Raw genomic sequence first — 141310 nt, forward strand, 5'->3', positions numbered from 1 at the left:
ACATGTTTGTCAAGTGCCTAGCAAGGGTCTGGCTCTGTAAGTCCTGGGTCACCATTATTATTATTGTTTTTGTTGTTGCTTTTCTGAAAGTGAGGAGCATTTTCTACAGCACACCCACACATGCACGCACACACACACGCGTGCGCGTGCACACACACACACACACACAACCTTTCCTGAGCGAGAGAAATAAGTTTTTCTGCTCCGAGCCCTGGTTTCTTAAACTCAGCATTGGCAGGGTGTGGGGCGAACAGGCGAGCTGAGAACGACAATGGTGGGGGGGGGGACCCCCTTGCAAGGGCACCTTTTGATCTTCTCTAACTGCCGCTATAGAGAATTAGACGGAATTCATTTTTATGATGAAGGAATTAATGGTTATGGAGAGAATCGGGTTCAGGTGGAAGACTTGAATCCAAAGAAGGGAATAAAGCCTCGAAATTCAAATGAAAAATTATTATATAAGCATAAAGGAAACCTATTTTACACCTGTAAGACTAAATGTATAAATATGAACCAACTGCTCCCTCTGGGAAATGGGGATTGTGCCTTTAATTCACCTACACCAATACGCAGGGCACTCTCCCTGCCGCCTATACATTTCAATGAAGACCCGGCACCTGCCGGGGGCTTCTCCGTACCCCTGGTCTGGCCACCCTCTCCCTTGGGCTAGGCTCTTCCTGGCCAAGCAAAAGCCCTTCTGGCTTCCCCAGAACCCCTAGGAGGGGGGTGGGCTCCCGAAGCTGCAGACTCCTTGGACAAGGTCATCTCAAAGGCTCCCTCCCGTCTCTAGTGTTCTCTGGTCCTGCAGTCCCCCACCCCCATCCCCGCGGACTCCCGTGGCAGGACACAGAATCCCACAGTCAGTAGAATGTTTCGGCTTCATTCATTCACTCAATAGCACCTTCTGAGTACCTGCCGCGTGCCAGTCTCTGTGCTCACCGCTGGGGATCTTCTGATCTACAAAGTGGGAAACTGAGGCAACAAGAGAAGAAATGAGAGCGAGAAAGAGGGCAGGCTTTGGAGTCAAGGAGGCCTATTAAAATCCCTTCCCTACCACCTGATACTCTTTGACCTTGTACCAGTCTCAGTTTGACCTTGGACCTCCCTGAGTCTCAGCTTCCCCCTCTGTGAAACAGAGATGCTGATAGCTACCACACGGGGTGGCTTTGAGATTAGACAGCCTCGCTGTCAAATGCCTGGCGCGGGGTAGGCATTTAAAAGTGCTCGTTATTAACACGGGCACCCAAAGTCAGAGTCATATGATCATCGCACCTAACTCTTTATTGAGCATCGTCTGTGTTCTTCTGAACAATGAGCTCAGCCCTAGCATTGCAGAGGAGAATACAAAGGTCCCAGGGGCCAACTACAGAGGAAGCAGGAAACTACAGAGGAAGCAGGAAGCAAGAGAGTCAGCATGTATCCAGCGCCAACTGCAGACCAAGCGCCAATCCAGGTGTTTTCACCCAGCTCCTCTCTCTGACTTGAGACAGTACAAATCGGCCATGTTTTGAGTTCCTTTGGAGCATCTTCACCATGCATACACGCGCCACATGTGGTGCATCAAATGTTCCACATCACAGCAAATCACTGGCCTCACAACATTCAAGCCCAGGTCTCCCAGCCTTTTCCCAAGACCAGATATCCTGCTTGTGCTAGAACCATTGGTTCATTCATTCATCCATTCAGTGAATATTTATTGAGCATCTACTATTGAACTGAGGCAACCGCAGTGAACACAGAGAGCAAGTGCTCCTGCACCCCGGAGAGGAAAGATCCCTTCCTATTGAGTGGGTCCTGATAGAGGAGGGGGCTTCCCAAGGAGAGGAGGACAGAGGAGCCTGGGGACCAAAGCAACCCAATTCCACCAGCTTCCCCTTATGAAGTAGGGACCAGGCAGCGTTTGATCTTTTCATCCTCATTCCTGTCCCACGCTACCCCCCAAAAAGCCTGGGGGCCTGGAGGGAAAGTGAACCTGGGCTTGTGGGCTTCCCCGGAACTGGTGCAGGGCTGTGAGCTCCAAGCCAGCCGGCACTGGGCGCCGCCACCCCCTTTAGATTCGTTTAATGGAAATGCTTTGCCAGTTCCATAGATGCTCGGCTATGATAAGGTAATTGTCCAAGGGCGCAGTCCACAACCCATTAACACTGGACTCAGTGCAAATTGAACTTGGAGGAGTGATCTAAAGGGGCCGGAGGAGGCAGCCCAGAGCGATCCAACACTCGGCCTTTTGTTCAGGTGGCTGGGAGCTTGGGAGGAAGCTGCCCTCCTGAGGCTCCTCAGTGGTTCCAAGAAACAGAAATTCCTGTTGCACACACACCTCCAACCTCCTCATATCTGCATGTGCGCACATGTGCTCCTGTGCACACACACGCATACATGTACACGTGCAGGCACACTCGTGCTCTCATATACTCTTACACGGGTACACGCACGCTCTCAGCCTCACCTACTCTGACATACACACTCCGTTACACAGTCACCTCCATCCCATTCCACTCCCTTTGGAGGAACAGCCTGGAGGGGCGTGCTCCCGCTCCTGGGGGAGGGCCTCTTCCCACACCAGAAATGGAAAGGAAAGAGGGATGACTAGGCAGAGGAAAGGTTTGTACACCTTCGCCTTGACTGCATTTCTGAAAGCCAGCGGAGAAGCAGCAAGCAAGAGAGGGAAGTTTAGAGAAGTGAGAGGAGGAGGGAGAGGAGGGAGAGGAGGAGGATGGAGGAGGATGGAGGAGGATGGAGGAGGGAGAGGAGGAGGATGGAGGAGGAGGAGGATGGAGGAGGAGGAGGATGGAGGAGGAGGAGGATGGAGGAGGAGGAGGAGGATGGAGGAGGATGGAGGAGGAGGAGGGAGAGGAGGGAGAGGAGGAGGAGGAGGAGGATGGAGGAGGGAGAGGAGGAGGAGGAGGAGGAGGGAGAGGAGGGAGAGGAGGCTCGCTGAGATCTTATTTAGCAGTAGGCCTGGGGAAACCTGATTATAATTGCTATCTACCTTGAGACCTAGAATCCAACACATACTATTTTACTTTTCTGGGGAAAATAAAAACGTCAAGCAAGAAAATATCCCACTTTCCCTCTCCTTCTGTTCAGGTTTGAGAAGATATTTTAAGGTCACTCTTAGAAGAGTGCTACTTCTTAAGAGAAAAAGTAATACCAAAGGATAGGAGGAGTGGGGAGAAGGTGTTCTTTTTCAAGGGTGCCTCTTCAAACGAGGTGCTGAGGAATTCTGGCATCCGGAACCTGGAGCGAGCCTCCAGAGGGTTCTTTGTTCACGGATATTCCATTTCTCTCCCCAGCCCCACACCCACCCCCTCCTCTCTCATTATCAAACATTTGAAGACTGAATAATTCTATTTGTGGATGTCTTTGGCCAGAGCCTCTGAAAATGCAAAAGGCCCCACCAGAATCAAAACCTCTGGTTTTCAAGGTGGATTTATCACCCTTTAAAGGAAGATTTATTGGGTAATCGCTTTCAAAAAGTGCTCATCGCACAGGGATCTGAAATAAAAAGTGTGTCCTCTCCCTTGGGCTGGGGGAAGGGACCTCTGGCCACTTGAGGGCAGGGAATGGAGCCCCAGTTGCGGCCCTAAGTTCAGTCTGGCACTTCCCATCAGTTCACAGTTTAGTCAACTTCCCCAGCTGGAGTCTTGATCCTTGGGCCTACGTCTGTCTTTCCCATTTTATTTGGCTTTGGAGGGTTCAATTTGGGAGCTTGAGAGGAAGGATTCCTATAAGCATTGTTGTTGCCTTTAAAAAGGAGGTGGAAGGAGATCTCAGACCAGACAGGGAGAGGTGGAGGCAGGGGACCGTTGTCCAAGCCGGAGAGCACTAGAATGGGAGCGATTCCTGCTGGAGGGGGTGCTGGAATCAGGCTGGGCTGTGCCTGGAGATGCCCCTTTGGAGACAGCCCGAGGAGGCGCAGAGCAGAGGAGGAGCCCTTCTTTGCCCAACCCGATCTGGACCAAAGGGCCCTCCCAGGAATTCGGGTCTGAGTTACAGCCCAGAGAGCCACGGAGGCCCGTGCATACCTCGGGAAACCATGGAGATGGGGGAGGCGGTGGACAAGATGATGGGAGTAAGAGGGGAAAACCGCTGGGAGAAGTCAGAAAGGCAAGGAGGAAAGGAGAGAGGGACAAAAAGAGACAGAAACCATGAGACAGACTGTGGGGGGACGGAGAGAGACAGAAAAAGTGTGCGTGTGAGAAAGAGAGACAGGCAGACAGAGGCAGAGAGAGATTAGGGCGAGGGTCTGAAGGGGAAACTTCCCAGGCCAAGTCCAGCCCTCCACACACAATGCAGCGCTGAGCCCCTCAGAGCTACAGCAGCCTTCGGAGGTCTCAGGAGTTGATTAATGTCTGCATGGGGAGTGAGCTGGGGCAAGGAGGTTAGCAAGGGGAACTGAGACGAGGGGGGGAGATTCCCCCCACCCCCAGCTGCAGCCACCCCAGTTCCCAGGTGAACCCCCCTTTCCGCTGCTGGATGTGAAATCGCCATTTCACCCCGCCACACTTCTTAATTGTTGCAAAAATCATTTGTGAAATTGGTCTCCAACAGGCGAGAACGGCCACGCTCATTCCGACAGACACCTCCCTCCCTCCCCCTCTGCCTGCCGGCGGGAGCCCACGAAATCCCCAAGCTGCGAAAACGCAGGGTTGGCACTGCCAGCGTGCAGGGTCTTGGGGAGCCTGCTCAGGGGCCTCCCTTGCGACTGGACCCGCCGCGCTGAGTCTTCTGCCGGGGAGAGTGGGGATCACGCCAAGGGTTAGGTGGCCCAGGCGCAGGACGTCAGGGGTTCCAATGTCCCCAGAGGCAACCATCTGGGCACTGGGCCCTGAACCGAGGAGTCTGGCTGTGCGCTCTCCCCACCCCGCTCGCGGGACGTGCCGGCGCCAGCTGCAAAGTCCACGAGGAGGGTTGGAGGCTTCCAGCGTCCGCGCCGAGCGTGCTCCGGAGGTCTTTTCTTGCCCGGGAAATGACCAGATCACATCCTCACCCCTTCTTGACCGGTGCTTAGAGCTATGCTAAGGCAACATGGAAGCGACTCCAAACCATAAAGACAGACAGGGACCCTGACTTATAAACACACACTTACTTAGACGGGCCCACAAGCCTACAGCAGACCCACCCACAAACCCACCTTCACCTAGACACGCACAGACCCGGCATAAACTCAGACACACTGGCCCTTCCACCCACAAATACACAGAAGAGGTGCCTTAAATACTTCCAAGCCAGGAGGGAAATTAGATGAATGAATGAATGTGCAATATGTATAATATACATGTGTATATCATATACATATATATGTATGTCTATGTGTATAAAATATCTAGCCACCTCTGGAGGTCAAGGCAGGCGAGGCCCTCCAGCGAGACCAGACATAAAGGGACTCAAGTCTAACTCATCTTCCCCAGACACACACACTATGGCTTAAAACTTCACCTCCCAACCTCTCTTGGGGGCAGTGGATATAGCGGGGCGGCACCTCCACGGAGGAAAGGGGCCCCGAACACTTGGAGGGCACCTGTAACTCAGGCAGCCTGGCACCCTGGAGTCCCCTTTTCCAATTCTAAGGCTACTTGTCCCCCTTCCTCAGTCCTGGAGCCACTGGAGGGTGTGGGTGTAACAGCTTTTCGGTAGGCCCCCATTCCCAGAGGGCCTCCCCCCCAAGAGCCTGAGGAGCCCCTCTGCTGGGAGAGAGGGGAGGAGGGGGCCAGACACATGCTGAGAGGGGCAAAGGTCACAGGTGAGGAAAAGGGGAGGGGAGGGGGCACACTGGGGCCAGCCTGAGGAGAGCCCCCCAGGCCAAGACGAGGCTGACCCCAGCACAGGGAGAGGGCGGGCTGGGGGCGGGCTGGGGGGGTGGGGGCCAGTTGGAGGGCTGGGTTTATTTTATTGTATTTTGCCTCCAGCACTGGGCCGGAGACGCTCTTTCCCGGGGGAGACAAAAGGCCGGCAGTCGTGGCGACCTGCCCCGCTGGGAGGGCGGTTCGCCCCCAGGACTCAGTGTCCGAGGCAGGGGCGTCTGGTCACTCCCGCTGGCCGAGGAGAGCCCGGAAAGTGCAGAATTTCTAGACCTCTGATCACCCCTACCCCTGACTGTTTAACCCCTCCCAAATCCACCAGGGGAGAGGCTCAGCATTGATGAACTCCGGGTGGTACCAAGTCCTGACCCGCCCCCTCCCTCCCACAAACCACCCCTCTGGACCCCCAGATCCTGGGCACTCACTTGCTGGTCAGCCTCAAGGCCCCAACTACCTGCTGGAAACGGGTTCTGGGTTGTGGGCCGGGAGCCTGAAGAGGAGGACGGGGTTTACACGCGGCTGGAGATGGGCGGGGGTGGTGAGCCAGGAGGGGAGGAAGGGACGGTCCCTGGCCCTGGCAGACGCAGTTTTCTAAGCATCAGACTCCACCGGGTCACTCTGGCCTTCGCAGTGCTGGGGGTGCCGGGCAAGAACCAGGGCTCAGACCCTGTTTCACAGAGAAGGTCACCAACTCCTCCCTTGATGTCACCCTAGGCGGTTTCTCCGTGGGCCCCACTGGCGACAATTCCAGAGCTTGTGTGTGAGATGAGGGAGAAGACGTGAAAGACAGCGGACTCTGACCCTGAGAGGCCAGAGACAAGGCGAGAATCCAGAGGAGCCGCCAACCGGAGACAGACATTCCCGTGCAGCCGGGACGCCGAGAGGGGCCGTGGGCGACCCGGGGGCCGGGGACTCCGCGGATCGGCCCCATTCGTCAAAGGAAGACACTTGGATAAAGTTGGCCCCCTCCTCTTCTCCCCCTCCCCCAACCCCTCGGCCTCTGCTCCCTCTGTTTTAACGAGCAGTTCAAATTCTCCCCCAAAAACGAGGTCGAGCTGAGGATTAGAAAAGAGAAAAAAATATTCGTTGGCGATTTCTTTCGTTATTGGTCCTCAGCTCCCTTCCGCTCTGGCCCCCTTCCCTCCTCATGAATAAAAGAAAAGTCCGAACCTATCAGATCTCGTTCGCTGCCTCCTCTCCTCCTCCTCCGGACTCTGTGGAGCACTTTTGCACAACTTAGCCAGTGGATCACTCGCCCCCTCGCTTTCCCTCTTCTCTTCCCAACCCCGTCACCCCCTGTTGCCCCCCTCGAGCCCCGAAACCCGAGAGGCACCTTCTGCCCTCCCCAAGCCTCCTGGGGGGCGGGAGTGTGAAAGCTTGTGTGTCAGGGCGTAGCGAGTGTGGCCTGGAGAAAGAAGGCGTGGAGAGCGGTGCGGAGAGCAGGGGGAGGAGGGGAGCGAGAGCGAGGCAATAAATATATAAATAAATACGGAAAAGAAATCCACTCGGCAGCCCCTCGGCTCAGAAACTTTGGCCGGAGCGCTAGAGCCTGCGAGTCGCTCGCCAGTCCGAGGCGGGGGGCCCTGACTCCGGCCGCGTCCCCCAGCCCCGCTCCGCGGCCCGGCCTCGTCTCCGGGGTCTGCCCGGCGCATCCGCCCGCACAACTTCTGGCCGAGCGGAGCGGGCAGAGGCGGACTTGGGGTTGGCGCATTTGTTTGTTTGAACTTCCTGGTCGCCACCTTCCCTCCCCCCAACCTCCGCCCCCACCTCGCCCCCCTCCCCAGCTTCTGGACGCATTTGACTGCAGCCGGGGGTGGGGGGGGGTGGGGTAGGGAGTGTGTGTGGAGTGGTGGGGGAAGAGGGTGAAAAAAAAGAAGAAGGAGGAAAGAAAGAGATCGCAGCAGGGGTAAAGGGAGCAGAGGGAAGCGATTTTGCCGACTCTGGATTCGTCCCCGGCGTGCCCAAGAATGGCGGCCCTTCCCGGCACGGTCCCGAGGATGATGCGGCCGGCGCCCGGGCAGAACTATCCGCGCACCGGCTTCCCTCTGGAAGGTAAGAGCGCCCGGTGGCCTCGCCTCCACTCCTCGGGGAACTCGAGGTCCTGGGAGAGGCGGCGATCTCCAGGGGCTGGTGGCGGCAGCAGGGGGGTCCCCTTCTCTTCTGGGTCCAAGTCGGGGCGCCGGACCCAGGAAGTTTCTGGGACCGACACTTGTCGGTTTCGGCGTGGATTTCACGGAGCAGCGGCCTCAGCTGCACGGGTCGAGGGCTCTGGCCTTTACTCGCAGGGCTGAACTCCGGGTAGGTTTCGGCTCCTAGTGAATTTCAGCTCTTTCCCCTATTTTCAGATACTTTTCCCCTGATACTTTCTTAGCTCTCTGCGTTCGCTGGCTACGGACTTTCCACTCTTGTTTTGAATTGTTCTCTTTCCTCCCAGGAGGGTTTTCTAATCCCTTTTATTTCGAAATACCAACAATGTGTGATATTTTATATGGCTAAACTCGGAAGGCTATCCGCTTCTTCTAAAGCAACACTCAGAAACTCTTACTCTGGGGTCTGGAAAGAAACTAATTTGAAATAATAGATAGTAACGAATTTTTTTCCCCAAACTTTTCACTCGGCCTTCCGAACTCTGGAAATCTCCCGGGAGAGAACGTCAAGACGGCGAGAGGGCAACGCAGTGCCCAGACAAGGGGAAAGTGTTAATTTTGTGATGTGTCTTCCCTAAATATCCAGCCCCCCGGGGTGAGCAGAGAGGACAGGCGGTGAACGGGTCCCGGCTGGAGAAAGGGCTGGGAGCGCACCGCTGAGAGCTTTTTCTGCGTTTTTGTTTTGATTTATTTTTAAGCTAATGGAAGGCCTTCAGCCTGTCGACTGAGGGATCGTTAGGCTTCTGGGGTTAGGTAGACCAGGGTGTCATAGAGAAGTGGTTAGAGATAGGTGCGACTTTTATTTTTTAAATTACTCTTCTTGGAATTGTGTGAGCCTCGTGTGCGCGAGGAATGAGAGAGCAGGCAGGGCGGGGGTGGGCTGGCTGGCAGCCTGCGATCTGGGGAGGGGGGTCCCTCCGGCAACGAGACGGCGCGGGTCCCTGAATTGGACAGAGGCGCAGAGAGTGGCTCCGTGATCAAGTGTGCGCGAGCAGCCACGCAGGCGGGAGAGTGCCCAAGCCCGGGGATTTGCCGCAGCTCTCTCCTGTAGCGAATGCAAGTAAAACAGGCGGCCGAGGACGCGCAGCGGATTAGAACAATATTTGCCCAACATGACGCAGAATACTGAGGAGAGCCGAGCGCCGGTCGCTAAAGAGGCTCTTGAATATAAAGTTGGGAGCTCGAGATCTCTCGAGCGCTAATGGCATATCCCGCCACGGAGACCCAGTGACTCTGACTTGGCGACGCACGATTTCTGATTAAATCTGAGGGTGGCTTCAGACACCTACTTTTACAGAGGTGGGGGCGACTGGGAGAGCGAGGGAGGAGGCGGTAGGAACAGCTCAGCCGCCGGAGCCTCTTCTGGCCTCCTCCTTTCCAATTATACTGTCAGCTCCCTCCACTCGGGCGGCTGTGAAATCGTTCTAATCTGCCAGATCTCCGCAGCCGCTGAGTCCCCAAATTGGGGGGATTGAGGCTGGATTAGTGCACCGGGTGTCCCCCAATCTTCTGTGAGGAAATTGTGTAGACTTTGTAGTAAGGCTTCCGAGGCACTCTCTCTTCCCCAGCACACACCAAGAGTGCCTGTCTTTCTAGTTCCCAGAGTCACCCACACCCAGGGACTCTGGCCCACTGTGCGTACCAGCCTCTCTGAGCCTGCAGGCACAGTTCATACATTTTTGACGCCACACGGGTATTTGATCTAGGAGCTTGGCGACAACGGAGCGTGTCCCAAAATCATCCCAAAACGAAATTAGAATTTTGAGAGGGGTTGGCAGCAAGGAGGTCTCTCAAGGGACAGCCAGGTGCCCCTGGAGGCAGCGGCCGATGGCATTATGTCGAGGTCCCTCGGCTGTTGATTTATGGTAGGACAGTTCTGCTGCCCAACCCAGGGCTGTAAATACTAGCTATCAGCCAGCCCCGTCTGGCCCCCAGTACGATGGATCAGTCATGACCACTTAGAGCATGGAACTGACCAAATGGGCCACGTCTCACCAGAGGTGGACAGTCCCGCAGCTCAAGCTACATCCTGGGGGACAGAGAGCCATTGGTCCCAGAGTCTCCAGACTCCACCAGCCTTGTGGCTCTGCCCTCTCGCCTCTGTCTCTCCCTCCTCTTCTCAGAGGCATTCAGTTCCCCCAGGTGTGTCCTCATCCTCCCTCCCTAGTGTGGCAGGACTGGGGACACGCAGCATCTGGGGGCACTCTTGCAGCCAATTGTGACCCCTCCCCACCCCTGGAGGGCCCTCTCTCTCGGCTTCATGACGGTTTTTTCCTGACCTCTAAACTACCACAGCCCCAAATGTGGGGAACTCGGAGATCCACTGTCTGGGGTCTTGGGGCTCAAACAACACTGGAGTCCAGGGGTGCGCTCCGTGTCTCCTCCCCATCATCACCCTGTGCCTCTCTCTTTCCTCATCTCCCCTCCCTCCTCCAGTGTCCACCCCGCTTGGCCAAGGCCGGGTCAATCAGCTTGGTGGGGTCTTCATCAACGGCCGACCCCTGCCTAACCACATCCGCCACAAGATAGTGGAGATGGCCCACCATGGCATTCGGCCCTGTGTCATCTCCCGCCAGCTGCGTGTCTCTCACGGCTGCGTCTCCAAGATTCTCTGTCGCTACCAGGAGACGGGGTCCATCCGGCCTGGGGCCATCGGCGGCAGCAAGCCCAGAGTGAGTGTCTTTGCCGCAGCGCTGGCAGCCGGCCTTCCCATGGTTGGGGGATCCTGTTGTAGCCCCTCTCACTATCCTGTGTCACCCAGTAGCACCGGGGGTCTGTGTGCTTCCAATGGAAAGTACAGTGGGAGAGCATCCCCACCCCCAGCTACTCCCCCATTATCTGAATTTCTCAGGGATGGGGATAACTGAGGTCTAGGTTGCCCAAGACTTTGAGGCTAGTGAGTCATTCCTGGGCTGTCCCTACATCTGCTCCCATCCCCTATCACCATCCCAAAGTCTTCCCTCAGTCTGGCCTGAAATAGTAGAGGGGAGGTCTACTGGGGGTGCAAATTAAGTTTCCGTTTGATTACCTACCACTACCTTATCCTCCCCACCCCAGCGGCCTTCCTGGGAGCCAGGAACAGGTTTCTTGAAAGGATAAAGCCAATCTCAGAAGCGGGGCATGGTGACCAGAGCCACCAGCCTGGCCTGGGGCTCTCGGGAGGTTGATATTAAAAGTATCTCCCTCCCCCCACCCCATCTTTCCACTCCTGCTCTCCCACCTCCACCTCTGAAGCAGGTGGCGACTCCCGATGTGGAGAAAAGGATCGAGGAGTACAAGAGGGAAAACCCCGGCATGTTCAGTTGGGAGATCCGAGACCGGCTGCTGAAGGACGGGCACTGTGACCGGAGCACCGTGCCCTCAGGTGAGAAGGCAGCTGAGCTGCGGAGCCTGCCCAGGTCTGGCCGGGGCTCTGGCTGTGTGGGGCCAGAGGTGGAGAGGAGGGAACGTGATGGATGCCAGGCAACTTGAGAAAAGTTGGGAGGAACAGGGAGCAAGAGCGAGGGGAGTGAGGGCACAGGGAAGAATCAAAACCGAAAGGAAGACGGAAGGAGGGAAGAGGGAATGAAAAGAGAGAAAGTTAGGAAAGAAGAAGAGAAGGAGAGAAGGAGGGGAAGGAGGGAGGGAAGGAAGGAAGGAAGGAAGGAAGGAAGGAAGGAAGGAAAGGAGGGACAAAAAGTTGTCCTGTGAGGTTGGGTGACAGGAGAAGCTCCCTTGGAGCTTCCTCGGAGAAGCGACCTAGAGAGATGGGTCTGTCCTAGGAAGGGTGATCTCTGCGGTGTCCCTGCCCCCTTCTCCAAGCCATCATTTCTGCTCAGCTGCTGCCACCAGCTCCCAGTGGGTCCCGAATGTGGAGGCCCTGAACCGCGCTGCCGTGACAGGGAGAGGGGTCTGGGGTGCCTGTGTGTGTGCGTGCGCGCCATGGGCATTCAGGCATGCAGGACTGGGCTGCACTCCTGGCTGTGGGGATGGCCAGCCGCCTCAGGGCCTGGAGGGCCTCCAGAGAGGTCCTGGGGAAGTGGGTGTGCGTGCACGAGGGTATGCGATAGTGTAAGGCACAAGTGTGTGCTAGGATGTGTGTAGGAATGCACCGGGTGGTGCTCTGCCGCAGCCTCACCACCATTGGGAGTGCCCGCGGTGAGAGCTTCCCTGCGTGGGGGACTGTACTTGTGCCTCAGAATAGGTGTAAATCTTAAATATGTGGGGGGGGGGGCAATGGGTGTGAGTCCCCTTGCCGTGTGTAGGGGAGGAAGGGGCTTCCTGACTTTCTCCCGGGGGCCCAGGCCACCCGTGCTCCCGGTTCCAACAACTTATACTTGCTCTTTTGCCTTTGAATTTCTGAGGTTTAGTGAGTTCGATTAGCCGCGTGCTCAGAATCAAGTTCGGGAAGAAAGAGGAGGACGACGAAGCAGACAAGAAGGAGGACGACGGCGAGAAGAAAGCCAAGCACAGCATCGACGGCATCCTGGGCGACAAAGGTAGGGAGCCAGCCGCCCCGGGGCGGCGACGCTCTCGTGCAGGCCAGTGGTTCACTCCCGCCGCCCCAGACTGGCGGACAGAACTTTAGGGGGAGAACGCGCAGCCCCGGGGCAGCCGGAGCCTCTCAGGGGTCACGGAGAGCGCCCCCTCGGTGCGCCCCGGGCCGGGCGGGGCGCAGACGGCCTCTGCGTCCCGGGAGAGGTTAGTGCTCGGTGCGCCGCTGACTGCGCAGCCCCTGCGCGCAGACCCAGCGAGGACTCCGGGGCGTGTGTCCTCAGGGGCTGGCGTTTTGGCTGCTAGACCCTGTGTTGATCTATTATTTATGGGAAACTTGGGCAAGGGGGCGGGCGGCGAGGAAGGAGGAGCCGGCCGGAGGCTCCTAAATGAATTTGTTAACCAGACCCGCACACACGCTCTCTAAACGGTCCCTTGAAACCCCGCCTGACAGTTGACTGACCGCTGCAATCAATAAAAATTAGCGAGGGCCGCGTGGGCCGCCGCTTCACTCTCAGTCCCAGGTTGCCAGGGCCGGAGCCGAGGCAGTGCCGAATGAGGGACAGACGGTTGCACTATCCGGGTGCTTTCCTCCCTGCGGGCCAGGAGGTGAGGCCAGGTTCCCAGATGCCCAGAGTCGGAGGATCCCAATCTGGGAGAGAGATTCGGGCTCCGCACTCCCTCTCCCCACTGGCTGCCACGCGGGCTGGAGTCGCAGCCCAGAGCCCTGCTTTTTCTTGAGATGAACTGGGAAGGCATTTATCTTTCAAGCGTCTGTACGCCCGGGAAAGGGGATCGTGCTTTTGTTTATTGACTGGGGAAGTTTCCAGAGAAGGGAGAGTCCTTCCTGGTTACCCCCTTTCCACAGTTCTCTTGGGGACTTGGTTAGTGTACGTGAAGTGGGGACGTCAGGTGAAATAGAAATGCAAGAGCCTGAGTCACAGAAAAAGGGAAAAGAAGCGAGCCACCAACACACGCAGGGAGGCAGCAGGCAGGCAGGAAAGACAGTGGCTGTGGGAACCTGCAGCACAGAGGCTTAGAAAAAAGTGGGGGAGTGCCCCGAACCTGGAAACTTGTAAAGAGCAAGTTTTGTTGGAGTTTCCTTCCAGAAGTTTCTTGAGGCACCCCTCTCCTTGCTTCCCGTGAACTCCTAGCCCAGGTTTCTCCAGTTTTCAGTCATCTCTCCCAACCTTGAAGATGAACTTCACAGACAAAGCCCGCTTCCCAAGACAACTCCCAGTGAAGCCCAGCCCCCGCAAGCCTAGTCGGAGGGGGAAAGCTGGAGGGGGGGCAGGGGCAGCCCCGTGTGAGAGCAGCCTAGAGCCGGGGAGGGGGCGGGCTATTGACATTCAGGGCCCCAAGTGGAGCCCAGTCCCGCCAGGGACAAAAGGATGAGGGAAGAAAGGGAGCAGAGCTGTGCCCGGCACCCCGCTGTGCCGGGCCTGCCGAGGGGCCTCGTGTCTGCAGCGGGAGGCAGCCCTGCACAGCCAAGTAGCCCCTGGCTCCACTGAGGCAGCCCAGGGCCCTGGCACCCTGTGGAGGGGACCTGATTTCAGTTCGTGTTGGAAAAGGACTTAGTTGAACTTTTTTATGGGGTGGGGGACATAGAACTTGAATAATCTTTCCCAGCCAAACACTGCACAGCAGACACTGCTTCTGAGAGACACCCCGGAGAAGTGGAAGGAGGTTTGGTTTTATTTGGAGAGACTTAGGGTGTGTGTGTGTGTGTGTGTGTGTGTGTGTGTGTGTGTGTGGTGGGGGTATGTCCAGTGTATGAGGAAGCACAATAAACAAATTTCCTTCGAGAAAGAAGGAAAAGAAGAGGATGGAAAGATTATGTGGTTTGGGGATCCCTTTCTCAAGGGAGTTCGGGGGCTTCGGAGGCTGGTCTGGGCTTAAAACCAGCTAACAGGCGACTTCGCTGGAGAGAGGTTTTCCCCGCAGCAGAAGCAGGAAGCTCCAGGTCTGCAAGGGTTTAATGAGGAGCCTGGCCCTTCCAGACCTGGAGGCCGAGAGCAGAGGCGCCGAGTCTGGAGAGGAGCTGCAGAAATGGAAGGAAAGCAGCGGGCCTCGTGTGCAGAAAGCCCCACAGTTTTTGAGTGACACGTTGGGCATTGTGACTGTGACCTGGATGGCCGTGTAAGCACATGTGTCTCTCCGTGTGACGTTTGCCCACGGGCCTTTGAATCCAAGTGCCATGGGTTGTATTCTGTGCAAGTGGAATTCTGCATGGGGGTGCAGTGTGATTGTAGTTGGGTGTTAATGGGCAGAGTGACGGTGGGGCTTAAAGAGGGCTGTCTATCCATCTGTGGACAAATCCTATCAGCTCCCGATTTGAGTCCCTGGGCTAGTCGTCGGTGGGCATCTCAGTAAACCGCCCAATGGAACCTCTCCTCTCTCTCCCAGGCCCCAGACATCAGCTTCATGGTCAAGCTAAAGGCGAAAAGACCTCCCAACCTCCACCCAAGTCGGCCGGGTGGGGAAAGGCAGAGATGCCCCATAGGCAGAGCAGGGGGAGGGGCACGCACCCACGAACTTTGTTTTGGCTTCTTGCTCTTGACAAATGCTTCCTCTGGGGGTTGCCCCTCTCGTGGTGGGGAGCCGCCAGAGAAGGGGTTTAAGAGCTCTCCTCTTTAAGTGCTAAAGAGAGATCCCTCCCTGAGTCCGTTTTTCCCTATCGTCCGCTTGGCATTTAATAATGTTAAGACTTATTAGAGCTGGTAATGAAAACTGGGACTGCTGAATAGGAAACTGTGTTGGAGAGGGGTGTAATAGCTTGCAGGCATGGTAAGAAACTATTTATCCGCAATCAGTCCTCACTCTCAGAGTTTGAAGCACAAACGTTAAGTTGAAGGGTTTTAAAGCAGATTAAATTGAGCTTTTATTTCTGTGCACTTTCATCTCTGTACAGCTCACTCCTGCTCCCCTTGGGCTGATATTCATGAGGCTGTTCGTATTTTTTTTTTTTTTTTTTTGCTCTTATCCTTGTTAAGACTGAGTTATTAGGATTGTTGGTTGTGAGAATTCTCAGACCTCTGCGGATAGGGCTCCAGCCGTGCTGTACTCACCTTGAGAGGGAGATGGACAGTTCCTTGCCCTCATCCACTTGGACTCTCTCCTGCTCAGTCCTTCTCCGAGGATCAGAGGAGAGACAGGCCACAGACCCAACAGGGAAAGAATTTGAGAAGAGGAAAAAAAATAAAAAAGAAAAAAAGGTCTTCCCAACCTGAGCGCAGGGAGACTCTTGTGGGAAATTTGATCTGGGTTTGCAGAGTCAAACCATTCCTCTGTGGGAGGGAGTGTGAAGAAATAGGCAATAATAGTAAAAGCAAATACAAGAGTAATAAACAATAGAACACCAAAGCTTCAGGAATCTGACAATGCGCAACTTAGGCTGAAACTGACCAGATCAGATATGGGGCTCCACTTTAGTCTCTAGAGTAGAAAACCCAGTGGGGTCACAATTAATATGAAATAAGGAAAAAAGTCACGAGATTAAAAAGAGGAAGAAGACTGTGCATTTTCCTCTAGGGAGGAAAGTGCTGGTGTCAAAGTCCATTGGAGAATTTGCTGACTTCTGGGGTATAAAAGACCGTGTGAAGTGGGGGCCCCAGGAGGGTGTGTGTGTGAGGCAGATTTGTATTTCTTTGCATTTTTCCGTTTATTTTTAAAGCAGCAAACTTACAGGTGTGGAGCGGGAAATGACGGAGAGGATCGGAAAGGAGGGGAGAGCCCGAAGTGTCGGTTTTAGACACTTGTAAAAGGAGGTGGGAAACAATTTAATTTGGCAGCAGCGATAGCTGCTAATGCGGTTTTCGGTCGTTTGCTACACTGGAGGAAGCTGTTTTGATTGTGTGTACAAGGACCTGCCAAATTTAATTAGGCTCCGGGGGAGCGAATGAATAGGGGAAGGGGGGCAGGCTCCACTCAGCCCACTCCGGGTTCTTTTTTTTTTTTCGGCTTCACACCTGGAAGGGGCATTGTTTACCGGATAGGCTAGAACGCGAAAGGGAAGAGGAGGGGGCGCAGAGGGAGAGGGGCCTTGGAAGTGGGAGCGAGGGAGGGGACGAAGATAGTCCATTTATCAAGAAACAATCTGCATTGATTTAAACCAACAAGTTCCCTCCTCTATAAATGTGTGTTTAGAGAAAGGTAATTGACACTCTACCAAATCAAAGGATTACCCCGGGTTGGCAATCTAATCAAACAGAGTCCAGGCGGGATTTGAGGCTGTTCAGAGTGGGATCAGCTTCGCATAATGGGGGCTCGGAGGAAGATGGGAGGGTGTCAGACAATTCCCCGGCGTTAGGCAGCGCTCGCTGGTGGATATTCAGTAAGACCACAGGGAGGAGGGAGGGGGCCAGGGCTCCGCCGCGCTCGGGTGGTGGGGGGATGGGGTGAGCGGAGAGGGGGTGTGCAGGGGGGACTATCCCGGCGGAGAGGGCTCCTGGCGAGGGGGCGAGCCCACACTGGGCTGACAAGACTCCCCCTTTCTTCTCTCCATCCCCCCAGCCGAAGAAGAGCGAGGGGGAGGAGGGAGCTGAGACTAACGAAGAACAACAATGAGATAACTATTACAAAGACTAACACTGGCGCGCGCGCGCTCACAGCCCCAGAACCCGCGGTAAATAAACAAAGTCGGCAAACTGTTTGCCAGATAAACTCGTGCCTAAATCGAGTGTGACGGGCAAGGAGAGAAGAGACAGAAGGAGATAAGGTTGGAGGGGGAATGAACGAACATAATCTAATAGAAGACATTTAGAAAACAAACTTTAGACAAGGGAGAACAGGCGAGCGGAGGGTAATTATCCGCCCCAGAGAGCGAGGGAAGCTGTTGGAGTGCTGGGGGTGGGGTGGGGGGCCAGGAGCCGCGGAAGAGCTGGGCGTTGCGGGGGAGGGGGGGTGCCTTTGGGACTCCACGGGGAACCAGGAGAGGGTCCCTGGGGCGCGCGAGGGAAGGGCTCGGCTCCCGGATTGAGGTTCCCGCGCGCAGCCCAGTCTCGCGAACGCATTTCGAAACCGGGTGGTGTCCCCAGCTTCGAGGGCGTGAGGGTTTTAGGTTCACCTCCGGGCACGCACCGCCGCACACCGGCTGTTTCCGAAGCGTTTGTACCTAAAAGACTCGTGTGCACGGCACAGCCGTTAAAGGAATTAGATATTTACCAGTTTGAAATAAGCCTGGCTAAGAAGAGAGAAGAGAGAGAGACATTGAAATGATGAGGCTGGGGGAAGACTTCAAACGAATTCATCACTTGGAATAGTGGAGGGGAGATTTACCAGACAGTATTGGGAAGTTATTTAGATATTAATAACACATTTTCCTGAGGCGCGACCACGGCAGCCATCTGCGCTGCTCTCCGAGCTATTTGGCTGGGTGAAATATGGGCGTCTCAAATGTTGGGAAGAGATAACGCAATCAGGCTAACCCTGGTCCTAAGACGGCATCGCAGCGTTAAACCCGGATTAACCTCCCCCCCCACCACCGCCGCCCCCTCCCCTTTCACAGCTTTCCAAATTTTTCAGTGGAATTTACATGGAAGGATTTAAAAGCACATATAACAGTAGCCTTAAAGCAGTAAGGTGATTTGGTTTTTTTTTTTTTTACAGCAGGTCTTTCTGAAAATGATAGTTGTCACACACTACATTTTATATAAATAATATTATATAAAACATACATATTTTTATATAGGAGAGAGGCCTGAGCAAATGAGATTTCCTTCCAGGTTGCCTCTCTGGAGTTGCTCTTTACCATCATCAGGAAAGTTGATGAGGCTTCATTCCTAATGGGCACCTAAGGATGCAGACATGAAATGTACAAGACCCCTGGCTCTGGCCCTGGAAGCTCATGGTCTGAAGCCAGCCAGAACTCACCCCACAGAAGAGACAGTGCCTGGTGAAGGGAAGCCTTCCTGCTATTAAGAGCACAGAAGAGAAACCCCAAAGGGAGGTTCTCCAAAGGCTTTGGGGCCTTGAAGGCCATGACTAAGGGGAGGCACATTCCAGGAATTCCAGAAAAATAGCTCTTCTCCCTCTCCCACTCCAGACTAATGAGGTAATTAGGAAACCCAGTTGGGGATGGAGTTGAGAGTGGACCGGAAGGTTGGGATGCCCCCTCGGTTCTTGCTGTCCTACAGCTTCCCACCTCTGCCCCCGCTTCCCCCAAGTCTGGCTGAAAGAGGAGAAGGTGGAAATGGGGTCGGCGCTGTCTGACCTGCTCTGGAGCGATTGGCCCCGGCTGGGGTCGGACCGGGGGAGGGAGGGAACTCGCCTTCCCAAATCGAATCAAGGCAGAACGGTGACCTAAGGGGGAAACTTCGCCGTTAGTAGATAGATCTCTCCAAAACTTCAAACAAAGTGGGGGGGGGGGTGGGAGGGGGAGGGGGAGGCGAGGCAAGGAAGGAGTCAGGGGAGAGCGCAGGGGGGACTAGGAGCATGCGAAGGGGAGGGGCCTGGAGGAGGAAGAGAAGGGGTCGAGGGCAAAGAGGAGGCGGGGGCCAAAGGAAGGGGTGTAGGGAAGGGGATGCCCAGCGGGGGTCGGCTGCACTTGGAACTTCAGCCGCTGGGGGAGAGGAAAAGCGTCGCGGGTCGCGGCAGCCTCGGGAGGGATGAGGGGGAAGTTGTGTGCGCCCCAAGTCACGGCTCCGAAGAGGCTCCGAGGGCATTCCCGGGCGCCTGGGGTTGCTCGTGCCTGGCCCTCTGTTCGGCAGCTGAGTGAGGGTGGGTTGCAAGGGGCCGTGGAGCTCTGCAAACCCGCTGCGGATGGATTGGTTCAATGTCCCCGAGACTGCGGGTCAGCTGAGACTTGGCCTCGCGGGCCCCGGGGCTGCATTGGGCGTGAGCCCGGGACGAGACCAAGGGAGGGATGGGAGAGGCCGGGGACACACAGAGCCACAGAGAGGGACTAGAGGGAGTCAGACAGGAGGCGGAGAGCCTCAGGAGAGACAGAGAGCGCTCACGAGAGAAAATCCAGAGTGAGAAGGACCGAGCGCGGGATAAGAGAACCTGCCCAGAGCGTTTGAGGACGCTGAGGAATGCGGAGGGACCGAGGGCGGCGCAGAGCAGCAGGAAGAAAGACAAAGAGACGCAGAGTCACCGAAAGGCTGGTCTGGGACAGGCAGATCAGGAGAGACTGGGGGACCAGAGACAGCCCGCGGGAGAGCGCGGGCGGAGACGGCGAGCGCGCGGCGGCGGGAGGTGGCGAGCTGCTGTTGTCCTTTTGATTCTCCGCTGCTTCCCCTTATCAGAAGCGCTTTCGGTGACACTGGCACAAAGGCAGTTCATCATATTACAGCGCGGCCCGGCGGCTCGCTGCGATCTCGCCGCTTAATTAGAGGCGAGCGAGTCGGGCCAGCGGGGCGGGAAGGAGGCCGACCCCGAGGCGGGGGCCCGGGCTCCGCGCGCTCCGACCCGGGGCGCTGGGAAGGGGCCGGCCCGCGCGCCTGGCCCTGTTGGGACCGGGAGCGAGGGGGGCGGGGAACCCCTATTCAGAGCGTCGCTAAATAACAGGCCAGTCCGGGTTTCACTATGGGGAGAGTGGGGCTCGCCTCCTTCCGATTTTTAGCAGCTGCCCCTTCTAAGTTCTCAGCTTTGGGAAGGGATGGCGCAGAGGCCACTACCCCCACTCTCCGGCTTCCGACGCCGCAGACTGGAGGGTGAGTAAGGGTGAGGTTACAACACTAGGCGAGCTGAAGGCTTCCTGCTGCTCTGGGTCCAGTCGACACCCCCCAGTTCCCTGCCGCTGAGTGTTCCATGGCCTGCTCTCCCTGTCTCCATTTGAACCCAGCTGTGCAAGGCAGGAGGCATCCGGGAGGGGCAAAGTGCCTTGGGATGGGCCCAGAAGGTAAGGGTTCTGACGTCCATCCTGCCCTCAACTCACTAGCAATGTTATTCTGGGACAACTTGCCCAACCTCTCTGGGTCTCAGTTTTTTCCCATGGAAAATCAGATAATTGAACTAAGACAAAGACTCTTATCCTTTTGGGGGACCCTGGGCCCCCTTGAGAATCGGATAAAATCTAAGAAACTGGCCATTCACACAGGTTCAATCAGGCAGAATTTTGCAGACAGAATAAAGCTGTCTCCCGGCTTCTAGAGGCCACACCCCATTAGGAACTTCACATGTGCGTGTTTCCCAGCGACTCCAGTATTCCCGAGTGGGCATCTGATTCCAGGAGCAGGAGCCCAGGATGAGGAGACGGATGGAGGGGAGCAGGGTGAGGCTGAGAGCCTGCCCTCTGCCTGGCCCTTGGTGCTTCTCTCCCTTTCCAAAACAGAGGCTAGTTCCCTGGTAGCCTAGTGGCTAGGATTCAGTGCTTTCACCAAAACAGAGGTAGCGGAGTCCATCCTCCCCCTTCCCCCCCCCCATTTGGTTGTTGGAAGGGTCCTTTCTGAGGTTGTTATAGGCAGAGATAAGCACAAATGCTGTGCTCCCCTTTTGTCTGTCCCACACGCACACACAAAAAGAAACAAACAACAAAAAAAAGTTTTTCTCAGGGGGTGAATTTCTTCATTCATTCCGTAAAAATTTAAGTACCTACTGTGTGCCAGGCATTGTGTTAAGTGCTGGAAACACCTGAGACATCAAGAAGCTCCCTGCCTTCGTGGAGTTCGGAGCCAAGTGGTTGAGACAGGAAATCAGCCCACGATAAACAGATGTGCCTTGGTGCGCGCGTTTGTGTGCGTCCTCACCTGGATCTCCCTGTGCGCCTGCCTCCTTGCCCGGCTGCCTGTGTGTGTCTGGGTGTTTGTGAATGTTGTGTGTGTGTGTGTGTGTGTGCGTGCAGATCCGTGTATCAGCACAACAGCAGGATGTGTTTGGGGCCGGGGCTGAATTTAGCAGGCAGCCCCCAACCTGACCTCGGGAGTCGCAGGCGTCGGCCAGGGTCTCGAAGCGCCGAGAGTTCGAGCAAGAGAAGGAGGGCAGAGCGGCCGGGCCTCTGGGCTCCAGAGCCTCTGGCCCTCACTGCGCTCTTTGTCTGGCGCCGCAAAAAGACCGAAGATCAAAGAGGCCCCCGGACCGGACAGAAAAAAGGGGTGGGGCGTCGGGCGCAAGAAGTAGCTTGGAAAACTCCACCCAGAACTTTTCTGGGGTCCTTTCCGTCGGGCCCAGACCCAGAGGAGCCCCAGATGAGTGGACGGCCGCTTTTTCCGCGGGGCCCTCTCCACGGTCTCAAGCCTCCGCGCAGTGGCAGGTGGAGAGGGCTCACTACCGCTGCGGGTTCGAATTCCAGCTGCGGGTCTCTAGGTGACTGGGGAAGGTGTAGAGACGACAACATCCGGGCGAAGTTTTGTGGGGTGTATGTGTGTTTGGGTGGTGAGTTGTGCATACTTCTGCGTGGAGATTGTGGGTCTGAGATCAAGCCGTCTGATTCCCTGGAAACTTGTCCTAGAAGTCCGCACCGGATTTATCTGGGGTGCATAGACGAGAAAATCATATTCAAGCTGGAGTCTGTCTCCACAGCAACAACTTTGGGATTGGAAGGGGCCAGGGGGAGTCCTAAGGAACTTTCTGGAACTCTCTCGTTCCCAGTGGAAGCCTGCAGAAGCTCCCCTATCTCCCGCGCGCGCTCTTGCAACCACGGACCCAACTCACGCTGCTGGTCCAGACGCAGAACCCGGAACCTGGTGCTTTCCAGCCCCTGACTTGGCACTAAGGCCCCCCTCCCGCGCTCCTCATCCTTGCGGTGTTCCTCCTCACCTGGACTTCTTGAGCTCGGCTTCACGCTTCCTAGAGTCAAAAAGTCCGATAGAAATAAAAGAAATTCCAAAGTATGTGTGGGAGAAGGGGCGCAGCTAAGAGAAACCCTTTTCTTCTTCTGCTTTTTGCCCCCACCCTACCCGTCTGTACCCCTTCTCTGTTATCCTCCCTCCAGCAGCCTGCAAATGCCAAAATTCAAAATCTCTGCCCGCTCCCTCCCATCTTTGGCGATGGGGAATGATGCTGAGTTATTGCGCCGGCATGTCTGGGGTTTAGTGGAGGCGCTGGGCGTGAACCCTAAGAAAAGAGGCTCTGGAACTTCTTTAATAAATGGGTCGAACTGTGTTCGGGTTGGGACTTGCCCTTCGATGGCCTGTACAGGCGACACGAAGAGGTTCAGCTGGTGCGCTCAGCGCTGAGCGCCACGGGCGACCACCGCTGTCAATGCCCCTTTGCGTCTCCCCCTTAAAAAAATAAACACCCTTTATCCCCTCCAGGCTGCGTGCTAGGTTTGAACCCCGGGAGCGCATCTTCTGGGGTGCAGCCTTGCCTCAGTGACTTCCGGTGCCTGAGCCTCAGTTTCCCTGTCTGATTAGTGAGGCTAAGAGCCCTCCCCACCTCCTGGGGCTGGAGGAAATGAGGGCCGGGAAAGCTCTTTGGAAACTGGTCAGCGGGTCCAAGGAGGGGGAGAGGGAGGCTCCGAGAGTTCCGCCTCCTCCCCAGCCGGCCGCCCCCTCCTCTCGGCGCAGTCCCCGCTCGCGCCTCAATGGCCACTTTAGAAATACAAACAACTTTAGAAATAAAGTAACCAAACCCCCGAAAGGGCCTTTGAAGGGGGCGAATGCCTGGTGGCGCTTTACTATGGTGTGGGCCGAGGCCCCGGCCTAATCTCGCTTTCATTTTCACCGACGGCCGCGGAGGAAGCGCTCCCGGCCTCCCGGCCCCTCAGGAGGCTGATTAGGCCACAAAGAGCCCCCATTATCCAGAGAAGAAAACCGGGGGGCGGCGCGGGGCGGGGGGAGCGGGCCGCCCGCGCCGGGGCTATTGACTTAGTGGATGAAGTCAAGAGCGGGCGCGCTGGGAGCCCGGGCGGGGGAGGGGCGCGCAGCGGAGGGGTGGGGAGGGGGCCGGCCCCGCGCGGGAAGGGGCGGGGAGACGGAACAACACAGCAGGCACAAACCCCACAACAAAACCCGAGCTCCGGGCGAGGGGAAGCCAGGCCCCGGTGGAGGGCTTCCTCCGCTGAGCTTTTGCTGGGTCAGCTGCCCCCGGCGGCCCAGGATGGGGGCGGGGGCGCAAAGGAGCCTGGAGTCCTGGCTGTCTTGGGAGGGGGTGGCGGAGGAAGGGAGAAAGTTACAGCCATCCAAGCAGGCGGAGCTGGCGCTAAGTGTTGCGTGGCTTGGGCACGCGGCGCTGGCTCTCAGGCCTTCCCTTCCTCATCTGTGACCCCGGGGAGCTGGGTCCAGAGGTCTCCAAAGTCATCCCCAGCTGTGGCCACCATGCGGGTCTGTGATGCGTGAGGTCTGCTGAGCAGAGGCCACTGCTCTGAGATGCTCTAGAGGAGGCGCCTGAGTTGGGGGCCAGAGAGGGATGAAGGAGAAGAAGGAGCCACCCCCAGTCTAAAAGATCTGGGTAACTTTGAGTGAGGTGCCCCGAGAGCCTCAGTGTCCCTGTCTGCAAAATGGTCCCATGGATGACGACCTCAAAGTATATTGGGAAGAGTCAACAATATAATTACATACAATGCAGGGCAAATTGGGAGGTGGGATAAGTGTTACTCTCCACTCCCTTCGACCGCCTCTTCTCCTCCAAGGCCTCTTTCAATCTGGAGGCCACTCCCCTGTGACTTGAGAAATAATTGAGGCTGTAAATCTATAAGTGATCACCATATTGGGAGGGGCTGGGGTGGGGGCAGGTGGTCAGCCAATGTGCCAGTGAATAGTGTCTTGCTTGTCTCAAAGAATGAAGTGGCCCTGTGGGCAGCTCCTCATCCGACAGAAGGCCAGGGAAGAAGGCAGAAACAGCCAGGGCTTGGGGTCCAACAGACAGTTAGATGTGTGGAGGGCCTTTCCTCCCCTGGTGAGTTCTGTCCCCTCCCAGGTAGAGGCTGGGCAGCATTGGTGATTGAAGGAGATGGTGGAAACACAGGCCCCCAGTCACATCCGCTCCTCTACCATGCTGCCCTCCATCCCCTCCAAATAGGGCAGGTCTAGGCCCTGACGGGAATAGCCTGGAAGTGCTTTGAAGGCATCTTGGCTCCTCATCCGTTCATCCCACAGCTGGTTATTAAGCCCTACTTTGTGTGGTGCCTGCTGGAGGTGAGACCCCTAGAGTCCAGGTTGTGGGTCCTCAAGGCTGAGTGAAGGAGTTGGGACTGACTCCAAGGGCAGTGGGGAGCCAAGGAGGGGATTTCAGCAGGGGAGTGATGGCCTGAGCAGAGAATGTTCTGGAAGGTGTGGAGAGACCGGCTAGGAGGTTAATGCTGTGACACGGGAGCAAGAGAAAGGGGCGCACAGAGAGTAGAGAGCAGGGGGTGAGTGGAGAGATGTTCAGGAGGGGCCTCCCCAGTCTGAGATGGAGAGGAGGGAGGGAACCAGGTGTGCTGAGTCTCTGGCTGTTTCCTAGGTCACTTAGAGGGACCTGGGAATTCCTCTCCAGGCTGAAATCCTAAAGGGCAAGTTCAGAGTTGAGCAGGCATTAGAGGTCACCTGGTCATTTTACGGATGGAAAAGCTGAGGTCCAGAGGGCATGGTGCGAGTGAGCCCAGAGGAGGGAAAGGGTCTGCGGGCACTTGCGCGGGTGGAGGAACAAAATAAGTTGGTTGACGTCTTACTTCCAGGAGTTTGGAAGGCATGGGGCGAGGGCATGGGAAGATATGGCCCTTTCACATCCCTGCAGTCCACCACCCTTTGTGATACAGGCTTTTAAGTTTCCCTTCACAGAGGCAGAAACTGAGGCACAAGGAGATTAGCATAAGGAAGTATGGAAAGGAGGATTCTCGCCTAATAGGGTCTGTAGAACCCCAGTGCCTTTGCCCTGAGGAGCCTGAAGGGCACAAATCCAGCTGCTGTTTTTGCCCCATCTGAACAGTCGCAGCTCGCAGCACCCTCCCCCATTCTTCACGAACCCTAGATCCTCAGCCCTGGGGAGACTGGGGCTCAAGCCAGGATCCCCCAATACCACCCACACTCCCGGCACCCATGAGCGCCTGCTGGGATCTTGAGACTTACAGATGCCGCAGACTTGGCCCTCTGCACAGTCTGTTCATCCTGCTGGGAAGAGTCCCTTTACACCAAGGAAAAATAGAGCCTAGAGGGAAAGTCACTGGAGTATGGTGGCTAGGGCTGGAATTCAGATCCTCCTGTGAGGGGCCCATGGAGAGGCCCCAGCTTTAGCACTAACTGCTGTGTCACTCTGGACAAGTCACTTAATTTCTCTGGTCCTTCTCCCTTTGTCTGAAGAGTGGCAAGCTGCGATCAGCTTGGTGGTATTCAAACTGTGTTCCGTGGAGCCTTGGGGTTCCAAGCAGGAGCTTCAGGGGTGATGCAGCAGGTGAGGATCCTTCGAGCTCTGAGACTCTGGGCATGTGTGCATCAGAGGGAGGAAGTCAAAAATCATGTTCCCCATTGGTAGAGGAGACTCTGGTGAGATGGCTTTGTCCCAGGGAGGAGCAGGGACCACCTCCTATCCCATCCTCCTGTCCTGTCCGAGGCTACTCTGGAGGAGGGGGTGGGGGAGACTCTGTTTACGCCTGGAATCAGAGCCCCAGGGCTGTGGTTATTGGTCTTCAGAGATAAGCTGATGTTGCTTATCTGGTGACAAATGATTCCCTTCCTCTTCTATTCCTCTGATTAGGGAACTTTCTCTCCTGGCTGGGAGGCCTCTCTGGAAGAACAGGCATGGCTGGTCTGCAGACACTGGGGTCTGCCTCTTGAGTCCCTGCCCAGCTTGCTGTGTGACCAGGGGAGGCAGTTACCCTCTCTGTGTTTCGCTGGGGGGGGCACTGGTGGTGTGACTGGGTTGCAGCACCATCCTGGCATGGTTCTGGGAGGAGGATTCAATGCAGGGTGTGGGAGATGGAAAGACCCATGAGTCAGGAGGGCGGGAGGGTGTGCCCCACAGTGCATGCACACGTGGGCACTGTGTCGACTTGGGACATCTGAGGGGAGTGGCTCTTTGGGTAAGCTGCCCTAGTCATTCTGTTGGCCACCCCAGTTGAGAGCCACTGATCTAGTGCAACACCGTGTTTTATAAATGGAGAAACTGAGGCCCAGAGAGGGGAAGGGACTTGTTCCTTGTTGCACAGCAAATTGAGAGCAGAGTCAGAATAGGGACCCGGTCTCCAGACTGTTAAACTAGGCACCATGAATGGAACATTCTTCCAAAGTCCCTGGGTCCCTCACCTTTTATGACTGTCCCCCTGCCCCTATTGAGGGTCTGATCTGCCAGGGCACCATGCTAGGAATCAGGGGGCTGATGCGGCAAACCCCTGCCTGTGCTGCTGTCCCCAGCTCCTGCCCATGCCACGGGGATGGCATCCCGGACACTTGCTTCATTCAGCTCTGGGCCCTCAACTTTTACATCCAAAGGCAGCCACAGGGCCACAAAATAGGCCTGGACTCAGAATCAGTGAGACCCAGGCACAGCCTCCGTGCTGTGGGTCCCCTGAGCAAGTCGCTTCACCTCTCTGATCCTTAGCTTTTTCATCCATCCAATGGGGATAAAAATCACAAAAGGAGCAAATGAATTAAAACACAGAAAAGATGGCTGGCACACGGGAAGTGCCTGATTAAAACCAGGTAAAAGACCTGAAAATAATTGTGTGGAATTGATGACCCATAAAGATTCCTAAGATGAGAATTTTCTAAGTCAAATGTACATTGTTTTCTCAGGGGCTCTAATATATGCATATATTTTTTTCATATAATTTTGAAAGATTTATTACAAAAGTAGTATGTGGTTGTAAAATTTCAAATCATACAAATGTATATATAAAATAAAAGTTGAGAATCCTTCTACTTCCCCAGAAATAATCTTGTTGAGTTTGGGGGGATGGCTGTCTAGATTTTTATGTCTAGATCTGTATCTGCATCCATCCATCCATCAATCTAGATACAGATACGTATTTGAAGGAAAGTGCATTATATCAACTTAACCTGGGGAACTGTAGAGACTTCAGGGGTGATCCTGAAACTCCAGAATTGAATTCTCCGTTGTGGGTGTGGGTAGGTATGTGTGTGTGTGTTTCCCTGGGGAGGGATCCTTAACTTTTCCTGAGTCTCCTAAGGCTCAGGGTCCGCAAAAGGTTAAGTGTCCCGAATTAGGAGATTTGCAGGTGTTTGTCCTCTCTGAGGAGGAGCAGGCAAACCCCCTCCCTCCCCACCCCTCCCCCCTGGCCCCTCCGCCCTCCCCCTCCCCCTCCCCCTGGTGCACCTGCCTGGGCTTCCGGCCTCCTCTGCTTCAAAGGGCAGGCTGGCCTTTACCTGCCTTGCCTCGGAGAAAAGAAGCCTGGTTTGAAAGGGGAAGCGGCATTTCAGGCACTTAATTAGACCCAGGACAAGAATGGAGGCTGGCTCTTGGGTCAGGCCAGGGGTGGGTGTTGGGGATTAACACCCAGGTAAACCCATCAAGCCTCTCGGGCCCCTTGGCAGGAGGCGGCCAGAGAATCACCGGCCAGCAGCGGAAAGGCTGGACCAGCAGCCGGAATCACATTCCCAAGGCGGGGGGCACAAAGGGGGAGTGTGGCACATGCGCAGGGAGGCAGGGGTGGGGGAGAGGGGAGAACCCTTCCACCTGCAACCTCCACCATCCTTCTTCCCCTCCCCCCACCAGTGTCCCAGGAAAGTAGAGCTACAACTACCATTTTATTCCCACAACAGCAGTACACTGAGCACCTACTCTGTGCCGAGCACTGTTCCAGGGTCTGAGAGCACAGCCGTGAAACGCACAAGGCCCTGGTCTCACAGAGCTTACACACTGGGGGCAGGGAGGCAATGAGCATGTCCACAAATAAGAAATACTTTCAGAAGGTGGACAAGGGTTGGAAGAAGTTAAAGCAGAGTCACAATAGAAAGTGGCCAACTGGGGAAGCAATGGTAGATGGGTTATCAGGGAAGCTTGCCCGGAGGAGGTGATATTTGACCTGAGACCTGCATGACAGGAAAGAGACCGCCATGTATTGAATACCTAGTACTTAGGAGAATAGCCCCTTGAGAGCTGACTGCATGCCAAGTATTGGGTTAAGCACTTTACAGGAATGAATTCATGAAATCCTCCCAGGAGCATGTTGAAAGAGAGATTATGAAGATGCCTATTGATAGATACAGAAACTGAGGCACAAGGAGGTTCCTTGGCCCTTTGGGCACAGTCAGGCAGGTATGTCTCATTGGAAGCCTGTGCTCTCCCCCTGCCCTCCTCTCACTGGCAAGAGATGGTGTCAGGAACCCTGCCAGGTGCTCTGTAAGCCTCATCTCACCCAACACCCCCTGCCCCATGGGTATCTATCATCCCAATTTTGCAGATGAAGGCGGAGTTCAGAGAGGTTTGCTCAGCTCCCTAGAGTTGCACAGCCAGCAAGTGGCCAAGCCAGTCACTGAATCCAGGTGCCCCAAACTCTTCCCGCTGCCACACACTGGCTTTTGGGCAGCCATCTGGCTTTGGAATGCCCTCCACTAATTCACACGGTCCTGTGTCCCTGCGGAGTGGCTTCCTCTGTCTTAGAGTGAGGGGCTTGTCCGTAACAGAAGATGCATCAAGAGAGCCTGCTGATTTGTTGTCTTTTGTGGGGTACCCTACCCACATTTTTGCTTTGCATTGGGATTATGGACTGAGAGACCCCAGTCAGCCTGGGGTGTGTGTTGGAAGGTCGGTGTTGGCGTCTCTGTTAAGGAAGCGTTCTTTCTTGTGTGGATTTTGTGGTTGCAACTCTACTGTGTACACACGGTTGCCGATGCATCATATTGTGGGAGTCTGGAAGGAAGGAGAGTGGGTCCTGGTTAGATTGGGGGGTGGGCCTTGTCTTGGGTTGTTGGTGTGTGTGGGTGTGTTCTTGTGGTATAAAGTGTGAATGTGTTTAGGTGTGTGGCTGTGTAGATCTGGGTGTGCATCTGTTGGTGCTGTGGGGTAGATGTCCCTGAGTGTGTCCCTGGAGAATAGGGGATATGTCTACCGGTGGGCCCATCCATTCCACCACGCCCCGGTGGAGGTCAGTGCATTTGCTGTGGTCTAAATGTTTCTCCTCCCACTTTACAGAGGGAAAACTGAGGCTTAGAGAGGTCAAGTCATCTGTCGGAAGTCCCCTAGCCAGTAAGTGGCTTGGCCAAGAAGGGAAACCAGGGCTGCCTCCAGAATCCAGCCTTTTTCCCCTGCTCCCCAGGAAAGGCTTCAGTGGCAACAAAAGCTTTAAATGCCAGCGTGCGGCGATGCCACCTTCGGTCTCGGGGCCTGGCGGACGTGTGTGCGGTCACATGCAGGTCCCCCTCCTCCTTCTGGCGTCTCAGCCTCTGCCCACTCCCCGGGCTCCCGGCCCAGCCCTGTCGCACGCGGGCCTTTCTTTCTCGGGATTGCAAATAAGCCAAAGATTAACGCCCGCAGCTGGCTGCAGCCGCGAACAATGGGGAGACCTAGGAAGTGGAGAAATCGCTGGAGAGGCACCGCAGCTCTGTCCAGAGGGGCGGTTCACAGGGTCAGCCCGCGTGGCTTGGAGTGACCCGTCCCCCTCCCCTGCCCTCATCTCTCCGTCCCCCACCCCCCAGCTCCTGGCTCCCAGCTGGAAAGGGAAAACAGTGTGTAAAGAAATTCGAACACTTCTCTCAAGTCCCCCGCCTTAGACCAGAGATTAGGAGAAAGTTATAGAAGGGGAGAGCCCCCCCTCCCAGGGCGAGATATCCAATAAATAATCACGTGAGAGAGAGAGCTGGGCGGGTGGGGAGGTGGCTTGCAATCCCAGCTGGACGCTGTGACCCAGCCTGGATGCGTCAGCTCCAACTCTGTTCTGCTTCACAGAAGACAAAACACGACGTGATGCAGCAAAACCGATGCACCGGGCTGCAATGCCCTTCTCCCACCTCAGTCTCCACTCACCCGCTTCCTCCTGGCGAGCAGCAAAGGGTGACAGACGTCCCCTGAGAAACTGCCCGGGCTACCCAGGCTGGTGGAGGAAGAAATGCAAACCACGTTGGGAGGGCTGGAAGGTAGCTTGTGCCAATCTGCAAGGCTGTACTAATTAGGGATGAACAGATCCTGCTCATTTCCAGCTGGGATGCCAATCCGGAAAGCAGCCTCAGGGCTGTGGAAGACCTACTGTGTGCCGGGCACAGCCCTCTGCAGCCCCACAACCCTGTGAACAGCACAGGTCTTACTAATCCCATTTTACACATGGGGGAACTGAGGCTTAGTGAGGTAAAGTCGCTTGTCCGAGATCAGGGCCGGAGAAAGAGGCAGAAGGAGTTTGAATCCGGGTCTCTCTGGCTTGGGGTCCAAGACTCATGTCAGCCCCCCAGGGGGCTCAGGAGGGGCCAGTCAGAGGGAGAACTAGTCTTGCTTTGCATGTGCCTCATGCCACAGTGGCGTCAGCTCCTAGTTGACATCAGCATACGTGTTCCTTTATTTTGGGCTTATTATTATGCTTTAGTTTTAGCTCTGCTATTTCATCTGGAGTTGGTCAGGTTTGTACCAGCTCCTTCCCAATTCATCTCATCACTGCAAAAAATAAAGAATACTATCTTAAACCAAGACGACGTAACTCCCTCTAGCAGCCGGAAGCCGGTCTCCCTGGATTCCAGTTTGCACGGTCAGGAACAAGGGCTGCGGCCGGTCCCAGCCCATGACTGGGGAGCTTAGAAATGCAGGTGGCGCGTCCCCTCCACAGATGAAGCCACTTAATTACCACGCAATCAATATGCAAACAAGTGCCAAACTGGGTTTGAATCAAATTTCTCATTGGGGACCCAGTGGGGGAGGAGAGTCCAGCAGAAGGGGGGCCCACCAGGGGTGGGCTGGCAGGGAGGGGTCTGCGGGATGGAGAGACGGGCTTTGGCTGGGACCCAGGCACCCGAGGGCCACTCCGAGGCCCCAGGAGCCCCCAGTGTCTGGCATGGGGCCCTGCTCCCGTTGAGGGGAGCTGGGGTCCATGACTCAGGGCTGCCGTCCGTGGGAGGGTTTCCAGGCCTGTCAGCTGAAGTCTGGCGGCCTCCACTAATTCATTTGACTCGGAAATCTCAACTTGACCAGATCCCCCCTCCCCTCTTTAAAACAAACTCATTAAACTTGTCAACACTCATTAGGCCTGTAAAACATTGAACTAGAGCCGCTGAGGAGACTTGGAGAGGGTCTGTGTGTGTGTGTGTGTGTGTGTGTGTGTGTGTGTGTGTGTGTGAGCGTGCACTGCAAAGCTGAACCATTCCCTGGGAGACCCACCTCTGAGGCTCGGGGGGGGGGGAAAGTCACATCCGTTAGCTTCTCTACTTCCTCCTGTACCTGCGTTTTCATCGAAGGCAGGACAGTGTGGGCCTTCAGGCTCCAGAGTCAGACTTGAGTTCGAATCTGGATTTGCCTTCCTGGCTGTCTGACGCGGGCTAGTTCTTTACCCTCTGTGCCTCAGTCACCCCATCTGTGATGTGGGTTTTATAACATAGGACCCGTCTCACTGAGCTGTTTCGAAAATAACGTGTGTAAAGCGCTTGTAACAATGCCGGGCACATTTTAGGAGCACAACTACTGGTTGCTATTATTATTAATAATACCTTAAAATGTTAAGAGGCAGCTTGGTTTAGAACTTGGAAATGTGGATTTAAAAAGACTCGAATTTAAACTTCCTGCTACGAGACTCTGGATCAGGGATCATTTCTCTGAGGCTCAGTTTTCCCAAGTAAAATGAATAAAATAAAATGTGTCTTCAAAACTAGGATTGTGGTGAGAAGGAAGTTAACACAGGGTCAAAACTAGTGCGGTGTCTGGCCCTGTAGGAATATTGGGAACATCCCTTTTTCTTTGTTTCCCATCCCAATGCAACCCACGCCCCCACACCTCACCATGAAGCATGCAATGCGGGGGGCACGTCTGGTCTCACCCCTTTGGTGAGGAGTGTGGGGTTATTTTTCTACAACCCCAAGCAAAGCTGGAGGGGATACAGGCTTCCAGGAGCGGGGCTGAGTATTGAAACTCCACCCCAGCCTGAAGGTGGAGGTTCCTGCGATCTTAGAAGCAGAGGCCTCATTTAGAGAATGTCCCTCCTGTGCTGGATTAAAAAAAACAACAAAAATAACAAGACCTCCAGTTTTTAAAAACTGCCTGATGAGAAGGAAACCAAGTGGCCCCAGATCTAAAAAAGAGGCTGGAGGGAGGGCTCCTGCCTGCTCTTGCTTCTAAGCCACACGTTCCTTCTAAGAAATTGCTCCTCTCACCCCCGACTTCTTATGGCTACGGACTCAGCCTGTCCCGCCGCTGCCAAGGGGACCCGGCTCCACGGCCCAGAGACCCTCAGATGGAGGCTGACTTCAGGGCCCCGATGAATAGCCGTTTTGTCTGGGCGCCCATTTAGGATTTGTGGCTGTGGCTGTGATGTGTTCTTTTTCCCTTTAAAGTGGGGTGTCTACAGGCTCTTTCCCTTTCTCTCTCTTTCCCATTCCCTTCTTATTGAGAAAGCCTCCTTAAAAAAAAAAAAAAAAAAAAAAAAAAACACGCCGGCCTTCTGCTATGTTTCTTCTCTCTCTGAAAATGAGAACATCAGCTATTGAAGCGGATTGATGAACTCTTCCCAAAAGTTTATTAAGGGAAGGTTAGACAAAAGCCCCAAGGCCCGCAGGCAACTGAGCAGTCACTATATATACTGCGCCCTTTTGTCCCCCCAGGGCCGACGCATGAATACCTCTCAATGGCCCTCTTTAGAGTGACAAGATCAAGCCAGACAACGGCTTGTTAAAAGCAACCGCAAGCTGTTTCTCTGTCCCCGGCCCGCAGCTCTGTCCCCACTCTCCTGCATTAATGTACATCTGCAGCCAGGGGAATAATCGGCTGGAATTCTGTCGGTTTTGTGCGGGTTTTTCTTTTTTCCTAAATGCACCCTTCCTCCTCCTCTTCCCTGCCCCCACCTGCCCGTCTTCCCCATCCCTCCCGCCCCCTCTCCCCGCGGTCCTCGGGCCATATGTTGCTGAGCACAGCCTGCTGGCGTCTTGGAGGGACCCCAGGGTGGGTGTTTCTGGAGAAGAACCGGAGAATGGGGTTCTCCAGCCTCTGTCCCCATTGTAACCTTTACTGAGCACTTACTAGGTACGAGGAGTGGAGTAGAGACAACCTACGTCATCACCGCCGTGGGGGCTCTTACATCAAGGATGGTATTATTTCCCCCAAGTCATAGATGGGAGAGTGAGGCAGGCGAGCAGGGGCAGGGGAGGATGAGCGGGGATGTAACTCCAGGCCTGGCTGACTCTTAGGCCTCGTGCTGTTTTTCAGCTGCTGCACTCAGTTCAGGGATTGAGGCCTAAAGTAGATCTTAGCCCCAGTTATCTGGCGGGCTTCTGAATCGGCTGGCGATAGCTCGGTCAGCTCGGGGAGAATCGATGCGTTCCGAGAGGGAGGTTGCCTGGAAGAGGCCTGGACCCCAGGACACGGGGCTGCGCGAAGTTGGAGAGATCTGACTGGGGGCCGGGACGGGCGGTGGCCTGGGAGGTTCCTTTCTGGGTTATCCTCAGATAAGCCACAGTGAGGGAGAAACTCCAGATTCCCTCTAACTGGGGTGGGGAGTGTGTGTGCCTGTGTCTGTGTGTGCACGTGTGTATGTGTGTATGCATGTGAGTGTGTGCACGTGTGTGTAGTGTGTGCACTTGTGCGTATGTGTGTGCATGTGTATATGTGTGAGTATATGCATTTGTGTGTGCCTGTGTGTGTGTGTGTGTGTGTAGAGTATGTGTATGCATGCGTGCTGTGTGTGTGTAGATGTGCACGTATGCCTGTACATATGTGTAGTGTGTGTGTCGCTGTCCTAGTGAGTTTAGCTCTGGGCTTCCATTTCTTGCGCCAGATTAGAACCTTCTTTGAGGGCAAGGACAAGTTAACTGCATTTATTCGGTTTTGATCCCCTCTACTCAGTGTCAGTACAATGCTGTATGCAGTGGTGCTCAGTAAATGCTCCTTAAATCTGGAACTTTTCTGAGACACAAGAGCAGTGGAGGGGAGAGGGGCAAGCAGGCCTCTGGGGAGGGTTGAGGCTAGCCCCTCCTTCCCCTCCCCTTCTCTTCTCTCCCTCCCGCTCTCCGCATCCCACACCTGTCTCTAATGATTATGGGCTGGAACGACCCACATCACTTATCTTCACCTTCTGAACAGCTTCCCTCCTAGCACCTCCAGGGAGGGTGTTTGCAGCCATCCTGCCCCGTGCTTTTCCCTGGGAAGGGATGGGGACGGGAAGGGAAGGGGCTTAGGCGAGTAGCAGGTGGGAGGAAGTTGCTCTTGTGAGAGGTGGGAGCCTGTCCTCTGCATCTGGCCTTCCCGCTCTGGTAGGGCCATCGCTGGCTGTCCCGGTTTGCCTGGGACTGTCCTGGCTTTAGTACTGAGAGTCCCGCATCCCAGAAAACCCTCAGTCCCAGGAAAACTGGGGATGGCTGGTCACCCTAAGCCCTGGGGTGCAGGGACAGGTCCGTTCGGCCTGTGAGGCTCAGCTATGTCATCCTCAAATAGGGTCATCTCAGCCTCATCCCAGCTGCATTAAAGGGCCAGGAGGGAAGGGAAGGGCGGCTGCAAAGGGACTTAGAAAAGCTCGGAGGACTCGGTGCTTGCGAGGCGTGACCTTGGGGAAGACTCTTGGGCACCTACGCTTTGTGCTGGGAGGCTGAGGGGGATCCTCCATGAGTGGAAGTGGAGCTCAGGGCTAGAGCTTGGGGCGAGGGAGCCTGTCAGGGGAGGGACCCCCGGGATGGGGCCAGATTCCCATTGGGCCATTTGGCAGCGGGAGCCGGGCCCTTGCTTTAGACTAACCGAGTTCCGTGTTCAGTTCCTCCCTTCATTTCTGCTCTGCTTCTCCCCCAGACCCCTTATTTTTTTCTGGCTTAAGGACAGAATGAGAGGAAAGAAAACGGGAAATCCAGATGCCGAATCTATCCAGAGAGACCCAAAGGGGGGCTGAGTGAGTTGTGGGGGGGGTGGGGAGGTTGCTAAAGAATCATCATAATTTAAGAAATCTGCTCCTCCTCCCACCCCCCCAAGATAAGAGTTGCTATTTCATGGATGATCCCAGTCTAACTTCCCCCAAGGAAGGGCTGTGACCCCTGACCCCTGTAACCTGTATTTAGCACGTTCAAAAGCTCCCACTAGCCCCAGAGAGCTGACCTGAGCCGGGACCAAGGCAACAGGGCAGGCAGGGCTATAAACAAGCGCGGCTCCTTGGGCTCAGGAATCCTGAGTGAAAAAACAGAAGGGAGCTCAGAGGTGGGGCCCAGCCTGGCCCGTGCGCCTGTGGCCTACGAGGGGGCAGGTGGGGCTGGAGGGGTGGGGGGGACTTGGGGGCCTGGAGGATGATCAGGAGGTGGAAAGAGGGGAGAAGAAGTAGGCAGCTGACCCTTCAAATACGGTATGAAGGTATTTCCTCTCTCTGATCCTCGATTTTCTCATCTGTAAAATGAAGCTAAAAATACTGTCCCCTTGGGTCTCTGTAAGGATCCGGTGAAATAACACGGGTGAAAGCAGCTTGTGGGAGCCTGGAGGTTCAGCAGTGCCAGAGGGAAAGATGAAAAGAAATATGTGGTGAGGCAGGGGCCCAGAATGGGGGATGATGGAGGGTTTAAATGGTTGATGTTCTGTGGTCAGAGGATCCATAAGACTTTGTTGAGCACTAACTATATGCCAGGCGCTGAGCTGAAGTGGAGAACAACATGGGAGCATCGCCGCCATCAGGGGCCCCCTTGTTTGGTGGGGGAGACAGACAAACAGATACCCCCCACATTCGGTGTGAAAGGTGCTAGGGGGGCACTGGGGCTGTGGGGGATTCAGGCTTTGGAGTCCATGAGGTGGACATGAGTTTGTCTTTATTTTTTCAAACCCTCATTTCCCGTGCATCTTTCCAGGACTTTCTGCTCTCTGCTCCCACCTACCACAACGGCCCACCCCAAACCCGTCGTGGTGTGTCCACATCTCCTACATTAGACGGCACTTCGCCCCCATCTGCTGGATGGGAAACCAGAGGCCGGAGGAAGGGAAGTGGCCTGTCTTGGCTCTCCTTCCAGATCTTCTGGAAGCCCGCATGTGGCTGTGTTTTGTGTCAACTTACTCCTTTTCCTTGCTGTGTAACCGCAGGCAAGAAATGACCTCTCTGAGCCTCGGTCTTCTCATCTGTTAAATAGGGTGAATAACACCCAACTCACAGTGTTGGAAAAAGTCGAGTGCCGGGTGCCGTGCCTGCGCACAGTAGGTCCTCAGAGCCTGGGTGCTGATGCCAGAGGTGGGCCTGGAGCCCGTGCTGGTCTGGCTGCACACAGGAGCCAGGGCTGCGCTCCCATGGCCCATCCTGGCCCTTGAAGCTCAGGGCAGGTTCTTATTACCGCAATTAATTACCGGGGACAATGGCGCTGGGCCCTGCCCTCTCGCGCCTTCGAGTGGCAGGGGGTGGGCGGAGGGCGCCCGAGGAGAGGAGGGAGGTTAAGCGGCTGCCTGTTTGTTTATGGGCACAGGCCTGTTTGTTTATGGGCACAGGAGGCTTTATTGGTTTTACACTCCAGCCTGTTTTGAAATCAAAGGACGTTTCCAGGGAGGGGGTGGAAGCCAGCCTCCCGGAGCTCAGAGAGCGGCGTTATTTATGTTTTGGTCTCTGGTTGTGCAGAGCCTGGTCTCTGTCTGCACCGGCGTCCTCAGAGGTCTGCGGGGGGCCGGACGGCAGGGATTGGGGCTTCACCGGGGCAGGGTGGGCGCGCGGGGGCCAGGGAAGCAGCCTCCCTTCCGTGAGCTGCTGGGGGGCTGGGGAGGACCCCGAGTGGGGGAGAGGGAGCCTGGGCTTTCCAAAGCCTGAAGTGAGCACTTCTGGAGTGTGTGACCCGGGGCCTGGCCTCGTCACCCGTCCTCTCTGAGCTTCAGTGACCCTGTCTTCAAAACGCGCCTAAAGACAGCGAACTCTGCCCCTGCAACCTCGAAGGACGGGCGAAGTGACACTCAGTGGGGCGATCACATTAGGCAGCCTTTATGAAGTCGCGAGGTTGCTCCTCTATTCCTTCTTTAGTTCATTCATTCATTCATTCAATCACTTATTCTCTTGCCCGTGAGAGAGGCTGCAGCTTCAGGTCAGACTTCTGCTTGGAATTAGAAAAAAGAAAGCTGGTGTCTAACATCCAAATCCATTTTATTAGTTTTATTGTAAGAGAATTACATGCTTATTGTGAAAACAAAAGTCAAACACTGGAAGAATATAGAAAGTGAAAAGGCTGTCGGCCCCTCCTTTTCACCCTCTCTCCCCCAGAGTTAAGTATTGTGAAGAATTTGGGAGTCTGATCTTCTAGATATTTCTCTGCAGGGAGATGCACACATCCATACATACAGCGGTGCTGACAAAGTTGGCTTGTGCTATACGCGCTGTTCCAGACTGAGACAGTTAATGGGTTGAGGACATCGCTTTCTGGAGGCTGAGACGGGAGGCTGCTTCCTCTTCGAGGCCTCCGCAGCCATGGGTTTTATCAATTGTTTGTCACTGACTGTCAATCTGACAGGTGAGACCTGATAGCTGTCACTGTCACCTGTTAACTCCGGGAGCCATTGCTGCCCCTACTTTACAGATGGTAAGACTGAGGACCAGAGAAACAGAGTGTCACTCCAGGCCTCTCGCTGGAAAGTGGCTGAGCTAGAATTTGAATTTGGGTTTTCTGACTCTAAGTCCCCTGGAATATTCTGGGGTGTGTGGAGGAGTTGGTATCAACCTAAAATACAACTGCTGGGTTCCGAGGACGGAGTCCAGATAAGAACTGTGGCCTGGCCCTGTGGTGAAAGACAGGCAGTGCTGACGTTCTCCCGACAGCCCAGAGCCGTTACATGACTTTAACATGGCCTTGAAGTTAAGGCCGGCTGCTACCAGCCCATCTGAGATGACTGCCTAGTACCACAGTCTTCCCTTTTCCCTCCCAGGGAGAGAGGACAGGGAAGAAAGGGAGGCTGGGTAAACCCGCACCTCATCCACCGGCATTAAGAACGTGGAGTCCCGGGCTGCACCTCCCTTCCCCAGTCCAGGATCTTGCAACTCACAGCTCCCCCAAATCATGGTACTAAGATTGGGATTTGGAGCTGAAAAAGCTTCTCCCACATCAGCCCCTCCTCCTATGTCAGCTCTGGAAGCATCTAATCTGACTCTCTCACTTTCACAGATGGAGGGGCAGAGGCCCCAGAAAGGTTAAGTGACTTGCCCAAGGTCACACAGCTAATTAGCCGCAGGGCCAGGACGGATTCCATCTTGCTGGAAAGATGATCTCGTTCCTCTGAGGCAGTGGTGACCTCTCTCCTGGCCCCCACATGGCCTGTAGCCACATCTGGGTTTTTCCTTCCCAACTGTGAGAGTCTTCCAAGGCCGGAGGAGGCCAGGAGGCATAACAAATGGGGAGCTGACGACCCGGAAGAGGGAGACAAAGCCTGGGGTGGGGGAGCTGGGAGGAGAGGAGCTGCCCCAGGATGAGGGTGAGGCAGCCGTGCTGGAAGTCCATTTACCATGTTAGCACAGCCCTCTCATCTGGCCCGCACTTCACAGTTTACAAAGCTCTTCTGAGACTGTGATTCTCACAGCCCTCTGTGATGTAGCCTTGTCACCCCTGTTTTACACATGGGGAAATTGAGGCCCAAAGGGTGACATCGGTAACTCAGAGTCACTCAGTAAGTGACGGAGTGTCAGACCTGGGGGTGAGGGGAGAGCTTTGGGACCATCTAGTCGTCTGCCCCCGTTTTACAGATGAGGAAGGTGAGGCCCAGAGGAGGGGCGGCCAGGAGCTCCCTGTTCTGGCACCTGTTCCCCTGGACATGTGCTGTCCCCTTAGACATATGATGGGTGAAAAGATCCTAAGGGAAAACAGGATAGTGTGTTTCCTTTCCCAGGGAACACGCCAGCCTTGTGACAAGGCCTAGCCGGAGATGCCACCCTTCGGTTCCAGTGATTCTAAACATGGCAGTGTAGGGTGGTGGCTAAGCTCCCAGGCTCCAGAGTCAGCGGGACCCAAATTCTGATCCTGACTCTGCTGTGTGTCCTTGGGAAAACTGCCTCATCTCTCTGGGCCTCGGTTTCCCCATGAGCTATGTGGAGTTCTGTTACAGAGGGGTTGAGCATGTTACACGACGTAATGCGGGCACACAGCCTAGCAGACAGCCTGGTCACAGCAGGTGCTCAATAAATGGGGCGGCTTTTTATTTTTACTATGAGGGCAGACCAAGAGGGGTTGAGGTTGGCCCAGCTCCCAACCTCCATGGCCTTGACCACACACATGTGGCACGAGTCCTTCCCAGGTTTCTGGCCAACACGGAAGGCCAAGGAACGAGGGGTCTTGTGCCTGGAGCTGGACAGACGGGGCATGGGCAGGCTCAGAGGCTGTTCAGCTGCAGAAACGGTGAGGTTTCTTATAAAAGAAAGAAAGGAGGTGGTTATATGTATCTCCTTTCCCCAGAGACCGTGCCAGTTCAGCTCATCCTGTTTCAAAATAGTAATTTAATTTGGAGGGAAAAAAACCAGCTCTGTCGTCCAGGGTTGAAGGCCAACCCCAGCCTCGGGCCTGTCCCCCGTTCCACACACAGTGGTCTGGTTAGGGTCTGGGGAGCCCCTGAGCATGCTCCGGCCTGTGGGGACCTCATGGGCTCCCCAGAGAAGGAGTTGTTGGGTGGGGGGTGGCATACGGGCTAATGGCACAGGTGACACCACTTACACGTGCCACGTTCTCTCTAATAGCTGCCCAGTAATGTCCTCGGGAGTACCAGGGGCCTGCAGCCTGCCTGGCCAGCTCAGCCCCCAATCTGAGCAAATTCCATGCCAGCCAGTGACCATAGGGAAGGCTTTGGGGTGGGAGAAGGGGTTTTGGGGGCCCAGATGCGATTGTGGGAGGCATCCAGCCAATCGTGGAGCCCGGGCACCCCCCCATTCATCCCTGGCAAAGTCGTTGGGGCTCAACCCCTCACCCAAGTGGTGCATGGCAGCATTCTACCTGAAGACAGGCTTTGAAAGTCAGTTATCTGAAACCGGGGAAGCCAAGGCCTCACGGGCCTCTCAGAGCAAACAAGCTTTTGGCAAGTTCAGAGAGAAGGAAACAGGATTGAATTTCCCCTCTGACTCACCTGGGGGAAAATTCAGACTGCTTGGTGGTGGGGGCATCTGGGAGCTTGGCTCCAGTGGTAGGCTTTGGGAGCAGGGGTCCTTCGGGGTCATTGAGAAAGACCCCTGAGACATTCTGTGGCTTCCTCATAGCAACTGGTTCTAGGCTTTAGGACTCCTGAGGCAGGCAGTTCTTCTTTTGGTCTAACTTCATTCCCTCCTGCTGCAGATTCCCTCTCAGCTCAGCAGCTGAGTTGAAGAGCCAGCCTGAGTCCTGACCCTGCCACAGCTAGCTGTGCCTGCTGTTGGGCAAGCTGCTTTATGGCTCTGTGCCTGTTCCCATCTGTAAAATGGGGGAGAATAATAATACCCGCTCTGAGGTCCTGGTCAAGTGTAAAATCCTACAGAAAGGGAAGGGGTGGGGAGAAGTTTATTCTGTGGCTGGGCTTCACCTCCATCCTTCAGACAGTCGCAGGGGAAGGAAGGATACTTAGGTCTGCACACACCCCTGACTTTGCAGCAGCCGCATAAAGGGAGACCTTCTTCCGAGAAGCCAGATCCTCACGTGAGCAGAGAGCACAGGGAGGACAAACCCCAGCAGATGGGCTGTAGAGGAGCAGTTGGAGGGACTGAGATGAGACTTCAGGGAACGTACACCCATTGGTCTTTGTAAGTCGTGTGGTCCCGGGGGGAGGGAGGAAGATTAGCTGGGTGCGGGGGGGTCTGCTGGGAGAATGTGGGAGAGGCAGGGGGATGCTGTAAGGGACCTCCCCGGCGCAGTCCCAGGAGCTCCTGCCCACCTGTCAGCTCCCGCCGGGACCCCTGCCCTTGAGCCAGCCCAACCAGCACGGGGGCTTGAGGAGGGTCGCCTCTTTGCTCTTCTCCTCCCCCAGCCAAGGCCAAGGGCACGAGCCCCCTCCCCAGCTCCCGTTCTCCGCTTCCCTCTGAAATCTCCGTGACTTTTCCTCCGTGTAACCATGCTGCCCCGGGAGCTGAATAGGAGATGGGAAAATTCGGAGCGAAACCCGGGAGGCTTGGAACAGCGGTTCTCAGCCCGGGCTGCATAGGAGACTCGCATGGGGGAGCTTTTGAAAATCCCAGGGCCCAAGCGGCACCCTAGTCATTACATCAGAGTTGGGGGGCAGTAGCATTTGAAGCTCCGCAGGTGATGCCAGGCACCTGGACGCCTGAGCCACGCCCTCCCAGCTCCACCGTCCTCCCCTGGACACACCATCAGAAGTCACAGAGCTGTAAGGCAGATCAGAAAGGAGACCTGTGAGAAAGCTCCTGGTACCCAGTAGGTGCTCAATAAGTGCTCGTTAAAATGATGCGGGCTCCCATTTATGGAGCGCCTGCGGATGCCGAGTATTTTGCATGCACTTCCATAAGCTTTTCTGTGGACCTGGATGATTCCTGCATTGGCACATCTCTCCCCAGGAGGAGGGGAGCCTTTGTCCTGGTTTTGGGCAGCCGGGTGCATGTGGAGGCCCTGGAGGAGGACCGTGGCTGGTTCTTGTTTGGACACATTTTAGATAACCTTCGGCAAACAGTGACTCAGCCGTGGCCGAGCCCCTTCCCAGAGCAGGCCTGGCTGCCTCAAGTTTCTTCCTGCAACATGTCAGGACCCACGAGGATGTGGCAAGCGCCTGTGTCTGTTTTCCTAGGGGGCCCTTGGGAGGGATCAGGGGCCAAGGGACAGGGGGCTCTCCTTTGCCTCCCCTTCCTCAGACACTTGCTTTGTCTGAGCACCCACCTGTGTCCTAGGTGCCGGGGCTCAGAGAGGCAAAGTGACCAGCCTGAGGTCACCCCGAATTCAACCCCCAGTTCCTGGTCTCCAAAGCCGTATCTCGCTGGCAGCCTGTAGTTCCACATCAGGAACAAAGGAGCGATACTTCTGGATCCCCAGCCTGGCCGGACCCTACTCAGTTCCTGGCATGTGGCCTCATGGTCCCTTCTCCTGTCCCCTCCTCCCGGGTCCGGAGCAGCCTCAGACTGGGGGCGGCAACCGGTGACATTGCTTCTGGGCTAGCAGGGGACGGCTAGGAGGAATCCAGGGCATCTTTAGAGCTTTAGAGCCTGCGTCCCCAGTCAGTGGCCCCAGGACTTAGCTAAAACGGTGGCCGTATGGTGGGGGGCAACACCCCCAGGGTATCCCTGACGGCGGACGCTTGCTGTCGGCCACCCCTCCATCCTTTGCTGACACACCCTGAGGGTGTCTGTGGGTCTCTGGGACTAGAGAGGGGGCCTGACACCAGTCCCAGCTCTCCACTGACCTGCTGTGTGACCTCCGCAAGTCACATCCCCTCTCTGGGCTCACATCTGTAAGACAATGAGCTGAGACACAGATTGCTCCTAGCTTGAACCAACTGACTCTCTTGACACAGAAAGGAAGAAGGTCCAGACATTAGAGACCAAGTCCATGCGGAAGCTGTCCTAAAGGGAGGCTGGTGCCGCCCCGGAACTGAGATCAAGCCACGCTCTGCCCCTCTGAGCCTTGGCGTCCTCACCTGTGAATGGAATGATAATAGTTGCAACATTGTTGCAAGGTTAAATGAGCTAATTCCACAGAAAGCCCTTCAGGGTGCCTGGCACAGAGGAGGTACTCCAGTGAGCTGTTAACCGTCGCTGGTGTGGTTTCTCTGCATCCCAGAGCCCTTGTCTATGGAGTGGGGGTAAGAGTGCCGCCGCCCTGGTGGTGCTGTTGACGAGATTAAATGAGATAATTGGTGCTTGGACCTTGGTGCCTGGCAAATTGTCCCAGTTATTGTCAAATCAGTTATTTGCATGGATGTGGCTGACTCTCTCTCCCATTTCCAACCCCCGTAATAGCAGCTGGGCAGTAGGAGCTGGGAAGTGGCGGAGGGTGAGGGACGTGGGGGTGGCTTCTGGTTGCCCTGTTCAGGCCCGGGGACCCGCTGTGCCCCTCCCTACCCTCTTAGCCCATAGCCGTGGTCACGGCTGTGCCCAGCCCTGGCCCCGGCCTGGTTCTCCATCAAGCACCCCCTCACTATCTTGCTTCCCTTTGGGCCAGAGCTCTCGAACCCTAATTCATGAAACCTGCTGACTCTGAGCTCAGATCTGCGGTTCCCCGGGGCATCCGTCTGTCTGTCTGTCCATCCGTCACACGTTGCTCACCGGTCTGGCTCCAGGGCCTGGAAGGTGGGCTCCAGCAGCTGGTGGGGGCTGTGCACTGCGCAGATGACAGCCCAGGCCCGAGTGACACCATCCACCTGGCTCCTCGTCCCATCAGGCACCACTTAAGGGGATGTACCCTTAAATACAGAGGGTGAAGGCAGGGCTGGAGATGCCTTCAGAAATGGAAATGGGATCCATTTGTTTATAATTTACTCCCTGACACTTAACGGGAACCCGATGGGACCAATAAAGGCTCTGCACTCACCCAGCTCCTTCCTCAAAAGTGTTGGAGCCAGTCCAGTTCTCTGGAGGCAAATGCATCTCCAAGTGGAGCAAACCGCGTGGCCCCCCCACCGCCTCCCTCCCGCCCGCCTCTCTCCCAACTTCTGAAAGACTCCACGATGGCCCCGAGATCAGGTGGCGCCGCCAGGCTTTCCAGGCTGTGGGGCAGGAAGGCAGGGGGCCTTGATTTCGAGGTAGAAAAGGGCCAAGGACTAGAATCTTCTGGGCACAAGATAGGCAGAGAGAGGGGGCCGGTGATGGAGGAGAAATCCGGTTTTCAATTTTCCTCGAGAGAAAAATGAGTGCATGAGGGAGAGAATAATTTTCCAGTGTGTAGGCCGTAAGTAGAACCTCCTTGAGACATTGAGAGTTATTAATGAGGAGGAAAGAAAAGAAATTGTAAAAGCAGTTTGCCTTTAGCAGAACTGTACAATGCACTCTTATTTCCAGGGGAATCTAATTAGAGGGCAGGCGGCCGAGCCTGGGAGGGGATGGAAGCTGGTGGTTGGGGCTGGGAGGCCCCCTGGGCTGCGTGGAGGAGGGCTGTGAGGGCAAAAGTTGGGCTTTGGGGAGGCCTTTCCCCTCCCGGCCTCACGGAAGGCTCAGCTGGCTTGGGTTTGAATCCTGAGTTTTCGCTCTGCCTTATGTCTTTGAGTTGGTGGCTTAACACGAGTACCAGTGTCTTTATTTTAAAATGGGAATGATAAAATTCTGTGTTGGCATAGATACCAGGATGAAATGAGGGAATGTCTGAGCAGAGCTCGATGCACCCTGGGCACTCAGTTTGTATATTTCTGCCCTTCCTCATCCTCCGGGGTTACCAGCCTCCGCACCTCCGACGCTGACACCCCCCTCGTCTCCGGGCACCCTTGGTTGTCTCACTCCCTTTCAGAATCTCCCTTCACCATCTCCCCTCTCTTTCACCACTGGCCCTCTGAATCTAGCCACCAGGCCACCCAGCCTCCTGGTCTTAACATGTCCAGCTCAGCCTCTGAGGCCGCCAAGCCATCCTCCCCTCCTACCTACCCCCAACCTCTTGCGGGATACATAAGATTCTTTTAGTAAAAGATCAACTTGTTTGTTCAGAAATAACAGACGGTAAAAGTCCCTGGAATTGTAAGCATGTATGCACACACCCAGCAGGACCGTGGTTAATAGCAGATGTGCGTCCTTCAACGTGTATTTCACAAAGCACAGAATCCAGCACCTTCCCATGATATCCATCCGTATCTCAAATGATACATCCCCTCCCACCAAATGCAGCCCCAGGCCAGAGAGCGCTGGTCTTTCCTACGGCCCCTAGCAGCTCTATTTGGAGCAAATACAGGGTGGCAACAGGGGGAGAAAGGAAGGAGGCAGAGGAGTGTAGAGAAAGGAGCATTGGCATGGGAGTATTCTACAGTTTCCAAGACCTTTTCCCTGCCCTCACTTAGTGAAAGGGAGATGGAGTGGCAAAGGGGTCTGTACGTGGGTTCAGACTCCTGGTGGACCTGTGTTCAAGTCCCAACACAGCCACATATAGCTGTGTGACTGTGGGTAAATCACTGTCCCTCTCTGAGTCTTATCCTCAGAACTGCTTTCATGTCAGTGCCTTCCAGGTGTGAGTGTGGTGGGATGATGCCAGTTACGCATGCCAAGCACAGTTCCTGGCACCAGGTGGGAGCATCACACATGCCCATCATCCCTGTTTTATCTCCGTGGAGAGGACCACTTGTTCTTCAGAACCGGGAGGCCCAATCCCTCACCATGCAGAAGCGGCACTTTGCCCTCCGAGAACCAGTATGTTCTCAGATTCCACCCCTCCCCCCGCGAGTGTAATGTAACGAACTTATGGCTAGCCACATTTTGGGAAAATAACATTATTTATTCTATCAAGATTCAGCAAACTAGGCCTGGAGCAATAATTGCCCCAGGGTGCGAGTAGCAGATTTTATTTTTATTGATCAAAAAAATTTTTTTATCGAAAACACATCAAACTAGAAAAGGCGTAAGCAGCAGGATCAAATTGGATTTTAACTCCTTTAAACACTGGCTCCCTCTAGGAGCCCATTTCCAAAGATGTCCAGCTCTCTGCAGTGAGGTGCTCATGGTCCCGGGTGACTGAGGGATTCCGCGGGAGGTGGAGGCTGTTTCGCAGCCATCATTAAGAAACCACATTTGCATTTGGGCCACCTCTGCATGGACCAAACATCTGGATGCAGATGGGGAAATTCAGTGGAGTACCCGTGCGCTGGTTTACAGAGCGTCAATCCTCCGGACCTCTTGGAACTGTTCAGCTGGCTGGTTGGCTCTCAGTGTGGGGCCAGGTGTCTGGCGTTGCATAAATACATCGCTAATGAGACTTGTGCAGGATGATCCTTACATACTCACCAATAATCACGTTAGCTTGAAGAGCAAACCGTTGTAGGCATCTGTTGAAACATTGCAAGTTATTGCACAGATCTGGGCATATAGGAAGAGGCAATTCATTCGTTCGTTCACTCATTCATTCATTCAACAAACATGTGTTGAGCTATTCCCATGGGCCAAGCCCTTTTCTGGGCATTAGGAAGAAAGCAATGAACAAAACAGAGGAAAATCCTTGTCCTCCTGGAGCGGAAACATTGCCCTTCCAAATAATTCCAGCTGAGAGGCCGGAGAACGGATCACAGAGGAGGCAGGTGTCAGGGGTGGTCTCTGACTTCAGCCTTTTAAAGGTCACTCTCCTGATACAATGACAGCTCTTTCCCCTTGCTAATACCAATGACACATACCAATGACACAATCTGATTGCTGATCATGAAGGGAAAGATGGTGGCAGAAGGGAAAGAAGGCTTAGATAAGAAGCTAGGGTGGAGAGCAGAGGTGGAAAGATGTGGGTCCACCTCCCACAGGTGGGTGGAGGGCTGGGCCCTGGTCTGGGCTCCAGGCATCCAGGGCTGTGGTCTCTCAAGAATCTGATGACCCAGCCACCGGGGCAAGTTGCTGGAGCAGGGACCCCAGAGAAGAAAGTTCGCTTGCCAAGCTTGCCCCCCGGCGGAGCCCACCTTGGGCTGAGCGTCTTCTCCCCGTTGTGAAGAAGATCCAGTGTCTTGGAGCCATGCAGGGCTGAGGGTTCGGCACTCTCTTCCAGACCCTCTCTTTGCAATCTGATGATAGCCAAGAAGAGTTATACGGTTTTCCCCTTCCATAGAGCAGCGTGGTTTTTGTTTGTTAGATATTGCTGCTGTGCTCTGAACTTCTGTAGAACAGTAGTTCTCGGAGGCTGGCCCACACCAGCAGCAGCGTCACCTGGGAACTTGTTGGAAAAGCAGTTTCTCAGGCTCCACCTCTCGAATCAGAAACTCTCACGTGGGGCCCAGCGATCTGTGTTTACACAAGTCCTCAAGGGGGTTCTGATGCCCTAAAGCTTGAGAACCTCTGGTTCAGAAGATGCTGCGGAGGTGGCTTGATTTATTTAAAATACATTCGTGGGCTTTGGTGTCAGACCCAGCTGTCTTGAAGGGAAACTTCGCCACTTAGCGTCTGAGCAAGTCCCCACGCCTTTCTGAGCATTTACCAAAGAGCAGTGGCCTGTGAGATGACTGTGAGGATTCCACGAGAGGACACGATGCATGCTGAGTTCCTGGCACATAGTAGACCCTCAGTAAACCATAACCCCCCTTCTCCCTTCTATTACTGCATTACGTGACAGCAGCGAACCGTTCAGAGAAGATGAAAGTGTTCTACAGGGCAAATGCTGATCACCTTTGAAAAATCAACCTCACCAACTCCAAGAGCAGTAGAATCACAGAACCGTAGGTGTTAGAGCCAAAGGGGACAATTTAGTCCCACCCCTCTTTTACAGGTGAAGGAACAGGCTCACTCAGGCTGTGTACCTGGCCCAGGTGACACAGCGTTTCAGAGCCATCCCTCTTCTCCCCCCACCCCCTTCCACCTGTGTCCTGTCCTCTGAGTTATTTTGCAAAGAGACTGATGGCCAGGGAGCCCCACAGGAGCCCCTAGCTGCTTTATGCAAGTATCTTCTGAAGGTGGACCTCATGTGCATTTCATCCTCTGCTTTATCGCCCACAGCTAGGCACGTCCAACACTTGTGTGTTGAGTGATGAATTAATATCTGAGGACAGGAGCCTGGGCGTGGGGGAGAACAGCATGTCCGGGGGGCCCGCTGGCCTTGATGGGTACAAGCGATGGCCTTTCCACCAGCCCACCAGCCTCCCAGCACCGTGACCTGGCTCCGAGCGGGTGTCTGCTTCAGGACCGAGTTTTCCAGGGCTGGGGTGTCCGCCTGACACGATATGTAACAGTAATTAAGAAATAAGCCGCCTTGCCCAGCTTCGCAGCGATCATTTGGCTAAGTAACTACCATGGTCCAGTGCCTCAAAAATCACCATTAGAGTACGCTCCTTATGGCCATAAAATTTCTTGTTTTCTGCCTTTCATCAGCCTCCCCCTGCAATCTTCGCCTTGCTTTATTTATACATTCGTCCTCAAACAATGGCAATAAACTCTTTCCCAGAGTGTTGCAAATCAGAAATTTGTCCACATTTTTCCACCACCTTCCACTGTGGACCTGCTCTGCCTGGGAACAGCCTGGCTAGGCCAGCTGGAGAGGCCAGGCTGCTGCAGATTGATGGGGGCAGGACAGGATGGGGTTGCCGGGGAGAGAGGGTGGGGAGGAGGCCGCGGGAGAATGCACCATGAAAGGCCTCTGGCTGCCCAGCGACCAGCTGGAGACACAAGAGGCCCACGACTGGCCAGGGGAGGGGAGAGGAAGGGGCATGGGGGGATGGGAGGGATAAGCCTTCCCCACTCCCTTCCTCTAAGAGAAGAGGAAGGGCCTGGGGACTCCCCGGAAGCGGGTTGGCCCCAGGCAGAATATGAGGGTCCTGAACTTGGTCCTTCCCTGCCCCACAGGAATCGATGATCTCAGGGTGTCCTGTAGCCCAGCTGCACCCCGACTTAGAATCCAGTCCCTTCTGGAGCTCCTCACTACCCTCATGGGTCAAGCCTTCTTTCATCCAGCAACAGGCATTTATTGAAAGCCCTGCTGTGTGCCAGGAACCAGACGGGGCTCTGGCGTGTGAAGTAATGAATTAATCAGATACAGCCCAGGCCCCCTTGTCAGAGTTCTTCTTAGAGACCCAGGAGGACCTCTGATTTTTAGGGGTGGGGAAAATGGGGCCCAGAGAGGGATTTAGACTTGCCGATGGTCACACAGCAAGTTGGAGGCAAAGTCAAGGATGAACTTCGGGGCTCCAGTCCGGAGCCTCCTCGTCTTTCCAGCCAGCCCACAGGTTCCCTGGGGACGACCCTCCTCTGGGCAAGGTAACAGTCTCCTCGTCTGGCTGGGGTGCTGGGTGCCTGTGGCTGGTTTGGGGGGCACCTCTGCACCGATATTTGCATTTTAATCTAGAATTCCTGGAGGTAGCGACAGGTGGAGAAGTCACTCAAGCTGATGGCTCTGGGCTGGTCTCCGGAGAGGAAGTCTGTTCTGTTGGTGGGGCCGCCGGGTAAAGCTTGCTGTCTCCAAGGAGGGAGGCTGGCCTCCATTAAGCCATGTGAAAGGTCCAGCATGCTTTTCCAACGGTCCTGCCTGACTTTCACATCCGCGCTCCGGGATCAGCCTGCAGCACTGCTCACCTTTAAGAGCGTGGTTCTCTTTAAAAGGGGCAGGATTCTGAGATAGCCGCCTGTGCCCGTTGTGGTGGACGTTAATTGCTGTAGCTTTTATCAGTGTGAGGCACCCGGTAAGTGCACTTGAACATGCAATATAATGTCAGGTTTCGGAGTTTTCTGGGAGACCTATTTAAAGAAAGATGGAGGTGGGGATAGATGAGAAGTCGGATGGATGGAAATGACTCTCGAGAGGAAAGAAATCGGCGCAGAGTCCTGAGAGAGAATCGGCGACTTTGGGGAAGCTTCAGTCAGCTGTCCTTGTAGTGTCTGTGATGACAAAGTCCACGGTTTCTTTGTTCAACTGATGGCTGCAGTTCCTATTAGAGACTGTTCATAAGAACATTCTAGAATGATAGGAACCACAGAAATGTTCCCAGTCACCCTGCCCTGGGGTGACACCCAGTATAATAGAAGAAATACAGTGTCCATCCTCAAGAATCTTCCAGTTTTACTGTGAAAGCACAGTCTCTACGCTGGGGTGTCCCCAGCTTGATGGGGGAGACCCAGTTCCCACACTCAAGAAGTTCAGATAAACCTCATACAAGCTGGGTTATAGGTGTATTTGGTAAACAGAACGTATGCATCCTAAGTTAATTGTGCGTCTCCAGCAGGGGTCGGTGCCAGGTGCTGAGACGGTGGCACGGGTGGCAAATGACACAGGAGAGCTCTCTGGGTGTGGCAGCCACGGAGAGCTTCGAGGACCAGGTGGACTTCAGTCCAGATTTCAAGGGTGGGGGCATCACCCCAGGCCGAGCAGGGTACAAAGGCCTGGACATGGCCTGCAGGGAGGGGCACGTTCCGGTCAGTGCCAGGAGGACCTTGAGTGACAGGCTCACATGTGTCACCTTGAAGGTTAAGAGAGGGCTTCTGGGCCAGCTGCCTGGGTTTAACTGTCACTCTACAATGGAGTTAGTTAACCTCTTTGAGCCTCAGTTTCCTCATCTGTAAAATGGGGCTAATAATAACACTCGCCTCCTAGGGTGATGGCGGGATTCTGTGACTTGTTACAGGGAAGGCTCGTAATAAGCTCAGAACCACCAGCAGCTGTTTTTATGTCTGTTCCCCTGGGACCTCCACGCCCAGTCCCGCTGCAGGAGACTGTGTGATCACTGAGCCCAGTCGTCAGCGTACAGCAAGCCCCAGATTTAAGCCCTTCCTCAGGGCTGAGCCCGGAGGCAGGGGGTTCGATGGAGGGAGGGAGGCAGGGGCCGGGGTCCTGAAATCATCTTCTGTGCCGCCTTCTTTGTCAACTTTCCAACTGGCTGCAGCCTTCCAGGGCTCCGGCATGGAGGAGGGAGGAGAGGGGGTGGGGAGGGGGAGAAGGAGGGTCTGGGCAGGCTTGACTTCTCAGGCATATGGTCCTTTCTCCGTGGCTTTGTGGGGTGCTGGCGGGTGGCCGGCCTGCCTTTTCCTCGCCGCCACGCGGGGCAGCTTCATCTGGCCACTGCGTCCCCAGCTGCTGCTGTTTCCCCTTCGCTGATTCTGAGGCCTCCCCCAGGCCTCCCCCGGCCCCGCTTCCTGAGGGTCTGCCTCCTTCTTGGGCCCCTCGGTGCCTGCCAGCATCTGTACGCTGGCTGGATTACTCACCTGAGACCCCCGCACCCACTCCTTTCTGTGGGCATCATTCGCATCCGGGATGGCTTCCCCTAGCGATGGGAGGGGGTGGGATGTGGGGTCTGTGGGTGTGGCTGGGTTTGTGCAAAGCCCTCATCGTGGGAGAATAAGGAAGGGATGACCAAGGGGTACTCATTCATTCAATCATCTGTTCATTCATTCATTCTTTCATTCATTCATGCATTCTTCACCATTGTGTTGCGTGCTAGGCAAAGGTGCTTGCCTCTGGGGGATACAGAGGTGACTTAAGTTCTCATTGTATACAGGCACCCATAATAACAATAGCAGTAATAGTAATAATAGCTAACATTTATTGAGCACTTACTGTGTACCTGGCACTGTTGTGAACCCCTGTCTTGCAGTAATTCATTTACTCTCCATGCATGACGACTCTGTGAGGTTGGTACTATTATTTTCCTCATTTCACAGATGAGGAAACTGGGGCCCAGAGCAGTGGAGTAACGTTGCTGAGTGAGGAGGGGAGTGGGCTGTGATAAACTGCATCAAAGACACCACTGGTATTTCTCGAGGTTCCCGTCCACACAGCCACACCAGCACCCCGAGGAGGAGGCGGATGGTGGTTCTTATTCCCAGTGGGGGTTGGGCAAATGGCGATTCCAAGAGGACAAGTGACGTGCTCAAGGTCACACAGAGGGTCAGGGACTGAGCCTGGAGTGCCAGCTCCCCAGCCGCCGGGCTTCGGTGTGAATGAGGAGAGACTGGGTCTGGGAGTCTCCCACAGCTCCGGCAGCTCACCTTCCAGGCATAGTTTCCTGCTCTTCCCATCCTCCCCTCTGAGTCCCTTCGCTGTCCGCATTTTAGAAACGAAGAGAATACCGCTGAGGAGTTGAATAACACACCCGCCATCAACAGCTCGTGGGAGGCAGACTCGGAATTCACACCCCGCTCTGTCTGACCCCACAGCTTCTCTTCCCGCCTCCCCCGGTGCCTGCCCGTGGCTGCCTCGGCCACGCTCTGTAAGACGGGACCCCGTTGGCGAGCTCCCTTTCAGGGGCTGACACAGCGAGCTCTGCCGTCTGCCGACAGCCCAGTGAAGGAGTGAAGGAAAACTGGTGATTGTTCTCAAGATGGTCTCAGAGTCACAGGAAGAGTGTAAGAGGAGATGGGAGCTGAGCTCCTCCATCGTGGGCTTGCTGTGTCCCCAAGGCTCCTGCTTAACATGTCCCACCTTCTCCCCACCCCTGACCCACAGCTGCTGCCCCCGTCCAGAACTCCACACTTGCTGCAGATGACACCAGCAGGTTAAAGAGACTGAGCTGGAAACGCCCTCATGATGTCTTCTGCTTCAACCTCTTGCCTTAAGGGCAGGCGAGCCTTAGTTTTGAACTCTCTACACCCAGAAGTCTTCCCTGACACAATGCCCTTGGCTCAGACGGTTCCAGCTCTCTGCAAACCCTCTCCTCTCTCCCATATGTGACTTGGGCTTGATTCACGGTTCAGGGCAGAAAGAGCTCTGGATCCGTCATGAGAAAACATGGCTCTGAATTCCAGCACTGCAACCACGCAGTACCATTTCCAGCAGTACTACTTCCTTCTTCCTAGATAAGCCCCTCCTGGCAGGAATGTATAAAGAGCGCCCTCTAGTGCCTGAGAACAGTACCGTCCTGTTAGCACAAAGGCCGTGATCAGAGGACACGTCACATGGGTCCCACATTTTGTAATGCAAATCATCTACCTAAGGTTCGGAGTAAAAAAAAAATTTAAAAAGCAGCCTGATGGGTTTAGATCGGGACTTCCTGGAGAAGGAAAAGTTTTGTCGGATTTAGGTTGTGAACAAAGTGAGAGTTCCACCCTGGCTTTCTAGAGACACTCTCCACACCCCCCCTTCTTGAGTTGGGAGAGTGAGGTTGGGCCTGTCGACTCTAGCATTTGGGGTCAGAGAGAATCTATTTGGATCCCCACCTCGCCAGGCCTTGGGAGGCCCCTTGGAGAGCAGGACTCAATCAGTGTGGACAGTCTTGCTGAGCCCCAGCGCTGAGAGCACAGAAGTGGGCACCTCAGACCTGGATGGAGGAGGGTGCCATCAGGGAAGGCTTCCTGGAGGTGGGGGTCCCAAGCCCAGTCAGAAAGGACGAGGATCACTGGAAGCTCGTGTTTGCTGAGCACTCACTTGTCCCTGGCACTATTCCACGTGCCTTAATATTCTCACTTGTTCACTCATTCATTCAACAAATACTTGGGTGTCCACTTTGTGCCAAGCACTGAAGATTCAACAGTGGACAAAAAAGATGAAGACACCCCCCCTAATGGAACGCTAGTGACAGCCAGGGTGAGGCAGGGGGAGGCGGGAGTGTGCAATAAAATAGAACATTTAGCACATCTGATTGTGCTGTATGCTGTGGGAAAATGCAAAGCAAGCAAGGTAGCAGGGAGAGTCTCTAATATTACCCATATTTTACACACATGGAATCCACAGAATCCAGGCATCCAGATGCCCGCTCTCCTAGGCCTGGCCAGCTGCGAACTGCCGGGGTTCGCCAGGCCAGGAGGGGCTGGGGAGGGTGCTCCAGGCAGAGGGCACGGCCTGTGCAAAGGCCTGCAGCTGCGGGGGCAGAGATGGTAGCTGGAGTCCAGGGAGAGAGGGAGAGGACAGGCGGGCAGGGCCAGGGTAGAGTGTGGGCTGGGTTCGGAGCTAACAGATTTGGAGCTGGAGGTGTGAAGGGTGAGGAAAGGGGCATTAAGGACGAGGGCCAGGTCTGCGATCTGGATGCCCGGGTGGTGATGCTGAGACGGGCACCTGCGAGAAGTTGGGCAGAGGAGGTAGACAGGAGGGGGTCGCCTGCAGGGACGTTTAACTCGGGTCCGAGCCGCCTCCCCGTCCGATCCCCCATCACCCAGCCCAGCCCTCCTGTGCGGTCGGCTCCCGCAGACATTACCAAACTGCACGCCCCGCGCGGTTACAGCTGAGCAGTTCGCACGGAGGGGCGGGGAGGGCGCCCGCCATGGCCCCGGCTTGCCAGGCCCCCAGCTGAGCTGTAAATGACTTTTCCATTTTCCGAGACCTGCGCCCAGGCCTGCTTGGTATTCAGGGACGCCCGGCCCACACTCGCCAGCTCTCGGCTCTGCCCGAATTACTTGATTAAAACGCATATCAACTATTATGTGATTCGTCTCTCTGCCGCAGCTCCGAGCCAGCCTATGTTAAACTGTAATGAAGGCTGGGGTGGAGGCAGCGGGGAGAGGGGGCGCAGGAGCAGGGGTGGGAGGGCGTCTCTGGTGGGGGGAACCGAGAGAAGGACCCCAAACCTCAAGGCCACTGCAGGCTTCCCCCGATCTAGGATGACAAGGATTTGAGATGGGTCAGCTCCCTCCTGCCGTCTGAGAGGGGGGTAGGTCCAGAAATTGTGACCATCTCATTTCAAAGCTTTTCCTCTGGCAAAAGGGATTGCAGGGAAAGTTTGGGGGTGGAGATGGAGAAGAAGCCACCTCGGTTTTCATGATCAGAAATGGAATTCTCCAGCACCTGACAGTTGTAGCGAAGCTGGCTCTCACTGGGCTCGGAGTCCAGACTCCGGGGTTTTCTTCCCAGCCTCAGTGCCCTAGGCTTTACTGAACATCTATAAAATGGGGCTAATACTGCCTGCTTGGCCCTCCAGGGTTATCGGGAGAGACCGTGTTGGGACAATGAAAGAGCTTGTAAACTGTAGAGTGCTGTGCACAGGTACAGGGTGATGACTATTGCAGGGTGTCAGAGTTCAAAAGGAACTTTGTTCTATGAAGCCCTGTTCATTGAAGAAGACTCTTTATTGAGCACCTGCTGTGTGCCAGGCACAGTTCCTGACGCATTCAAGGATCTCATGGTCCGATGGGACCGAGAGACCCATAAACAGGCAAGTTTGGTGTCTCCTGATGAACTTTGACAGCCCTGACGGTGGCCACTGAAACCAGCCTGGAGGGGCCCAGGAAGCCTTGCTGGGACGGGTTCCCATGAGCTGGGTTCTGCTGGATGTGTAGGAGTGTGCCTGGTGAAAGGGGTGAGGCATCCCAAGCGCTGGAAGCTTGTGATCAAGGCACGGAGATGTGAAACATGTTGCCTCGGTGATTTAAGGAAGCCGAGCGAGGGACAGGGAACCACGTGGAGTGGCGGGGTGAGCCTGGGCACATGGCAGGGCCGATGGTGGTGTGGCCTCGCTGGCGTAGCTGAGGCTTCCCGGGTCAGCGGCTTTGATGGAGAAGGCAGAGGCTGGGGTGGAGCCCATGAGAGCTGCCCCAGCAATTTTCTGCCCTCCTCCATCAGCCGGGCCTGGGCTGGACTCTGCCCTCAGCAGACCTCGTTCCCGCCCACCCTAAAGCTTTGACAAACCAAACGGCTCCTGTCACCCTCCTGTCCCTCATTCTAGGCTCTTTCAAGTCTTGCAGCTGTCTTCGTGCTTTACGCCCGTCCTGGCCCCAGTTCATCTGGAAGCAGTGTTTCCTCCATCGGACTGGGAAAGTCCCAGGACAAGGGTGATACCTCCTCCATCAGATTGGGAGCTAAGACAGAGGCTGTTTGTCCCCCGTAAGATTGGGAGGGCCCCAAGGTAGGGGCTGTTTCTTCCTTTTTTGTCTTGGACTCCCCACGTCCCTCAGCAGAGGCAGGATCCAGGAGCCCGGAGAGGGGGGCCCTCACCAAGTCCCTCTCTCTCAGGACTATCTCCAGACCAGCCCCAGCTCCGTCCCACCCCCTCGGGACCGTTCCATCTCACAGCTGCCTGGGAGCGGGAGGGCGGGAGCTGCAGCAGGGCAGGAGGCTGCTCCCCCGCTGCCCGCCCCACACGCAGCCTCCGTTAACGAATGCGCCCCCATGTCCATCTCCCCACATCCCCCCCGCCCCGTGCCGGCTGCCCAGGCTTCACAGAGAGGCAGCGAGCTTTCGGCGCGTGGAGGACTCGGCCCCGGCCAGCAGGGCCTCTCTGCGACGAGTCCACCTGATCCTGTTGATTAGTTTGACTCTGAGGCTGGCGGGTTCCCGGGGAGGGGACGTCACCGGGGAAACTGAAGTGAGGGCGATGTGGCGGCACCAGGGCTCTCCGTGAGGGGGTCCCCTCACTCACGCTGCTTTCGTCCTGCACCCCCACCCTCTCCCCTTTCCTGTCGTCGTCATCATCCTCCGCGCGCCCTTTATAGGTTCCCAGTTACTCCCATAATCTTCATTCCATTCTGTTCTCACAGCAATCCAGTGACGCATGCTGGGATGCATTATCTTCACTTTTACAGCTGAGAAAACCCAGGTACAGAGAGGGGCAGTGGCTTGTCCAAGGCCACACAGCGAGGGAGAGACCGAGCCCAGAATCCAGATGTCGGGCCTCCCAGACCAGGACTCCCGACTGGAACAGAGCTGCCCCGGGGGGCCCCTCACTCCCTCTCAACCTGTCCTTCCTCCGCGTGCTCTCCAGGAAGGAGCGCGCGCTTCCTGGCTGTGTGGCCCCCGTCAAGTTACTGAACCTCTCTGAGCCTTGTTTTCCCTGTTGGTAAAAGAGCCGATAGTCCCAGCTTCACAGACCTGTCATGAGGCACAGACCTAGGATGGGGGTCTCGTCCCCTGGGCTGGGCCAAGGAGGAGGCGGGAGATCTTCAGGGGCCTGAAGTCCACTTCTCTTAAGATCTTTCTGGATCTCCCAGCTAGTGGGGTAGAGGCTCGCTCTCCCCACTCAGCATCCAAAGGGTTGTTATGACAACCGCCAACATCCTGCAGGGTCATTCCAGCGCCTGTCAAACAACAGAGACCTGTGGGCCCTGCCTGCCTTCCCCAGCCTGGGTTTCGGTTTGGGTGTCTCTGGGCCCATGGAGTTCCCAGACCCGCGCTGAGTAAGGGGCTGGAGGGACAGGGAGACGGAGGTATAGACTCAGAACCCTGATGAGTCTAGAAGCTGCAAGTAATGAGGAGGGCAAGGGCATTGGTGTGCATGGGCCTGAGTGGGCACTGAGGCTGGGGACGGTCCAGGATCAGAAGCACCCTGAATTTTATCCTGCAGCCGGTCATCTGCTGACTGCATTCACGATTTTGGTTACAGCCCGACAGCCTGTCCTATTACTTCTTTAATATTTTACTTTATACAAAAGCACTTTAAAAAACTGAATTCAAGGAGACTAATGCCCTTATAAATGGAAAATGAGTATCATGTCCTATAAATAGATGGGAACCATAAAAACAAATATCATTAAAACAAAGAATGTTGTTAAGTTCTGCCTAGAGACTTTCGCGTGCAGAAGGCTCTGAGCTTGAGGCCTGCCTTCTCCTTGTCCGAAAGACAGAAGAGCAGTGTTGAAGCTGTGCTCTCCTCTGGGGTGGCCAGCAGCCACGTGTGGCCATGTAAATTTGAATTAAAATGAAATAAAAGGAAAAACTCATTTGCTCAGTTGCACTAGGCACATTTCGAGTATTCAGGACCACATGCGGCTGATACTAGCGGGCTGAGCAGCGCAGATCTAGAACATTTCCATCAGTGCAGAAAGTTCTATTAGACAGCCTGTCCTAGAACCAGACTGAGACTTATCAGACTGGGTTTCTCCCAGGACGGGGCTGTGCCTCCTCCATCAGAATGGGGCTCTCCATCTCCTCCCCCGTCTGACCTCACGGCTCTGAGTACAGTCTCTGCAGGTAGATTTCGCCACCGAGGGCCCTGATCTTCATCTCACTCAGCTCCTGTCTGAGCTCGAGGGTCTCCCCTGGAGGACAGAGGCTGGTGCCCCGTTCCCCGTCTGCGGGCTAACCTCCCTTCCTGCCGGCCAGTGCTGGCTTCCTCCTTCTGAGGCCCCAAGGGCTCACTCTCCTGGCCACAGTCAAAAAACAGGTTTTGCAGAGTTTCAGAAAATGAATCCTTGGGATTAGTTGTATTTGGCTCTGAGCCCCAGACATGCTGGGGAAGCGCCCCTGGGGATGCCAGCTGTGGCCTCCTCTGGGTGACAGGGAGCTGGGTAGCCAGGAAAGGGCAGAGGAGGGGCTGGATCCGATGTCTGCCTTTAGGGATGAGGCAGGCAACGAGGAAGGGAGGTCTCCCTTGCCGTTGGTTCCCTTGTCGGGCAGCATCACGAGCAGGGACTGCCTGGCAGTGGCCAATAAAAGGCAGAGATGACTGCCCAGTGGCCAAGAGAACAGGATGGAGGGAAGGGGACCCAGGGCAGAGGGGCAATGCCCAAGTCTGGATGACCTCCCAGTACTCCCCATCCACCTGCCTGGCTCCTGGCTGTGGATGCAGCCCCATGATAACGTTACCCGTCGTGCCCTTGGACACGCCAGGCCTTTGCGCGTGCTCGTCCACTGGCCTGGAACACTTTTCCCTTCACCTCTACTTGACATCTAAAGGGCTGTATTAGGTGGTTTTTTGGGGGGACGGGGAGGCAGGTTGTCCCCTGTCGGAGGAGACTGGACGTATTCGTGTAACCAGTGTTTGAAGCCATTGAGTGAGAATGGGGTGGAGACAGGAGAGCAGGGTCCGAGCCAGTGTGGACACTCCCTGAGAGACTTTGGGCATCTCACGTGGCCTCTCTGTGACTCAGTTTCTCCCATCTGTATTGTGACCACATGATCTCTGAGGCTTTTCCAGCTTGCCTGAGCACTCTGAGCACAGCATCCTTGGCGCATGCGTGGCACATGGCAGGTGCCCCGTCCGTGCTCTGGGGAGTGAACGAGTGACAAGCACACATGTGTCTCCAGGAATGCCAGCGATGGAGATGGAAGGGGGAGAGAAACAAAGGCGAAAGAGAAAAGGGAGAAAGCAGGAGTGGGGAGGAGGAAGATAATCTCTGACTGCTTGCTTCCCCTTTCCCTCTCCCTTGTTTTGTTTCCTCTTCTCACTAGCCCCCTCCTCCGTGCTCCCCACAGTTCCCCTGGGGCTACTGAGGGTGCAGCTTCAGAGCCCTGGCTAGGGAACGCCTTGCCAGCATCCCCTCTGCTGGATCAGAGATGGGCAAGAGGCACAGGGTTGATGGGAATGGGGAGCCAGTTTAGTTCCCAGGATGTCTTCAGCCCTGAATACCAAGGAGCTTGATCAAGCCCTTCCTGCAGTCTCCCTGGCCTGGACCTGGGACAGGAGCAGATTCCTAGTCTGATAACCCCATCCAGGGCTGGGAAGTAAGCTAGCTCCAGACTTCTGGGCTCTCTCTGCACAGGAAGCAAAGGTCTTCATTCCACCCCCAGGCTCCAGGGTGGAAATTAGTGGGGATGATGGGGTGGGAGCCATGGCCATGACCAAGGTCATCAGGTGAGGTCTCCTCTTCCAGCCCAGAAGGTCACTCAGAGATCCTGGAACATCCCAGGAAGGGTCTGTGTATGGAAGTCACGTAGTCCAAACCCTCATGTCACAAATGGGGAAACTGAGGCCCGAAGAGGGAAGGTAGCCTTCCTAGGGTCACAGTTCAGGGCATCTAGAGGCAGAGCCGGGCCTGGAATCTAAGCTTTCTGACTGCCAGCCCTGGGCACGTGCCTTTGCTCCCTCCCTCCCTCTCTCCCTCCCTTCCTTTTTTCCTGTCTCCTCCTTTCTTTAGTTTTGCAATATTTTCCCAAAATGCAATAGTGTCTTTGTTTAAATGGTCATCATTTTAAAAATACTAAACTATAAATGAGTGTAAAGAAGAAAACAAAAGTTCTGTCACTCTGAAGGTTAACGTTTATTCATCTTTCGGGTAGAGTGTTCCATAATGTGTCATGTGTGCTTTTCCAAAAGTGGGATTGATCTTTGCACGCTGGTTTGTACCTTGCCTTTTTCTTAAAGTCAAGTTTATTAAGGTATAGTTAATATACAGCAAAAGTCCCCCTTTTTTGAGAATATAGTTCTAGGAATTTTGACAAATGTATTTCATCATGAAACCACTCCCTGAGTCCTATGTCATATATGCATCCTTCTGCGTCAGTGGAAATAACCTAAATGCTCAACTATAGGGGATTTAAAAAAAAAAAAAAGAGTGGTTGTGTCATAGTATTTAACCAATCCCCTAGGGCTGGGCATGGAGGTTGCTTCCCACTCTTCACTCTGATAAACAGTACTGTGGGAAACAGCCTTCTCCTGGTGCTCAGGAGGGATCTGATCATCAGTGCAGTGGTGGGATGGAAGGTGGGCACACAGCACCCCTCCGTCTCACTAGGTCCCCACCCTCTCCCTCCCTCTCCCGGCTCTAGGGAACCGGCTGGACGAGGGCTCGGACGTGGAGTCGGAGCCCGACCTCCCTCTGAAGCGCAAGCAGCGTCGCAGTCGGACCACGTTCACGGCCGAGCAGCTGGAGGAGCTGGAGAAGGCCTTCGAGAGGACTCACTACCCGGACATCTACACCCGCGAGGAGCTGGCCCAGAGGACCAAGCTGACGGAGGCGCGCGTGCAGGTGAGGAGGTGCCTCGGGTGTGCGCGGTGTGGGCATATTGCAGAGACTGGGATCGAGAAGGTGGGGGGCCAGGGTCCAAGAGTTTAGTGGGCCTGGGGGGGTTCTGCAGCAGGGACCGTGTAGACAAGTAAAGCCACTGGCACTTGATGCAGAGTAAGTAGGCAGCCAATGTTGGTTGACTGACTGACTGACCAAGCGGCGGATAGCCCCAGGGAAGCCAGGAGCTGCAGGGAGGCCTGTTGGATCGAGTTCATCCCTCCAGGCGGCAAGCACTTCAGAGAGAGGAAGGGATGGAGGGAGAGCCGGAGAGGGAGAGAAGAAAACAGGGCAAGGGAGAGAGGGAGGAAGAAAGGAAAGGGGGGAGGCAGGAAAGGAGGGCACTGGGTCAGCCGCAAGAAGAGCTCAGGGAGATAATAATCCCCAAGGCTCGGACAGGGGAGGAGGTGGTTAGGAGGAAAATTTCTGCACAGGCCTGGCTTCCTAAGACGGATAACGAGCTCCCCGTCATGAGAAGCATGCAGGCAGACTGGGCAGGCATGTTCCTGGTGGGTTAGAAGCATTGAGGGAGGGTGGGCAGAAGTGGAACCCCCTCCACGCCCTCGAGTGTGTGGCTCCTCATCAGGGGTCTGGGGAAGGGGAAAGTGCAGAAAGAGCAGAGCCTGCCGGGGTTCCTGGGGTTCGCAGGGGGCGCGGAGGGAATTGCCTCCTCTCCCCAGGCCGAGCTCTCGGATTCCCAGAGTCGCTCTGGGAGTGCAGAGCGAGCCTCCTCCGGGCCCGGCTGGGAGGGGCTCAGGCTGGGAGGGGGTGGAGGAGGAAGAGGCGGAGAAGTGGGGGTGAATGGGTCCTATGGGAACCCCTTCCCGGCCCGTCGTCTCGTGAGTGGGGAGGCGGGCCTGCAGAGGGGCGGGGCGGGGGGCGCTTCCATCCGAGGGGAGCCAGCCTTTGTCAGGCCCCACCTTGTGCCAGCCGCAGTGCTGGGGCTTCTCCCACGTGACCTGGTGGAACCTGGGTCGGTATGGCCAACCCCCCATGCCACAGGTGCAGACACTGAGGCTCAGAAGCAACACAGCCAGGGGCACAGAGCCGGACGGGGGCTGAGCTGGGCCTGGAACTCGGCCTGGCAGATGCCAAAGCCGGGGTTCCTTCCATCCGGGAAAAGGAAGAAGTTGACTCAGAGCCTGGGATTTGAAAGCAATAGGGAAAGTTCTAGAAGCAAACCGGCATGTAAGCCCTTCAGGAATCAGCGTACCTTCCTCAGACCTCGCACCCCCACTCCCGGAGTAGGGGGCCCGTGGCTGCCATTGAGGGAGACCCCAAGGGGCAGGCGGCAGCAGCCAGCTCATCCCATCCCCCCCTCCTCCACGGGGTGATATCTGAGCTGCCCCAGGCCGCCCCCTCTGCCTGCAGCTGTTCTCCTGGGCACATTCCTGGGTGCTTTCTCATTGCCACGTCTGGCCACGGCTGCTTCCCACCACCTTGAAGCCTGACCGCTCCTTGTAAAATTTCCTGGCTGTCAGGGCAGTGCTTTTATTGGCCCAGGGGACCCAGAAACAGGTGTCACTCAAGGTCCGAGGAGGGAGGGGGGCAGGGAACAGGGGAACGGCCAGAGCCCAGGCAAACTCCTAGTGAGGGGGCCAGGCAGACCTCCTCCATGGGTGGACTCGCCCGTCAAACTGTGAGCTCCCCCAGAATAGGGCTGGGTCTCCCCCTCAGACTATGATCTCCCCTGGGCAGGGCTGGGTCTCCCCCTCAGACTGTGAGCTCCCCCGGGCAGGCCTGGGTCTACCCCTCAGACTCTGAGCTCCCCCAGAATAGGGCTGGGTCTCCCCCTCAGGCTATGAGCTCCCCGGGGCAGGGCTGGGTTTCCCTCTCAGACTATGAGCTCCCCGGGGCAGGGCTGGGGTCTCCCCCTCAGACTGCGAGCTCCCCGGGGCAGGGCTGGGGTCTCCCCCTCAGACTATGTTCTCCCCCCAGTCAGGGCTGGGTCCCCCAGCCCCGAGAGCTCTCCCAGCAGAGGAGGGAACAATAAATGTTGAGTTTTTAAAGAATGAACAAAGGCTGATCAAAAAAATTAAGACAGAAATGATAGAATCTTTGGCCTGGCGAAGAGGAGACTTGAAGGACACGGCTGCTCTGAGAGGCCCTGGTGGGACCAGGGCCAACAGGGGAACGTCCCACGTCCCATATAAAGGTCTGCAGGGATGAGAGCACGGGACTGGGAGCCACAGGCCTGGGTTCCCCTCGGTCCCTGCCTCTCATCAGCTGTGTCACCTTCAACAGGTCAGTTTCCTTTCCTGAGGCTTAATTTCCCATCTGTAAATAAAGGGATTGAACTAAATGGTCACTAGTTCTCCTTAAAGTTCTAGGATCCTTAGTTATTGACAATCAGAACTGCCTTAGGTGGTGAGGTCCCTGTTACTGGAAGTATTCAAGCAAAAGTGCCATGTCCCCTGAACACTGCTTAGATTTTATGGCTCTATACTTCTGAGGTCCTGGCCTCGGATCCTAAGAGTCTCTGGTTCTGGGATTTTGCAGTCCTGTGCCATCTTATCTCAGTAGCTCTAAGAGATGTGTGGGGTAGTGGAGAGGCTCAGAGCCAGAGGCCTGGTGTGAATTCCAGCTCCATGACTTATCCCCTCTGCCCTCAGTTTCCTCACCTGCAAAATAGAGGTGGCAATAGTAGGGTCTACCTCATTCTGGGGATTAACTGCCTACAAGTGAAAAAAAAAAAAAACCCACACACAGTTAGGAAGCGCCTGGCACATAGAAGTGCCATAAAGGGGGGTGGTTGTTGTTAAAACTCCACCTGTTCTTGGTGGTTCCAGTTCTGACCACCCTTGAAACTACAGGTTCATTCATCTGGCACTCATTTATTGAGCACCCACTGTGTGCCAGACACTTTTCTAGGCGCTGGGGATTCAGCAAACAGAGATCCCTGCTGTCACGGAGCTGACGTTCGAATAAACAGGTAAGCGGGTGAACGTGTCAGGCGGGGTTCTAGTAACTCAAGTGTGTTACCTCCCCCTGGCTTCCCTCCAGCCCTGCTCCCCAGCTGAGGGTTGGGAGCCTCCCTTTGAACCCTGATGTCTGGTGGAGACACCTCGACTCAGTCGGGGGTGGGAAAGGGGGTGTCATGCAGGAGGACACATTCTTGGGGACCAGTGACTCCTTTCTATGGAGGAACCTTCATTTTTAAACAGCTGCGGCTGGACCCCAACCTTGCATACATCTTCCTTGGAGGCAAACAGATCCCCTGTGCCGAGTGCCGAGATCCTCCAGCCTGGGTGTTCCTTCTAGAAACAGAGGCCACCTTGAACAGAACTGCGTTTTGGAGGCACTAGAGGGACTCGCTAATTAACAACTGAAACCAAATCTTTTCATAACACTGGACAACATTTATGATGCACTTCTCTGCCAGACACTCAACACTCAACATACATTATCTTCCTCACCGTAATCCTAGGAGGTCGATATTATTGTCTCCATTTTGCAGGCGAGAAACGTGAGATTTAGCTAAGGGAGGTAACTTCCTAGAGACAGTTAATAAGCGACTGAGCTGCGACTTGAACCCAAGTCCGTCTGTCATGTTCATTTCCTCTGTGCTGCATGGAGAGAAGGGCCGGATGAAGTATCCAGCCCAGTAAGCAGATGCTTCCTACGGTGTCCTGCTCCCAGGGCTGGGTGCTGAGGAACGGATCAAAAACGAATAACAAAACTCAGCCTCTGCTTTCAAAGAACTCAGCCCTCCCTGGTCAGGGACTCGGGGTGGGTGCTGAGGCTGCCGCTGTCCCTCCGGGAGCCTCCGTTTCCCCGTCTGTAGATGGGCAGCTTGCACCAGGTGCTGGCCAAGAGCCCATCCAGCTCAGCCAGCGGAGGGTTTCCAGCTGAATAATGACTGTAGACGCTGCTGTACGCACTTGGCCTGTGTTAACTCACTGCAGGTCCAGAACCGCTACAAGGTGGGTGCCGTTATCGGCCACGTTTTACAAAGAAACTGAGGCACAGAGGGATAACAGAATCTGCCCGTCTTAGCTAGGAGTCAGAGGCAGGATTCAGACGCAGGCAGTCGGGCTCCAGAGTCCCTGCTCGTAACCCTCATGTTGCACTTTGTGAGGAGGGAGGGGCCTGCTGGGGTGGAGACAGCTCTGGGGAAACAGGACAAGGAAGGAAGAAGAAGTGAGAGAATAGATGGCAAAGGGCACGTCCTCTCCTCCGGGAAGCCCTCCTGGATTCTGAGAGGTGAAGTTGGAAGCCCCTCCTCGGGCCTCCTTAGGGCACCTTGCGTGTCACCCCGAGCTTTCCGCGCTGGAGAGCAGCTATCCTGACTCGTCTGCGTGCACCCAGGCAGAGGGCGGCGAGGGCTGGGACCGTCCTGGTCATCTCTCATCCCTAGTGTCTCGCTTGGCACAGAGCAGAGTCCCAGTGGAGGTCTGAGATGAGAAGGAGGGAAGGAAGGAAGGGAAGGGAGGGGGGAAGCATGCTTCCAGCTGCATTTCGGACTCTTCATCTGAGGAAAAGGTGACTCACACCTAAGACGCAGCTGCAACGCAGCCAAGTAGAGCAGCGCGTCCCACACGTAAGCCACGCCCCATCGTCTTCAGGATTTTCACCACGTTTGCACATTATCCGTACTGTTATTTACTTTTTTAATAAAATCAATGTATTTTAAAATAAAAGTGTATATCACGCTCCTGAAAGGAAGGCAGTTGGAAAGACACACAAGAGAAAACAACACGATGAAAGTCCTCCAGGAGGCGTCCTCTCCTCTCCGCGTGAAAAGGGAGATGAGCAGGTATCAGAAGGCGCCAAGGATGCATTAGCACCGAGCTGAGACCTCCTCCTCCTCCTCCTCTTCCTCCTCTGCAGGCCCAGAGCCCTGGAGGAGAGGTGGTTCAGGGTTACGCAATGTCTGTGTCACTCGCCATCTGGAGTGTCTCTCCGTCGCTGGGTGATAGGAGACCCACCCCCTGGGAAACGCCGAATTAAAACAAAGCAGTGCGCCCCTCCCCCTAGCAGGGCGCGGGAAGCACTGCCCACTCCTCGCCAGTTCAGAAGCAGCCTCAGTCTGACGGGCGGGCGTCCATCCCACCCCAGATGCCCCTGGGGATGCCCTGGTGCCCTGGGGAGATGGGGAGAAGCCAGGGCTTTAATTTTATGGGCTGCCTCGTCTCCTTTCTCTGTGAATCCTAAACGGGTCAGAGCCAGCTGCTCTGCTCATCCAGCTTGGAAAGCTGGATACTGTTTCTCCCCTCGGGAAGGACCTGGGAAAGACAGACCACACTAGGGGCACAAAGCACCCCTCCACCCAGCCGAGGCTGCCCTCCCCTATGTCAGGAGACGCCATCTAGAGGTTTGGGGGTCTTCAGCAATCCGGTGCCAGGGAAGGTTGGGGTCTTCACCCCACCAGGAGGGGCTCCCAACTGAGCCCTGTGGCCTGCGCATCAGTAAAGACACAATAGAGCCATCTCTGCCTTCCCTTGTTTATTCATTCCTTCCTTCCTTCATTCATTCATTCATTCAACAAGTATTGGGTGGGCGCCTATGGGAGAGCAAGCAGTGAGCAAAGATGCACGGAAGGGGAGACAAGGAGAAACATCGCCGAGAAACAAGTCAATAGAATGATGGCTTGTGTCAGGAAGCTCACAAGCCGAGGCCTCCTGAGAGGAGGCGGCAACCTGCCTGAACCGCCTTCAGTGCAGCCATTAGGGAATGGGAGCAGGAGGAGGCATTTCAGACGAGCCCTGCAGGCCGAGGAGCTAGCTGCAGGAAGAGTGTGCAGGTTAGAGGGAACAGCACATGCAAAGCCCAAAGGTGACAAGAGGCCCCTCAGGGAAGCCCCCGTTTTGCACCCTCATTCTCCTCTTTCTCTGGCCTCTCCCAGGGAACTTGTAAATCCAGACAAGCAGATCCTAGGAACTCAGACTAAAGTTTCAACCAGCCCGTCACGTGGGCAAGTCACCCACTCTCTCCGGGTCTCAGTTTGCTCATCTGTATAAAGGGGATGATGACAATAACCCCCTCACTGGAAGGTCAGGAGGACAGAATGGGATCACGCCCCTGACAGCACTCTGCAAACTGCCCTGAGCTGCACAGAGGCGGGATTTCGTCCCGTGGAGGAGGATGCCGGCTGGACAGGAGGGTGACTCTCGGGGACGGGTTCTAGCTCTGTCTCACTCTCCGCCAGGAGCCAGGCTGAGGGCCTCCATTCTCTGCTCTCCATCCCTCAGGTCTGGTTCAGTAACCGCCGTGCCCGTTGGCGTAAGCAGGCAGGAGCCAACCAGCTGGCAGCGTTCAACCACCTTCTGCCAGGGGGCTTCCCGCCCACCGGCATGCCCACGCTGCCCCCCTACCAGCTGCCGGACTCCACCTACCCCACCCCCACCATCTCCCAAGGTGAGTGCCCGAGCCCCGTCCTGGCGTCTCGGCGATGCCCTTCCACCCTTCTCCTCGCCCCGTCCATTCCTCCCTTCCCTACAAAGAAGGAATAACGAGTTATTATTTTATGATGGTTCGTCTGCTTTCACGTGGGCAGGCTATTAGGACAAAAAAGATGAGGTCCTACCCTTGAACTTCTTGGCTTTGCCAACGAGCCACAGAGCATCCCCAGGGGATCAGCAAGGTCGCCTCCATATCCACGCGTAGAGCTCCTTAAACTGTAAAGTCACATGAACCTCCTGGGGTCTTATTAAAATGCAGAAGAGATGGCGAGCTTTGTGGCGGGAGAGGGTTCCTCTCCACCCTGCCTGGATCCTGCCCCCCATTCTGCCCTCCCCCTCCTCTCCGCCCCATAGCACACATTAGGAATCCTGCTCCTTGGCATCTGTCTCGTGAAGAAGCCCCGTGGCCTCCTCTCAAAGGGCTGGCAGGCTGCAGCTCTGGAGGCTGAGGAGAGGGGCAGGGGACCCTCCTTGTGATTCTCAAAGAGAAACTGAACTGTTGCCAAGGATGACGGTCCCATCCACTGCGTGGAAGGCTGCGTGGAGGGGGCCCTGACAGAGCAGAACAGCAGCTGAGAACAGAAATGGCAGTCCAGACCCTCGCCCCACCACTCCCTAGCTTTGTCACCTTGCACAAGTGCCCCGACCCCCTCAAGCCTCAGTTTCTTCATCTGTACAATGGCAATCATATTCTTGCTTTGTACCCTTAGACAGCATTTGTAAAAGCACCTGGCAAGGTGCCGTCGGATCAGGCCTGGACTGCGTAGGTTACCAGAGTCCCCAGCAAAGACTGACTTTCAGTCCAGATCACATTTATTGAGCACCTACTGTGTGCCAAGCACTGAGCAACAGGGCCAGCGGGCAGTTGCCCAGAAGTCATCCAGAATGTTGGTTGGCTGTCATTCAGGACCTGGCCAGTCCCTAGTGCCCTGTCCAGAAGCCAGCTTGTCCCATCCCAAGTAGCGTCCCTCCAGGGCATGGAGACGGAGAAGGAGGCTCATGGCTCCTCTCCAGACAGGAGTCTTTTCCCCTGCCACTTGCTCAGGCTCTCCCCTGGGTCTCTCCACAGACGGGGGCAGCACTGTGCACCGGCCCCAGCCCCTCCCGCCGTCCACCATGCACCAGGGGGGCCTGGCTGCGGCAGCCGCGGCCGCTGACACCAGCTCTGCCTACGGAGCCCGCCACAGCTTCTCCAGCTACTCCGACAGCTTCATGAACCCGGCAGCGCCCTCCAACCACATGAACCCCGTCAGCAACGGCCTGTCTCCTCAGGTGGGTGGCCTGGCCCCTCTGCCCGGGGTCCCATGGCCAGACGCCGCCCAGCCAGTCGGGGCTATGCGTGACACAGGTTGGCTCTTCCTTGGGGAAGAATTTGCTGGTCTCCACAAAACTGCTGGCTGTTGGTACCTTGCGAGGGTTGAAGGAGGAGGAGAGGATGCTCCTTGCTCCGTCACTTGTCAGTGTTCTGTGACCCTCCACCCCGGGTTTACCTTCTTCAAGCTGCAGCCCTGGGCGACCCAGCGGGCGGGTGTGGCGAAAGGGTTTCCGTAACAGGTTTCCATGCTTCTTGCCACCCAGAAACAACAGATACTGTATTATAGACTTGCTGCTGGCCCGAAAGCCATCCAGAGCTTGTGAAACTGGCCCACCCCCCACCTCATGGCGGTTCAGTCCATAAAAGTCGGGCATTTTCAGGCAGTGCATTGGTGGAAGTGTTGCACCATTTCCTGCGGGACGCTGACTGTGGTTGGGGCTTTGTTCTAGAATCAGGAGTCCTTCCTGCGTTCCATCCTGTGCTCCATCTCCCGCCTTTCACCAGGAGTGACCCATGAGGGAAGGGCAGAACCGCATCCCATTGGTGGAGAGAACTGCAGCTGGGGTTCTAGACGGGAGCTCGACTCCCACTGGGTCTTGGAACTCTGTTCACTCACGTGTGGCTGGTTGCTGGTTAAGTCACTCATTGCCCGATGGTGCCGTTAGAAGTTGTGGGACCTTCTTTGGATGAAGTCAGGAAGACAAAGCTGGGGCTGATAGGGGTTATTGGCTGGTGGTTACCGGCTGATGGTGGTCATTGGTGGGTTTGGGGAACAGGACTCAGTGACACTGGAAGTTCCAGCAAATTTGAGGAACCCATGAGTTCATTTTTATAACTAGGCACGGTCTCCAGTACCCACAGGGGAAGGAATTAAATCCAGGACTGCTTTTGCTCTGCCTCGCACCTTCTGAGACACCTCCCTCACGTCTGGGGTGAGAATACGAGTGATGCAAACTGAAGTGAACAGCTGTAGGGCGGGAGAACAGGCGAAGGCCTGGAGGGGGCTGAAATCTCAGCCCCGCCACTCAGGGTGTTAGGCGAGCTGGCATCTCTGAGCCTCAGTTTACCCCATTACACAAAGAGTGATTACACAAAGACTGTTGCAACCTCCTAAGAAGGGTGGGTGTTCTCTGCGTTCAACGTGCTAACTGTTCAAAGCGCCCAGCACAGAGCCGGTACAAAATATGGGCCTAATAAACATCAGGGCTCTTGCCCCCCTCCTCCCTTTGCCAGGACAATAAATTATATTATTAAGTACGAGAAACCTGTTACCTGAAGGAAAAAAGAGGTCAAAGGGGAGGTCAGTTACATCCCTGGGGCCACGTCATTCCAGCTACCTGTTTTTGTAAATAAAATTTTATTCAAACACAGCCACACCCATCCATTTACGTACTTATGGCCACTTCTGCGCTACAACCACAGAGTTGGGTAGTTTCAAAAAAGAGACCACATGGCCCACAAAGCCTAAAATAGTTACTGTCTGGCCCTTACCAAAAGCAATCGCTACCCCCTGGTCTAAAACCTTCCCAAGGATGTTAATTTCCTGCACATTTGGGGCTCATTCCTGTTTGCCTCTATTAATGTGTGTAGTTGAGGGCTGACTGCATTTCAGTTCCATCGTTTACTTGTGGGTAAGATCCCTTCTCCTTTCTCTGCCTCGATTTTCTCATCCGTGAAATGGGGCTGATGCCAGCACCTATCTTGCAGGGTTGTTGGAGATTGAGTCGATCCACGTAAAGCCCTTAGCCCAGGTCTGGTGCAGAGTGGAGTGCCCGGTAAACGTAGGCAGCTGCATGCAGAGCTCCTAACCATGATGCGCCAAGTCCTCGAGGGGCTCACGTTATGGGGGGCGATGCAGCCTGCAGACTGGAATGTTCTCCCAGTGCAATCTAATTGGCCTTTCTGGGGTTCAAGGCCGTGACCTCCATCTCATGAGTGCCAAGGACTAACTGGCCGAGCTAACCTTCCAGGGTCAGGAGACAGACACCACAGGATCCCAGAGACGGCTGGGTGAGGGTGGCTGCAAACACTGAGGTGTCCACACCCGAGAATGTGGTCCAGGCCTGGCCTTATGGTACAAAGCAAGTTAGAGGAGCATCACATGGAAAGCTGAAGAGGGCCGTGGAGATTATGTGGGCCAGCCAGATGGAGGGCCCAGGACACACTGGCCGGGCCAGGGCGGAGAGGCCAGGGCCCCTGGTTCCCTGACCGCTGCTCTTCCCAGCCCTCCCCTCTCGATGTGGGCTGACGTTTATCCCACAGCAGCACTTTGTCACAGGGCAGAGGAGACACTAGCAGATAAGGGGCCCCTGGCTTCTGGAGCGTGATTCAGCAGTGGGAGTAAAGAGTGTGGATGTTCCGTGCACTGTTTGTGCCCAGAGATGAACCTTGGGGAGAGAGAGAAGAGACACTGACCCACTACTCAGAGCAGCCAGATCAAGCCCGACCTCCTTCCCGCCTGAGTCGGACCCTCGCCCCTCCTCTGAGAGACCCTCCAGAGGCTTCCTCCCCGTTCCTCAGGGCGGAGAGGCTGTGGGGGCATGATGGATTGGGCGAACGTCGGAGGCTCGCCCAGAGGTTCCCACCAAAGGTGTGAAGACAGATGAGGGTCTGACAGGGGCAGAGGGGACCAGGAGGTGAACAGCTGCTGGAGGGGGAGGGGGCTGCTCACAGGGCAGACACGCGGGGGCCGTGTGTGCTTCTGTGCATGTGAACCGCCAGGGTTAAGCTGGGAACACTTCCTGAAGGAAGGGGGCAGCGAGGGGGCTGTTTCTGGGTCTTGTACAAAAGTTCCTGGCATTTCTGAGCTCCGACTCCCCATACACTTTCTCCTCCGTCTGAGCAGGCTGACTGCACATCTTCAGCACATCTGTGTGGTCTTGGGAGGGGTGGGGGTGGGCGGTCTCCACCAAGACAGACCCACTTCCCACGTCCTGTCTCGTCAGCAGGAGGGGTTTCTCTGTGGCTCACCCAGCAGGGGATGGGGCTTCGTCCTGGGCTGTGGGGCCGGCACATGTCCCCTCACCCAGGACTGCAGGTCCCTGCCACCATCACCCAGATAGCCTTGGCCCTTGTTCTTACGAAAGGCCAAGGGGACCATGCTGGGAGATGAAGTTGGGGCTCTGCAGAGCATCTGCTCATCACAGTGGCCGGCTTGCTGCTCCCTGGGGAAGACGTGCCTCCTCCTAGGGGTTGACCTGGGTCCTCGTCTCAGGCCTGGCCTGGGAAGTGGGTGCTGCCCAGCCTCAGGGACTCCACGGAGAGGCTGCCCAGCAGAATCTCACAGAAAAGCCATCTCAGCTCTGTGCCTGCCCCCTGGCTCTAATATAACTAATAGTTATGGAGTGCCTGTGTGTGCCAGGCACTGTTCTAGGCATAAATCAGTGGCCATGAGGGGTGGAGAGCCCCACCCTGGTGGAGCTGGCAGTGTGAGGGCAGACAGGTAATAAACTGAATTAAAAAGCAAGTCATGCAATATGTCTAATACTGATGTTGACAAGGACAGCTAACACCCTGAGCCCCCATGACTCAGGCTGTCCTGAGTGCTTCCTATAAACTGATCTACTGGAGGGGTAGAGCCAGGATTCAAACCCACGTGTCTGCAGCCTGAGATCTTAACCAGTCGTGCTGTCCTCCTGCCCCAGAGGTGCCCATGCTTGCTCTCTTTTTTGGAGATAGACTGGCAGCAGGAAGAAACTACCTCGGGAAGCTGGTCCCTTCAGCTCGGGGGAGAGGAAAGCTCATTGGACCCATGTCACGCATGAGAAAAGTGAGGCCAGGACCTCAAGTTAGGGCCCATGGACAGAGCTGAGTCAGAAGCCTTCTGGGAGGTTTAGATACCATGGGGCTGGGTTCCCTCATGGCCCAGGCCCAAAGCCCGGCCTTATGGGATCAGACATTCAGCACATGGATGTCCCGGCTTTGTGCACTGGCTCCTTCTGAAGAGGTGTAGGGAAAATGAATCCTGCCCAGGAGACCTGGTCTCTGATGGCTTGGTGCGGGGTTGAACTCACAGACCCCCAGCCCACTCTCTGCCCCTCACTCTAGGCTGAGGGTCAGTTACTTGGAAAACAGCTCTTAGAGGACAGCTCAAGATAGCTTAGGGCAAAAGGAACCTTTTGTGACGGGGATGACTCTGAATTGTCTGATACCTGCAGTTGATCATTTGGTACCAGCCTGTGTCTTGGAATTGCAAGCAGGGCACGCTTTTGGGGGTAGCGGGCAGAGATGGAAAGGGGGACACGCAGGCCTGCCCTTAGGATTCCCCAATCTGATGGGGGAGACACAGCCCTTGCCCAGAAGAGCATCAGGTCAGAGAGGAGGGACCCAGGTCCTGTCCTCAGGAGCTCATAGTGTGACAGAAGAGAAGAACTCCCCATCCATAGATGCCCTTGTCTGATGGCGGAAGCGCAGCCCTCTCCTGGAGAGTCCCGGGTGTGATGAGGAGTCATTTGCAGCTGCAGCTCTACCCAGGCCGAGCTCCCAGGCGAAGAATCAGGAGCAAAGTTCTGCCATTTCGAGGGTCATTTGGGCTGGAGGCTACAGACAGGGGGCCCCAGGCTGGAGGCTTCTTCAGGGCCTGCGTGGACGTGTCTCCAGGGGGCAGCCCCTAGTTGGAGCTTCCTTCTCCTCCAGGCTTTTTAGACGCAGACTCTGTCAGAGTTGGAAGTGGACACTGAGGCCCAGAGAGGGGGATAAAATTGCCCCAAATCACACAGCCGGGTTAGCGGCCGAGCTGGGACCGGCACCCAGGTCTCCAGACCCCTAGGCGAGAGCCTCTGCCACTGCGTCCTGGGAAAGGGAGTTGCCATCTTGCCACCAGTGCTCCTTTCGCTCCTTCATAAAGTCCCACGTTCCTCGTCCCCTTTGCTCCTCTCTGGAGCTTAACATGAAGGAACCTGTAAAGGGATTTACACGTCCACAATGTCCCCCACACTGAACTGATGGAAACTATTCTCTAAGTGGGCGGTTAATCACAGGCCATAATCCCAGGAAACCAAGACTTTCTGTCCTTTCTCGATTCTTGACTTTTTCCTCCTTTCCCTCCTGTGCTCATAATTGCAGTGACAGCTAACGTGGAGTGCACGCTTACAGAGGGCTGGCACGGACAGGCCAAACGCTGTACCTGCTCTCACCCATGGAATCTTGGCAGTTATCTTGTGACTGTCATTTTACAGAGTCCTCTATCCATCCATCCACCCATCCATCCACCCATCCAACAAATATTTATTAAGCCCCCACCATGTGCCAGCCTCTGTGGTAGGTTCTGGGAAGTGGCAGAGCTGGGATTTGAACAGCCTGGCTCCAGAGCCCACTGTGTTATCTGTTGTATCTGCTCCGGGAGATTGGTCTTATGGTCCATATGGGGAAGTTGAGGTTCAAGGCTAGAGTGGCAATCAATGGCATAGCCAGGTTCAGAGTCTATATCCTCAAAGGCCAAGCCTCTCCTTCCTTCTGAGACCAGCAGGAATACAGTAGGAATAAAGGCTTTGTTTTAATTTCTTTATGAATGAGTTCTCCTGGATGCCTCTCAACTGTGGATTCCTGACACTGCCCTCCCGGCATCACTGAGGCCTCCCGGGAAGCCAATCCAACAAGGAAAGACACTCCATCAGCTGCACACCTACGGAGTGCCAGATCCCATGTAGGCTTCACGTCTGCTCTGTGAAGTCATTCAAGCCCCACAGAAGCCCTACACTTGGGGAGACAGGCTCAGAGAGGTTAAGTAACTTGCTGAAGGCCACAGAGCAGGGGAGTGGCAGAAATGGGATTCTAACGCAGATCTGCTGACCTATGCACCGCACCTTCCCATGACCCTCAGAGGGACAAGATCCAGACAGGCCACTCGCTCTGGGGGACTGAGCCCCCCACGTGGTGGGTGCTGGAAACTCCCTTCGCCTCTTTCTCTTCTCACTTCCTCTTGGTGTTTTTTTCCCCTTTATTGGCGACACTGCGTTTATAATAAGCATTTAAAATGAGTCTTGCTGGACCAGGGACGAGGAAGGAGGGGGGAGTGGGAGGTTTGTAGGCAGGAAGACGGGGAGGGGGACGGTGGGGTGTTAAATAGCCCAGAATTTTTAAAAAACTGATGCAAATCACTGGTAGGAGAGAAAATTATGTGCAATTACGTCCTGATATTGGAAGGTTTTGCCTAGCCCAGGCAACAAGATCTCATTAACAAGCAGAAAATAAGATTGAAATGGTGTGTAAAAGAGCTGAAAAATGAATTTGAATGCTGCGTTTGTCCACAATTACCCCCTCCTTCACACATATTTTATTGCAATTTTTTTATTATTCTTAATCTCTCCATTCCTCAAAGCAGATTGGGGACATCCTGGCATTACTGGGGCGTCGGGAGGAGGTGTGGAGGATTTCCTGCTCTCCTGAAAGGAGACCCTGCTCTCGCGCATTTTCCAAGGTTGGGTTTTGGAGGGATCAGAATTCATTTCTCCGGCTTAGCGGGTTGTAGGCACAGGGGCTTTAACCCCAGCCGAGCGCTCCTCGGGGGCCCCACCCAGCCCTTCCTTCTCCTCTCTTCCCCAGCACCTCCTCTGCCTCCAGCTTCCCTCCCGCTCCACCTCCCTCTCCTCTGCCTTCTGAGGGTCTCTTCCAGGCTTTCCCCTTCCCGAGAGGCCTCTCCCGCAGGCCCCCATGAGTGGGAGGAAGCCTGGGTCGAGAGAAACCATGTGGCCTTTGCCAACAGGCAGTCCTGATTTGGAGTTCTGGTTCCGCCACTTACTAAGTTGCTGTGTGGCTTGGGGCAGCTTGCTTAACCTCTCTGGGCTTCATTTTCCTTGTGTGAAAATGGGAGTGATAATCCCTGCCTCTCAGGGGCTGCTGTGAGGATTAAGGGAGAATTTGAGTGAAGTGCCTAGTATGTAGTAGGTGCTTAATACACGAGCATTCTCCACCTCTGCTTCTGTGCCCTGGCCTCCCAACTCCGCCTTACTTCCATCCCATCTCTTCCGTCTCTTCCCTCCCTTCCTTCTCTCCTTCACTCCCTTCATTTGGTTGGAAAATGCCTGCGTTGGTTTCCAATCCAGGACAGTGTAGGGGGTTCCACTGACCTCAGTCTTGGGGAGAGAGGACGCTGGGTGCAGGTAGCACCCCTCTGTGCAGAAAGCACAGGAAAGGCTGTCTCCCCCACCCACTCTCGGCGCTGGGGAAGGATGAGCTGGGATGGAAGGGAATGACTGGCTCATGTAGGAAAGACACTGACTCTGACACTGGTTTTTCCCAGGATTAGAGAAAAACTAACTGAGTCACCCACCCACCCATCTACCCATTTCTCACCATGACCAGTGGTGACGGTGTGGGGCCAGGGGTCAGCTGTGGAAAGGGCCAAGAGTCTGTAGCCAGATTTTCTGGGACCTGAAGCCAAATGCCATTTTGCAGTGTCTGCCCTCCCCAGCTGGCTTTCACCGTCCCCAAGGATAGCCCAGCTCCCAGAGCTCCCCCACCTCGGCCACATCTGCCAGCCCCTGGTCACAGCCCTGACTGATCAGGGTACCAATTGGGGGCCATGGGGAGTGTCCACTCAGCTCATCGGGGGCCCCCCACACCCCGAGTGCCCCTTCCCCCTTGACTCCTGGGCAGGGCTGAGCAATAAGGCTCAGAGAATTGGCTGTGGGGCCCTGGGTATCCTTGAGCCCTTCCGGCCCCTGGGGGGACAGACCCTGCCAAGATCCTGCTCTCACGTCCAGCTCTGCCTTTGTCCACGGTTAACCTACCTCAGTGGGAAAAGCTGAGTTATTTCCCCCCAGCGGCTCCTCGCCAAACATAACCACCTGCTCTGGTCCGTCAGAGGCCCAGCTCCAGCCCACAGGGAGAGGCCTGGACCAGCCTCGTCTCCTGTGAAAACAGACCCGTGTTTATGTCTCTGCCCTTCTCATCCCTTTTTGCTGGGTGGAGGGGACTGAGGGGGCGGGGGAGAGACAGGCGAGACTGGGATCAGGAACTTTCCAGACTGATGGTAGGAGGGCGGTCATGCCTATGGGCACACCCTGCTGGGAAAGGGGGGCCCTGACTTATGGCCTGGTTTCCTGGTGACTTTGGGGTCTTTTCATCATTGAGGGCCACCCTGGCCTTTCCTCTTTTCTTAGAGGACGAGTGGAATTCTGGGAAGATGGTGTCTTAACCCACCTCCCTGAGTCTGGAAAAGAGATGTGGGTTGAGGGCTGCCCTCAAGGGATGTTCTGGGACCCTTTTTTGCCCACCACTGAAACATCTACAGTGATCTAGACCCCACACCTTGAGAAGGTGTGGGCAGTAGCTTGTCTCATAAACAAGTGGGCCAGGGGAGACCTAGATGCTTCCATGCACCACCTGATGTCAGGGACCACAGTCTTCCAGTAGGACCACAGGCGCGGCAGCAATTCTCAGTACGTGGTGCTTCCTTTGGTGACACACAGAACTCAGTGCTGGCACGTAGTGGGCCTCCAATAACTGTTGGTGAACCCGGGGTCCTGCAGGCCTGATTACAGCAGCTGTGGGCTGTTCCCAAGAGGTTCTGAGGCAGCTGATCATTTGGTTTGCACTTCAATGTCATTACGTACGATTCCCTTCAAATCCATTCATCCAGCTCCTGTGACTGAGACAACGTATAGGGAGGCTCAAAACAGAAAATACACATGGCTGTCTCTGCTCTTACTAAGTCTATTTTGGGGGAGACAATACTCCCCGCACCCCAAAGAGCAATGAGAGACTCAGTTGTTGACAACTGAGTGGGATTCTGGTCAGACAAGAGAGGAAGAGCAGAGGAGTTGGAGAAGGGATGGCACGGTCAGAGAAGGCTTCCCGGAGGAGGAGTCTCAAAGGGGAGATAGGATTTGCTCAGGGTAAAATAGGAAGGGTCAGGAGGTTGGTGCAGACAGGACAGCAGTAAAGAATACGGCAAACACTAAAACAGTGGCTAACTCAGATACATCATGGGCACAGTGGAATGATCACACAGACTGGGGTTTGGATTCTGGGTCCTCTACTTACTTGCTGTGTGACAATGGGCAAGTTACCTGAGCTCTCTGAGCCTCAGTTTCCTCATCTGTAAAATGGGGCCAATACAACTCACCTGGCATATAGGAAAAGCTTAATAAGGGACAGTTTTTCCCTCTCTGCTTCTCTCTGCCCAGATTAGAAACTGAATTAGCGAGGTCCTGCTAGGTTTCTCTGCTTAGGCCATTTCTTTTCGGGGACTGGAGGTCCTGCTCAGCCCAGGCCAGGTCTGGTCACTGGTTGGAAAGTCGGGAGATCTGAGTTCCCTCCCGGCTCTGCTTCTGACCCACCAAGGTCAAGGGTGTGACCTTGGCAGAGGCCTCCTCATTCTGGTCCTCAGTTTCCCTATCTGTACGATGGAAGAGATAGACCAACAGCTAGTAAGGAACCTCCCTGCTCAAAGTCTGCGACTTCTGCGGGTTCTGTATACCAGCACGTGAGTTGCAGCCTCTAGATCCACAGGCGGGGGCGACCCTCCTCTCCGTGCTGGGGCGACCCTCCTCTCCGTGCTACGCCTCCTCTCCACTCTCCTGGGGCCCCTGCCTCTGCTTCCCAGCAGGCCCAGGTTTAGCTGTCTGGAGCTGCCTGGCTTGGTAGGAAAGAATGGAAATAATGGATTTGTCCTTCTTTCTGATTAGCACGGGGGCTCAGAATGAGACCGTCCCGGCAGATCGAGGGGGAGAAAATGAGGGAGATTAGCAATTAATACAGCGGGCAGACTCGGAGCTGCTCAGGCCTGTCCCTTGGGTCCCCAGCGGGAGGGAGGCCGCCAGGATGGCCGGGTGACCGGACCTGGGAGGCCAGGCAAGACCCCAGGTAGGAAGGCGGGGGTGCCTTTGAGGGTCCCCAAGGCCATGCCCTCCCCTGCCTCCAGGTCTTACCACCTGCTGTTCCCTCTGCCTGGGACCTTCTCCCCTACAGCCCCATCATCATCGCAACCCAATCTTATTCATTCTTTAAGACTCGGCCCCCTTCCAGGATGCCTTCCTCAGCCCCTCGTGGCGGGCTAGCTGTGCCTTCCTGGTGCATTGATGACATTTTGTCAGTACATTAAAAGTACCTGTATTATTAGACAAATTAATAATAGTAGTAACAATGGTTCAATTTTTTTGAGCACTGACCGCATGCCAGATGCCATGCTAAGCTGGTTACATGGATTATCTCATTTAATCGTCATAACATCTCCTCTGGAAGGAGGAGGCCTCAAATTATTTTTGTCTCACAAATGAGGGGACAGAGGCACCCAGCAGTTTAAATAATGTGCCTAAGGTAAGTTGTTAACAAGTGGCAGGCGCTGGACTTGACCCCAGCCAGCGTGGCCACAGAGACCATGCTCTTACCCAGTACATGTCATGAAAACGGTCTGTTTCCCACTCACTGGTGAGATCTTTGACGGCCCCAAACACGACTCTGATCTCACTATTTCCAGTGCCCTATGAGGCCTCAGGAGGCAGGCTCTGGAACCCCTGGGCCCCAGTCCCCAGCGCTGTCACTTCCCACCTGTGTGATTCCAAACGGGTTCTTCTCTGCCTCAGTTTCCCCCCCTGTAAAGTGGGGCTAATAACAGTTCCCCTCTCATAGAGAAGTCTGAGAAGTAAGTGTGTTGATGTAAGCAGAGCATGCTGGCACCTGGCACAGTGCAGGGGCTATTGCAGATGGGGGCTCCCAAGGCCACCCAGTGAGTCGGTGCAGGGCCAGGCTCCAGATCTCCCGTTGGGGAATTAATTTTCCCCCAGCACCTTCCAGTTTACTGCTTCTTCTGCCTCCCTGTCTAGGCTCCTGCCCCACCCCAACCTCAGCCCCAGGGCCTCCCCCCACTCCTGACCCTCCCATTAGCCCCTTCTCCCTCAGGCCCTCTCCCCAGCCCTGAACATTTCTCCAACACCTTTGGGGGTGGGGACAGGGGCTCCGAGCAGCTCCAGGGAGCTCTGCTGCCAGATGGTGGCTGATGGGGAGGACACAGGCAGAGGAGGCTCCTCCCCTGGAGTTTCTGGGAGCATCTGAGATCTGGGAGACTGTTCCCCAGGCATGGTTGGCGACGTTCAGAAGGTCAGGCCTGAGTGCCACGCCAACTCCTGTGCAGCCTCAGCCAGTCACCCCTGCTTTGCGCGTCTGCTTCCTTCTAAGTGACAAGGGGTCAGCACATTCTTCCGAGGGAGGACAGCCTCTACCCCAGCCCAGCCAGGCCTGCCATCCCACTTTCCTTCTCCTGCAGCCAGCCTCCCCTCCGTGTCCTGTCCTTCAGCCCAGAAATTTCTCTGGGCCCAGCTGATGGGAAATGAACGGCTGATTTCTTTTTTCCCCCTGCTTCCTGTTTCTCTCTCCCCGAACTTCCTCCAGTTCCGGGTTCTCCGGGCCCTTCTCTCCCTTTGGCCCCCTTTTCCCTCACCCCCTTTGCAGACCGTCATCTCTCAGACCCTCCTCCTCTCAAATCCAGCGCCCCATTCCCTTTCCCCTAATCTCTCCCATTCTTCTCCAGTCCTCTCATTTCCTGATTCCTCCCCAAACACCTCTTCTTTCTCCATCTCCAGCCCCCTCCCGTGTCCCCCCCCCCCCCGCCCTGCCCCCCATTTCTCCTTTCCCAAGCCCTCGCACCTCTCGGACTCTCCAGCTCGCTCACGGGGCCGGAGGTCAGGCAGGCGCTGGGCGCGGGTTCCAGGCGCAGGTTCTGGTCCTGGCCGGGGCCGGGGGCGGGGCGGGGGCGGCGGCCAGGAAGGTGGGGGCCGGGGGGATCGGGGATCCGCGGCCGCCCCTCCCTGCGCCGCCGCCACCGCCGCCGCCGCGCGCCTTTGATCCATGGCCCGAGGCCGCCTGACAGTGGAAAATGCGGGGAGACAAAACCATTCAGTCAAAGTGATTCCCAACAACTGTCTCCCCGAGATAAGGACGCGCGCGGCTCGGCGGCCTGCTTAATTCCCGCTGCCCGGCCGGGATCGGGGAGCAGCGGCGGCCGGCCGCCCCCGGAACGCGCGCCGGGCGCGTGGGCGCGGTCCTGCCTCCTGCCTCCGCCGTCCCGTCCCGGACGCACGGGCCGAGGGCAGGGCGGCCCGGTGAGCGCGCGAGCCCCGCTCGCTCTGGAGGGAAGCAGACAGGCGCCTACTTCCTTGGCAGCGCCTCCAGGGAGGGCTTCCTTCCACATTCCCTATCCACTCGTTTGGTCCCCTTACGCCAATGCACTTGCTACGACATTCTCACCCTCACCGCTCTTCCCTAGCCGAACCCTATTCATCTCTCTGGTCTCAGCTCAGGGATCACCTCCTCTGAGAAGCTGTCGCTGACCCTCGGGTCTGGGTGGCCCCACTCCCTCTCAGGGTAGCAGTTTTGCCTCTGAATCTGGATACTGCTGTGTCCCCCTCCAGCAAGGACCAGGCTAGCCTGGTCCCCAGCACAAAGCCTGGCACAGAGTAGGGGTCCAGGAAACAACTGTGGGCAGGCACTGGCCACAGTGGGCATCCCTTCTGTGCCCGGCCGGTGGCTCCTGCCTTCAAGGACCTTCTAGATAGTTTGGCAGGAGACAAGCAAGCAAACCAGAAGCCTCCAGAAAGAAGGGATTGCCGGCTTGGCTAGGCTGGATGGGCTACCGGGAGGTCCAGCTTTGCTTTCCAGCCACCTTCCTTGGCAAGCTGGGATCCAACTCGGAGGTTCAGGAAGGGGCAGGAGGTCAGATTATGCGAAGTGAGGCCAAAAGAGGACCTTCATAATCCCCCCTAAACCTCCACGGGGCTTTCTGTTGGGGACTGAGAGAGCCAGCATGTTCCAGAGGTCGCGGGGAGGCAGAATTCGGGATGAAGAAGGACCTTCCCGGTGGGAACTGGCTGCGGATGCATAGACAGCCTTGTGAAGCAGCGAGCGCCCCGTCTCCGGGGGATGCGGGCAGACTGGTTTTGTCAAGACTGTTGGAGAGTGCGTTCTTTGCAGGGTAGGGGATTAAATGGAGTCAGTGGTTCCCAAACCTGTGCATCAGAATGATCTGGGATGCCCGTTAGAAGTCTAAATTCCCAGGCTCCACCCTGACATGCTGAAGCGGTAGGTCTGTACAGGGACTGGGAGAATCCCTATTTTAAAGAGCGCACTGTTCGAGGCAGCCTGGGTTCGCAAGCCTTCACCGTGTCAACATCACATCAGCACTTTGACCCCGCTTTCTTTAGGAAGTGACTCAGAGGAGGATCTGTTTGAATTGAACTGAGATGCCCTCTCCAGCAATCTCCCAGCTAGAAGGCACCCTAGAAATAGTTAACCTCACTTGCTGCCTGCTTTTACAAAGAGAAGCCCCCACAAGGGCCCTGCACACTTTCCTCTGCCTAGAAAGACTCAGGGATGAGCAGGACGTTTCCGAGGGCACAGTGGGTGTGGCAGTGGCCTGATCATCTCAGAGGGTCAGTGGACAGCATTTACAGTCATCTCTGCCTCTGCTCCGAGTGGCATGGACCGTCCGCACTTTGACACAAAGCCCTGGGAAATCTTTTCAAGCATTGAGCACGAGCCGAGGAGACTCGGGTGGGTTCGGGAGGGAGACCCACCTCTGCCCCCCTCCTGTGCCTCCTTCCCACTGGTCTGTTGGGGGTCAGCAGAGAGCCTGAGGGCTCAGCATGCAATCTTCTGGCCAGACCCGGGGTCTGAGCTACAGCGGCACCGGAGGATTAAGGTCCCGTGAGGGCCCTGGCTAGTGTCTTACACAAAGAGAACACATCCCAGCTGAAATTGAGACGTAATGCCTAGGGGCAGAAGTTGCTGAGCCTCCCCCAGGAGCTGCCTTCCCCTCCCCACCAGATATGCCCTCCCGATCCGCAGCCCGCTGACCATCCTTCCCTGAGCCCCTGGTGCTGCTCCAGCCCCACCCAACTCCATCCTCCCTCTCTAGGCCTCTGGGGAGAAGCAGCTGTCCCAACTGGGGCCCCACCTTGAAGTGGGGTTGCTATTCCGGCACCATGATAATGGCAACACCATCTCCAATTTGTTCAGAACCTGGGGGTCAGCGAGGCGCTTTGGCCCCTTTAGCTATTTGATCCTTGCCGAGCCCTGAGGGCCTGGAATCATCCTGCCCATTCTGCAGACTCAGAGAGGCACGGCTCAAGGTCACAGCAGGGGACGGTGTCGGAATCCAAAACCCAGGTCTGTCTGAGCGCAGAGATTAAATCCCTCCTTAGTGCTGGGCTGCCAGAACAGGCAGGACCAGACTAGACCCCTGGTCTGCACTTTAACAAGTTCCCAGGGGATTTGCACGCACAGGAAAATTTGAGAAGCACTGGCCAAAATGACCTTGTCGTGCCCTCTCCTACTCCCCAGCCCTCAGATGCCTCACAAGCTCCTGCGGTGACTCAGAGTGGACCACCCTGGACAGCAGAGGATGGAGACAGGAAGGGGCCTGGGAGGGAAGCTGAAATCTCTCAGAGGCCCAGAGGAGGAAGCAGGGGTGCAGGGAGGCAGGCTGAGGGTTCTTCCAGCCCTGCAGTCCTGTACTAGGCTGACAACCAGCTGGACCCAGTGCGAGCCTGGCACCCTGCGTGGCGGGCTCAGTCCTGGCCCACTAAGCTCCAGGGCTGATTCAGGAGGTGCCTCCTGCTGGAGGCATGCAGGGGTGGTGGGCAGAGGGGCATGGAAGAGGACAGACAGACAGACGTGCAGAACGGACAGGGCAAGGGAGCGATGGAGGAGCAGTGGAGGCAGAGGGAAAGGGACACAGACTGGGAAACAAAGAGAGGCTGAGAGAGAAGCACGTAGAGAGATAGAGACAGGAAGGGAGAGAGACAGAGAGAAAGAACGAGAGACAGCAACACAGAGAGAGGCGCGCAGACAGGGACAGAGACGGGAAGAAAAAGACAGAAAGAAACAGGGAGAGGCCATGGGTGACGGGAGTGATGGAGAGTCAGAGACACAATTGGAGGGAGATGCACTTACAGAAATGGGACGGGGACAGGGAGCCGAGACAGGAGGGAGGACCCCAAAGCCGGAGGGGGCAGGTGCAGAGAGGGCTTGAGGGAGCTGCAGACACGGCTCTGCAGTCAGACGGGCCTGAATGTGAATCCCAGCCCTGCCACCTCCTAGCTGTGTGGCTTTGGGGAGAGAAGGAACTTCGCCTTGGGTTCCTCCATGAAGAGCATAGCAGCAGCAGAAAAGGACCGTTTGTCCTGACAGGGGAAGCTGCCAGAGCCCAGCTTCTCTCCATGCTCCCTTCTCCCACCCATGGTCCCCAGGTCCGCAGCAGGGACCTTTTCCCAAAACGAGGGGGCCACCTGGACCTGAACCCCAGATGCCCTGCTCCCAGCCCTGGCCTCCTGGTGTGGCGGTGGTTGATCCAGAGCCTCCAGAGCCCGGGGTGAGAAGTCCTGCCCTTCTACCAAGTGTTTTCCTTTAGTTCCAGATACCACCCTGACAGGTGCTCCCCTGTGATTAATGTCCCCACCCCCTAGGCCTGGGACCAGCCCCTCCTCCCCAAGCAGGAGCTGGTGGGTGTGTGGGCTGCACAGAGACCGAGCCTTCCAGAACCCCCGCCTGGTCCCTCCCTCTTCCTGGACTTCCCCTGGCCACCAGGAGAGAGAAGAGACCCCCCTCAGAGCCCCCCTGAGATGAGCCAGTCAACTGTGGCTGAGTTTTCCTTCAAGTCTCTGTTTTCCTGTCTGGGTGATGATGTTAATAATCCTGCTGCCGTGGTCAAGAGGCCGTGTCAGCGAAGTACCCGGAGCCCCTTGGGGCAAAGCGGAAAGGCCTCAGGGGGGGCTGCCGGGGGGCCCCCACGGCCCTGATAACAGAGTCGCTAATGGTGGACGTGGGGCGCAGAAGAATGACTTTAGCTCTCAGTGACGCAAGGAGGTGAACTTGACAGTCATCAGATTATATGGGGGGCAAACGGGCTTCAGCAACTTGAAGGCCCTGTGCAGAGTGGCAGGGGAGGGGATCATGGATAGTTTGGGGTACAGCCAGGTGGTTTAGGGGACTGCTGTCAGAGTTGGGGACCATAGTTGGAGATGCGGTGAGTTTGAATTGGTCATGGTGGAATTGGAGTGCATTTATCTAAAATATAGGTAATAACTCTGCAACTGGGAGCAGTGGCTACCAGCTGTGTGATCTTAAGCAAGTGACTTGACCTCTCTGTGCCTCAGTTTCCTCATCTATAAAATGTAGATGATGGTAGTACCTGTTTTACAGGGCTGTGTGAGGAGTAAATGGATTAACACATGAATGCTGAGAATGCTACTTGGCACAGAATAAGCATCAAAGAAATATTAGCTAGGATCATGAATGGTCACATTTGGAAGTGTGGTCAGCAAGAGGGTCAGGGAGTTGGGTTGTTAAGGGAGCTGGGGACCTGGGCTGGCGTTGGGGTGCATGCAGTATAGGATGGAGTGGGGACTGCATTCTGGCTGCTTTCCCCACCTTGCCCAACCCTCTTCTGGAATAACCCGCGGCATCGCTTTCCCAGCCTGCAGCATGAGTGAGAAAGCTGCTATCTCCTCCTGCATCTCTCCCAGCCCGGGGACTGCAAAGAGACAACATCTCTCCACGGCTGTCCCCAGCCTCTTGTTTGTTTAGTACGTCAGAGCCGTGGGCACGTTTTTGATAATTTTGTGGCTGCCTTTATCAAATGGGGATTCACAGGCGCTTTATCCTCGATAAGTGGATTAGTCGGTGCGCTAAACAAGGCAGTGTGGGACGCGGGAGCTGCTCTGGAGAAGATATTTGTTTCGCAAAGAATGGAGCCTGCGTTCCCCGCCCTGAGCCAGCGAGGCAGGCAGGGCCCTGAGGTAGCTGGAGGGCCCTCTGTGCTCCTTCTCCCGGGGCAGGGAGCCCTGATTCTGGGGACTCTCTACAGTGCAGGCAGAGGGTAGGTGGAAGGCTGGTCCCAGGACGGCCCTCGGGTCCATCAGGGGAAGGGAGGGTAGAACCCTGCATTGAATCCAACTATCTGGTATACCTGGGCTCATTTGGAGGGTGTCACCTCCCTGGGCGGCAGCTTCCTCCCCCGTCTCCTACCTTCCCATGCTTTTTCTTTCCTTCCTTCCCTTTCTCCAAGCCTTTCACTTCCTTTTTGTTTCCTTTCTTCCTCCCTCAAACACCTCCAAAGGCCTTTTGCTAAGTACTGTGAATCCAGACATGGATAAGACAGGGTCCTAGCATTTGCAGACAAAAGCACAAAACCAAACCAGTAGGCCCCCAAGCATGGCAACAAGAGGCCACTCTGGTTGCACACTGGGCTTCTCAAACTTCTCTCCAAAGTACCCCGATAATAGTCGAGTGTGTGCCCCCTGGGCCCTGAGGGCGGGGTGTAACTCAGACTTCTGTGTATTATCTTTAAAATGCATGCACAGTTTGCATTCTTTGCCCCTGTGGAGCCATATTTGTTGGCCATAATAATATAATAACTTAGCATCGGGTCAAGTTGACACTCCGGGAAGTTGCGCCACGTTATCTTGTGACTCTGCATGGTGCACGATGTTGCACGGCAACGTGGATGTTGGGACTGAGCTGGAAGGTGCGGATGACTGGGCTGTCTGGAGTCTGGGTGACCAAGAGGGCGATGCAATCACGGACAGAAGCAGGGAGTGCAGGAAGAGGATCTGGACCGGGGTTGATGTGTGGGGATCAAGGCCACGAGGCAGCCCAGAGGGTGCTAGGATAGAGGTCGGGGCAGAGATGTGGATTTCAGAGACATCTCTCTCAGAGACCCAGAGATGGAATAATATGCTTAGAGAGGGAGGAGAGAAAGAGGCTGGGAGGATGCTTGGTCCAGCTGTTCCCCCACAGCTGGATGAGAGCGTGGGGGGACCCAGTGTTTTCTTTTTCCCTTCCGTTTTTAGTGTGAGTGGCCGGGATCGTGAGGTCTCTGCTCTGTGCTGCAGCAAGCTTCTGGGTGAGAGTGACAGGGAGCAGAGACTCGCAGAGGAAAGAAACGGATGGAGCAGAGCAGTCCGGGTCCCCAGCTGGTCCTTAGCAGCGTCTGTCCTCCCCAAGCTGCCTCCAGCTGAGTGTGATTTTGCTATTTATTTACATGTAATTATTGCTATGAGGTGCAGATATTAACGCTGTCAAGAGCAATTTGCTCTGACATTTTTCACTCGCTCAGTGCCCCTGCCACTCTCGAAGGAGCCCAGGGCTCTCCCTGCTCCGGCCGCTGCACGCTCGGTGGCCCGGTCGGGAACCACCCAGCCGGCAAGGAGTGGCGTCAGCGAGCTCACCCGGCTCCTCTGCAAACTCATTAAGCTTCGAAATTGAATTTGGTTCGGGAGAGGGCTGGCAGGGCCCCGCTCCACCCTGCCTGGGCTGGATCAAGGCCTCCCTGCTCTGCCTTTCAGAGAAAACTGGGCAGGGGCTGGGCTGACTGGGGCGGTGGCCAGTGGCTGAGGCTGGCAGAGGGCAGCTGGTGAAGACGGGGGAGGGTCATTGTCAGGGAGGTGGGAGTGCACACAGCCCCCAAGGTGGCCACTACACAAAGATTTGGCATGGCAGCTCGAACCCTCTCAAGAGGGTTATCTGGTCACCCCCTAGGAAAACCAGGCAGCTCTAACTTTTGGGACATTATTGCGATTGACAGCTGTACCCACCTAACAGAGGCTTTCCTATGGAGGCAGTCGAGCATCTTGATGGTACCCTGGGGAAGGGAAAGGTGCTGAGCTGGCCCTGCAGTGGGTCCCTTAGGTAGATGCTAGAAAGAGAATTCGACTTTGGAGTTACACCTTCTGAGTTCAAAGCCCAACCCACCATTTACTAATTGTGTAGACTTGGGAGAATGATTTAGCTTCCCAGAGCCTCAATTTCTTGATCTGTAGCACGGAACAGCCGATACCTGTATTCCTGGAATCTAAGATGATTAGAGGCTGGCCGTTTCTCGGTCTTATCGGAAGGCATCAACAAAAGCTTCGCACCCAGCTCTGTCATCACTGGTATGTGACAGTGGTACTACCTAGCTGCTACCACGGCCATAGCCAGGTGCAGTGGATGCTAAATGCATTCCAGTTTCAGAATTGAAATACACGTCCTTCAGACAGCTGTGGTGGGAGGGATGGGGGTGCTGCCCGTGCGTAGTAGGTGCTTGGCTTAATAATAGGAGGCTTAGTAATGGAAGGCTATGGGCATTTTTCCTCTTGATAACCGGGGACCGTTTTACAGAAGGGGAAACTGAGGCTCATTCATTTGTTCATACATTCATGCCACCTAAGAGCCTCTGCTCCTTAGGGCAAGCAGGGCCTGAGCTATCAAGGCCGTGAGTCCTTAACGCATTGTGATATGTGCCAGCTTGTCTGCCCAGGTACTAACGAGGCCTCCCTGCCACCACTCACTCCCTGCCACGGCCGATCTGCGTCCTCGTCTCTGGCAATTACTGAGGGGGACCCCCTCCCACGCCAGGGGGCCCAGGCCTCCCCCTCCTCCTCATCTCCCAACCTGGGCTGGGGCCCGAGTCAAGGAGGCCCCCCTCCCTCACCCCCCCAGCCCTCCCGTCTCACCCTCCTCCCTCAGCTCAGCCAATTAGGCCCCTGACACCTGGAGCCGCTGACAAACTGTTTCTGTCACTTGCTCTCTGTCTTTCATTAGGGCCGCAGAGGAGGGGGAGCGGGAGGGGAGGAGGAGGGATGGGATCTTTCATGCTTAGTAAGGCCAGATACATTAATTACAAAACGGCCATTTGCCGCGTGAAAGTGTGCTAATTAAATTTATGCAATCATTATCTTTAAATAGTCATATCTTTCCCGGCGATCGGCCCCTTCCTTCTCCAGCCCCGCTGCCTCTCTGAGCAGAGTCTCGCTAATCCCCCGGCCGCCATTATCGCACCATCAGAGATAGTCTCTGAATCCCACCGCACCCTGTTAGCTCCAGCACCCTCCAGGGGCCGGGACCCCTGGGACCCCTCTTGGCACGGACACTTTCAGACCTGGGCCAACCCAGGATCCACCCAGGGAGGAGAGGCCAAAGCCATGCCTCTCTGGTGTTTCCAGATATTTCTAGATGTTTCCAGATATTTCTAGGTGTTTCCAGATATTTGGAGGTTGACATCCTGTAGACCAAACACTAGAAATGTGTGTGTGTTTGTGTGTGTGTGTGTCTTTAATTTTTTGGACAAAGAGTGGGAAGTCATTCTGTCCATCCCCCACTTCCAGACAGTCTGTAGCTAAGCCTCCAAGGATCCCTGGGGTGGGAAGGAGGCTCTTAGAAATCCGTTGTGTTGAGGGGCAGGTGTGAGTATGCCACAGACTCTGAGTTTATTCTTTTTATTCCAACAAATCCGTGCCAGGCCCTGTGCTGGGGAAAAACGGATAAACTCATTCATTCATTCGCTCATGAATTCACACATTCAACCAATGTCTGTTGGACCCTACTCTGTGCCAGGCACTGGTCACAGAACACCAAGTCTGCCCCCAGCAGCTCCTGGCCAAATCCAGGGTCAGCGTCAGGGTGTGCCCAGGGCAGAGGCCGGGCCCCAGTGAGGCTGAAAGCTTTCTCTGGGTGAGGCCCAAACCCAAGACTTCACAGCCTTTTTGACTCAGCCTTTCAGGCTCTTTCCCTCCACAGGCAAGGATGTTCTTTACCAAAGTCTTGGCCACATCCCATCTCTGCAGAAATGGTCTCCCTGCTCGCCTCTCCGATCAGCCAGAGCCTGTCTCTTGAGTCTTTTCAGGTCTGGTCTGCTGAACCCCCACTTGGGAGGAAGAGATAGTCTGGTGGAGTATGAGGAGCAGGAGCCCCCTCCTAGTCAGAGATGCAGTCAATGACCAGTGTTTACTGAGTGCCCTCTGAGCCTCGGAGGCCCCCAGGCCCCGGTGCGTACCCTTGAGGAGATCAACTAGGGGACAGAGAGGCTGTGTGCTCATACACACGTGCAGTCCTCACACACAACACTCACACACCTGCACACACGAACTCACAAGCACACATACAAAACACACCTGCACACATGATACTCCCATGTGCACATGCATGCACATACACAATACTCACACTTGCACACACAATACTCACACACATGCACACACAGACTCACAACCACACATACAAAATTCACATAGACACACACAACACTCGTGCACATGCACGCATGCACACACGCTAATCTCACATGTATGATGCACCCACACGGTACTCATGGGCGCATGCCTGCGCGCGCGCGCACACACACACACACACACACGAGTTAAGAATGACCCAGAACCATCTATGGAGAATGAAGACCACAGTGAGGTGCAGGGCAAGAGGAGTGAAGTAGAAGTCAGGGGTCAATTGTTCCTGCGCCGATGCTGCCACTCAGCTCCTAGGTGGCTCCGGGTGGGCTCCTAAGCCTCAGTTTCCTCATCTGAAAAATGGGGTAGCAGTGCTTCAGAGAGCAGTGATGAGGCTTCACGGGAAGTGCTTTGGGCACTGTGAGCGGCTGGTTGTGCAAAAGAAGGGCAGGAGCCAGGCTCAGAAAAGCCTGCATGGAAGGCTGCGTGGTGACATGTGAGGAGAAAGGGAGTCAGGGGGCTGGGGCTGGGGCTGGAAGAGGGGAGGGGAGCTCGCTGGCCGTGCCTGGGCACCAGCTCTCCTGGTGGGTGGGGGGCTGCTGTGTGAGCTGTGGACGGTGGCGGGGTGGCGTGTGAGGGCTGTAAGCAGAGAGATGGAAGGCGAAAGGGGGCGGGGACAGGGAGACCTGCAGGAAATCTTGTTTGGAAGCTCAGAGTCAGCACCCGAAGCCCATTACCACTGTCCACAGGGGGCAGGGAGAGGGGAGGGGCCCAGATCCTCTTAGCCGGGAATTGAGCGGGAGCGGGGGGAGCGAGGGTGGTCGGCCACCTGGGTGGGTGATTTCTCGCTTGCACTAATCCCAGCGTGGAGCTGGGGACTGGCAGCAGGCCAGGCGGGGGTGTTGTGTGATGTGTGTCTGGGTGTCCGTCCGGGGCTGGAGGGGGTGGATGCAGGCCCGTAGGCATGCGTTAGTGAGCTGGCGATTATGGGGTTGTGAGGCTGCCGTGTGTGCGAATGTGTGTGGTGCCCGGGCGTGCGTCTGTGAAGTGTGTGGACGATGTGTGAGCGGTGTGCATGTGTGCAGTGTTTCCTGTGCACCACTCTGTGTGTGTTTGTGTTGGCCTGTCTGTATTTCATGTGCGTGCTCATGTCTTCACCCGCATGGGTGTGGATGTGTAGTAGGAATATTTGTGTGTAGCAATAACAGTGATGATTTAGGAGCAGCGGTTCTCAAACTCGGCTGCACATTAGAATCACTGGGGGAGCGAGCTTTAAAAAATGCTGATGCCCAGACCCTCAGACCAACAAATCAGAACCTCTAAGGGATGGGGCCCTGGCATCAGCATTTTAAGACTCCCCAGGTGAGTCTGCTGGGCAGCCAGGGTGGAGAAGCATCAATTGAGCAGAGAAACCCCAGTGGAGCAGCCTCGTCCCTTGTCCCCAGCCCTCAGCCTGCGCCCCCTGGGGTCCATCTGTCCATAGCAACAGACACCAGGCCCCGGACCCTTAAGGACCAAGACAAGTCCCCAGAGGATCCCCCAGCCTGGGACAGCTCTTGGTCTGTAGAGACATATTCTACAGAGCGGTACAAACGTTGCATTCCATTCCCGGCAAGCTGTGCCCTTGCCTCCTCTCCCAGACAGTGGGAACAAGGTGCTCCCACAACGTGCCTGCTCCCACCTCTTGTTGAAGTCAGGGGGTGAATTAGTAAGAGGGGGGACCAGGACTGCAGTCAGATCTGAGGCTTGGAGATAAACGTGCTCGGTGCGCCACGCCAGTGGGTCATTTTGGAGCCCAGCCGGAGATGGGGGCAGGACGAGTGGCCATCGTGAGCCCGGGCTGGCACCACTGCCATTGGTTTGGGGTGACAGTCTGCCCGAGTGCGACTCACTGCCCCTCTCTGAGCCTTAGTTTCTCCGTCTGTGAAAATGCGGCGATCTCCAAGGTACCTCTCGGGTTTCATGTGAGTATTTGGGTGTGTTTACATGTAAGTGTGAGTGCGTGTAAATGTACTGGTGAGTTTAAGAGAAGTGGGTGTGCACGTGTGAAGTACTGTCATGACGGTTCATTGGGGTTTGCATGAAAAGCCATTTGGCCATCCAGAGAAGAGGCGTTTCAAGTTGTCACCTTCCCGGATGCAGGGGTGCGTCCCTGTGGAGGTGGGTGTGAGCTGCTCTGTGCGGTGTGTGTGTTGTGTAGGTGTGCGAATCCTGGGCCTCGCCAGGTCTCGACTGGGGACATCACAGATCTGCCATCAGGGATGCCATCCCCTGTCCACAGATGAGCACGTTCAGGCCAGAGCGGGGGCGTGTGGCTTTTCAAAATGACTCCCACCCGGCTCTCTCTCCAGAGCGCAGGCCCCAGCTTCTGCGCAGGGCAGAGCAAGTCTCCATTCAGAAAGCCCCCACTGCGTGCCAGCCCCCACGGCGAAGAAGAGATGAAAAAGACGCGGCCCGGGACCCTGAGCCTGCCCTCCAGTGGTCATTTCAGCCTCAGGCCAGGTCCCTCTAATCCAGGTGGAAGAGGAGGGGGGAATAGGGGAGAGAGGAAAAGGGGGGGAGAGCTGGCATTCACTGAGGACGAACCATGTGCCAGGCAATGTCTTAAGCATTTGGTGTGCATTTACTCATTTAATCCTTACAATAACCCTCTAGGTAGCTACAATTATTACCATTCCCATTACACAGATAAGAACATCGAGGCACAGAAGGTTAAAGAAATTGCCCAGCGTCACAGCTAGTCAGCGGCAGAGCATGGATGCTAATGCAGATATCCTGGCCCCCAATGCTGCAGGGAAGCCCCTCAGAGCACTGATTGACTGAGCGCCCTTGGGGAAACCACTGTCCCTCTGGGACCTAAGGGTCCCCTTCTGGCATTGGGAGGTGGGGCTCCCCACCTGCCCGCTGGTCCAGGTGATCCTTGGCCTCCTTCCAGCCCCGTCTCATCTCCGGGTCCACGGTCCTGACCTCACCAGCCTCGCCCCTGCCCCTCTCTCTCCCCTCTGCGCCCTGCCTCGGCCCCCACCTACCCACCCTGAACCCTGCCACGGAGCCCCGATGACGGCGATCACCCCTTCTAATTGCAGCCTCGCTCCCAAAGCCGCGTTCGGTTATCACAGAGGGTGCAGATCTCGCAGCTCAGCCTCCTCGGTCCCAGACCCTCAGGGCCAGCTCAGGAACGGAGGGAATTAATTACATTTTTCCCATCCCCTTCTTTTAAAGTAGGGGAGCGCGCCGGCACGTCCCGGGGGAGGGGGCGGCGAGCAGAGGATGTGGAAGGGGGGCTGACGTGGGGTTCCTGTGATCCCCACCCCCAAACCTGCAAGCCTCTCCCCAGCGGCGGAAGGGGGGTGAGGCCGGCCCCTTATTGATTTAGTCTGGTGGAGGCTGGCACTGATTGAGAGCAGAGGGAGAGGAAGGGGCTGGGGCGGGCGGGGGCCCTGGCCGGTGGGGGGGAGAGGAGGGGACGGCTGTCACTCAGCCTGACGGACAGCCCAGAGATTTGCCTTCAGATAAAACCTTACAGATGTGGAGGTCGGTATTGATTTTGAGTTAGTAACGGTAACGTACCAAGAAGTAATACATTAGTGAAAGCAAGGTCACCGGGAAGAAGTAAAACCCACCGGGGGAGAGGCCTTAGCATTCTTGAGGGGGTGGATTACCGCATCAGACCAGGACTTCCTCAAGTTCAAAAGTTTGCAGGCCCCCGACCTCGGCTGGGACTCCTAACTGTGGGCAAACACTTCCTGCTTCCGCGGGCAAAGAGGGACTCCCAGGGCTCCGCGGGCCAGCCAGAGGCCCACGAGGGCCACTTAGGCCTGCAGGCTCTACACGGCGAGGCTGCCGAGGGCCTCTCTCTCCGCTCTCCAGCACAGCCTGTGTGGGGACACAGGTAGGGGTCAGGGAGACTGGTTCAAATCCCAGCTCTGCCACTTACTGGCTGTGTGACCTTGGGTGCACATTTCCACTTCCCCGTGCCTCGATTTCCCCATCTGCAGAATGGGGGTAGTCATAGCCTATTTGCTTAAGGAGTGAATGCTTCCCCTCCCACCTCTCTTCACTTGGGTCCTGTCCCACTTGCTTGGAAGCTGCCAAGCCTAGAGTCAGGGGGCTGGATGAAATGGAAGCCCTTTGATCCGCAGGCCTCCAGGGACTCTGGGAGAGAGTAAGCAGATGCCCCGCTTCCCCCGTTCACACCTATCCCAGATGTGGATTTGATTTGATGTTCCGGGGCAAATCCCATTGAACAAATCCCATTACAGGAAAGCTCCCTGGGCCTGAGCTGATTCTGAGCTGTCTGTTAAGGGTCCAGGGTCCAAGCCCCCCTGAGCCACTGGGCACCACACAAGCCCCTTCTAACAAAGGCCTCCAGCTCCCGGATTTTCATTCTCAGCATTGACCTTTGTGCTATTTCTTAAGCCTGCCGAGTGTGTTCCCACCTCAGGGCCTTTGCACTTGCTGGCTCTTCTGCCTGGAAAGCTCTCTGCTGCATCTTCCCATGGCCGGTTCTTTTTGGTCTTGCTGGATATCACCTCTTTGGGGAGGTCTTGCGTGATTCCACATACTCCCCTTATTTTTCCTCCATAACACGTATCAGTATCGGAAATTCTATTGTTTATTTGGTCATTTGTTTGTGGTCAGGGCCCTTGATAACTGGCAGCTCTGGGAGGGCATGGAGCTGCTACTGTTCATTCCTGTATCTCAGGGCCTGGTTCAGTGTCTGGCATATCCTAGGTGCTCAGTAAGTATTTGTTAAGTGAATATACGTGAATTCAACAGGGGTCCTCTGAGCTCACAGTATGTGGCAGGCACAGGGGAGGCCCCGGGGCTACAGAGATGGATGAAACACAGTTCCAGCCTGCCCTCAAAGAGCTCACAGTCCAGCCCTGTCTCCAGCCTGGCACATAGTAGCACTCTACGAAGTGTTTGTTGAACGAATAAATGAATGAATGAAGAATATCTTCAGGAAAGACCACATCGTTTGGGATAGCTGGGATATGAAGTGCAAGGTAGGAAGGGGTGGGGGAAGTTGGGACAGGCAGGTAGCAGTCAGATAGCAAGAGGCCTTTGCCCTGTTCATCTGGGAGGTGCTGAGGAGCCACCGATGGTTCTTGAGTGAGGTGGTCAGATTTGGCAGTGGTTCTGTGTAGGTCTCGGTCTCGCAGGATGAATACTGGGTCTGTGCACAGCTCCCAGCATGTCCCCAAAACACCCTCATTCTTTATCTAACCCCCCCATTTCTCCCCTCCCCTCCCATTGTCCCTTCTGGGCTTGGCGTCTTGGTGATGTTCAGGAGGATTAAACTGGGGTCTCACCAGAGCTGCAGACCCTCCCGGGAGTCTCCCTGCCCCCACGGTGGCCCTTCTGGAGGCAGGGAAATGGGGCCTGTGTGTTTCCCCTGAGCCTCTAGGCCTGTTCTTGGGACGCAGGCCTCCTGTGAGGGCGCAGGGTTAGTGTTTGTATGGGGTGGGGAATGGGCTGGGTGGTGGTTTTCTTAATTTAGATGGAAAGTGAGGGCCAGATTGGGAACCTGGCTGGCAACCTGGAAGAGGATCGCGTCTCTGATTCCCAGGGCAGTGTTAGATTCTGGGGTTTCCCCCGAGACTCTCCCCCCACCCCACCACACTCACACTTACACACACACACACAAATTCCTCAGGCCCAGGAGACCCCTGCTCAACAGGTGGAAAGCAACAAACACAGACCACGGTGCGTGCCCTCACACACCACCCCTCCACGGGCTCCCTGTCGCCAGCCCCCCAGCACCCTGTGTGGACTCTGCCATCACCCAGGCCTCTGAGGGGCATTCAGTGCAGAGTGGGTTTGGGAGACCTCAGCTCCCTGAAACAGCGCTGCTGCCCGAGGTCGTCCAGACGTCCCCTGTGCAGACTCTCCTTCTCACAGACCCGTGGCCCTGTCTCTTTGCCATCTCAATGGCCTGTCGCACCGCAAGTCCCACCTACACCCCACCAGCTGTAGTGGAGACAAAGACCAGCCCCGGAGGGCCCAGTGCCCGTGACTCTGGCCCTGGGGCGGGGGTGAAAGGACAGAGGAGGGGGGACCCCAGGGCTGAGTGTGCTGGAGGAAGGAGTCAGGGGAGACTGTGCCCATGCCGTTCAGAGGAGCCAGGCCCCCAGGGGTGAGGGACCCCACCCCATCCCCCCACAGCAGCTGCCCCGGTCCCTGGAGTGAGAACCTCTGAAGGGGCCTTGAGAGTCCGTCTTGACACGCTCAGGTGAGCAGGTTGGCCATCTGGACCCTAGACTGCTCCCTCGCACACCTGCTGTGAGATCTGGGGAAGCCAGAGCCTCCGTGGGCCTCAGTGTCTTCATCTGAGAAGTGGGCATCATAGCTCCGCCCCCACATCTCTGCAGGGCTCTGGATTGGAAGGAGGGACAGGGAAGGAGGTGGGAAGGAAGATTAGAGGAGTCGGGGCTGCTGATTCCTGAGGACGCGCCCTGGGCCGGGCTGGGTGCAGAGCCTTCCTCCTAGAGCCTGTCTCATCCTCCCCGCCACCGTCTGCGTAGGTCCGATCATCATCAGGACGGCGGTGGTCACACAAGTTAAGGGACAGCCGAGGCTGACGGCTAGGAAGCGGAGGAGCTCAGTCCGTCCTGGCCTGTGGATGCAGGTCCATACCCTCGCCCCCGGCCATGCCTCGCTGCCTGTGGCAGGGACGCGCCAGGAGGCGGGGAAATCAGAGAACTCAACTGCGTGCCCAGCGTGGACCGCAGCATGGTCCTTGAGCTCGTGCTGGGCAGATCATCAGCAAGGTTGTCCCCACCTGGCCCTGCGGCCTCCCTCCCCTAGGAGGGGGCATCGCTGGGAGGTCACCAGGGGCCTGGGCCCTGCGGGTCTGGTCCCCAAGGGCCTGCGTCTGCCTCCTCTCCCCTGGACTGACCAGGACCCCTGTGCTTCATGCTGCAGGGACTCCTGCCTGCACCACCTTTCTCCACTCTCTCCACCGCCAGGCTGGCTGCTTGCCCCCCTCGGGGCTCCCACAGTCCCCTGAGCTGCCTCCATCACGCCCCTCATCACTCCGTATCTTGATGGTCTGTTGCCAGGTGCCTCCGCCACCAGACCCAGACACTCCCCCTGTGGAGAGAAAGGACCATGGCTCTTCCTCCTCTGAAGTCCCAGGGCCTAGCCTGAGGCCATAGCCATCATGAGTGCATGCTTGTTGAACGAATAAGTGAACATACCCATGAACTGGTTCTTTAAGCTGAGTTTCCAGAGGCGAGCCTCACCTGCCCGTCCAGGTTGCCAGCACTGATGGGGAGTTCCTGTTTGCTGAACCAGGCCAAGCAGGGAAGGCACTGATGGTCACAGACATTGGGAGCTGCCGGAATCTAAGAAAGGCGCCGGGAGGCTATTGGATAGCACTGGCCATGTACGTCCGTGTTGTGGGGGCAGAAGCTCCAAGTCCAGGGAAGCCAGAGACGGAGCGGGCCTAGCACAGGGCAGCGGGGAGGAGCAGGACAGATCCAGAGTCCTGCTCTGACCTTTGTGTTGGGAGATGGGGGCATCCCAGTCTGATGCGGGAGGCACAGTTTCCTGTCCCAGGGGAGGTGCCTATCTGATGGGAGAGACGTAATTATCTAGTTAGTTCATTCATTCATTCACGCCTGTATGCGTTCATTCGTTCAGCAGACAGACACAAGGTACCCCTTAGAGCCAGGCCTGGGGGATAGAGAAGTGGACAAGTCCACACCCTGCCCCCTAGAGCTCCCAGTGGAGGGAGCTAACCACTAACCATCTTACCCACAAGGACAAGCAAACCAGGTAAACTGAGGCTCTTGATGCTGCAGGGACCTCAAGGGAGCAACTCCAGCAAAGGCCTGTCCCAGGTGGCCTGGCATCGTGCCCGCACGTGCTGTGTCGGCAGGGTCCGTCCTCCGAGCCCCCACGCCTCTGCTCGGCCGCACTGATGATCTCTCCCCCGCAGGTGATGAGCATTCTGAGCAACCCCAGCGCCGTGCCACCGCAGCCGCAGGCCGACTTCTCCATCTCCCCGCTGCACGGCGGCCTGGACGCGGCCACCTCCATCTCGGCCAGCTGCAGCCAGCGGGCTGACTCCATCAAGCCGGGAGACAGCCTGCCCACCACCCAGTCCTACTGCCCGCCCACCTACAGCACCACCGGCTACAGCGTGGACCCCGTGGCTGGCTACCAGTACGGCCAGTATGGCCAGAGTGAGTGCCCGGCGCCCAGGGCGTCCCCCTCCACACCCCCGCCCCCACTCCAAGGGCCTTCTGCTTATTTGTAGAGAGCTGCGAGGTGGTGATGGGTGGGGGCCCCATTTCACAGATGAGGAAGTGGAGGTCCAGAAAGGATGAACAGTTGTCCTAAGATGATGCTGAGCTGGACCCCTACACTCACGCTACTGTTGCCGGAGAGCAGCGCTGCCCCGTAGAAATATTATCCGAGCCACAAATGCCATCTCAAATGTCTTAATAGCCCCATTTTAAAACATAAGAAGAGACAAGTGGAATTATTTTTGCTAACATATTTTATTTAACCCAGTATCCAAAAGATGATCATTTCGACGTGTCATCCGTACAAAATTATTAATGAGATATTTTACATTCTTTTTTCATACTCTGTCTTTGAAATCCAGCCCATTTTAATTCAGACACTGTTTTCATTGGAAATACTTGATCTGCATTTAAATTTTAAATAATTTACAACCGAGGAAGTAGATTTACACACCCAACTTGTTCCAAATATACTGAAAATTTTCTCAAATATACTGAAATCGAATTTCAGCTTTTAAATTTAAATTAGATATAATTGAATTAAAACGTAATTCAGTTCTCAGTCATATCAACCACGTTTCAAATGCTCAGTAGCCATGTGTGGCTGGTGGCTGCCACGTTGGATGGTGTGGTATTAGAGATCTTGCCCATTTCTGCCCCCTGGCTGTGGGGAAAAGCTGTATTTTGAGTTCTTTCCTCTATCCCTTACCCTCAGCCTTGGTTTCCCCAAACTTTGAGCTGGTCTCAGGTGCCCACCCCAGCCGCCACCTCCTTGGCACCTTGCCTGGAGATGGGGCGGCAGACCCTCAGACCAAAGGCTGCAAAAGGCAGGCCCAGCCACAGCCTCCAGCTACCAGATGGGGCAGCAGCAGGGCAGGCCAAGACAGCACAGGGAGCTGAGGTCACTGGGGTCCCCTCCTGCCCCACCTCCCAGCAAAGGCCTCACCTGCTGGTGTCAAACTAATCAGAAGGGCGTGAGGCGAGAGGGTGAGACTCCCAGCCCGAGGGCGTCCTCCCCACCCGCCCACCCCCCACCAAAGCCCTGGCCCGGCCTCGCTGACCTCTGCTTCCTGCCCTCACACCAGCCCACAGCTCCGGGCACGGCCTTGCCCTCCATGGCTAAATGAAGGCCAGCTGTGCCAGCCTCCCCTCCCAGCTGTGTCCATAACTCCTTCCCTGTGTATATTTGTGTTCACATGTGTGAATATGAATACATGTGCCATAGATATGTTACCATTCGTGTGCGTGTGTGTCTGTGTGTCGTGTATTTCAGCATACGTGTTCGTGCACTCATCCTTGTGTATAGGTACGTGTGTGTATGTGTGAAGGTGTGAGTGGCGTGTGTGGGTATATGTGTGTGTGACTATCACATATGTGTGAGTTTAATAAGCATATTATGTGCACAAATGTGCATATGGATTTGTATGTGGACTCACATGTGCACAGGTTTGGTCACGTGAGTATATGTGGCTGTAACACAGGGCACACGTGTGTTCAAATGTGCATTCAGGTATGTGCGTGTGGCTGAGTGTCTATGCATGTGCCTGTGTGTTTGACATATGTCACTATGTGGACAGGCGTAATAAATGTGTGTGTATGTACAGATGCGTGTGTGAGTGTACAGATGTGTGTGGCTGTATGTACATGTCCGTGCATGTATGTTCAGCAGGTACATATGCTTGAGTGTGTGTGTATTTGGGAGAACATATGTGGACTAGTAGACTCTGTGTGCAGTGTGTACATATGGGGGTGTGTGTGCTCGAGTGTGTGCACAGGTGTGGCTGTGTGTACCTGTGTATTATTGCTGGGCACCTGAGTGTGTACATACGATGTCTGTGTGAATGTGTGTGCATGGGGAGCAAGCATGTGGGGCTGTGTAACACGTGTGTGCATATGTGTTTGAGAGCAGCGTGCACCCGTGTGCGTGAATGGGAGTGTTTCCAGAGAGGCCCAGGGTGACCCCCCGGCCTGGCTCGTGTCCCCGGGCCTGGAGTGGGACACACATGCTCTTGATCAAGAGTTGAGAGCGGCTCCAGCGCCGGCAGCAGCCCCGGCCTGGGGCAGGCGTTAGTCACACCCAGAGCCCTGTGCCCCCTCCAGGGGCGCCCGCCCAGCTCGGAAATAAAATTAACCCCGAAGTCAGCACGGGGTGGCAAGGGAGGGGGATCAAAAGGGAAAGGGCCCAGGAGGCGAGAAAGGAGTGTTTGTTCCTCCCTGATGGAAAAGCTGGCTGGAGTGGGGCCTCCTCCCCCTCCTCCCTGTGTCCTCGTCCTTCCTCCCCCCTTCTCCATCTCTTCCCCCCCAGCCCCTCCCCTGCTAGCTCCACCCCTGCTCCCCTGGCTCCTGCAACGGCAGCTCAGAGCTCCTCCTGCGCCGCATTGTCCAACCCTACCCAGAGGGGATCTCGGCACAGACCCCTCTCTGCCCCACCCCACTGAGGCTCCAGGGTTGGGCTGGGAGGGGCCTGAGGGAAAGTCTGCTCCTCTGCCCCCATGGTGTGGGCAAGTCGCCCTGCCTCTCCGAGCCTCAGTCTTGCCATCTGTGAAATGGGAGCCCATGGGTTAGATCGGTCGCTCCAGGGTTTTCCCATTGTGTCGTCTCCCTCACCTTTGACTTCCGGAACAGCTTGGGGACACGTGTTCCCAGTGACCACCTGCTCCACGTTCACGGGCGACTGAATACGACTGGGCTCCCACAGTCCAGGTGCAAGAGTCCCTAACTGCCTCGAGTATGCCCAGGTCCTCCTGTCATCTGCTCACGTCCGTCCCGGGCACTGGGCAGCATACAGTCCCTCAGTTCATGTCTTTCTCAAAAACCCTGCTCAAGGTAGGTGTTTTTTGTCCTCAGGTTACAGACACAAAAGCTAAGGCCTAGAGAGGCTAGAAATTTTCCCAAAGTCACACAGTAGGTGAATGGTGAACTCCAGTTCTCCTGACTTTAGACCCAGTTCTCTTTGGCCAAATCACAAACTCGTGTAAGACACTCAGTAATGATGCACACCTGGACCCCCCTTTGTGTGGGTTCATGTTCACAACCTCACAGGCACCTTTGGACGGACAGATGCCCAGGCACAGAGATTTATTTCTCTGTGAGTATTCACTAATGTGAGTGTATCCATGGCTTCGAGATACAGATGTACCAAATGTACGTGCATAAAGGAAGGATAAATGACCGTTTATGGAGCATCTACTGTGGGTCTGGCGTTTCATCCCCTCGGCCACCCTGTGCGGTGTGCGTGGTTATTCCCACCGCGCAGAGGAGGAAGTGGGGTCCCAGAGAGCACACGTGCCCGAGACCACGTCCTGACGTGTACACAGCCGCACCCACAGCCTCGCCCCCAGACAGCCTCACCTTCAGGAGCGCATGGAGTAGACACGTGGGCCAAACTCTTAAGCAGCAGAGTCCACCTCCTCTCCCTGGGCCTCTTGTCTTCCCAGGGACGCTCCACCCCTTGCTTTCCTGCTCCCGGCCATCCTCTGTCCATCTGTCTGTCTCTCTCCATCCCTGGAGGGGGTAGGGGCAGGGGGCGGGGGCGCGCGCACGGCAGATTAATACGGCCCTGGTGTTCCCAGAGGCCAGGGCCGTACTAATGATGGGGCTGATAGAACGCAGAAGTGTGAAAAGAATTTTAATAGATCTGACAAGTCTAATAAGAATTTGTGTCTAGAAGGGTTCTCCTCTGGGGCCGCGGGCTGACGAGACGCTGACGGCTGAGATTTGTTTACTGGTTGGCATCGCGGCCACATCTCCTGCCAACTCCCGATTAATCTAATTTGAGATGTTTAGAGCCCAGGCGCGGGCTCGAGGCAGAGGACGGGAGGCATGGAGAGACAGAGGGACAGGGAGGGCCATTGACAGAGGCTGTAATGAGAGATGTCACAGCCCTGCCCTCGCCGGCCCCCGCCTCGACCCCAGGGAGAGGGAGGCCCTGTGGCGCAGTGGGTGCCCTTGAAGTTGGCTGGGTCATCAGTCAAGTTAGGCATCGTGGTGTTTCCTGGCTCATCTTGACGGGGCCCGGGGAAACTCCCACTGTGCTCTGGGCCTTGGCTGGTACCTGGGGGAGGCTAAAGAGCAGACAGAGTGACCAGAGGCGCAAGCAGGACAAATTCGGGCTCCACCATCTCACATGCTAGGCATGACTCTGGGCCAGCAATCCTTCTGTGCCTCAGTTTCCACATCTGTAAAATGGGAACAAGCGTATCTAGAGCATGGGGCTTTTGAAAGAATTCAAGGAGATCCTGTCTGCTTAGCAGATAGTAAGTGCTCAACATGTGAGGGATGTCACTTGCTGTTGTCATCATTGCTGTTCAAAGCCAGGCCTTTCTGCCCAGCCCCCCGCCACTGCAGGAAGAGCTGGAGAGGTTGGCATCAGAGGTTGGTGTGATATGGAGTAAGGAGGGGTAGGCAGAGCCTTTGGTGACTCAGGGAAGGTCGCCTGACCTGGTCATGTGCCCTTGGACAAGTCACTTGCATTTCCTGGAGTAGCAAAGGGGGCCAGTGCAAGATTTGGGGGGTCGAGTGCCTCATCCCCTCGAAAGTGCTGTGCATGTGCCCGGGGTTGTTCTTAGGAAGCTGCTGGGTGAAGCTCGAGGGGGTGGTTAGGAGCTGGCATCAACTGCCTGGGTTTGAATCCTGGCTGCACAACTTACGAGCCATGTGATCTTTCAAGTTATGCAGTCTCTCAGGGCAGGGCCTCGGTTTCATCATCTGTAAAATGGGCATAGTAACACTACAGCCTCATAGAGCTGTTGTGAGCATTAAATGAGGTGGTGCACATAAAGTGCTGAGACAGGACTGGCTCAGGGCAGCTCTCGGTAAATGTTAGCTCTTCTTCTTCCTATTATGATGCTGAAAATTAGGCTTCCTTGTGGGGCAGACCCTGGAGCCCAGAAAAGACTGGCTCCAGGTAGCAGAGATGGTGTGGCCAGAATTGCAGGGACCCCTGAGGCCAGAGGTAAGAGATTCTCCTACCCTCCAGCCAGAGTTAGGGGCAGACCCAAGGCATGCAAGACTGGTTACCACCACCTCTGCCCTAGCCCGGAGGCTGTGTTACCTTGGGGACAGCACCCAGGGACCTCAGCTCAGGCCCTAGAGCCTGGGAAGCTGAGGGGCACAGGGTCCAGACACTCCAGAAACCCCAGGGCATTTGCACATCCTTTAGGAATCCATGGGTCTGGGCCCTGACCCCTTTGTGCCCGGGATCTTAAAGCCCATGATCTCCTTGATCCTCATAACAGCCCTTGAGGAGGCTGGAATTTGTTCTATCCATTTTACAGACAAGGAAACAGGTCTGGATGAGTGGGAGGTAGTTGGGAGTCTGAATTGCCTCACACACTGTTCCTTTCCTTCTTGTCCTCATCAAAGGTCAGTCACATCTGTCCTAAGTCCCAGTCCTAGAAGCCCGAGTTTATCAAGCTCACTCTGTGACAGGCACAGTGCCAACTAACTACCTTACATGCATTTTCTCATTTAATCCTCACAACAGCTCTTCAACCTAGGTACTGTTATCCCCATTGTACAGACAAGGAGACTGACGCTTGACTAGGTGAAGTGGTGTGCCCAAAGTCACACACTAAAAGTTAGTAGATGCAGGATTTGAACCTAGGTCATTCGAACCCCAAGGCAATACCACCTGCTGTAGCTCAATCATTGATACTGCCCTACTCGCCTCCCTGGGCCTCGCATTTGACCCTGCCCATCACCCCCTGGCTCCACCCACCTGCCCAAGGGGAGACATGTAGAGTGTTCCAGGGGACCTCAGTGGGCAGGTGACAGAGCGGTGTTGGGCCCGGCCTCGTGATTCCTAGCACAGTGCTCTTTCCATCTTTCTCTCTCGTCGGGTGCCAAGGGGTTGGATTGGCCACAGCCGCAGACTCGGGCTTGGGAGGCAGCATCTCTGCCTCAAGAGGCCTTGGTCACCTGCCAGTCACATCATTTGGTCCGGGCTGATTTCTGCTGTGGCTTCAGGCAGGCACCGTTAGTACCGTTAAGACAGAACTCAGTACACGTGGGCCCAGTGGTCATACCTTTGCACACATGTATACCAACACACGTACCCGGCTTAGGTGGAACTCCCCCGTACACAGTTACCCGGACACGCACAGGCGTTCCCACTGTTCTTCTACACACGCATGTACACACAGCTCACCCACATCTGTGCACATGTGTGTGTGCAAGTATTGCTCATGTGTGAACATTCACATTCGTGCCCATTACTACTTCACAGAGATGCTTGTTTTCACTGTTCACACGCACACAAGCACACCCTCAGACTCTCACACTGTCCTCTGGATGACCAGAACTGACAAGGCTGAAGGTCTCAGCTCCTGCATATCAGGGGCCTGGCTCCTCCTTTTACACAGACCCCTCAGCTCACCTGCAAAGGCTGCTTTGGCTTTTGAGTAAGGGGTCTTGCTTTGCCTCATCCATGAGCTGGGCTCAGGGTCCACAGAAGGCAGAAGGACCTAGCCCTCATTACTACCTGGGTTCTCTGGGACTCACTGGGTGCCCCCCAGAGTGGGATATGTAGAGGCGTGTTGGAAAGAGGGACTAATTCTTCACTCAACAATGTGGGTACCCTCTGTACCTCCCTACAGAACCCCTGAGAGAGCTGGGCAAATAATGTGTTAAGTAAATATATGCTGAATGATTGGAGAGGTGAGAGAAAGAGCTTCACGAAGAGATGGATGGATGGATGGATGGATGGATGGATGGATGGATGGATGGATGGATGGGTGGGTGGATGGATGGAAGGAAGAAGAGATAGATGGATGAATTGATGAATGGATAAATGGACGGATGGATGGATGGATGGATGGATGGATGGATGGATGGATGGATGGATGGAAGGAAGAAGAGATAGATAGATGGATGAATTGATGAATGGATGGATGGATGGATCGATGGATGGATGGATGGATGGATGGATGGATGGATGGATGGATGGGTGGATGGATGGATGGAAGAAGAGAGCGATAGATTGACAGAATGGTGAATGGACGAATTGATGAATGGATAAATGGATGGATGGATATATGGATGGATGGATGGGTGGATGGATGGATATATGGATGGATGGATGGATGGATGGATGGATGGATGGATGTGGAGCAGATGGAAGAATAGGCAACAAGAATCTCAATTTCTAGGAGTTTCTCTTTTTTTCCAGCTGCTGTTGATTACCTGGCCAAAAACGTGAGCCTTTCCACACAGCGTCGCATGAAGCTTGGGGAGCACTCTGCTGTGCTGGGACTCCTGCCTGTGGAAACTGGCCAGGCCTACTAAGGCCGCTGGGGTGACTTGCCCCAGCCCAAGTCCCAGCCCAACCCTTACTGATCCCTGAGCCTCCCAGCCTCACTCCCTTCATTGCCCTGGGGTCCCACAAGGCCAGGAAAGGAGCCCATTCCCTTCTCATAGCCAGTCCTCTGGAGATGTGCAGCCAGTCAACCATTTGCCTGTGGTTAGGGACCTAGAGTGACCCCCTTGGAGTCTTCCCCTTCACTGTCTCCCCAGGAGGGTTTCTGGCCAGCCTGCAGTCCTCCCCTAGTCAAATCCTGTCATGGCCTCTGTGCCATCTCAGGCACAGAGATCAAAGCTCACCCTGAATCGAGCACCTTGGGTATCAAAGGAGGATGGTGTCTGGGATGAGGTCCTGGAGCCCTTTGGACCCAATTCCACTGGGTACCCCAGCCAGAGGTGGAGGTGGAGCTTGCAGGGCTGCTCTCAGCTCGAAGTGCTGGAAGCCAGCCCTCCCAGGTGGGTCTCTGGCCCAGGGTCAGAACCACAGCCCATTCCTCCTCTGGATGCTGGGACTCCAGCAGAGAGGGGACCCTAGCCCTGGGGTTTTCCCAGGGGAATCACCCAGGAATTCTGAGGACTTCAGGACCCTCCCCACACACATCGGCTGGGCGTCGGGGGGAATCTGGCCTAGGCAGGGGGCCTGGGAAGAGGCTTGACCAAGGGACTGAGCCAGGTCGGGGTGGGGCTTGTCAGCCATGGTGGGCCCAGGGCACAAGGACCCAACACAGGCAGCCAGAGGCTGGCGGCTCTTAGATTGAAACCTAAGGTCCAACCTTGTCCACCCCACGTAGGGCCTGAGGAGCCTGCAGAACTCTTCAGTTTTCTCATTCGCTGGATCAGGTGGGAGGGGGAGGGGACCTAGTCTTGAGGGCACGTGAGTGAAGAGGCACAGGGCTGGCTCAGAAGGGGATTTCATAACTGGGGTCTCTCTGCTTGTGGGTGGCAAACCTTTGTTGCCAAAGGCTCCAGTTCTATGTCTTCAAGTCCACACCCCACGGAGCTTCGATTTCTCACAAAGCCCCCTGCAGAGACTGAGCCCATCCTCTGCCTGCCCAGGCCTCTAGGAAGGGGGCCTCTATCTGTCTGGGAGTCCCTTGAAGCTGCTGGGGGTGCAGAGAGCCTCCCGTGGAGCTCTGGAGGAGGGTTCTAGGACCTGCAGGGACTGTGTACCCGACAGGCAAGACCACCAATTCCCCTTGGCATTTGGGGGGGCATGTCCCTGTTCCCCAGGGGGGCATATTTCAGTGTTGACTCTCTCTCGGCCGAGAGGCCTCTGTCTTCTGATCCAGGACAGCTGGGCAGGGGCAGATGCGGCCAATCTTCAAGCCGCCACCCCTGGGCAGAGGGGGACGCCGAAGGTCCTGGAGAAAAGGGAAAAGCACCTTCCTTGGCCACTCCAGTGGCTTCCCCAAGCTCCCTTCTCTTTGAGAGTGGAGGCCTTTGGGGAATGGTTCAAGCCCCTGACTATGCCTCCCTTGGAACTTTTCACCACCTTCACCTATTTATCAAAACTGTACTCATCTTCAGCATCACCATCACTATAATCTACACTTGGATCACCTGTATCAAGTGCTGCTGGGTAGAAGGCACTTGTGACAGGAGACACAGCACTGAATCCACAAAGACTGGACCAAATTGCTTGTCCCCACCTGGGCACGTGAGGCCACCTCTTTGCTCAACCCAGGCCTCTTGCCTTCAACCAACAAGACGTTCCTAGAGGGAAGACCTGCTGCTATGGGAGTTGACCTGAGGTCCTCCCCCCTGGGAGCTGGTTGGCAGGATGCTAGGATACTTTCCTGCATGGACGTCACCTCTGTGACAAATGCTCACTTGTTTCACATCTTCAGACTCAGTGATACCAAGCCTGTCCTGGACCATGGCCAGAGTGGCTCGTATCTCTGGTTTTGAGGAATCTATTAAGAATTGGGGACAAACAGACTCTTTGGTAGCAGCAGACACCCAGACATGTGTGGCCCATCAAGTTCAGCCAAGATTTCAACTGGAGCATCCACTGCAGGAGACTTTTGGTTCTTCAAGCTCTGGACAAAAAGAAAGACTGCATTGTACCTTGGTGACCCAGTCCGTGCTTTTGTAGCTATCACAGCCAGAAAGCAGCAGTTCCCTAAGATCAACTACAGTCTCCATCCACATTCCTTGAATGTTCAATCCTTCCCCTGGAGGCCTGGCTCAGAAATCATCTGAGTCTCCTTACACTCTGTGTTACCCAAGAGCCGGGATCTCAAGCAGCTGACATCAAAACTGCCCAGCCCCACCCCCAGGAGATGACATTCCAATGCTAGGACCAATCTCAAGTGTCTGCCCCCTATGGTGGAATGGGAAGATACCAAATGATTTCTCATTACGTCCAACTTCTCTGGAGTTCTCCCAAGCCACCATCTTGGTAGAAAATGAGACTTATTCCCCAGGGGCCCCACTCCCCTCAGACAGAGATCCCGACCCCAGCGGAATTTTCCTAAAACCCCGTGTGTTGATGTGTCTAGCCAACTCAAGCTATAAAATTCAGTCTTGTGCTGGCAGCTGGCACCTTCACCAGAGAGGTGATATGGGACAAGAGGTACAAGGCCTCAAACTCTTGAGGTTGATCACAGCCTGAGAAAGAAGGCCTGAATCCCAGGGGCTAGGCCGGCCCAGAAGCAATCCCCATCCATCCCTGTAAATAGAGTCCATAGCAAAATAAGAGATGTTTCTTACAACTTAATCACGAGTAGCTGTTGGTCCTTCCTACGGGAGGCCCCTCCTCTGAGCTCATTGTACATTAGTTGGAAACGTGGTGATGTGCCGTTCGTTTATAGGAGGTTGACTTTTATATATAAATACATATATACTAAAAAAGGAAAGAAAACCCCCACAGTGCGTGTCGTGCTAGTGCCAGGGACCATCTGTAGGGATATATCTGCATATCGCGTGTTTCGAATTATACATTCCAGGCTCTGTTGGGTTCTTTCATTGTTATGGCTTCATTTTTTCATTTGCTATTTCTCTCTTGCTATGAAAAAAAAAAAAGAAGTGATGTTTAAGAACCAAGCGATGCTTTTATACTCTTATTTTTTACTTGATTTACCTTTACTGTTCTTTTGCCAGAGGAACATGAAGAAGAAGAGAGATAGGGGAGGGAGAGAGAAGGAGAGAAGAATGAAGAGAGAGGTTCGCCCAGAAGAAAAATGAGAAGGTCAGATTTCCCATCTGACTATGGCTTGAGAACAGGACGGGTCCCAGACTTGGCCACTCCCCTGAAATCCAGTGTTTTAGATGGAGCTGGTAAAGCATCCTGAGATTTGGATCCTGGAACTTGGTGAAACTCCATGATTGCTCCCAAAAAGACATTCTCTGGGGCCTCTCTCAGGTTGATGTTCTCATCAAGCTCCTGAATGTGCCCTTCACTATTTGATGCTTTTTGTGGTCAATGGGTCTTCTCTGTTCCCCTCCTGCAGAGGCACCAAATCAAGACCAAATGGGGGTACTGCAGCCGCCATCTTGAAATGCTCAGAGACACCTGTGTATTGAGTGCTTTTTCTTTCAACTCCGACATGGCCAATCCCCTACCTGGGAAATATCTACATAGCACTCTAGATCATTCCTTCTTCCTAGTAACTGCAACTTGGTTGCTTCCATGTTTGACTCTCAGCCATTTTCCTCCATGTGGACGTGAGTGTGTGTGCATGAGAGCGTGAGTGGGGTGTGTGCATGGGCGTGTGGGCGCCAGGGTGTGTGTTTAAATATAATCGCACCATAATTTATTCGGCTCTATGGAGTAGTAGACTAGAAGGAGAAACTGGCATTTGCTTTAACTACCTGCTTGTAAGCGCTTCCTCTGTAACTCAGGCGTTACTGTTACACATTAAAAGAAATTAAAAGCATTTCCAAGGTTCCATGTGCTCAATTGATTGCCAGTATGTGGCTACTCTAAAAGGGACTGAGGAGGGGGTCAGGAAGCCCTTTGACCTAACTCAGAGGGTAGGGGTAAGAACTGCACTTCTCTTGCATCCCACCAGGTCCCCCAGCACCAAGCAGCTGCTAGACCCATAGTGGATGCCCAATCAGTATCGATCAATGGATGCTGTTGCTTAAGCATCTCTGGTGAAACCTCGGTTCTCCTCACCAGGACAGGCTTTTCTAGCTGCTGAGCTTAGAACCCTTTTGGCCATCTCCGCATTCATAGAATTTGGAAGATGGGAGAAAGCTTCGAAGCTTTCACGTTGCCTTAGAAGCGGAGCCTGATGTGGGGATTCGTGGGCAGGTGAATTACTGAGGGGGAGCCCTCAAGAGAAATCCATCAGGGAGTGAAGGAAGCAAGATAGGGCGCAGGAAGGAGCTCAGCAAAGAGGAGGTTTAACTGGAGTCTCGCTTCAACCTGATGCTGCAGGGAGCTCTGGAGCATGAGCTGTAGCACAGAATTAGTCTCACCATGAGACCGGGACAGCAGCCTTTTGTTCTGCAGTATCAGCTGTCCCTGGGGGGTGGGGGGGTGGGTAAAGGGCTTGTTTGCGCAATTATCTGTGGTTAAAGTGGCTCCTCTGGGCTGTAGGCAGTTCTCCCGAGAAAGGTGCAGCAATGAGCCCTTAGCTGCAACATTCACGTCAGTTAGGGGACAGGTGCACCAGCCCAGTAAAGGGCATGGGGCAAGGACCAGCGCCATCTACTCCACGCATGTTCCTGTGGCTCAGGGTACCCAAGTCGTTCCAGGGCTCTGGTTCGCTTGGATGATCTGAACAGGAAGGGGGCAAGGTGGCGGAGTTGTTGGGAGGAATTGTACGTGAAGGACTGGTCCAGTGTTCATATGGCCCCGAGTCCATCCAACCCAGCCACATTCTCCAGGGCAGGACCTGGAGGGAGGTTGGATCTTCCCAGGATCTGAGACCAATCGGAAGGCTGCCCCAGCATCCCCCTCCACATAAAGTCCCTGCAGTGTGATGAGCTCTGCACCAGCCCCTACAGAGTCCAGGCAGCTTAATGTCGGAACCAGGGCTCCCAACCATGTTCCACCCCATGTCTGTCTCCCCAACCCCAACCAGGCAGTTATCATTCAGTGAGTCAGGAAGATGTGGGGGAGAGTCAAGAACTAGTCAAGTTCTTCTCTTAGCTCTGCATGTGACTCACTGTGGGTCCTGAGACAACTTTATCCCCCTCTCAGATTTTATTTCCATATATTTTTTAAAAGCAAGCTAGATGATTTCTAAGGATCTTCCAGGTTACCATGCCAATAACCAGAGGCTGGTCTTGAAGACAGCCCAGACGGTGCCTGGATGGCTCAGAGCTGTCCATCGCCTGTGCTGGGAAACCAACACAAAGTGCTGCGTGCTGAGTGTATGATGCCACGGAGCTCCCAGACACAGCCCTGCCCCTGGGGGCCCCCAGAGGGCTCCCTGACCCCCCCTTAGAGAGCTTTCCTAGGAGTTCTACCCAACAACCTTAGTTTATATCCCAAGGAAAGCTGAAAAATGTAGTCTTCTGCCCAGGCACACTACTTCCCAGAACAAAATCAGGTTTCTGTGTCTAAAGGAAGAGGGGAGAATGGATATGGACAGACAAGTGTATCAGTCAGCTATTGTCACAATAATGCTGCGTAACATAGCAGTCTCTCTTCCTGGGCTCATTGCTCACGCACACTTTATGGTGGATGAGCTTCATGACCTTTCCTGGAGCAAAATTTACTAGTGAGGGAAAGAGGCTCCCGAGACAAGAGATACACAGAGACTGAGGCTTCTGAGTATAATCCCATCTGTTGTGTATTTGAGTCTAGAATATCTGGTCTTTTCAAGAGTACAGCTTCCAGAACTCCACTCCCTCCACTCCCCAGGCTGCCACTGACTTACTCTGAGCAGAGAATCATTTTCCTGCTCTTATGATGTAAACAGCTGTTGCAGGGAGCAGGGACTCCCTTCCCAGAGGCCCATGAAGAGTGTGTTCAGGGCTCCAGGCACCTCTACTCTCTCCCCTGGAAAGGATTGGACATGCTCGCTCAGGGAAAGGCCCGCCCCTGGCCCCAGGTACCCTCTATGACTGTAGGCAAGCCACTTCCCCTCATCCTTCAAATGGAAATAAAGTCTGTCCCACTGTAAGGGGGTAGAATGCAGTAACCAATAACCCCAAATCTCGGTGGCTTAAAACATTAGAGGGTTGTTATTTTTCTCATTCATATTCGTTTCTGCTACTCATCGTAGTCAGCCTGATAGAGCATGGGCATGATCCCAAGCATTGTTGGTCACCAGTACCAAAAGGAAGGAGGTGGATCGAGCCCTGGCTCCTAGGCTTCCACCTGAAGTGACTCAGGACACTTCTGCTCACTCTCCATTGACCAAAACAGGTCCTGTGGCCACTGTGAATTTCAAAGGGAGCAGGGAAGTATATTCCACCCTGTGCCCGGGAGGTGGGAAGTTGGACTACTTGGAACAGCGCATAGGGCTGCCAAGCCCACCCAGGCAGAGGGTTTTCATGAGGATCAAATGAGGCTACAGATGCCAGAGTGGATGCAGACATTTTCTTAAGCACCTGCCCTGTGCTGCTGTCCATGATGGTCCCTGGAGGTAGGGTGGGGCAGCGCGGGGCACTAAAATAACACCATCCATAGATGGTCTCTGCTCTGTGGGAAAGGGAACACCGTCTATGAAGCCCCTGTGATGGGCCCATGCACACGCTTTTTGTTGCATCCTTGGCATAACAACCTTGTGAGGTGGGAATTTCACACTTAATGTGCAGGGAAGGAAATCAAGGGTCAGAAAGTTAAAGCCACTGGCCCAAGCTCACACAGCTGGTTAGTGGTAGAGACTGAGCTCTCCAAAAGAGGGATTCCATGTCACATTTTAAGATTAAAGTGCTGGAGAGATAGAGCAGGGGTCTTGTCTGAGGGTGGATGACCCTGGTCTCTACCCCACAGAAACTAGGCAGGGCTGCCCTCCACAATCTGCTCAAACAGAGAGTCCTCCCAAGGGCAGAGAGCCCTGCCGGTCACCCCTCATCTGGTGATGGGACACCACCCAGGCAACACAGGTCTCAACAGTGCCACAGTCCCCTCCCAGAATTCATACCATGTTCATTCTCTGAAGACATAGAACTATGAGCTTTAGAGAGAAAAGACGCTAACATTTATGGTGCCTACTATGTGCCAGGTGGTCCTCATCTATCGCTGTAGTTAGCTCTCCCAACATCCAGATGAGGTAGGCATTGTGGGTACCACTATACGGATGGGGAATGGACCCAGAGGAGTAAGGTAACTGGCTCAAGGCCCCCCAGCTAGGAGGTGGAGGAGTGGAGATTCAAATCCAGACCTGACTGGTCCCAGTGCTCTGTCCGTCATAGAAGGCTGCCTCCCCAAAGAGGATATGGGACACCGTGTGAACCAGGAGGACAATGCTTCTTGAAAAGAAGTGTATCAGTCGCCATTGTCACAGTAATGCCACATAATAAGCCACCTCAAAACTCAGTGGCTTACAACAAACATTAATTCTCACCTTCACAGCTCTGTACCTTGACCATGGTTTGGCTAATCTAGGCATGGGTGGTGAGATGATGAGATAGTCGCTCTTGTCATTACATCACATTACCTAAGACGCCATCATAGCGGCCTGGAGGGAGAGTCTCCTGCTGCCTGTAAAGAAGTGAACTGCTGGGGCTGGCCCGGTGGCGCAAGCGGTTAAGTGCGCGCGCTCCGCTGCGGCGGCCAGGGGTTCGCTGGTTCGGATCCCGGGCACGCACCGACGCACTGCTTGGTAAGCCGTGCTGTGGCGGCGTCCCATATAAAGTGGAGGAAGATAGGCACAGATGTTAGCCCAGGGCCCTCTTCCTCAGCAAAAAAAGAGGAGGATTGGCGGATGTTAGCTCAGGGCTGATCTCCTCACAAAAAAAAAAAAAAAAAAAAAAAAAAAAAGAAGTGAGCTGCTACATTGTGGGAGGGCCATTGCTAGGAGCTGAGAGTGACGCTTGTCCGACAGCCAGCAAGGAAGCGGGGACTTCAGTCCTACCCAAAGAACTGAATTCTGCCAACACTCTGAATGGGCTTGGAAACAGATTCTTCCCCAGTCAAGCCTTCAGATGAGATCACAGCCCCTGCTGACACCTTGATTTCAGCCTGGTGAGGTTCTGAGCAGAGGACCCAGCTATGCTCTGCCCAGACTTCTGACCTACAGAAACTGTGAGATAATAAATGAGTGTTGTTTGAAGCCACTAAGTCTTTGGTAATTGGTTAGGGAACAATAGAAAACTAATACAGATGGGCAGCTCAGCTTCAGGCTGTCGGTCTGATGATACTTGTTCTGGGGGAGCCCTTGAAGAAGGCTACTAGGCCATGATTACGGGTCACAGATCATGATTACAGAGTTCAAAGGGAATTGTAGGGGTCCCATTACAAGCCCTATTTCAAGCTTCTTCTCTTGTTAGATCCACTAACACCCCATTGCCCAAGCCCAAAGTCAAGGGTTGGGGAAGATCATTACACCCAACTTGAGGCAGGGAAAGGGTGTAGATGTCTATTACAGAGGAGTTAAGAATTGGGACCCACTCTTCAGGAAATTCGGCAAAAACAACCCCAAACAAAATATCCCTCTATCTGGCTCTACCTCCTCCACTTCCGTGGGTACACAGCTGACCAATAAGCTGTGTCCACAGTGCATTTGAAGTCCATGCAGCCTCCTTCCCCAGTCCTGCAAAATTGGGTCGTGGAGAGCAGGCCTCCAAGAGAAGAAAGTGGGACCTAGGAGAAGTCAGGGTGAGGATCAGGTACCAGCATAAGGTTTGTGAGTTATCAGGAACAGCTTTGGATAACAATTGATGTCAGTGGGAACATTCCCAGGCAGAAGGGCTTAGATAAGTGTCGGGTTAGGGGTGGCTGGATTCCTTGATTCTTTGGGCTGGGCCACCCATGCTTGACCCTCCAGAACTCTTCCTTTTGTGAAGCCAGGCTTGAGGCCAGCCCTTCAGCTGCCCACACCATAAGGATAAGCATTTCCTCTGTGCAGGTACTTTGTATACATGATTTACCTACAGTTTTAAGAGAACAGACTCTGAGGTCAGACAGCCTATGTTCCAATTCTAACATCACCTCTGTCTATCCTTGGGCAAATAGTCTAAACTTCTCTGAGGACTCGGTTTTCTCATCATCTGTAAACCTGGCATAATGATGGTACCAACCTCCCAGATAGTTGTAAAGATTAAATGAGACAGAATAAAGAAACCAATTTAACTTTCTTTAGCCCTGTGTTTCACAAACTTTCGTGATCGTAGGACCTTTTATTGTAGGAATGCTTATTAACATTATGGAGAGGGGCCTGGAGCTTCCTAGCAGCCAATGGAAAATGGCAAACCTGATGAGTTACACAAGTACCAATGTCAATAAGAAAATAAGAAACTTGCTAAAGGAAGGTTCTCCCTGGTGTCTTCCTAAATAGGACAGTGTACTGTAACAAATAACAACTCAAGAATAAACTACTGAAATACATGAAGATGTGTTGCAAGTGATTGTTTTTCATAAAGGTCTTCAATACAGGTTGATAGTAATTCAGTAAATGTTACCCTGGTGGCAGGTGGGGAGAGGTGAGGACATGATATGATCTAGACCCTGGGTGCCCTGATGACTTCACCTTATCCCAGGATCATTTTGGAATTTCTGGAGAGGGTGGGTAAGCCCATCAAAAAAAATTGCACTTAACATGGAATTTTTCCTAACTGAGCTTTTGATAAATATTGAATGGCAAAGAGCTGGACAATAAAGACCCAAGAGAATTTTTGGAGTATAATTATATAGATAAACAGGTTTCTTATAGACGGCATTGTCGGAGTCTGACAATCTCTGTCTTTGGAGGTCTGTGCTTAGACCTTCTGCATGTAATGTGGTAATTAATGTAGTTGGATTTAGCCCTGCCATTTTATTATTTTTCTGTTTGTAACTGCCTTTCTTTGTTTCTCTGTTCCTTTCTTTCTGCCTCCTTTTGGATTATTTTAGTATATTTCAGTGTCCCATTTTAGTTTATCTGTTGGCTTTTTCGTCATATCTCTTTATATTATTTTTTAGGGATTATAATACACATACCTAATGTTCACAGTCTACTTAGACTTAATATTTTACAACTTAAAATAAAACATAGAAGGTTTACAACTCTTGATATTATTGTTGTCATATGTATTACCTGCACATACATTGAACTCCCCCAGATACTGTTTTACTTTTTCTTTAAAAAATCATATATTTTAAAGAACTTACTTAAGAGGAGAAAAATAGTCTATTATATTTACCCAGATGGCTACCACTTCTGCTGCTCTTTCTTTATTCCTGAAGTCCCAAATTTCCCTCTGGTATCAGGTTCTTTCACCCACAACTTCCTTTAGTCTTTCTTTTGGAACGTGTCTCCTGGTTAAGAATTCTCATAGTTTTCTTTCACACAAGAATATCTTTATTTCATCTTCATTTCTGAAGGATATTTTTGCTAGGTATAGAATTATGGGCTGATGGTTATTTTCTTTCAGAAAAGACATATTCTGGCTTCTACGGTTGCTGATGAAACATCCACAGATATTTGAACTATTGTTCCCTTTTATGTAACATATAGTTTATCTCTGACTTCTTCAAAGACTTTTATCTTTTTTTTTTTTTAAACTTCCAAAGAACTTTACTAAATTCATATAATGGGACTTCTCATTACTAAGATGTTTTCTTATATTTTTATTGAGGCCATATTGGCTTATAACATTGTGTAAATTTCAAATGTACATTATTATATTTCAGTTTCTGTATAGACTGCATTGTGTTCATCACCACTAGTCTAGTTTTTATCCATCACCATACGTATACATACATTTTTATCCACCACCATACCCCTTTATCCCTTTCACCCTCACCCACCCACTTCTCCTCTGGTAACCACTAATCTGTTCTCCTTATCTATGTGTTTGTTTATCTTCCATATATGAGTGAAATCATATGGTATTTGTTTTTCTCTGACTTATTTCACTTAGCATAATATCCTCAAGGTCCATCTATGTTGGTGCAAATGGCATGATTTTGTCTTTTTTATGGCTGAGTAGTATTCCATTGTGTATATATACCATGTTGTTATCCATTCATCAGTTGATGGGCACTTGGGTTGCTTCCACGTCTTGGCTATTGTGAATAGTGCTGTGATGAACATAGGGGCGCATCTCTTGGAATTGTTGATTTCATGTTCTTTGAAGAAACACCCAGTAGTGGGATAGCTGGATCATATAGCATTTCTATTTTTAATTTTTTGAGAAATCCCCACACCATTTTCTGTAGTGGCTGCACCAGTTTGCACTCCCACCAGCAGCGTATGAGGGTTCCCTTTTCTCCACATCCTCTCCAATACTTGTTATTTCTTCTTCTTTGTCTTTTATTTGGAGAAGTTTGGGTAGGTTGCATTTGGGCATAGTTTTCTTTGAGTTTATCATCTTTGGGGCTCACTGACCTCTTGAATCTGTAAATTTATGTTTTCTCACTTAAGTTTGGGAAATTTCAGCCATTATTTTCTATTTAATATTTTCCCTGTGTCTACATCTTTCTCCTCTTCTTCAGGAATTTCAGTGATAGAAATATTAGATCTTTTCTCATTGTCCAACAGGTGTCTGAGGATCTGCTTATTTTTTCAATATTTTTTTCTCTGTTCTTCAGAGTAGATCATTTCTATTGATCTTTCCTCGAGTTCCATGACTCTTTTCTTTGTTATCTCCATTCTACTGTTAAACCCATTCAGTGGTTTTTTAAAAATTTTCTGATATTGTAGGTTTCAGTTAAAAATTTTCCATTTGGTTCTTTTTTGTAGTTTCTGTTTCTCTGCTAATAATTTCTATCTTTCCATTCATTTGAAGGCTGTTCACTTTTACCTCGTTGGGTATGGTTATAATCGCCACATTAAAGTCTTGGATAATTCCTATATCTGGTCATCCCAGGGTTAGCATCTATCAATTATCTTTTCCCTTGAAAATTGGTTTAGAGTTCTTCGGTTTTTGACACATCAAATAATTTTGGACTTTTTGGATATTACGTTGTGAGACTCTGGATCCTGTTAAAATCCTCTAGAGAAAGGAAATGTTTGCTTATTTGTTTTGTTTCATTGTTGTTTTAATTTAGCAGGCAATCAACCCATTTCAGTTCAGATCTCAAGATCTGTCTTGCTTTCTGTGAATGGTGGTTTCAGACTCAATCTAGTCTTGAAAGCCTTTGCTGTGCTGTTTGGGTCTGTCCCACTCCTGTGCCACTCAGGAGTTGGTCTGGGGCTTGCGTAGTAGTTTATATCATCCTTTGGTCCTCAAAGACTTTGCTACATTTTGTTTGTGGATTTTTGCTTTGTTTTCTTTTTGCTGAGGAAAATTGTCCCTGAGCTAACATCTGTGCCCAACTTCCTCTGTTTTGTACATGGGATGCCGCCACAGCATGGCTTGATAAGCGGTGCATAGGTCTGTGCCCGGGATCTGAACCTGTGAACCCCGGGCCGCCGAAGCAGAGCACATGAACTTAACCGCTATGCCACGGGGCCGGCCCCCTTGTTTGTATTTTAATGTGTGTCCTGTGCACACACAGCTGGGTGAGCCAGGTACTTGTGTCAGTTCTGATGCAGAGTTGGGGATTCTCCTTCTCCATCTCTCTCCTATTCGAGATTCCTTCATATCCTCTGGCTCCCAGGGGCCTCCTTTTCCCGTCCTTCTGACCAGAAAGACTGGGTTCTCTCAGTGTTTTAGTCTCCTACACTGTCACTTGGTTGCACGTAACTGGACCCACCTTCAAGGAGAAGGCAGAAGAGATAAAAGACAAAAAAAAAAAAAATTCTGGCACTTCTCCCACACTCTTCACAACACGGGGGCCCTTTGCCTGGCTCCTCTCTCCAGAGGGACAGGTGTTCTCTCTGGGTCTTAGGCGCCCAGCTGCCACCACGGCCATCTCAGCAGTGCAGCTCCGCCATGGGGGCTGGCCTCAGGGCAGGGCAGAGGTTGAGAAAACAATAAAAAGGAAACAGATTTTTCTCACACTCTCTGGCCCACAGGAACCCCTCTTCCTGGTCCTGTGGCCAGAAAGACAAGGTTTGCATCTGTCCCATCTGCAGGTAAGTGGGCTCTGTGTGACCACCGGTCCTTGGAGTTCACCATAAACTCTCTGCCTATTGGCCCCAGGCTGCTGTGCCTTCTTGGGCCCCCAGTTCTGCAAGCAGTCCTGATGCTTGGAGATGTCTAAAATCACCAAAATGATTGCTGCTAAGAATAGTTTTAATGATGTGTTTTATACGTGCTAGATACTGCACTCAGCGTTCTGCATGTACTATCCCTCTCATTCTCAAGACGGCCCACTTTACTAGAAGTTGGCCCAGGTCTCACCCCTGGGGAGTGGTGGAGCAGCATCAAGCCCAGGCCCATATGACCCCAGAGCCTGCCCTTAACCACGGCATTACCGCCTCCAACCCATGGGCTGCCAATAACACAGTGAACTGACAGGCAAAGGGGAGGATTCCAGTGTTTAAAACTTTAAAAATGAAAAAGACTTTTCTTTCTCTGTAAATAAGAGCACCAGGATCCGGAGGAGAATGAGGAGCTGAATCTGGGGGTGGCTGAAAAAAAATTAGGCTTGCAGTGCCAGACTGAACTGAATAACGACGTGTGTGTCTAATCTGTTTGAACACTTTGGAAACAGTTCATCTCAAACAAACATTTTCCTGAGAGGCTGGTCTGTGCCTGGTCCTGTTCAAGGTAGTTCAGAAACAGCTGAGTTGGGGAGAAACGTGTAGAAAACTTTAGTGGATGTGAGAGGGGATCTGACAGAGGGAAGCCCAGGGCAGGAGCATTGACCCCAGTGGTTCCCATCACCGGATGCAACCTGGGGGGCTTTAAAGGGCCAGTGCCTGACCCCAGCCCAGCCAATTTGAATCAGCATCATGCTAGGAGGTGTGGGTAATTTTTTAAGTGTCCCGCGTGATTGTAAGCTGCAGTCAGGACTGAGACCCCCTGACTACTGGGAGTGGCATCAAGATCTACCCAACAGTGTATCTGGGCTCAGGGGGTGCTGAAGGCAGGCGGGAAACATGACACACACACAAAGGAACTTCACTGAAATTGAGAGCTGGTGTGCTTGCTTAAAGTGAAAGCCAGGAAAAGGGGGCAGTGTAATGCAAAGACCCCTAAAGGGGACAAGACAAATAGGCCACAAGGTTATACCAGTCATTTGATAACCTGTGGTGCCCCTCATAGTTCTGTAATCTCTGATCAATGTGAATTTTCATTGTCTTACTTTGTTTATCATTTTCTTCATCCGTTAGCATCCTTCATGTGGAATATACATCCTTAAACAGATTCTTGTGACACAGCTGTGTGTGTGTTGTGAATTTACGTAAATATCTTTGGGCTGTAGACATTCTTCTGTTTCTTCTCGCTTTCAGGTGACACTGAGCGTCCTCCATGTGACTATACTGGAGCATCACCTCTGTGTGCTGTGTAACATTCCATCAGATTCCACCCCCCAAACCCTGAGGGATGCTCACCTGGCTTTCATTTCCCCACCCCCACAAACAGTGCCGAATGAACGTCTTTGCGCCAGCTCCCTTGCAGGCCTGGCCTGAACACCAGGAGTGGGGTGGGGAGGTCAAGCTCTGCTAGATAACCCAGTGCTGTCAAGGGGTGATCCCCGTCACCATTCTCCTCATTTGTGACTTTGTCCCCAGAAGACAGATTGGCTCACGAATCGCATCTCCGCGGTACAGTGTGGTCCACTCATGTGGTCCCACATTCAAGTATAGTGCTTTCATGACAGAAGGCGGCAAAGGGGGGGATCCCCAAGACCAACCTCACTTCTGACACTTGCTTTTTTCAGAGTTTGGGGGTTCCCAAGACCATGCTCAGATTTGATCATTTGCTAGAAGGACTCACAGAAAGCTGTTACACCAATGGTTATGGTTTATGACGGTGCACGGATACAGATTAAAGTCAGCCCAGGGAAGAGATGCTGGGACAGAACCCAGGAGGGCTCCCAGCACAGAGCTCTTGCCCTGTGATGTCATCGACAGTGTTAACTCCTCGCGGCAACAGGGTGTGACAACACGTACAGCGGGAAGCTCACCTGAGCCTCGGTGTGCAGAGATTTTACTGGGGACATGTGGCTGACTGCCTGCGTGGCTCACCTTTAGTCTCCAACCCTCTGGAAGAGGAGCTGGTCCTTAGACAGGCCCTGTTGTGTTAGCCAGGTGAGGCGTGGCTCTGCTGTAGAGGCAGATAAACCCCAGATCTCAGAGGCCCTGCCAAATGAAGGCTTGTTTTCTCCTTGGTGTTCCTACATCATTTGGCACATGTGGCCTCCAAGGTCACTGTAGCTGGGGAAGAGAATGGCACCAAGGCACACCAGCTCGTAACTACCTCGGCCCAGAAGTTACCCACATCGCTTCCTCTCATGAAATTGGCCACATAGGTCCAACTTACCACTGCAAGGCAGTCTGGGAAGTGTGAGGCAGCACATGGATATTTGTGAGGTGGAGGCCCATTCCCCAGGCAGCAGCCCTCTGAGCATGAGACCATCCCATCCCTTCTCATTAGCCCAGGGAAAGTGGACAGGCGCTGAGGGGGGAGCAGTTCACATGGCAAGTCCGTCCATGCCCCGTACCCAGCCAGAATTCCTGGAGGGCTCCCAACGCTCCGTGCCAGCTCCTGAGAGTCTGGGAACATCAAAATAATTCAACCAGCTGAGACAGCTGATGGGGGGAGGGGGCAGGCCCCCAGAGAGTGCCAAGGAAGCAAGAGGAGAGGGCTGAATGGGTGGGAGGGTCCTTTCATCTGTGGCTTCCGCAAGTATCTTGCTGACAGCTCAGGCACCAGGAATTCCAGATGAGGCCTTGTCACAGCTGGGGCCGAGGGGGTGGACTTGCAGGGACTCAGAGTCCTTCACGGGGATTAGGAGTTTTGTCTTCACCTCGCTCTGCGGGGAACTCAGAGTTAGAGTCCCTCCAGGGCCATCACAATGTCTACGGCTTCCCTGGCCACCTGGGCTGGAGGTGGATGGAGGATACATCTAGGATGGGTTCTGTGATGAGGTTGAATCTCCCCTGCCTCTTGTAGACAGTGAGGTCCTTTCTCTGTGCAGAAACTGTCATATGCCATCTGTGTTTTCTCATTTAATCCTTGCAGTGACACTGCAAGCTACAAATTATTGTCCCCACCTTACAGATGAGGAAACTGAGGTATAGAGAGATGAAGAAAATTACCCAAGATTACACCAGAGGTGATGAATCCAGGATTTGAACCCAGGCAAGGAATCAGGGTCCACACTTCTTAACACATTATATGGTGGAAAATTTCACAAGAGTAAAGACACATGCATTGCCAGGCTTCAATATATCAACTCACCACCAATCTTGTTTCATCTGTACCCTCACGCTCCTCCCCTCTACATCCTGGGCTACTTTGAAGCAAATCTCAGATCCCACATTATTTCATCCTTAGATATTTCAGCATGTGTCTCTAAAAGGTAAGGAAGAGCCCACCTTCTTAACCACAGGGCCTGGCATGGAGTGGGCACCAATAAATATTTCTTGAATAATGATCTCTAAGCACCTGTCAACTGAAAGCATATTCATGAGCCTCTAAAACGCAGCCAGGATTGGTGGGAAGAGAGTGGGCTTTACTGTAAGGTTTGGGTTCAAATTCTGGCTCTGCCAATTGCTATGGCTGTGGGACACTGGGGGAGCTCATGGGAACTGCATGAACCTCAGTTTCCCTCTGGGATCTGAGCATAATGACACCATGACTTCCAAAGTTGCTGGGATTGAATGAGAACATGAATGCAGGACATGCCCAGCGGACAGCCTAGCTGTGGCAGGGTGGTCTACAGGAATGGAGGTCTGTCAGCGACTCACTGAATTTCTCTGTGCCTCAGTCTCCTCATCTGTAAAATGGGCTCATAATAATACCTACCCCAAAGGGCTGCCGTGAGGATTAAGTGAGTTAGTCTATGTTAGATGTTTATGTCTGGCATTCAGCAGGTGCTCAGCGTGAGTTACTGTCATCAGCAGCCTGCAGCAAGGAAAAGTTCCATCCGGGATAATGGCTATTATCCTGTAAGATAGAACAGATAAGGAGCAGGTGGTGCTTAGGAGGACAGCAGTGGTTCTCAACTCGGGGCAATTTCGGCCCCTCTGGAGACAACTGAGTGACTGGGCTGCTACAGGTATCTAGCAAGCAGAGGCCAGGGATGCTGCAAAACCTCCTACTATGCACAGAACAGCCCCCACAACAAAGAATTATCTGGCCCAAAATGTTAACAGAGCCGAGATTGAGAAACTCTGGATTAGAGGAGGGTCAGGAGGCGGTGAGCTCCATGACTCAGAGGCTAGGAGACTAGGACTTGGTCATCCTACACTGTGTCCTGACTCACTGAATTAACGGAATTTTTCCATCTGTACCAGAGTAGCAGTTGATGTGGTTCTTTCCGGAAGACAGCTGGATGTGGCCCCACGCGGTTTTCAGTCGGGTCCACTGGGACTTATAAAGTGTCCCCTCCAAGCCTGTGCAGCTGGCTTGGGAGCAGCCAGGTCCTGGGGAGGGTGGAGGGTTCTGCAGGATGAGGGGCCCCAGCTCCCAGCCAGAATGTAGGATCGGGGCGGAGTTCTAGCATCAGCCAAATGGGCCTCTGGTCCCAGCCTGGAGACGAGGGGAGGGTTCTGGGATGGGAGGCACATTCAGGGCAGAAGCTCAGAGACAAGTGTGTGGGCTTTGGAACCAGATGGACCCGTGTTCAAATCCCAGCCCTCTCAGTTAGCACTGGGTGACCTTGGCAGGGACGTAACCCCTCCAAGACTCCTTTTTTCTGTCTATGAAATGGGTGTCACAATGCCCACTTCATAGGAGAATTTATTCCAACAAATGTTGGAATCTCTGAGCAAAGACTCAGAGAGGACAAAGGGATTGTCCAAAGTTCCAGAGTGACAGGAGCTTGAGTCCATGTCTCTTCATTCTCAGTCCAGGCCCTTCCCCATATATTCATTCATTCATTCGTTTGTTCATTCAGTCAGTCAATGAGTCCTTCATTTGGGGTAGGGGATTGGAAGGGTGACATGGACAGGGGCCAGATAATGGAGGGCCTTGTGGACACTGGCCAAGAGTTTGGATTTTATTTTAAACGTGAATGAAAGCCACCACGGGAGGATCTAGAGTGACATGATCTATTGATGTTAGCAGAAGATTGTTCGACTGTTGTATGGAGAGCAGCCTGGGGGAAGGCAAGAACCGACTCAGGGAAGCCAGGCCCCTGCTGCATTTGCACAGACCAACGACAGTGGTGGCGGGGACCAGGTGGTGGCCACGGAGGTGGAGAGGAGGGGACAGATTCAGGATCCTTTTTGGAGGAGGAGCCAGCGGGTCCTGCTCTGAACTGGGATGTGGTGGGGGTTAGGGCGGGAGGGGCTGGAGAGGGAATCCAGGGTGTTTGGCGTAAACAGGGGGTAGATATGGAGGCCGTGTACTGAGCCGGGAAGACCAGGGGGAAGGCCGTCAAGGGTGGGGCAGAGATTCGACACCACCTGATAGTTGTGCAGTGTGGAGGAGGCCTGATGCTCGACTTTGGACATTTGGTATTTAATATTTGGTTGAGATTGCTAGGCAGCGAGTGAGGCAGAAAATAGAAGAAAAGAGAGCCAAGGACTGGGCCCTGGGCACGCCAGCCTCTAGAGTTCAAAAGAAAAGGAGAATCCAGGAGAGAACCTGTGAAGGGGCAGCAGAGGGCACAAGAGGACACGCAGGAGAGAATGGTGCCAGGAGCTGAGAGGAGAGAGTGGTTGATGAGGCCACACACCTCACATAGTAGGTCTTCAATGTGGCGATGTAGCAAAGCATCTAAAACACCGTAGGCCCACAGTAGTTGGTAAATATTGTTATTAACACTTAAACAGGCTTGGAACATTGCCAAGAGAACTTCTGTCTGCAGACCCCTTGATGCTGCTCGTCTGTCCGCTGTTAGCGACTCGCCTCCAGCATCCTGCCCCTCTTGAACAATGCAAATGCCCCTGGAGCAGTGTGCAAACCCAGGGCTCCAGGCCCCAGCTCTCCAACCCCAGCACCCTTTCTGGCTGAGTTATTTCAATGTTCCTAGACTCTCAGGAGTTGGCATGGAGCGTTGGGAGCCCCCCAGGAATTTGAGCTGGGTGTGGGGCGTGGAGGGAGGGGCATGTGAACTGCTCCCCCTCAGCGTCTGTCCACTTCTTCCCCTGGGCTGGTGGGATGGGGTCATCTCATGCAGAGAGCTGCCGCTTGGGAAACAGGCCTCCACTCAGCAAATATTCTGTGTGGAATCACAGAGGATGGGGGAGGGGCGGGGAGAAGGGCGATAAAACCCCATCAATGTCTAGGACCCTCCCAGACACGTTAAATCAGCGCCGCTGAGAATGGAGCTCGGGCATCATCACCATTGTTACCATTATTATTATTATTACAATTATTATTACTATTTTAGCTCCCCAGCTGTTTCTGTCACACAACCAATATTGACAACCAGTGGGGAAACTGAGGCCATGGAACTCTAACCCTAACCCTCTCCTACCCAAAATTCCCCCAGGCTGTGAACAGAAGGCTGGACTTCTCTCTCCTTCATAAAATACATCCAGACCCAGGTATCTTAGTCTGCTCGGGCTGCTTTAACAAATTCCCGCAGACTGGGTGGTTTAAATAATAGACATTTATTTTCTCACAGTTCTGGGAGCTGGAAGTCTGAGATCAGGGTGCCAGCACGGTGGGGCTCTGGGGAGAGCCCTCTTCCTGGCCCGCAGACACTGTCTTCTCGCTGCGTGCTCACACGTCCTTTCCTTAGTGTGTGCCTGGAAAGAGAGGGCTCTAGTGTCTTTCCCCTTCTTATAAGTCACTAATCCCATCATGGAGACCCCGCCCTCACGACCTCATCTGACCCTAATCACCTCCTAAAGGCCCCATCTCCAAATACCATCACACTGGGGGTTAGGGCTTCAACAGAGGGATTTAGGGGACATAAGCATTCAGTCCATAACACTGAGCACCAACGTTAAACTCCTCTGAGTTACGTTTTAGCTGTGTGGCCTCCGGCAAGTCATCCCTGAGCTGACTCCTGGGAAAGGTAAATCCTTAAACAATTGCGCGATGATTTACAGTTGACAAGGCATTTTGACACACACCATCTCTTTGAATCTTCCCCCACAATCCTGTGAGGGAGAGGGAAATCATTAGCTCCATTTTCTGGTTGGGGAAACGAGGCTCAGAGATGAAGTCACTCACCAAAGGATGCTCGGCTTGGGTTTAATTGCAGGTTTTCTTTCTGTTTTGCCAAAGGGAGCCTGGAATTATGAGGGACCACAAGGAGCCTCCTCCAAGACAGTGCTTGGGACATAGGAGATGCTTGGAAATTGCTGGGGGAAGGAAGGAAGGGAGGGCGGGAGGGAGGCAGGGAGGGAAGGAAGAAGGAAGGAGCTGGGCTAAAAGATGGGCAGTAGCTGCTTCTAAATAGGATCCTGCAATGACCAGGGAACCTACCCTGGGGAAAAGAGAGGAAGAAATTTACCCTCCGGGGAGCTGCTCTATGCCAGGAGCATGTAAACCCTTTACACATGGCATGCGGCACTCACAAGTATACCTTTTGCTGGAAGGGACCCATTTTACAGGTGGGAAACTAAGGCCCAGGATAGCTGGGTGACCAGGAGCATCTAACGTGTGGTGCAGAGCCCCTTCTGACACTCCAGGGTTAAAAGAAGTTATAGAATTTTCAAGAAAACTCTGGGTAAAGTTCCTCTGGGAAAACAAGGCCCCAATTCTGGTTTTCGTGCCCAAGAGAAATCCTGTACCTTTGGCCAGAAGGCACCAGGTATAAGCTGGGCAGATGGTAACTGTTGTGTAAATACTGGTTGGTTAATTTTCTCCCTGGTCCCCAGACTTCCTTACATCTCCCACCTGTAGTAACTGCTAACAAGAATTGCTGCTTACGACATCGCGGACACTGGGCTAGGCACTTATGCTGTTCAAGGGTTGGCAAACTTTCCCTATAAAGAGCCAGATAGTAAATATTTTAGGCTTTGTGAGCTGTCTGGTCTCTACTGTAGCTCCTCAACCCTGATGTAGTGTGAGAGACGCCACATGCAAACACACGCGTGTGTCTGTGTTCCAGTAAAACTTTAATTATGGACTCTTAAATTTGAATTTCATATAATTTCACGTCACAATATATTGTTCTTCTTTTGATTTATTTTTCAACCGTTAAAAAAATGGTGATGGGCAAATTTGCCCCCTGGCCATGGTTTGCTGACAATAACCAGAAGAAGTTGATTTTGTTGTTTCCCCATTTTAAAGATGAGGAAACTGAGTCCCAGAGAGGTTAAGGTATCTGTGTGAGATCACACAGCTGGCTAGTGACAAAACCAGGGTTCAGAGGTGGCTGTCAGGCTGTGGAGCCAGGCTCTTCACCACCCTGCTGCCATGTGTGCACAGAACCTCCACGCAGAGGAAGTCAAGCTTCTGCCTTTACAGGTGGGGGAAACTGAGGCCCAGAGTGGGGCTCAAGGCTGCAACTGCCCAGGGTCGCACAGCAAGATGGAGATAGCCCTGCCCGGCCCCCCGACTCAGGTTTCTTCCACATCTTGCAGCTTCCTCATTTAGTCCAACTAATTATCATTTGTTAAGCAGATCTGGAAATGCTGACATGAGAGTCAGAGGTGGGGGGCGGGAGGGGGGCCGAGAAGGCAGGAGTGAGAGACGGGCGAGAGGATCCGCCGTGTCCACACGCACCCACACGCACCCACACGCGTGCACACACGATGGCTTCCACCTGCTTTTATGAATATAAGTGGATTTGTAACAAGCATTGCAGCTGCATATAAGGCATTCAGACATGGAGACAATTTTACTAGATAATAGACTATCATGCAGGATACAATTTAAATTAAAAAATGCAATTTTCACCTTGAAATGAACAAATGATTACAATTTCTATACAAATTAAGGCATTCAGCCTCCCTTTCAGTAGTGGCACCAGCCCATGAAACATGACATAATTACCATGAAATACATTTTCAAATATTTTGATTTTTGTCCGCTGCTTTTTAAAAAACATAGGCCGCCTTCTAGGTCTCCGAATGTGTGTTGGCATTTCCCACCTTCTGGGAAAAACACATTAAAAAGAAAAGCCAAAGTCCCCGAAGATGAAGTTGGCCCCCCTCGCTGCCCTCCCTTCCTCCCACCTCCTCATCCTTCTGAGTTCCCTGCCCTCCCCCTCCCCCTTCCTTGGCTCAGAGATAAAATTGAAAAAAAGCAGACGGAGGAGAGGGGACGCAGGCGAGAGGCTCCAAAGCCTGAGATTTATCTAAATTGCTACGCTTATCTGAAGAATCGCATCTGTTGGTTATCTCAACGCGGGCCTCTCCAACCCTCCATCCCTCTCTTCTCTGGAAATCGCTTCCCCAGCCCCCAGCTCCCCTCTCCACCAACGCATCCCCCCCTCAACCGCCACTCTTATTTTTTAATTATTTTTCCATTCTGTTGTCTCTTTATGGCTGGAGATGAAAGGAGCAGCCACGGGCTGTGGCTTGCTGCAGCCCCATGGGCTAGATAAAGAACTTTGGGGGTCAATGGGAGTGGACAAGGGAGGCGGCCAGTGGGTCTTAGCTCCCTGGGCAGAGTTCTCTGTTGCTGGCCCAAGCTGGATGACTTTGGTGAAGGTCATTCCCACGCTAATCCCTCTCTTCCCTGTGTCTGTAAACCTGCCATCTCGAACAACCTAATCCCTTAGTCTGAGCATTGGGTGGACCTCTTGGGCCGCTAGATCTGCATCCAATCACCTAAAAGCAGACTTTCGGCCTCGCACTTGGTTCTTGGTCTTGGTTCTGAGCCTCCTGCCCTGACCTTCATCCACTGGGCAGGCTTCACCACTCCCAGTTCCCCAGCCACCACCTGCAGGACTTGGTTCCGATCTGTTGTGTGGTCTCATGTCACTGTCTCAGGCCAGCATTGTCCTGCCTTTCCCTCCTTGGGGGCGATTCTGGCTCTTCTTCAGCCCATCCTGGGCCAGTCGAGCCCGGCCCATTTCAGCGTGTTTGGCCGGGATGTCTCTGAGATGTAAAGGAGCCTGGGGAGAGACCCTGATGATAAGACGCAGCACCAGGAGCTCCTTGCTTTTGCTGAGCATGTTTGCTTTTGTTTTTCAAGCACTTTCTCCTGCTTCAACTTAGCGCCATCTTGCAACTGCCCTGTACGGAGGACTTCATTCACAAGGGACACACTCTATTTTACAGAGGGAGGAACCAGGTATTCTCAACCCCAACACAGGAAATCATCAAAACAATTCAAGACCCAACAGTCAAAGACCCATTGCCATGTCTTCCAGCTGTCTGTTTGGAAGATACTTGAAGGGACTTTGTGAACTTGGACCACACCCTCTTCCTCTGACCCCATCCTACCCACCTTCTACCTTCCTACCCGCTCCGGACCTCGGGGCCAGGTGAAGACTGGGTCAGGCTCCAGCTCAGAAAGCGAAATGGGATGTCCTAGTGGAAAGAGAACGGGTTTTAGGATCAAGCATTCAGAGTTTCAGCATCTGATTGCCATCTGTTTCTTGCACTCTGACCTTGGCCACATTAATTGGTTTCTGTGCCTCTGTTTTCTCATCTGTAAGATGGAGGTGATGATACATCTGCATGGAGGCTGTGAGGATTAACTTTGAGAGCGGGCGGCAGGCCTTCGGCAGGTGTGAACTTCCCCCCTCATGCTGTGGCTCGCGGCTCACTCAGTGATTTTGAGATATTAAAAAATAATAATAAATAAATCCTTCTAATTCATCAAGAAAAGCCAAGCTCCAAAACGTCCCTCGCTTAGAAACTTGCTGGTATTTGGGGGTGAGAGAAGTTCCTGGTGAAATAGACGCCAGGGTATTGAAGATGCATGTGTGAGCATCCAGGGAGGGGTGGCAGGAGTTGAGGGGGAAGCAGGAAAGAAAGATTATTATGACAAATCATTACAAATTGTGATTACAAATATAATGTTTATTAAGCACCTACTCTCTGTTACAGGCACTGTGCAAGGTTCTTTATCTCATTTAAACCTCATGAGAATATGATGAAATTACTATTAATCCCACTTAACAAATGGAAACAGAGTCACAGAGAGGCTGTGTTATTTACCCAAGATCACACAGCCGGGAAGTGGCAGAGCTGGCGGCGCTGGCTCTTAAACACGGCTGTACTCAAGTGTTCTAGGTAGACCAGATGACCGTCTCCTCCCACCTGTATTTGCTCAGTAAAAAGATGTAACCATATAAGACATGGCCTAGGCACCAAAGGTGTGTCAACAGCCAATGCGTGGAGTATGTATGTACACAATCATCTTTACTGCAATGCAGAATTCACAGATGTCAAGTACAGGAAGTGGGACTTCCCAGCATCCCTACGGCACTCTGGTCTGACCAGGACCCAGGGATAGGGGTTGGGAAGAGGACGGGGGACGCTTAGTCAGGAGGTCAGATTCCACTTGTGGTTCTGTAAAGCCCTGCATGTAGCTTGGTCAGGTCACTTGGTGTCTCCGGGCCTCCTCATCTTCACCTGTAGAATGAAGGGACTGATCTGATGGCAATGGTCTGCACATGTTTCCACAAGCCTCCCAAGGAAGGGGACAGGGACTGTGAGTGCCCACACTCAGGGCACTTGGAGTGAGCAAAGAACCTCAAACAGCCCACCCCAAGTCAACATTCATTTAAATGGTCCAATATTTATTATTTAATTATTTTTTTTTGCTGAGGAAGATTAGCCCTGAGCTAACATCTGTGCCCATCTTCCTCTACTTTATATGTGGATTTCTGCCACAGTGTGGATGGTGAGTGGTGTAGGTCCACGCCCGGGATCCAAACCCGCAAACCTGGGCTACCAAAGCAGAATGCACCAAACTTAACTACTACGCCACAGGACTGGCCCTAGAGTTCCAATTTTTTTGATCTTAAAAATGCATTCAAAATTTACATGCTGTTCCTAAATGCACGCTATAGTATAAAAAACTTCCCCCTCACAATTCTATCCAAAACCACTAGCACCAATCCCCAGAAAATATTAGCCTACAGTTTTTCCATGGCTTTCATGTCTACAGATTCAGTTGAAGACCAGATCCTCTTCAATGGCTCTTCCAAAGCCAAAGTTCTTCTAGGATAACATTCTACCCATTGTTACCACATCCACACATCCTAACATTGTCATCCCAACATCCTAACATTATGACATTGTCACCCTTGATTGTGACATTATTCTAACTCTCAGGCTCTGCCTCTTTCCGACATTCAGTCTATCTGGTCCCCCTGAAGCCCTGTAATCTTCAATTGACCTGCTCCTGGCGTGTGGTTCTAAGTCACAGACAGGAAGGTGCTCGGCCCTGGTGGCCTCCTGCCCCTGGGAGGGCAAACAAACCCCATGAACATCCCTGGGGACTTCCTTGCAGGCACCAGGCCCTGTCAGCCCCTCCCCTACCTCACAGCACAGCTTGAACGGAGTGAAGGCATCTGATCATCCTGAAAGTGGGCAAAACGACTGTCGTAGTTGTTTGAGACCCTCTTATGTAACATAATAACAGTTTAATAATTCTTACTGTAGCTAACATTTGCTGACAGCCAGCCCTGGTGGTCTGGTGGTTAAGATTCAGCACCGCCGCGGCCCAGGTTCGTTTCCTGGTCAGGGAGCCGCCCCGCCCACCCGTTGGTTGTCACACTGTGGTGGCTGCGTGTTGCTGTGATGCTGAAAGCTCTGCCCTAGCGTTTCAAATATGAGCAGGGTCGCCCATGGTGGACAGGTTTCAGCGGAGCTCCCAGACTGAGACAGAGGAAGAAGAAGGACCTGGCCACCCACTTCTGAAAAAATTGGCCATGAAAACCCTGTGAATAGCAGCAGAGCATTGTCTGATATGGCGCCGGAAGGTGAGAAGATGGTGCAAAAGACTATGCAGGGTTCTGCTCTGCTGTCCACAAGGCCGCTAGGAGTTGGGATCGACTCCACAGCACCAACAGAAACAACATTTGCTGGGTGCTCACTAAGTACATGCATTATATCATTTAATCCTCACAACCACCTTACAGGCTACTATTATTGTCCCAATTTACAGATGAGAAAACAGAGACTCAGAGAGGTACATTCAGAGAGGTTCATTGACTTGCCCAAGTCCCAGAGCTAATCAGTGAGAGAGACAGGACTTTAACCACGACTGTGTGACCCCGGCACACACTTCTGTTGAACCAATGAGTATAGCTGGATCCCTGGGGAATGAGGAATCGAACCCAGAGCCTGATACAGCATGAATTAAATGTTTATTGAGTGAGTGAACAGTCCTCTTAGAACTGTACCGACCTTAGGAAATCACCAACCAACATTCCGATGGGTGGAGGGTTAGCCCTATTTTAAAGATAACTGATGCTCAGAGTGGCTGAGATATTTCGAAAGATCACATAGCTACAAAGTGACAGGGATGGGGCAGGTGGATGGGAATGGTTGGAACACAGGTCTGCTGTACGTGCTGGAGTTCTCCGTCCACTGGGCTGCCTCAGTAGCGGGGTGGTGCCCAGCCTCGGCAGGGCCATCCTGGGTGCCTCAGAAAGTCATTCGTACCAGGTTCTGATGGTCTTGGATTCAGGGACCTCGGAGATGCTTTAGGGGAAACAAATGTGAAGTCTGTGTCACTCTGCAGAACGCTGTCTGTTATGAAAGCAGGATTTGTAAAACCACATATTAAAATAAAGCTGATTGGAGGTGAGTGGGGAGAGGAGGGGAGGAAATAAAGATCCTTAAACATCTTCAAAGTTGTTGGTCAAGGGTTTCCTCCCCTGATAATCCAAGCCTCAGGGTAAAAAGCCTATGATGGGGGCAAAGCTCTCTCCAAGGGGATGCCCGTGAAGGTGAAATAAAATGAAAACACCAAAAGTCAAACAATAGAGGGATGGTTAAGGGAAATATGGTATTTGCACTCAATGAGCTGCTTTGCAGCCATTTTAATGCACATTTATGACATTTTTAACAACATAGGGAAATCTTAATAAATCCAATGATGATCCAAATAATTTTGGATAGAAAACTGACTTTATGACATGATCTCAAATACGTTAAAGTGCACAGAGGTGGTCTAGGAGGAACAGTGTGAACGTTAATGGGAATTGCCATCGAGAATGGAATTATGGGGATTCTCTTTTTGTTCTCCAAATGGACACTCTATTATTTGATAACTAGAAATTCATAAAACAAACAAAAAAGCAGACAAGGAATAAATGTGAGAGGGAAGACTAGAAGAAAATGCGCTGTTCGTGGTTATCACCTGTTGTTAATGACAACTCTCCAAGGAAAGCAGAAGTTGACCCTACCAGAGAGTGGAAAATGGAGGAATGGAATTCAGCAAAATCCAAAAATCTTCAAGCCTAAATGTGTCCAGGCACTAAGAACCAACAAAAGGCCGCAGAAGAAAGTTCTCTCCCCACCTGTCTCCACGACGCCCCGGGAGGACTCCTGGGCTTCTCCCCATTCTCACAGGACCAGGTGCGGGGATGGCCTCCCAGTGACCTGCCGGCCCAGATGTGCCAAGGCCACCACTCATGAGCCATCGGACGGCTCCTTCTACACAGAGGATTCCAATTTCAACACTCGTGTCACAGTCTCCAGCAAACCTCACTCCCTGGCTGAGCGACAAGGAGGGGCAATAGTAACTATTTTTATTGTTAATAATACTTGTCATAGCAACCACCATTTATTGAGCGCCTACATGTAAGAGCTAAGACCCCAACATGCATGACCTTACTTCATGCCGACAATTCACGAGGCAGGTGCCAGGATTGTCCCCTGTTGGAGGTGTGCACACTCAGGTTGTCTGGTCAAGTGGCTCTCTCAAGGGCCAGTGGCTGAGCTGGGATTGAAACTCTGGTCTCTGACCTTCGACACCACCGGGCTCAGCTCACCAGGCAGCAGCCTGGTAAATATCAACTGGACCCCTGCACGGAAGACAGCATCGCTCCTTTCTCTGCTGCCGGAGGAAGGGATGTGGATGCTCTTTAGTTATTAATCGTGGAAAGATCTCCAAGATACCCAGTTAGGTAAAAAAAAAAAAAAGTGCAGAACCATGTGCACGGTAGACCACCATTTGTGCACCAGAAGAAAAAAGAACTTCTCCTTGTGCTTGCCCTCCGTGCAGAGGACACCTCTGGAAGCTACATGAGAAGCTGGTTCTGATGGTTACCTGTAGGGAGGGGCACCGGGAGAGACGCCTTTGTCCTTTTGAATGTTGAATCATATGAATGTGTGATATTGAATAAATAAACATTTTGACACTTAAGGAAAACAAAGAACACTTTGGTCTTGAAAGCACAGACACAGAGCCGTCACCAGCCGCGGGCTCTTAGAATAGTCTCTGAGCATCTCTCCTGAGCAGCTTTTGGGGTTCCCAGGATCAGACTTGGATTTCTTTGCTGTTGTTGACAGAAAAGCTTGTTTGCACCATCAGACAGTTCTTTAAGGGAGTCTGAGTTAGTGAGAGCCGCAGGGCTCCGAGGGCAGAGATGTATTTGATGGCTGAGATCCGAACTAGGGAAGCTAAAAAAAAAAGAGAGACAAAAACACTCAAGAACACTGGACCAAAAAAAGACCATTAAAGAGGATTTTATTTACTCAACAAACATTACATGAGCACTCACTATATTCCAGAGCTGTGCTGGGCACTGGAGTGCAGCAGGGACCAGAACGGTCACAGTCCCTGACCTCCGGGATCTCCCGCCCTAGTGAGGGGAGATGGACGGTAAGGAACCAAACAAAGATTGAAAACGATCACTGCAAGGGGCCAGCCCAGTGGCGTAGCGGTTAAGTGCGTGCGCTCCTCTTTGGCGGCCCGGGGTTCGCGGGTTCGGATCCCAGGCGCCGACCTACGCACCGCTCATCAAGCCATGCTGTGGAGGCGTCCCATATAAAGTGGAGGAAGATGGGCACGGATGTTAGCCCAGGGCCAGTCTTCCTCAGCAAAAAAGAGGAGGATTGGCAACAGATGTTAGCTCAGGGCTAATCTTCCTCAAAAAAAAAAAGAAAGAAAAAGAAAATGATCATTGCAGCTTGCGTCAAGCGTGGCTAAGGACGAGAGGGCTCTGAGAGGGGATGACAGGGCTGAATTCCAAGCCTCTGAGGAGGCCACATTTACACAGGAACCTGGAAGCTGGAAGGGCATTCCAGGCAGAGGGAACAGTAGTGCCAAGGGCTGTGGTGGAAGCAAGCTTGGCCTGTTCCATTAGAGTCTGGAGCAGAGAGAGGCAAGGGTTCCACACCAGTTTCACAGAAGGAGGAGAGCTACTGTATTTGTTTTTAATACACAACTAACACTTCAATTCATTCTCTCTGCAACAGCTCAAACAAGACTAGTGGCAGAGGCCCCTTCACTCACCATTGAAATTGGCCTCCTGCCCAGTCCATGCCTGTTACCATGTTGGTGTCCACCAGATTCCTCTCTACACATGCACTACACCTACAGAAATACAGTTCAGGGAGGGTGATACCATGGGATCCTGTCGCGTGTATTTTTCTGCCATTTTGAAGTCACACTCACTGTATCTTATTTGTCAGTCCCTGTAACTCTAATTCATTGTTTAAAATTCACTCCTAATTTCTACTCCACAAACATTTATTTAACACCTACTAAAAGCCGAGCCCAGGATACGGAGATAAATAAGACCCAGACTCCGCTTTCAAAGAACTGACACCTAGGAGAGAAGCCAGACATCAGACTAGGCATGCAAACACCCTGGGACTGAAAGCTCAGAGGGTGGGATCAGAGTGCGTGGAGGTGTGGAGGGCGGGGGGTCAGGCAGCTGAGCCAACCAGGCTGCGAAAGGAGAGGGAGCGAGATGGAGGGGAAGGGCGGGCAAGCAGGACTTTTCCAGGTGAAGAGGAAGAAACACTGCAGACAGAGGTGACAGCATGTGCAAAGGGATGGAGGCACGAAAAAGAATGGCCGGTTCAGGGATTCACAGCAGCCCCGTCTGGCTGGGCCCGGGGTACAAGGCAGGAAGGAGGAGAAGGTAAGGCGGGGAGTGTGAATGGACAGGGCCCAGAGAACCATAATTTCTAACATGTCTATGGCTCATGCTGCATGACAAGTGTTGTTCTAAGCTTTACCCACATTAACATCTTTAATTCTTGCAATCGTCCTAGAAATGGGTACTATTATCTCTGTTTTGAAGATGAGAAACTGAGACACAGAGAGGTTAAGAAACTTGTCTGAGGACACACAGAGAGTCAGTGCAGCAGCCAGGATTCAAACCCAGACCATCCCTGTTTTAAATCGCTTCATGACACGGGATCACAAAGGAGGGGGAGGCGGTGTCCTGTTGGTGGCTGTCGGGCAGTCATCCACTTATATAGGAGGCGGGCAGGTGGCTGACCCGTCACAAAGACTGGGGTACCTGTGCGGCTGGTGATGCCCTGGGGGATGGGCACCCGCCTGCAGGGACCTCACAGGTTCGTGGCAAAAAGCTGCAGATTCTGGGCCAGGGAAAGGCACAGCCATTAACAGTGGAGACACTGGGAACCGGGGTGGGGGGTGGGGAACTCTGGGTGGCCTGTGGGGTAGGGGAGGGGACTAGATAACGGGCAGTGTCAGAGGAAGGCTAGAGAGGAAGGGCCTGGGGTGCGGAGCAGGAGGAGGGTGGTGTAGATCTGAGGCTCTCATGTTGAGTTCCCAGCCAGTGTCACTGGGAGCGCTTGTTTAAACAGCCTGCCAGGCCCCAGCCCCAGGGCTTCAGACTCGGTGGGCCCAGGATGGAGCCCGATAGCTCGCATTTCTAACAAGCTCCCAGCTGCTGCTGCTGCTGCAGGGGACCCCTCTGAGCACCCCTGATGCAGCTAAGGGGGCAGGCGAGCAGGATCACAAAGGCCTGACCCCATGAAGCCTCAGGACTTGGTAGCTCCCATTATTCTATTTCCAGGGGGGCGTTTAAGGCCCAGAGAGGACGAGTGACGGGTTGAGACCCCCCGCAGTCAGGGTGTCCTCCCCCAGCTTCTTCTGCGGGGGGCCTGGGAGGCGAGGTGGCTCCCCGGGGCCTGTCCTCCCTGCCCCTCACCTGGTCATCATCCCTCCTCTGCGGGGTGTCGGCACTCTGCCCAGTGGGGGTGCGCATGAGAGTCAGGCCAAAGGCTGCCTCAACCTTTTGGGGGGCAGGAGGGAAGGAGGATGGCCAGTGGGTGTGGAAAGGAGGAAGAGAGAAAAGGGTGGGGGGCATTCTGAGCATCATTCAACAGATGAGCATCTTCTAGTCCTTGAGCATCTACTGTGCTCTGGGGCTTGGAAGAGAGCTTATGTTTCAGACGGGAAAACTGAGGCCGATAGGGGAAAGGTTTGCTTAGGGGCAGACGCGGGCCTAGGACCCAGGCCTCTCTGTTCTGAACTCCCCATTGGATGAGGGGGTCCCCAGGCCTGTCCAGGCCTTCCGAGGCAGACCCCAGGAAATGGATCGCCCCTTCTTCTGTCACTGGGCACCAGCCAGCGACACCAGAAGGCAAGAGGGAAGCACCTGCCAATTTTTGAGCTCCTACTCTGTGCCAGTTGTCCCTGAAACCCTGAAAGGGAGGCAGTATTATCCCGATTTTACAGATGAGGAAACTGAGCTTCCTAGTGACGGAGTGACTTGTCCAAGACTGTGTGGTGAATATCTATGTGCCAGGCTCCTGTGCCAAATTAGCCCTTCACCTACATGGTCTTGGAGCAGTGCTGTGAGGTCACAGCTGGATCAGCAGGTGAGGAAGATGAGGCTCAGAGAAGTCCACAAACCACCCAAGGTCACACAGCCAGCAAACACGGGAACTTCCACCCTCCCCTGGGGAGAGGAGGCTGCTTTCTGGAAGAAGGTGGGGCTGCGTGGACAGAGGGTGCCAGGGCTGGGGCGTGTATGTTGATCCCTTCATGGACCCTGAACACTGGGTCCCCTACCCCGTTCCCCTCCTTTCTCCCAGCAGTCCCCGCAGCTGGGCCTGCCCCTCTGGCCCCTGACTGTCACGGATTATGCCAGGGACCCTGGGGACAGGGAGAGAACATCTGGATCCTGTTACAGGGCCTAGCTGGGGGTCTGGGGTGGGGGTCTAAGGCAGCAGAGCACGGACCTAAATGAGTTTCAGAACCTCAGCAGGGCCCTAGTGCGGGCGGGTGAGGGGCCGAGGGCCGGGGGTCCGGGCCGAGCAGGAAAGGGGGATCAGAGCAGGCCAGAGAGCCCTTCCTGTGCCTCCGGGGCCAGGCAGGAGGTAGGATTATGGAATTAGTTCAGGAGGCAACGTTGGGCAGGGGTTTGCGATGGTGGCCCCAGGCGGTGGCCCAGCCAGGCTCCATCCCCACCTCCCAGGGGACCCTGGGCACTGGGGGTCTTGGTGGGAATATGGTTTGGTTTAGGTGTTAGCCCCGCAGAACGGGTCAAATCAAATTCAGCTTGAAATTCCAGGCTGGTCACGCAGGCCAGGTGAGGGCCGCGTGCCACAGTCGACAGCGAGGCCGGGCGAGGTTGTGCGGGGCATGGCAGGGTCCCCACCACGGGGGCGTCTGAGGGACTCCTCTGCATTCAAGTTGCTGCTCGGCAGGCCCTGCTGTGTGAAGGGGGATTGGAGGGAGGTCAAGAGGAGAAGTCCCGTAGCGGCCGCCATTTTCAAAGGACGTACAGGGTTTTGAGGACATTTGGTTCCATGAAAACTCACATTCTGTGAGCGTCCACTTGACAGACGAGAAAACTGAGGCTCAGGGAGGTAAGGTGGAGGGATGCTTCCTGGAGGAGGTGAGCCTCATGCTGGGAGAAGAGTGAGAAGGAGAGGAGGTGGAGAAGGCATCCAGGCGGGGAACCCAGCCAGAGCAAAGCCAAGGAGGCAGCCCCCCCGGGTGTGGGGTGGGTGCCTGCAGGGAGCGAAGGGTTTGCACGGGGCCATGTGAGAGTCAGATGGGATGGGGAGGCGGAGGGCTGTTTGTGAAGGGCTTTGCATGCCTGGTAAGTGGTTCGGTCTTTGTCTTCGAGGCCATAGGGAGCCATTGAAGGTTCCTGGGGATGGCGTGGACACGATCAGAGATGTGTTATGAAAAGAACCCTCAGGGCAACTTTCACAAACTAGGATAAAGGAGGAGAGAGTGAGCACAGCAAGGCAGGGAAGCAGGGGCCCCGAATGAATGGACACGTCACGAGGAGAAGGAAATAAAATAATCCTTATTATGATTATAGCTTGCGGTTTACCAAGAACTTCCAAGTGCCGACCCCTGTTTTGAGCACATCCAATATTTGCTTGGGAAGGAGCAGTGTTAACGCCCATTTTATAAACGAGGAAACAGAGTCGCAGAAGGCCATTTGCCAGAAGGTCCTGTAGCTAATAAGTGGCTGAGCTGGGGCTGTGATCCAAGCCTTTCTACTCCCCCAGGGTGTAGGGTGCTCAGACCACGCTGCCTCCCCACGAGTGCCCGGTGCCGATGGCAAAGCCGGTAGGGCGGGGTCTGGGCCAAGGGCGCCAGCAGCTCCAGGGGCAGAGCTGGACACCGAGGCACCGACACCCGGCTCCCACCTTCCTGAGCCTCCTGGGGCCAGCCTGCCCTCCAGACACCAGCTCTCAGGCACACCCCTGAGAGGCGTTGCACAAAGTCTGTGCAAGACAAGCCCCAGACCAGGGACAAGTGGATACAGATGACGGCGAGGGGACGGGGCATTTATTCCCCTCTGTCCTTTAATCTAGGCAGCCTTCTCAGCCAGCGTGGAAGTTCAGAGACGGGAGGCAGAGACGGGTGGGTGGAAGACAGGCAGTGCTATGTTGTGGTTAAGATCATGGGCTTTGGAGCCAGACAGACCCAGGCTTGAATCCAGGCTCTCTCTTGTACACGCTGTGTGACCTTGGGCAAATTACTGAAACTCTCTGGGCGCCCCTCTCCTTGTCTATAAAATAGGAATGAAGATGCCTTCCTCCTAGCACTTTTGCAAGCATTACATGAGGTGACGCATGTGAAGTCCTTAGCCCTAGGACATGGCACGCAGTAGGTATATGGTAAAGAATCATCAGGTCGGAGCCTGGGGATGCTGTGGGGATCCCAGGGGACCTGATTCCCTGGGAGCTTGCATTCCTGAGGGCAGGGACGGGGTCAGCGCGCCCCGGGAGGGGGTGTGTCATCAGCCCTTGGCCCCACGGGGCCGCAGGTATTCCAGGCACCTGCATGGGGTCACTGCTCCTTGGGGGCTGCAGTGACATTACAAGGATGGTGTGCGGGGGGGGGGGTGACCTTGAGGATGGCGGAGGTGGGGGCAGTGAGGTGAGAGGTGATGACAGGTGAGCACCACGGTGAGGTCGTGGTGGAGCCTGACCCGAGGCCTCCCCGCCCCCCTCGCTTTTTCTAAGAAAACCGAGCACGTACTGAGCATCCTGCGTCCTGATCTGAAGGCTTCGCTGCATTGCACACGGACCCTTCCAATACCCCCGTGAAGGGTGCTGCACCATCCCCATCCTACAGATGAGGCGGCCGAGGCACAGAAAGGCAACGTGGCTTGCTCAAGATCACACAGCCGTAAGTAGCAGACCTAAGATTCGAACCCAGGCCTGTCTGACCACAGGACCCACAACCTAATCCCCTGGCGCTGCCTCCCAGGTCCCTGGTGCCTTCGAGCCTTCCCACCAGCACAGCTCAGATTCAGGACTGGAGTTGCAGAGAGCGTCTCAGCCTCCAGTGGATGCAGGAAGATGGGCTGGCTGGCTTCGCAGGGCGGGTCCTCACGTGCTGCCTGCCTTTTCACGAAGCCAGGTCAGACAGGCAGGATGGCCTGGCAGTCCAGTACCTGCACGCTGAACCCAGACGGTCTGGGTTCCAATCCTCCCTCTGCCGTGTATTGCTGTGTGTCCCTAAGCGAGTTGCCTAAGTTCTCTGTGCCTCTGTTTCTTTATGTGGGGAAATACTTCATGATAATACCTGTCTCTCAGAGGAGTTAAGCTTTTAAGTGTCTTCTAACGTTTGTAACGTGTTTATAATGTTGCTCGGCAGGTGGCAAGCACTCAATGGGACATCCTGGGCCGGGTCCCAGCGTCAGAGTGGCCTTCAAATACCAGGGCCCCACGTCTCTGGAAGGTAGGTGCCACCTGACTGAGGTGGAACTATCAGAGTCGCGACCCAGGCCATCAGCAAAGGCGTTGTCTCCTCAGTGTCTAAACTTTCCATCCACGCCCCTCCCTCCAGGAGCCAGGCTTGTCTGCCCCCTCTCGTCCACCCAGCCCTCAGCGTCCCAGAGGCCACCCGGGCCCCATCACCCTGACAGTCCTGGAGAGCCCCCGACGCAGCCACACGCCGATTTGGAGGCCCGATCTCCCGGGGCCAGTGGGGTCCAGCAGCCCAGCCTTGGAGTGACCGTGACTGTGATGGAACCTGGTGGTCATCTGCCTGCTGTGTCCCGGGCACTGTCCCCGGCCCTGGGAATCCTGCCGAGAGCGAGGTCCCCACTCTCACAGAGCTCCCATCTCAGTGGGCAGTAAACAAATATAACAGAAGGTGAGATAGAGTCGAGTACGGAGGACCCGACAGGTACAGGGAAGAAGAACAGAGTGGGCCAAGGCGGTGAAGAGGGAGGAGGGAAGTTTTTGGAAAAGAAGAGAGTAGACATCTGGGAAAATAATTTTTTTTAAAGCCAACCTTTTGTATTCCCGCTAAGCATTTGCTCAGTAAAGTAATAGAACTACCCTGATTCACCATGAATATAGAAACTGAATTCTTGCTGGGGAAATATTTTCTAAAGCCAGGAATCACTCGATAAAATGCCCTTCCCTGGGAACTGACCTAAATGCTGGGCAGTCAGGGAGGAGCTGGGCTCTGCCTCAGCCGCCCTGCTAAGCCCAAGATGAACCCCCACTCTTCTAGGCCTCAGTTTCTTCAGCTATAAAATGGGTCACAGTGTCACAACCCCACCCGGTGGAGTGGCTGGCCAGGCTCAAGGGGACAGTCTGTATAAGCCTCCACACAGCCTGCCCGCAGCCAGGCAGCCACTGTCCACTAAGCAGCATTGCTGAGTGCCTGCTGGATGCACTGTGTGGTGCTCTCGATGGAGCCGGGATCTGGGGCCCCCGTCTTTCCCCTGCTCTGCCACCCGCGTTCGTGTCCTGGGTCTCCGTGGTGTGCAGGGCTCACCCCTCAGCTGGCCGGGCATCCCCGGGCAGGAAAGGGCATGCGGCCCCTTTAAGGCAGGCCCCAGCTGGGCTGCCTGGATATTGGAGCAGGGACGAGATGAGGTGGCGGAGGCTGAGCCCGGCCAGATGCGCCTGAGCCCGGCCTCGTTATGTATTCATGAGCTGTGAGGAAAAGAAATAAAAGGATTCATTATCGCCCAAACTGTTACTAATGACATGTACCTGGAGCCCCGGCACCTCTGGAAATCTAATGCGACACACTCCAAGAGAAAATGTATGCCCGGGCCCCGCGCCGCGGCCGATGGAAAGGGTCCCCTCCCAGCCCTTCCTCATTGCCATTCACTCGGGGCGACATTTACAATTCTTCTGCCATTATGTCCGACCAGGGCCTCTGAGCCTCTGTCACGACCCGCACATTAGCTGAAAATTGGAAATTCCACAGCGTGGCCGTGGCCGTGGTGGGCTGGGACGCAGCAGGGCGCGGGGACCAGAGGTGCACTGGACCGAGTGAGGGGGTGCCGAGTGGCAGGGTGTGGGAACAAGAGAAGGGATAGTGCTGCTGGCCGTCAGAGTCCTACTGGCCCTGATCCGTCCCCAGTCTG

At 54.3% G+C, this 141310-nt stretch overlaps 1 protein-coding gene across 2 annotated transcripts; it reads left to right on the forward strand.

Annotated features, from left to right (window-relative positions):
• The first annotated feature begins 7768 nt into the window (after positions 1-7768).
• On the forward strand, positions 7769-104586 carry PAX7 (paired box 7). Of its 2 annotated transcripts, none has more exons than XM_058552033.1 (9): positions 7769-7853; positions 10385-10620; positions 11183-11312; positions 12292-12426; positions 60178-60377; positions 66605-66770; positions 67884-68086; positions 96993-97239; positions 104471-104586. In XM_058552033.1, the coding sequence occupies exons 1-9, from the start codon at positions 7769-7771 to the stop codon at positions 104584-104586; spliced, it is 1518 nt and encodes a 505-aa protein (XP_058408016.1). The 2 variants fall into 2 exon arrangements, with proteins under 2 accessions (XP_058408016.1, XP_058408017.1); XM_058552034.1 differs by having other exon boundaries at positions 12298-12426.
• The last annotated feature ends 36724 nt before the right edge of the window (positions 104587-141310 follow it).

The sequence above is a fragment of the Diceros bicornis genome, chromosome 13 (genome assembly GCF_020826845.1).
Source record: "Diceros bicornis minor isolate mBicDic1 chromosome 13, mDicBic1.mat.cur, whole genome shotgun sequence".
Lineage (NCBI taxonomy): Eukaryota > Metazoa > Chordata > Mammalia > Perissodactyla > Rhinocerotidae > Diceros > Diceros bicornis.

What these genes read in the sequence shown, in the direction of transcription:
- PAX7 (XM_058552033.1), top strand. Translation starts at nt 7,769, where the DNA reads ATGGCGGCCCTTCCCGGCACGGTCCCGAGGATGATGCGGCCGGCGCCC. An exon ending in CACCGGCTTCCCTCTGGAAG is followed by an intron (nt 7,854 to 10,384) that starts GTAAGAGCGCCC and finishes TCCCTCCTCCAG; the next exon opens with TGTCCACCCCGCTTGGCCAA. An exon ending in GCAACGGCCTGTCTCCTCAG is followed by an intron (nt 68,087 to 96,992) that starts GTGGGTGGCCTG and finishes TCTCCCCCGCAG; the next exon opens with GTGATGAGCATTCTGAGCAA.